General features: G+C 36.0%; 1 protein-coding gene across 6 annotated transcripts; it reads right to left on the bottom strand.

Moving 5' to 3' along the window:
• Window positions 1–29,623: 29,623 nt before the first annotated feature.
• On the bottom strand, window positions 29,624–113,033 carry LOC138075327 (sodium channel protein type 3 subunit alpha). Of its 6 annotated transcripts, none has more exons than XM_068967011.1 (26): window positions 112,770–113,033; window positions 107,355–107,473; window positions 105,782–105,871; window positions 100,918–101,046; window positions 100,334–100,425; window positions 99,075–99,347; window positions 98,812–98,875; window positions 93,311–93,452; window positions 92,045–92,258; window positions 84,178–84,464; window positions 78,871–79,215; window positions 77,710–77,842; window positions 76,144–76,382; window positions 69,427–69,600; window positions 68,050–68,406; window positions 65,731–66,201; window positions 54,414–54,534; window positions 53,129–53,283; window positions 51,993–52,166; window positions 38,757–38,879; window positions 36,203–36,475; window positions 35,301–35,354; window positions 34,141–34,278; window positions 32,839–32,943; window positions 31,340–31,610; window positions 29,624–30,819 (listed from the first exon to the last, which is right to left on the bottom strand). In XM_068967011.1, the coding sequence occupies exons 1-26, from the start codon at window positions 113,031–113,033 to the stop codon at window positions 29,624–29,626; spliced, it is 6,003 nt and encodes a 2,000-aa protein (XP_068823112.1). The 6 variants fall into 6 exon arrangements, with proteins under 6 accessions (XP_068823112.1, XP_068823114.1, XP_068823116.1 ...); XM_068967013.1 differs by having other exon boundaries at window positions 84,178–84,468; window positions 92,052–92,258; XM_068967015.1 differs by having other exon boundaries at window positions 79,015–79,215; window positions 84,178–84,468; window positions 92,052–92,258.
• Between the last annotated feature and the right edge of the window lie 31,146 nt (window positions 113,034–144,179).

The raw sequence follows: 144,179 nt of genomic DNA, 5'->3' as shown, positions 1-144,179 counted from the left end.
AATCCAAGAATGATATTGCTATAAATACTTTCTTGCTTTAGTGATAATAAAACAACAAGAGATAAAACATCTATGTTAACATCTGGTAACAACTCTATGACATAATACTATATGTTTCTGTATATGAATTGTGAAGCCTTTGTGTATAATTAGCATAAAGAGCTTGTCACCCTTAAATAGCATTGTTAAATGCAATAAATAAAAAGTGCTACTACAGATGTGTTTCTAATATGTGACATCAGACCATTTGACATCGACTACACTTCTAATTTCACTTTTGATGCATATGTGGGTGATTTTTGATAGACATGTTCTTATTCTGGCCTACTTCTTCTCTGCCTGAACCATATAATCTCTAACTTCATGATAAATGTATAATCAGATCAATGCTTCTGTGTGTGGTATGTGTAGCAATGTTTTATTTTAGAGGAGTGACTTTCAAAGTTTTGATCTTGGGATTCCCTTAAATGAAAAATTATTGAGGACTCCAATGAGTTTTTGGTTATGTGAGTTATATGTATTACTATTTACCATATTAGAAATTAAAACTAAGCAATTAAAAATATATACTAATTTATTTTAAAATAACAAAATTATTACTGGTAACATAAATAACATATTTGTGTGTGTATGTATGTGAAAAAAACCTCTGTTTTCCAAAGCAAAAGACATTTAGTGAGAAGAGTGACACTGTTTTAAACTCATATAAATCTCTTTAATGCCTGATTTAATAGAAGATAGCTAGATTCTTACACCTGTTTCCATGTTTAATCTATGACAATACATTGTTCTGGATGAAGTGTATGAACATAACGTGGCCTCACCTAGGTATGTAATTGGAAAAGAAAGAAGCATTTTAATAACTTTTCAAATATGCTTGGATATGTTTTTGAAATTGCTCTTTGACAACTACAGTAAAACTTAACAAGTGGGTATTTCTTAAAAATTAGTTGCAATGTGCCATCTAAAATTGAATCAGTAAACATTGGATACTCTGTGACATTTAAAATCTATTACTCTGTCTTGCACATGGAATGGATATTCACTCCTATGTGATTTTTTTTTTAACCATCATAGATTGGTCAGTTGGAAAATAAGGCTTCACTGAGTTATGCTGATCTTCCCACCATTAACACATTTCATTATACAGCACAAAAAAATACATTGGTTAATACCATTACTGAACTCATCAGAAAAGTTTCCAAGTATTGGGATGCTGTCAGGTTTGCCGCAGCAGATACAATTTTTCAAATTTTTATTTTCGCTTGAAAGTTCAGATTTCACCACTGGCAAAATAGTGTCAGTTGTTTTCCTTGAAGTGACAGGATTATTTCGTTCACTTCCCAAAAAGTGCCTGTCAAATACCGAAGTCTGAATAACCATAGCTTGTCTGTCAGTTGCTCTTTCAAGTAAAAGTGCTGTTCCATGAACAATGCAGTTGGTTTATCTCCAAACTCAATCACCTATTTCTTTTCCTCAAAATGGCAGATATAAAGCAGAAGGATTTTTTTTCTGTGTAGTTCCATTTTGTTACACAATACTCAAAATATATGTATACAGTGGTCATGGTTTTATAAAATTAGTATTTTTTTACTGCTTCATCTAGCACATTTTTAAGTAAAATTGGATTTTTTTAATATAATGCCTACTCATACCATTTGGTGTCCCTGCCTTGACTCAGACTAAGACATCTCCAGTCTTATCTACCTGTCTTTGCACCATCAATGCAAATGTCAACATAGGGAAGAAGGCAGATACCATCTTGTATTATGGGTGTCTTGGTATTAGAATGAAAACAGTAGACCCTCGAAGAGGTTTTGTATACTACTGTCTAGACCCTGGCTCTACCACTTAATAACACATTCTCCTTACCTATTGCCAGGCAAGAAACCACCTAAAAAATTATTGGCTTGAAACAACAATTTATTTCCTCTCATAATTCTGTGAATTAGTTAACTTCATAAGGGTGACTTTTACTTAAGGTTTCTAATGCAGTTGAGGTCAATGGCTAGGGCAGAATCATCCAAAGCCTTCCTCCCTGTATTCATCAGGGTTAACCAGAGAAATCATTATAATATGTACAGTTAAATGTAAATATATAAAGGAGAAAATTAGTGGCTGCCATGGTTATGGGGGCTAAAAATTCCCATAATTTATCATTTGCAACCTGGAGAACCAGGAAAATCAGTGTTATAACTCAGTCAAAGTCTGTGAAAATGAGAGGGAAGGGATATGTATGTAGGGTGGTGGGGATGATGGTCTACGTCCCAGTCCTAGCAAAAAGGCTGAGAATTAGAAGCACCAAAGCCTGAGGGCAGGAGAAGATGCTTGTCTGAGCTCAGACAGAGCAAATTCATCTTAACTTCACCTTTGCACCCTATTCAAGCCCTGAATGGATTGGATGATGCCCACCTGAATGGGTGAGGGAATCTTCACCACTAGGTCTACTAATTCCAATGTTATTCTTTTCCAGATACACTCTCACAAATAGATTGAGAAATAACGTTTACCCGCTACTTGGTCATTCCTCAACCCAACCAAGTTGATACATAAAATTAACCATCACACTCCCTCACATGTTTGTTTGTGAAGATAGGGCTGAAATAACTGAGGGATGACTGAGCATCTCACTCTCAATGTGGCCTTTCCACTTGGCCAGCTTGGGCTTCACAGCATTGTGGTCCTGGGGTAGTTGGTTTTCTCACATGCTGGCTGGTTTCTCTCAGAGAGAGTTTTCTAAGAGATAAGAATAAGACAGCCAGTTCAGAAATTGGCATCATGTCATTTCTGCTGAAATCTAGTGGTCAAAGCAGTCACAGAACCCATCCAAATCTAAAGGTGGGGAACATAGACCCACTTCTCTATGGGAAAAATGAAAGGAATTTGTCACTATCTTTTATTTATTTATCTTTTAATTTTTATTTTCACTCTATTTTGCTTTACAATACTGTATTGGTTTTGCCATACATTGACATGAATCAGCCATGGGTGTACATGAGTTCCCAATCCTGAACCCCCCTCCCACCTCCCACCCCATATCATCTCTCTGGATCATCCCCGTGCACCAGCCCCAAGAATCCTGTATCCTGTATCAAACCTAGACTGGTGATTCATTTCTTACCTGATAGTATACATGTTTCAATGCCATTCTCCCAAATCATCCCACCCTCTCCCTCTCCCACAGAGTCCAAAAGTCCGTTCTATACATCTGTGTCTCTTTTGCTGTTTCGCATAGAGGGTTATCATTACCATCTTTCTAAATTCCATATATATGTGTTAGTATGGTGTATTGGTGTTTTTCTTTCTGGCTTACTTCACTCTGTATATTAGGCTCCGCTTTCATCCACCTCATTAGAATGGATTCAAATGTATTCTTTTTAATGGCTGAGTAATACTCCACTGTGTATATGTACCACCGCTTTTTTATCCATTCATCTGCTGATGGACATCTAGGTTGTTTCCATGTCCTGGCTATTATAAACAGTGCTGCGATGAACATTGGGATGCACGTGTCTCTTTCAATTCTGGTTTCCTTGGTGTCACTATCTTTAAAAAAAATTTAATTTATTTATGGCTGTGCTGGGTCTTTGTTTCTGCACAGGCTTTTCTTGAGTTGTGGCGAGCAGAGGCTACTCTCTAGTTGCTGTGCGTGGACTTCTCACTGTGGTGGCTTTTCTTCCCTGGAGCACGTGCTCTAGGGCTTGGGAGCTTCATGTGGCTCCTGAGCTCTAGAGCATAGGCTCAATAGTTGTGGCACTTGGGCTTAGTTGCTCTGCAGCAAGTGGGGTCTTCCTGGATCAGGATCAAACCCACATCTCCTGTATTGACAAGTGGGTTCTTTACCACTGGGCCACCAGGGAAGCCCCTGTCACCATATTTAATCCGCCACAAACAGGGTGATCTTGGAGAAGTCATATTCTTAGACTTCTCCAAATCTCCTTTTTCTTATCTATAAAAAGGAAATCACAATAGAGCCTGTGTTACATCATCTTACATTTGGTTGACCTAATTGTGCAGCCCTTAAAATGGTGCCTCTCAAACAGTAGAGTTCACTATTAGTATACTCATTTTGACTTTTATTTTATACTGTTATTTCATAGTTAGGCAAAAATTAACCAGTATTCCCTATGGTTTCAATTCAGCTGATCCTTTTAGAATTTTACCAGTTTGAACTTCTGGGAAATAACCCTTTTCTTCCTTTGCTTGCTTATCATCAGCATTCTGTAGGAGTTATTCCAGTGAAGACAGAGAGTGCTGCAGTGTCAGAGAACAGGCTTCGCTCCAGGCTGTGCTTCACTGTTGATGAGCTTGTATTAACATTTAATCGCAAGTGGGTCCCCATCCAAAAACTGCTCAGAGTTGGATGTAATGTCCAGGTCAGATCTCAGATCATAAACTCTGTAATATATTGGTAGACTAGGTGGCTGGAGCTTGTAAGTGATGCCTCTTACTCTCCTGGGATAACCCTCCGAAGAATGCTCTTATCATTTCATCCTAAATTTTGCTTTACTCATTAGCATGCCATTTCACCATGTGATGCTAACAAGCCACAAATCAGCAGTCCCTTTCTGCTTTTTAACTTTAACAGAATTCTAAAATCAAATGAGAAGAAAATCTTGTACCACCTGTGAATAAGTCAGATGTGCTAAAATGGATTTCCCAAACTGACAGAACATAAGAAATAACCCATTTACACCTTCTCTGCTAGATAAGTCACTTGTTACTTTACCTGGTAAACTTGAGTACTTCATTTCTAAATATAGTAAGTTTGTAACTTTTCTTTCATTAAGAGACAAAAGAGAGATATAAAGGCTGAAATTTATAAAATCCAATTAAGATTTTATAAATTTACAAAATAACAATTAAGAACATATGTTGAATAAAAGTATATATCCACCTTTAAAAAAATATGCTTCAGTGTATCATCATCAACCTTGGTCTAAATGGTAGAGATGAGTGTGGTTTAGCAAGCATCATCCTCTCTAGGTCTTGTTTAATACTTACTTCTGGTAAGTATTAAATATTTTAATAAGTAAGTACTTTCATACTTACTTCTGAGGCTAAAATTTTAGCTTTTTGCCAACTGGCAAGGAAGTACTCAGCTTCTACTGCAAAATTTTCTTTCCCAGAATAGAATTTTAATGAGAATGTCATTTGTATGTATTAGTATTAATAGTAGTTCTAATTTTTAAATGTGCATCTATTTGAGTAGTGAAAGATAATGGAAATTGTTAAAAAAAAAAAAAAACCCAAACAACACTTCCCATCAGTTAAAGTGCCTTTAAAAAATATTTTTCCCATGGTGGATTCATATTGATGTATGGCAAAACCAATACAATATTGTAAAGTAAAAAAATAAATAAAATAAAATCTAAAAAAAGATTTTTTTTTCCAGACTATATAATCTTAGATTCCTTTTAAAGTCTTACCTTCTCAAGTCTAAGTTATAATACTGTCTTTTACTATTTGAAAAGTAGCTAATAAATCTTTTCCTATTTAGATGCCAACCTTTGACAGTCACAATTAGCCAGAAACCATCTGTAGGCGTGTATCCCATTTCTGTTGCCATCTCACACTCTGGGGCATTTAAGTATTACCAGGAGATCCCTCATACTTGGCAAATTGTTAATTAGGATAATGGGGGTAATGAACTTGAAATGAAAGCATTCTTTTAGAAGATTGGTTCTAGTTCTTAGTAAACTATCTTCTCAACTATCTTCTAAGAATATGGTTTGGTCTCTATTTAATATGTAATAGACCTCAGACGACTTCATATTTCTAAGACTTGGTACTTGAAAACAACCAAGGAAAAAAGTCTTGTTTTGTTGGCATAGTAACCTCATATACATACTAACAGACAGGGCAACTTTGATTGAATCAAGTTGATGTAATCAGAATTTTAGTCTGTTTTAAAATACTAAATTATGTCTTATTTTCCCTTTAAAATCACATATTTAATTAGCATCCGTTTTGCTGTGCAGCACGGCATGTGGGGTCTTAGGTCCCCATCCAAGGATTGAATCTGTGACCCCTGCAGTGGGAGTAACTGCTGGATAACTAGGGAATTCCCTAATTAGCATCATTTTAATGTACATTCATTAAGATGCAGAGGGAAAAGCAGAGGTTATCTTAGAAGGCATAAACTATGTACTTCCAAGCATAGTCTTTTATACTTTATATATGTGAAATAAATTTTATAGCATTGTGGGAAAGTCAAAGATAAAGTTTAGCCTGGTGATTAAAACCATGGCTCAGCACTATGGTGAACAGTGTGGAGATTCCTTAAAAAATTGGAAATAGAGCTGACATACGATCCAGCAGGCCCACTGCTGGCCATACACGCTGAGGAAACCAAAGTGGAAAGACTCATGTACCCCAATGTTCATTGCAGCACTGTTTACAATAGCTAGAACATGGAAGCAACCTAGATGTCCATCGGCAGACGAATGGATAAGGAAGTTGTGGTACATATACACAATGGAATGTTACTCAGCTATAAAAAAAGTATTTGAGTCAGTTCTAATGAGGTGGATGAAATTGGTGCACATTATATAGAGTGAAGTAAGCCAGAAAGAGAAACACTGATACAGTACATTTGCATATATATGGAATTTAGAAAGATGGTAACGATGACCCTATACGAAAGACAGCAGAAGAGACACAGATGCAAAGAATAGACCTTTGGACTATGTGGGAGAAGGCAAGGGTGGGACAATATGAGAGAATAGCATTGAAACATGTATTTTCCCATATGTAAAACAGAAGATCAGCGCAGATTTGATGCATGAAGCAGGGCACCCAAAGCTGGTGCTCTGGGACAACCCATAGGGAAGGGGTGGGGAGGAAGGTGGGAGAGGGGCTCAGGATGGTCACATGTACACCCATGACTGATTCATGTTGATGTATGGCAAAAAACCACCACAATATTGTAAAGTTTTTTTTGCAATATTGTAAAATTAGCCTCCAATTAAAATAAATAAATAAAATTTAAAAAGGAAACAAAAAACCATGGCTCAGGAGTCACCTTGGTTTAAATACCTACCTTCTAGTGGCTGTGTGACCTTGGTTCCATTTCTAAACCTAAGCCTCAGTCTCCGCATCAGGGAACTGGGGCTAAAAATGGTGGCCTCTTTCACAGGGTTGTTGGGAAAATTACCTGACAAGATTCTTTCAAGTACCAAGTATATGAATTTAAGGCCTATAAATGTTATGTATTTATCTTACAAAAATTAGAACACTCAATTATTTTGAAGTTAAAGGTGGAAGACATCCAATTCTATACATTTATAAGGAATGATTTTTTTCTTTCTTGTAAAACAATCAATTACAATAATTATCATGAGAACAAGATACATTTAAATTACTTAACTATAGCCCTAAACTTCAGTGCTCTGAGTATGTTTCTTCCTTAGCAAATTGTGCACAGTGATTTATCAAATTAAGGATGCATATTTGAATATATATTCTGTGTGTGTTTCTTGAGGAGTCTTATTACAGGCATTAAAAAAAATTGGAAACATGAAATAAACATGAATAAGTAAAGAAATAACCTGTTATCCTGTTGGTACTAATATTACCAATCTCTTTTAAATGTCTACCCATAAATAAATTCACATGCTAGTGTGTTCATGCTTATGCATATGTTTGTATAATTCAAAGGCTTAAATTATTTGTGCACTTATTTTCTAGACACTGATCATACATTAATATTATTTTATGCCCTGCCTTTTCTTATTTAACAGTATCTGCAGCCAAGAGTTTACCCTACAGATATCCTGCAAAAGAACATTACATATGCACAAAATTAAATCATTGTGTTACTGTTTGTAATAGGAGAAAAGTAGCTAATTATTTTGAAATTAAAATATCAAAAGTAGAGTTAAAAAATAGTCTTTTTTTTTTATAGCCTCTCCTTATACATTAGCTCTTAACACTGGTTTATCCTTCCTTCCTGGGCTTTCCAGGTGGTGCTACTGGCAAGGAACCTGCCTGCCAGTGCAGGAGACATAAGAGATGTAAGTTCAGTCCCTGGGTGGGAAAAATCCCCTGGAAGAGGGTGTGGCAACCCACTGCAATATTCTTGCCTGGACAGGAGAGCCTGGTAGGCTACAGTCTGTAGCGTTACACAGTGTCAGACACAACTGAAACATCTTAGCATGCATGCATCCTTCCTTCCTTGGTTGAATTCAAGATTATCTTCCTCTTCATTCATTCATTTGGTCAGTTTGGTAAGTCACAAAATGTTTATTGTCTTCTCTTTGTTGGGAATCTGCCAGGCCCAGTGATATCACATAATTTGTTCCTTCAAGTGACATATAGCCTTGCCACTAGCCAGTAGTTTCCCACTGGCTCTGGCTAGGAGGTGGGTGCCAGTAGCTTTGTGACTCTAGAAAACCTCGAATTTCAAAAAATGAAGATCATATCATCTGGTCCCATCATGTCATGGCAAATAGATTGGGGAAACAATGGAAAGTGGCAGACTTTATTTTCTTGGGCTGCAAAATCACTGCAGGTGGTGACTGCAGCCATGAAATTAAAAGATGCTTACTCCTTGGAAGAAAAGCTATGACCAACCTAGATAGCATATTAAAAAGCAGAGACATTACTTTGCCAACAAAGGTCTGTCTAATCAAAGCTATGGATTTTACAGTAGTCACATATGGACGTGAGAATTTGACCATAAAGAAAGCTGAGTGTCGAAGAACTGATGCTTTTGAACTGTGGTGTTGGAGAAGACTCTTGAGAGTCCCTTGGACTGCAAGGAGATCAGACCAGTCCATCCTAAAGGAAATCAGTCCTGAATATTCACCGGAAGGACTGATGCTGAAGATGAAGTTCCAATACTTTGGTCACCTGATGTGAAGAACTGACTCATTTGAAAAGACCTTGATGCTATGAAAGATTGAAGGCAGGAGGAGAAGGGGATGACAGAGGATGAGATGGTTGGATGGCATCGGCTGGCATCACCAACTTGATGGACATGAGTTAGAGCAAGCCCTGGGAGTTTGTGATGGACAGGGAAGCCTGGTGTGCTGCAATTTATGGGGTCATAAGGAGTCGGACACGACTGAGGGACTGAACTGGAACTGAATTGAACTTGGTTAATTCCTTTTCATCCCTCAGATTCATTCATTTCATACAGGAAACTAGTGAAGACTAGTTTAAGTGCCCACATTTCTGTTCCTCTAGCAGCCTGCATATCCTCCTTTTCTTAGCCTTATTGCACAGCATTGCCATTGTTTGTATGCTTCTCTGTGCCCCATACTAGTAGATTAACTTTATGGCAGCTGCTGCTAAGTTGCTCCAGTCGTGGTCGACTCTGTGCGACCCCATAGACGGCAGCCTACCAGGCTCTTCCATCCCTGAGATTCTCCAGGCAAGAACACTGGAATGAGTGGGTTGCCATTTCCTTCTCCAATGCATGAAAGTGAAAAGTGAAAGTGAAGTCACTCAGTTGTGTCTGACTCTTCGCGACCCCCATGGACTGCAGCCTACCAGGCTCCTCCATCCATGGGATTTTCCAGGCAAGAGTACTGGAGTGGGGTGCCGTTGCCTTCTTCATGGAGTAGATTGTATACTCTTAGCTGAGATTGTCTACTCAGCAGTTAGCACAGTGCCAGGGACAGTGGGTTATCAGCAAATATATTAGCTGAATTAATGTTCATTTTGCCTGAATTTTGTTTTGACTTCTCCATTGTCCCTATTTATATGCTTTGTTTCAGTTTTTAGTTCTTGTGTTTAATTATTTCTTCCCTGTGTGTGCGTCAGAGCCGCCTGACCCTAATTGGGTAAGACATTGTCTATTTAATCAATCTTTTTCCATGTCCAGAACAGAACAGTTCATGTGATCAAGGCTTTAGACTCAGAACAACTTGTCCTAAAACTAAATTATTTTAAGCTTAAGGGCAGGAACCAGAGTTTTCTATTTTCTCACACCTTCTGGTTCTGTACATCAAAGAATATTCAATAAATATTAAGTAATGTAAAAGTGATTTCAGAGAAAATACTGACTAAATATTGAAGTAGAATAGCTAACATGTCTGATAGTTTTAAAGAGGCAAATCCTAAATAGGACTTGAATTTGGCAGGTTTGGCACCAGCCAGATCTGGTTTTGAGCATTGGTTCTGCCACTGACTTTACAGTCTTGAGCCTCAGTTTTTCTATTTAAAAAATATTAGTAAAACTTATCTCACTGGAGTCTTATGAAGGATAAATAAATTAAAATTTTTATAAATGCCAGGAAGATAGTACAGTGCTCTATAGAAGTTTTTTCTTTGATCCTTTATAGACTTTATTAATATGAAATAGAAGATTCTTAATATATTATTATATATACATTATAAATATATACATTTATATATTATGTCTGCATTTTTATTGGCTATTTTCCTTTACAAAGAGACCATTTTTATTTATTTATTGCAAATCTATTTATTTATTTATTTATTTTTGGCTGTGCTAGATTTTCATTCGGAGAAGGCACTGGCACCCCACTCCAGTGCTCTCGCCTGGAAAATCCCTGTGGATGGAGGAGCCTGGAAGGCTGCAGTCCATGGGGTCACTGAGGGTCGGACATGACTGAGCGACTTCACTTTCACTTTTCACTTTCATGCATTGGAGAAGGAAATGGCAACCCACTCCAGTGTTTTTGCCTGGAGAATCCCCGGGACGGGGAAGCCTAGTGGGCTGCCATCTATGGGGTCGCACAGAGTTGACACGCCTGAAGCGACTTAGCAGCAGCAGCAGCAGCAGCAGATCTTCATTGCCACCCAGGTTTTTCTCTAGTTGCAGAGAGCAGGGGCTACACTCCAGTTGTGGAGCAAGGACTTCTCATTGCGGTGGCTTCTCTTGTTGCAGAGCACTTGCTCTAGGGCTGGCGGGCTCAGTAGCTGCAGCTCCCAGGTTCTAAAGCGCAATAGTTGTGGTACAGGGGCTTAATTGCTCTGCAGCATGTGGGATCTATTCTGATCAGGGATCAAACCTGTGTCTCCTGCATTGGCAGGCAGATTCTTTACCACTGAGTCACCAGGAAGGCCCCCAAAGACATATATTTAAATGAATGTAAAGCCTTTGCATCTTTATAATTCTGGGTATAAGAGTGCATGCAGTAAACAAATAAATTTTATATTGCCGCTTCCAGAGATGGAGAAATCTGGATACTGCACCAGAGTGTCAAGAGGACACGATTCTGCATATACCGTCCTTTTAATCCGGTGGTCACTAAAAATTTCCAGTTCCAAAATGAGTTGTAGAAAGTACTTATCTAAGTTAAGGAGAGTTGGCCACTTTAAAGTGGAATGCAGGATATATCATTTTTATTTTAAGGTAAATGATTGCTGCTATGATATGATAGTACACTACACTTATCTGCTGGACCATCAAGAAAGCAAGAGAGTTCCAGAAAAACATCTATTTCTGCTTTATTGACTATGCCAAAGCCTTTGACTCTGTGGATCACAATAAACTGTGGAAAATTCTGAAAGAGATGGGAATACCAGACCACCTGACCTGCCCCTGAGAAACCTATATGCAGGTCAGGAAGTAACAGTTAGAACTGGACAGGGAACAACAGACTGGTTCCAAATAGGAAAAGGAGTACCTCAAGGCTGTATATTGTCACCCTGCTTATTAAACTTATATGCAGAGTACATCATGAGAAACGCTGGGCTGGAAGAAGCACAAGCTGGAATCAAGATTGCCGGGAGAAATATCAAGAACCTCAGATATGCAGATGACACCACCCTTATGGCAGAAAGTGAAGTGGAACTAAAAAGCCTTTTGATGAAAGTGAAAGAAGAGAGTGAAAAAGCTGGCTTAAAGGTCAACATTCAGAAAATGAAGATCATGGCATCTGGTCCATCACTTCATGGGAAATAGATGGGGAAACAGTGGAAACAGTGTCAGACTTTATTTTTTGGGGCTCCAAAATCACTGCAGATGGTGACTGCAGCCATGAAATTAAAAAACGCTTACTCCTTGGATGAAAAGTTATGACCAACCTAGACAGCATATTGAAAAGCAGAGACATTACTTTGCCGACTAAGGTCCATCTAGTCAAGACTATGGTTTTTCCAGTGGTCATGTATGGAGGTGAGAGTTGGACTGTGAAGAAGGCTGAGCGCCGAAGAATTGATGCTTTTGAACTGTGGCGTTGGAGTAGACTCTTAAGAGTCCCTTGGACTGCAAGGAGATCCAACCAGTCCATTCTGAAGATCAGTTCTGGGATTTCTTTGGAAGGAATGATGCTAAAGCTGAAACTCCAGTACTTTGGCCACCTCATGCGAAGAGTTGAATCATTGGAAAAGACCCTGATGGTGGGAGGGATTGGGGGCAGGAGGAGAAGGGGCCGACAGAAGATGAGATGGCTGGATGGCATCACTGACTTAATGGATGTGAGTCTGAGTGAACTCCGGGAGTTGGTGATGGACAGGGAGCCCTGGCCTGCTGCGATTCATGGGGTCGCAAAGAGTCGGACACGACTGAGGGACTGAATTGAACCGAACTGAACTGATGATATGATATGCTTTTCCAAGCACAGTATTAAAGTCGAAAAGAAATATTTTAATTATGCATTTTTATTTTTTTAAGCAGTATTGAAGACATCATGTTACTTGGAATACAGACTGGAATTGGGATTGAGTTGTCTTAAAATCTGGTTCTTGAACTCTGTCATTACATCAGTATGCAAATGAGGGAATTATAACTAAAAATAATTTTATACATAGTACATGCAAAAAATGTAGCTTAATTCTAGCATTCAAATTTCTGTGGCATCCCCTGTTTCAGAATTACTTAAAATAATTCTGGGAGAGTTGATTAAGTTCTGCTGTTTTGTCTTCTGCATAACACAAACTGAGAAATCATTATATATTTAAGTTGAGTTAACATCTTGAAATAAAACTTGAAAAGGGAAAATTACACACACAGGGACACACACATATATGTATATATTTAAGATTTGGGGGAGGCCAAATTTATTCTCCTCAATCACAGACACAGCTGCACAATCTGAGGTCTATACTGGAGCAGAGCCAGCCCACAAGGGTTACTGCCACTCAGCAAATCTGAATGTCTCCCTGCAGGCAGGAAGTTCCATAAATAGAGCCCGGAAGGTGGAAGCCAAGTTTTCATGTTCTTTCTACTAAAACCCTTAATAAGAGACTTTACTCCTTCCCTGGGAGGAGTAAGGAGGTGAACAGAGCCTGGAAATATTCTTTTCTCACTTTTCCCTCTGGGAGAATGGGTTGAAGATTTCCCCTATGAAAACATAGGATAATGTGTTTGTGTGTGTATGTATATATGCATATCTGTGTGTGTGTTATATTATACTACTTACACATTTAAAATTTGCTCTTTCTCTATATGTATCTTTAGTGTTTATATAAATATGTATGTATACATAAATACACATACATACTATCTTTATGAGAGAGAGAGTAGGGTCGGGGCAGAGAGGAAAAGGAAAAAATAGAAGGAAATTTTTCAATAGTTTCAAGTTTCAAGGTAAAAAGCCAGATTACTCATAAAAGTCCAGGAACATCAGCTAATTTAAGATAAATTGCCATCATTATTTCTACTTATCTTTGATCTTTTATCATTAACAATTAACATTATTGTCATAATATGTAATATCACCAGAGTCAAGAAGAGCTTAATTATGATCATGACATCATTTTTCAGAATGTAAAACAAGTGTGAGTATTCCCTAATAATTTGCATTTTGCTTTATTATTTAAGATCCATTTTCTTATAACATTTATGGTTTGTTTCCCACAATTTTTTCTGGAAGGATTGTGGTGGCATTATGTTATAAATTCCTATGTTTATATACTTGATTATGCTCTCATAAAGTCTTAACTACATAAATACCTATTTCCTTATTAAAGATCAAAAATTCTACCTATATTATCCACCAACTGAAATTTTTTAAAAATTGGTAACTTTAGTATTATATATTGTTTGTGAATCATATATGACAAAAGAAATCCACAACATTTTTATATAAGGACTTAAAATCCAAGAATATGATTGAGTCAATTTTCTTTTAGAGGTTTTTTCAAGAAAAGTAGCTTGCAGTAATTAAATAGTAAATTGTTTATATGTAAATTTATTGTTCATTTTATTATTTACTTTTTTCATTTACATACTGCTTTTTCAGGTTTGCATTCTCTGCCAAAGGATACAGGATGTCAACATAAATTGAAGATTAGACCATAGATTTTCTAGACAAAGAAGCTGTCTTTTTAAAAGAATTTAATAAGACTACAGAATAAATGAAGAAAGGTTATTTATGTTTGTGCAGACAGCTGAAGTATAAAGAATGCTATTAAATTTCACTTACTCCCATTTTCACTTTTAATTATGTTTTAATTTTAGTTGAATTATTTGTTTTATAGTATAAATAAGATATTTTATAAAATAGCAGAAGTTCTTTATAAGTAGTAAATAGATTTCAAATTCTATTCCTGTTTTAGTCATTTTTAATTTAAAAATATTTATTTGTTCTTATCTTTCTATACACATTGGTGGTATTTAATGAAATATTCCAGTAACTTAGTTGGTTAACTTAACTTTCTTGGAGAAACTGTACACTCTGGTTATAATATTATTTGTTTATGTTTATCAGGGCTTCCCTGTAGCTCAGCTGGTAAAGAATCCGCCTGCAGTGCAGAAGACCCTGGTTGGATTCCTGGGTTGGGAAGATCCTCTGGAGATGGGATAGGCTGCTCACTCCAGTATTCTTGGGCTTCCCTGACGCCTCAGCTGGTAAAGAGTCTGCAATTCAATCCAGGTTCAATCCCTGGATTGGGAAGGTCCCGTGCAGAAGCCAATGAACTTCTTTGTAAGGGCTTCCCTGTTGGCTCAGATGGTAGAGAATAAGCCAACAGTGCTGGAGGCCTGGGTTTGATTCCTGGTCTGGGAAGATGCCCTGGAGGAGGGCAAAGCAACCCATTCCAGTATTCTTGTCTGGAGAATCCCCATGGACAGAGTAGCTGGCAGGCTGTTTGTGACTTAGAAGAAATAAATGGCTTTTCTAAAAATAGCTCTTTGATCTTTTTAAATGTTATTGAAGTAGATAGGTGATCAAAGAGTATTTTTATTGTCCCTAATATCATTGTATTGGTTTCCCCCCCTCCTTCTCTTTCAAAGTACTTGGTCATTGCTTGATGTCCACTGCAAGCAGCAAAAGTGTTCACCACTGTTTTCCCAAGCTTGTACCAACTAGGTCTGCTCTTTCTTCTCAGAGGACAGAGGAAGAGGCCTCTCCTGTCTCCATGACAACCATGTGTCCTTGGGGAAGCTGCTGGTAGTGAAAGACCTTCTGAGAGCTGGGGGGAGGGGTCGTTTCTAACCAAAATCTCACCTCATTTCCCCTCTTTCCAGCGCAATTTTCTAATTGTGTCTTTCTTTTTTTATGTCTCCAAAGCCACACACTCCAAACCTGATTTCATAAACAAAGAGCCATATCACAAGGATCTTTCTGGCACTGGCACATAGTTTCACCTCCTCCTCCCCTGTTTTGCGTTAACTTTAACTTTGTCTCTAGTTCTCCAATTCCCTGAGATGATTTAAGTATTAATGATCATCGGAAAGTCAAACAACTGTCTTAGCCTGGGAATATTGTTGCTATACATTATGAATATTTGAAAGGAAAAAATGTTTCTTTCTTTGCTTTTTGTTTAGATAGACTTACTATATAATTTTAAAATGTCACAGGAAAAAAATCACTTCATGGTTAGACAACAAAGATGTGTGCTATATATTATTCAAACCTAAATTTACCAGATTAATTCATTAGGGGATTTGACTTAATTTGCCACAAATTCTCAGCAATATTTAGCATATATACTTATTCCTTTAAATAAGCTCTGTTCCAAGAAGATAAGTTTAGATTTTTGCTCTGTGGCTCTATCTAGTAATGGTACTGGGCTGCTACAATAACCTCTCACTTTTCTACATTTTCTTTCAAGGCAGTCTCTTCCAGTTTTGCGGCTTAAACCAGATCCTGAATCAGATAAATTATCAATACTCTTGTGTTAAGAGTGTCTTGGGTCCTGCAGACTTAGCCTGGTGTGGAAACTTCAAATGGAACGAATTCAGATAAGGGGAACTACGTTTCCCAGAATTCCCTTTGCGGCCGGCTTCAGCTTAGCGAGGTCCACGCGCAGAACCTGAGCAGCCCACCTTGTTTGCACCGTGAGATGGAGCGTGGCCTCAAGCAATGGACCCAGAATGTGCCTGGGGTTGCTTGCGTTGTAAGCCCTGGATAGCACTTAGACCTGCGACTCCTCTAGCTCCCGCCTGGCCTCCTTCACCTTCTCTGGGTCCTGGACCAGGCTGGTGTTCGCCTTTGCGTGGCAGGAGCCAGCCTCTCTGGCAGGCCACTCATCATTTGGGTGTTCTCTTTTGGCTTCTTTGAATCTTGGACCTGGTGCGTGCACAGTGAAATATGACCAGATTTAAGCGTGACAGATCCACAATTATATGGGCGATCTTAGCCTTCTTTTCTCCGTAACTAATAGAATAAGCAGACAAGAGGTCAATATAGAGATGCGTAAACACTATAAATCTCTGTACCTCACGAGAGGAGAATAGACATTGTTTTCAAAGATGTGTGGAATATTTACTGAAAAAGACTATATGCCATCTCTTAAGTAAATCAGCAAGATTTTATCTTTTAAAATTTTATTTTATTATACACACACTTAAGATCTACCCTCAACACATTTTTTTTAAATTTTTTATTTATTTTTTTATTTTATTTTATTTATTTTTTTAATTTTAAAATCTTTAATTCTTACAAGTGTTCCCAAACATGAACCCCCCTCCCACCTCCCTCCCCATAACATCTCTGTGGGTCATCCCCATGCACCAGCCCCAAGCATGCTGTATCCTGCGTCAGACATAGACTGGCGATTCAATTCTTACATGATAGTATACATGATAGAATGCCATTCTCCCAAATCATCCCACCCTCTCCCTCTCTCTCTGAGTCCAAAAGTCCGTTAAACACAGCTGTGTCTTTTTTCCTGTCTTGCATACAGGGTCGTCATTGCCATCTTTCTAAATTCCATATATATGTGTTAGTATACTGTATTGGTGTTTTTCTTTCTGGCTTACTTCACTCTGTATAATCGGCTCCAGTTTCATCCATCTCATCAGAACTGATTCAAATGAATTCTTTTTAACGGCTGAGTAATACTCCATTGTGTACATGTACCACCGCTTTCTTATCCATTCATTTGCTGATGGACATCTAGGTTGTTTCCATGTCCTGGCTATTATAAACAGTCCTGCCATGAACATTGGGGTACATGTGTCTCTTTCAATTCTGGTTTCCTCGGTGTGTATGCCCAGCAGTGGGATTGCTGGGTCATAAGGTAGTTCTGTTTGCAATTTTTTAAGGAATCTCCACACTGCTCTCCATAGTGGCTGTACTAGTTCGCATTCCCACCAACAGTGTAGGAGGGTTCCCTTTTCTCCACACCCTCTCCAGCATTTATTGCTTGCAGATTTTTGGATCGCAGCCATTCTGACTGGTGTGAAGTGGTACCTCATTGTGGTTTTGATTTGCATTTCTCTGATAATGAGTGATGTTGAGCATCTTTTCATGTGTTTGTTAGCCATCCGTATGTCTTCTTTGGAGAAATGTCTATTTAGTTCTTTGGCCCATTTTTTGACTGGGTCGTTTATTTTTCTGGAATTGAGCTGCATAAGTTGCTTGTATATTTTTGAGATTAGTTGTTTGTCAGTTGCTTCATTTGCTATTATTTTCTCCCATTCAGAAGGCTGTCTTTTCACTTTGCTTATATTTTCCTTTGTTGTGCAGAAGCTTTTAATTTTAATTAGATCCCATTTGTTTATTTTTGCTTTTATTTCCAGAATTCTGGGAGGTGGATCATAGAGGATCCTGCTGTGATTTATGTCTGAGAGTGTTTTGCCTATGTTCTCCTCTAGGAATTTTATAGTTTCTGGTCTTACATTTAGATCTTTAATCCATTTTGAGTTTATTTTTGTGTGTGGTGTTAGAAAGTGATCTAGTTTCATTCTTTTACAAGTGGTTGACCAGTTTTCCCAGCACCACTTGTTAAAGAGATTGTCTTTACTCCATTGTATATTCTTGCTTCCTTTGTCAAAGATAAGGTGTCCATATGTGTGTGGATTTATCAGATCAATGGAACAAAATAGAAAGCTCAACACATTTTTAAAGTGTACAAAACATTATTGTTAACTGTAGCTACTATGTTGTACAGAAGATCTCTAGAGCATATTCATCTTGCTTAATCGAAACTTTATGCCTGTTTTAACTTCTCATTTCCCCCTCCTCCAACCCCTGGCCCAATCACCATTCCAGTCTCTGCATCTATGAATTTGCCTACTTTCGCTACCTCGTATAAGTGGAATTATACAGTGTTTGTTTTTCTGTGAATGTTTTATTTCACTTTCTATCATGTTTTCAGGGTTCATCCATGTTGTCGCATATTGGAGAACTTTCCTAAATACTATTCCATTGTATATGCATACCATACATTCTTTATCCACTCATCTGTCAATGCACATTTATTAATAGATTATTTCCATACCGTGACTACTTTGCATAGAGCTGCAGTGAAAATGGGAGTGTTGATATTTCTTTGAGATTGTGATTTCAATTCTTTTGGACAAATAGAAGTGGAATTGATGGATCGTATGGCAGTTTTATTTTTTCATTTTTTGAGGACTCTTCATTCTGCTTTCCCTTTGTAGCCGCACCATTTTGCATTCCTACCAGCATTGTGAAAGAGTTCCAGATTTTCCAACTGCTTGCCAATGTTTATTATTTTCTTGTGTATATTAATGCTTTCTTTAAGTTTGGAAAGTTTTCAGCCATTATTTCTTCAAATGTTTTCTCTCTTTCTCTCTCCTCTCCTTTCAATATGACCATTGCACATGTGTTGGTGTGCTTAATGGTGTCTCACATTTCTCTGAGGCTGTTTATTTTTCTTCATTTTTTCCTCCCTCTGTTTTTCAAGTGGTGTAATCTCTATCCACCTATCCTGAGGTTTGTTGACTTTTTTATTCTGCCAGATCCAATTCACTGTTGAAACCCTGTAATGAAATTTTCACTGTAGTTATTGTTTTTAATTCTGTAGTTTGCTGTGGTATGATTTGCTTGTTTGTTAGTTTTTTTTAACTTTAAATGTTTATTTGCTTAATGATTTGGCTGACTTAATTTTGTAAAGTCTATTTCCTTAGTGTAGCCTCTAATTTCTCTGCTTAGGTTGTTTTCCCTTATTTTTCTCTCTTAGCCTGGATAACTTGATATTACCCGGGGGTCAGCATCAGCACTAGCTACTTAATTGATCAAAGATTCTGCTTGAGCCTCCTTGGCCAGTTAATTTTTTCTACTTCACCACTGGCTGTGTGTTTGGCTTGGAGGCTTGTTTTCCCAGGCCGGGGACTTTGGCCCCACGTTTCGACAGGATCTAGTAGTTAGGAGTTTTTCTAACTGAATTCTGCTGAGGAAGTACAACCTTGAACATGCACACAGTCTTTCAGACGGCCAGGGATGAGTCTGAGTTTTTTTAATCCTCGCCTCCTAGGAGTCACTTCTGGATGAAAATAAACTTCTAGGAGTTTATTTTTCAGTCAGTATTTGGTTGAAGGTCGCCCTTAAACCCTTCATGCAAGTGAGCCTTCCATCCTGTTTTGATGAGTTTGCCTGCAGTTCAGAGAGTACTTACATGTCTGCCCCATGTCCTGTTCTGATTTCTCCTGACTGGGTAAGGCCTGCTCCTCAGATACAGCCTTCTTGACCCATAGACCTGGCTGTGGTCTCAATAGGGCTCTTTGGCCTTCTCATTACTTGGTTCACTCTATAAAACTAATGGCTTCTCACTGTTCTGCTTGTATCATGGAGGTACTGCTGCTGCTGCTAAGTCGCTTCAGTCATGTCCAACTCTGTGCGACCCTATAGACAGCAGCCCACCAGGCTCCTCTGTCCACGGGATTCTCCAGGCAAGAATACTGGAGTGGGTTGCCATTGCCTTCTCCTTCATGGAGCTACTAGCTTCTTCTTAACTAAATGTTCCCCCTAGATAGCTCTTGTTTTTCCATAACACCCTTAGACATGGAGTTCAGTTCCAAGCAATGTTAATCTTCTCAGAAACTGTAATAGAGCTTTTTCTCCTGTTGGCCTATCTGTCTGGACAGGACCCCCATACCACTGCCACTGAATTGAAGGTTGGGCCCTGCTTCTCTCTAGATGACTTCCTTCTTTAGGAGTGGGCACTCGATGGTGAGTGGTAGCCCCTGGTCCAGACATGCCGCTCCTGGAGTGGAAACTCTGACGTCTGCATGAGCTATAGTGAGTGTAGTTCGGGCCCCAGTTACTAGCGGTAGTCGGTGTAGTTTGGACTCCAGGTATTCGTCAAGTCTCTCATACCTGGGACAGCATTTGTGCAATGCAGATGGGGACTGGGTGAGAGAAGAGACACCTGGTCCTCTCAGGGAAGCCTCTCTGGAATAGAATTCCTGTAGTATTTGGCTGAGGGTAGGGACTGGGTTGAGGATGAGAAATGAAGGCAGCCCGTTTCTCCTGGGACTGAACACTAGGGACAGAGGGAGTCCTGTTTCTTCAAGTGTTCCTGGAACATGGAACTGGGGAGGGGAAGAAGAGTGAGTTGTGGCTCAAATGCCACATCCCCACATATCTCTCTGATATTTAGTAGATTTTCTTGAAGGAATGTTTCTCTATTTCCTGTGTGCTATTAGGACAGTTTCCAGAGACCTTAAACAATTGGTTTGATAATTTTGACCACTTAAATAGTTACTTAGCTGGTGAGTTTCTTACTCACTTATTCTAGAAGATTCACCTATTTTATATATATATATATTTCACTTATGTGAAGAGTAAAATTGGTCAGTAATTTTTCCTTGTGTTACTGTCCTTGTTTCGGTTTGGTATCAAGGTTTAGTTTAGCTTATAGGATGGTTTGGGAATGTTTCTTCTTTTTCTGATCTGTGGAAAAGTTTGTATATGCCTGTCTTTTCCTTGAACTTTGCTTGAAATTTGAAACCAAGTGTGTTTAGTCTCTCTTTGTATGGGGATGTGTAATTTTAACCATTGATTGCATTTCTTTTTTAAAAAGCTACTGATTAAATTTCGTTTTTTATGGAAACAGTGTCAGACTTTATTTTTTTGGGCTCCAAAATCATTGCAGATGGTGATTGCAGCCATGAAATTAAAAGACGCTTACTCCTTGGAAGAAAAGTTATGATCAACCTAGATAGCATATTCAAAAGCAGAGACATTACTTTGCCAACAAAGGTCCATCTAGTCAAGGCTATGGTTTTCCCAGTGGTCATTATGGATGTGAGAGTTGGACTTGTGAAGAAAGCTGAGTGCCGAAGAATTAATGCTTTTGAACTGTGGCGTTGGAGAAGACTCTTGAGAGTCCCTTGAACTGCAAGGTGATCCAGCCAGTCCATTCTGAAGGAGATCAGCCCTGGGATTTCTTTGGAAGGAATGATGCTAAAGCTGAAACTCCAGTATTTTGGCCACCTCATGCGAAGAGTTGACTCATTGGAAAAGACTCTGATGCTGGGAGGGATTGGGGGCAGGTGGACAAGGGGCTGACAGAGGATGAGATGGCTGGATGGCATCACTGACTTGATGGACATGAGTCTGAGTGAACTCCGGGAGTTGGTGATGGGCAGGGAGGCCTGGCGTGCTGCAGTTCATGGGGTCGCAAAGAGTTGGACATGACTGAGCGACTGAACTGAACTGAAATTTCTTAAAGGTTATAATTTTTCAAAAATTTTTATAATTCAAATATTTTAACAATTTGTGAAAATTACTTTATTGTCAGTGTTGGTGTGCTGTTTTTTTCAGAATGCATTCATTCTATTTTTCATAAATTAAAAAAAAAGCAGTTTGTTGTATCCTCTATTATTATTTCAATCTTGGCAGTACCTGTAATTTTTGCTTATATTGTTTACTTTTTTGATCAGTCTTGCAAGAGACATTAAGTTTAAGACACAAATTTGTCTTTCTTTATTCTATCACTTTAAAAATATTTCATTAAGTTTTCTTCTCTATGTTCCTACTATTTACTTGTCTTCTTATTTTTGGCTTCCTTTGAATTATTCTCTTGTTTTTAAATTACTCCTGAACTCACTAAGTTTTAGCCATTTTATTTTCTAGTAAAAAGATTTCTGGCTGTAAATTTAAATTTATCTGCCTTTGACTACTACTTTAGCTTCATCTCACAATTTCTACAGTGTGATATTTTTATATTATCAAGCTATTTATAATTTTTATATTTTTTAATTCTTAAGCTATAAATAAGTATATTTTTAGATTTGATGATTTTTATTGATCTCCAAGGTTCTTGACATTCTCCTCTATAATTTCTAATGTGCTGGATTAGATTTTTATGTTAGATAATTGTATTTTCAATTATCAATTTTCTTTTGGTTCATTTTATTGGTTCTAATTTTCTTTCAATATTTCCTATCTGTCCATTCATTATAAGTGTATATTCTGTTTTTAATCAATTAATTTATTTTAATTGGAGATAAGCATATGTTCTTTTACAGACCCTAATACAACTATATGACTGCTTCAGAATTTTTACCTGTTAAGTCCAACACCTGGGCTTCCATTGTATGCCTTTTATTTTGAGTGTTGTGAAAGATATCTTGCAGATTCTCTGGCTTCTATTCTGTTACTCTGAAGAGTATACGATGAGTTCAACTGCAGACTCTTATCTTCCCTGCAGTGGGCAACAACTGAAAACCCTGGATGTTTAAGACAACATGGCTGCTTTAAGTCTGTCACACATGGGCAAATTTAAGGGATCAGCCAGATTTATACGGTTCTGTCGTTTTCCAGCTGCTCTGGTTGTTTCAAACTCTGTGCTCTCAGCTTTTAAGACTGTAAATTTCTATCTGAAATTCAGCTCCCTCTTTCACTATGTAGCTGTGTTTTCTCATTGTTTTGTTATTTCTCTAATGTGAGTTCATGTTCGTGGGACTTTGTGGGAAATCACTGAGGCCTGACCTGGGGTGTGGCATTTTAGAAAAGATTTCAGTTAGTTTCTACCAGGATCTTGGGACCACCAGCAACTTGTGTCTGCTTTAAATTGAATATTTGCCTTGCCTTTTGTGCCCAGGCACTGGTATTAGTTTGGACCATAAATACAAGTGAATTCTGGGTCTATAACTGTGCATCGTTAGAGAGACTTTTTTCTGTAAACCAGAGTTAAGACCAGACAGAAACATCTCCTGGCTAAGGTTTTCTTTTGATCTGTGTTTGCAAGCTTGATCTTTAAAAATGCTTTCATTAAGTGTGTAACTTTTTGTGGGTCTTGAATTTATTCAGGATCTCTAATCCACATTGGATCTAAATCTTTGTTTTCTGTTCCCTGTACACAGGCAATTAAAACCAAGCTATAGGTCACTGGGATCAATAGAAGCCCACAGAAGAGCCGCTGACTTAAGTGCCAGCTTACCTTTTACTATCACCTGTAAGGAATTTCCCTTGTTTTCTGGTAAAAATTTTATTACCCGTTTCTAGATATTTTGTGACAGAAGGGTTTTAATGTAATTGTCCCATTGTGTGCTGGAAGTATAAGCAAAATCCTAGTTATCAGTGTATTATCAGAGTACTTATGAGTTATGCAGGTGAAGAATATGTACATGATTAAGGTAGTGAAATAAAACCTGACTACAATTTTATTCATGCAACATATTTCTAATTGAGAACCACTAAAGAAATCTATTCTTTCACTGACAGAATTAATGGAAATGAAGATTTTTGTTTGTTTGTTTGTTTCAATAGTTTTTGTTAGGCAATTGGCATTACTTGTAAACTATAGTTAAAAGGTATTTCTGAGACATTTGTATATCTTGTAATTAATTGTGACAGTGGTTTATCTGAATTTAGATGATGATAAATTTGAGAATCATTCTCAATAAGGTTGAAAGAAAATTTACTAGTGTTATTGTTTGGCACTTAAGTTTTTTTTGTATGTTCCTGTAAGAATCAATTCTAGTTTTATATGTGAAAACTGCTAGTCACATAACTTTCAGTTATTGCTGATAAAGGGTAAAAGAGTGAGAAAATTAATGAAATGTGTCCCATACCTTGGATGTACTGCAGTCTATTAGAAAAGATACATGCAAAGGAGGTAATATAGCACAGTATGGTTCATGCCTTCCTAGATGTACTTAAGGAAGTCTGAGGAGAAAGGTTTTAGGGCAGTCTGAGGAAGTTTCATAAAAGATGATGATATTTGAGCCAGTTTTTAGAAGATGCAGATGACACCACCCTTATGGCAGAAAGCAAAGAGGAACTGAAGAGCCTCTTGATGAAAGTGAAAGAGGAGAGTGAAAAAGCTGGCTTAAAACTCAACATTCAAAAAATGATGATCATGGCATCCAGTCCCATCCCTTCATTGCAAATAGATGGGAAAACAATGGAAACAGTGACAGACTTTATTTTCTTGAGCTCCAGAATCACTGCAGATGGTGACAGCAGCTATGAAATTAAAAGACTCTTGCTCCGTGGAAGAAAAGTCATGACCAACCTAGACAGCATATTAAAAAGCAGAGACATTACTGTACAGACGAAGGTCCATCTAGTCAAAGTCATGGTTTTTACAGTATTCATGAATGGATGTGAGAGTTGGACCATAAAGAAAGCTGAGTGTCGAAGAATTGATGCTTTTGAACTGTGGTGTTGGAGAAGACCCTTGAGAGTCCCTTGGACTGCCAGGAGATCCAACCAGTCAATCCTAAAGGAAATCAACCCTGAATATTCACTGGAAGGACTGATGCTGAAGCTGAAGCTCCAATACTTTGACCAATTGACGTGAAGAACTGACCCATAGGAAAAGACCCTGATGCTGGGAAAGATTGAATACAGGAGGAGACGGGACAACAGAGAATGAGATGGTTGGATGGCATCACTGGCTCAATGGACCTGAGTGTGAGCAAGCTCCGAGAGTTGGTGATGGACAAGGAAACCTGGCGTGCTGCAGTCTATGGCATCACAAAGAGTCGGACATGACTGAGTGATTGAACTGAGCTGAACTGAAATAACAACTTTTCAGGGGGAAGAAAGAGAAAGACATTTCAGGCAAAGACTGTAGGATGTGCCAAGACAGGAGAGATATTAAAAAGTTGTGTAATTGGAGATTATAGATTCTGTGGGGAGGAGGCATGGGTTGAGGAGTGTTGGCCAATGATAGATAATAGTATGGGATATGTGAGGGGCACTTTATGCAGAGATTTTTTTTTAACTCTGTAATAAGATATGGAAATGGATTCTCTGACTAATGGGGTGCTGTTAGCTTTAGAAGATTTCAGATATGTATTTCAGTGTGTCAGCTGGCAGAAAGACTGCAGAAAAGCAGAGAGAAGAAATATTGCGAAGGAAAGATGTATGATAAGAGGTCAGTCACAATAAGTTTGGATGCATCAAAACATAAATGGCTTCTCTGTTAAAGAATAAATCATTTTAGTTGTTGTTATAAGAGAATGACGTGCATCTTTTATTCTTTTGCTGTAAAAATTAGTGCTCTAGGGAATATAAGACATAAGCCCAACTTCTTGAAGTTTTGTGGCAAATATTAATGACAAAGAAGTAGTTGTCATTACTTGTAGTTCAAGACAATTTTATGTAGAACTAATGATACCGTTGTTTTAATCTCTTCTGTTATATATCAGATGTTCTCTTTTAGAAATATGTAACACTACAGGAAAGAAATAATAACCATCCTTTCAATTATTTAAAACATTCTTCACCTTTGTCATATAAAATCTTAGAGGCCAAGGAGGCTTCTTCATTAATGGGACTACAGTCAAGGTGAAATGTTGTGTTTTTATTTTAAAAACATTTTTGGCCACACCCCACGACACTGGATCTTGACCAGGGATCACACCCTTGCCTGTGCATTGGAAGATGAAGTCTTAACCACTGGACCACTAGGGAAGTCCCTCGTGTTTCTATTTAAAGTTGTCTGAGTAATCATTTACATGGTGTATTGACAATATGCATTTTCCTTTAAATATTACTCATATAATTACTCATTTTGAGTAGGCAATTTTATTTTGAACATAAAACTGTAGAATTAAAGTATTACTAGAGACAACATCCCTAATCCAGCATCCCCATTGAAATAGAGGAGAAATCGGAGGGGCCAGAATTGATTTTCCTAGATTACACTGCTAGTTTTATATCAGAACTGATATTAAAAGTCAAGTGTCAGAACTTTTGATCCATTTTTTTTGTTTTACATTTTCCATGTCCACAAAAAAAATGGTCAGCAAGGACATTCTTTATGATTACTACTAGTAGTTTGAAATTTACAAGAATGATTTTTGATATTTTATTGTATTCTAGTTATTTGAAAATTAGTAAAATGCATAAGTTTATATAGCCATTATCTTTTAACTACAGTATTTGAAATGCAGAATGCAGAATACTCATTTTTCTCTCCACACAAATGCTTTTCTTTACTAAAGGATTAGCTACTGGTGATTTAGTATCATGTATTTGTGATTTAATATCACTTATTGGTGAATTTAAGTTTCTTTAATTTCTTGGTATTGTTATTTCTGTGTCCAACTTGATTAATTCTATTTTTAACAAAATTATATCATGAGGTTTAATAATAAGAGGATTTTTCTTGTGAAAGTAGTTATTTCAGAAATCTATCAGATTACATTAGCAACACTAAATTCTGAATGTTTTCAGAATATCCTTTAGCTAGGTATATTTTTTAAAATATATATTTTTTACAGCTGAAGATGCTTCTGACCATAAGATCATTTAGATATAATACATATCAATAGATATATTTGGCCAATAATTATATAATGGGTACATAAAAGGGTTAAGGACTTTGCATAGTAATACTTGACTTCTCTGTGGTGTTGGCAAAACCTGAAAATTGGCTTGAACAGAAAGAAGCCAGTGAATTCCAACTAAGTCACCTTATGCCATCTACATTGGTGAAATTGTAAAATACATGTTTAGATCCAACTCATTAAAACTATAAGCATTATAAATGGAGTTTTCCATTGAGAATAAATATTTCATTTTAGCCTGACATAAATCCAAGGGACCCTGGAAAAAAAAAGATTAATATAATTTATCAGTCACTACATCATTAATATTTTATGTATAAATAGAAATTCATAAAATGAATTTAAGTAGCAAACTATGTACTATAACATTTATTTACTACCAAGAAATTTGGACATTATGTAGTGAGGAGTTGAGATTAAAATGTTTACAACCAAGAGAATTAATTGAAATTGATAACAGTTGTAGATGGCTACTATTATTGTTGTTAAACTTGCAAGTTGGAATACTTGGGCTTGATCTTTTGCACACAGAAAAGTTCATAAAAACTGCTTTTAATTGACTTTATAGTATTTCTTGGTAAATCGTGCAGTAGGTTGTTACAAAATTCATGTGAACTTTTATGTATACAAATGTCAGATCAAGTGCAGGTTTCATTAATTATATATATTTTAAACTTCCAACAATAAAAACAGAAGCCAAGAAATTAAATACAATAAAAAATGAAATATTTATTCATTTGGCTCAATAATGACATAGCTCACCATTCTTTTTAATAATAGCAATTCCCTGCATGCAGTTCATCAATACACTACAAGTAAATAGTTGTGTAAAAGAAATTAACATTACTCTTTTGGTTTGTGCAAAAACAAAAATTTATATCATGTTAAGTAATTGCACAACTTTGCCACTATGTTCATGGCTAAAAGGGACAGAGCCCAAGTTATATCTCTGATAGCTCTAGTGCAGCAGGAATTAAAAAAATAAGACTAGTCTGCATAAGCAAATACTACAAAAGTTGAGTTAAAAAAAAACCTTCCATGAATAAAGGGTTATATTGAGGCAACCATAGTTGGTAGAAAATGACCTAGGTTTGAATTTTTGACCAATGTATCCTACTGGAATGATAGAAAAAATATTATAACAAAGAAATCCACAAAACCCTTGTCTAACTTTTATTTTAGGAAATTATCCATTGAAAAGTCTAATGGATTCAAAAGTTTGGAGTTGTGATTAAAAATAAAAAGCAAAAGCATAAAGTAAAATAAATTGCCATGTCATCAACTTGAAAATAATTATCTCATGTATAAAATGCAGCAAATAAAATGATCATATTTTTACATTATTTATATTTAAACAAGTTTTGGACATATTAGCAAAATACGAAGTATATGTTTTGACAGTAGGCAGTATGCAGTGTGTTTCCTCGAATCTAGAGAGACACCATATGACACTCAAATTGAATTAAAAATGGAAAAGGAAAAGTGCTTTTAAATAACTGCAAGCTATTCTGCTTGACATACTAGACATAGAGCAGGTTGAAATCACTGTACTACCACCATGTGACTTCTAACCAAGACTTGTGAAGAATGGATTGTGTAAAATAGAGCAGCATAGGCAATTAACATGCATTAGTGATAGTCTTCAAACTATTTATGTTTAATGAATGGTGCAGGATACATCCCTGTTGGAAGCTTGCAAAAGACACATATACTGTGGTACATATTTGATTTAATAGAAGTTGTTTATCAGGATATATATATATATATATATGTATGTATATATATATATATATATATATATATATGCAAATATGCCCCCACAGGATAAAATAACTATTTACATAACATAGGGTGTGTTTAATTGACATAAAATGTCAGCTTTGCTGAGAGCAGAAGATGGCAAAGCAATACTGCAGCAGAAAGTGGAACAACTATTCTAAAGTGATGCTTTAGATATACTTTTCTAGAACAGATTTATTAGATTACTTTTTTTGGGAAAACATTTAACCAAAATTAAATATAGTGCTCTGGAACTTAGAATAAAATTTGCACTTGCTGAAACAGAATACTTTGCATAAAAATAATCCTTTAAAAATTAGAGGAGACTTTACAGGCACATAACTGTATAGATATAAATAAATGTAGACTAAAACACTTTCAAAATTAAAGCCGGCTAGAAAATGGAAGTACCTGATATTATTGTTAGCATTTTTTTCTGGTTTTGAGCAAGAATTTCATCTCTTGGGCAAAGCTCTTGTCTGATTTTCAAGAAACTTGGGGAGTAGGAACACAGGACTCTTATATTCTTTTTTCTCAACCTAAAGCTCATTTACAAAAATAGTGACGTAGTATTATGAATAAACTATGAATTAGCGACCAGGGAAATCCACTAGAACAAATTTTGTAAAAATATGGCAGATATGGAAGTTAAAAATAGAGTAGATGCAAGTACTGTACTAAAAATGTTTGGTGTGGTTACAATGGATCACTTTGCACAACTATCCCTATGGTCTAGGTAGCCATTGAATTTCTCCTCAGCAGTGTCAGCTGGTAAAGAAAACAGTAACCTCTTGTCAGTGTTGATACCCTGACTCACAGAGTTGTAGTGACAGAGAGGTCACTGTCTTATTATAGGCACTGACCATGAGTATTTGTTAAAACAGTCAGTTTGGCATAGACCTCCTCTGGGAGTTCAGTTGACACATTAAACTTTACCTTCTTAGGCTGTAAACAATTGATCACAAAGATAATTCTTTGTTTCTTTTTTTACTTTTGATTTTCCCTGACCTCTTTCCCTTTGCTTTCTTTTTCTGGTTTGTCCTTCTCAAATTTTTCTTTGTCTGGCTTTGTTACACTATCATAGGAAGGAGGAGAGGTGGTAGAGGAACTTCCATCTGTTTTTTCTGGGGTGGAGTTCCCATTTAATTTGTCAATAATCATGTCATCTTTTATAGGTAAGTCAATCCTCCCTTTGATTGCCTCTTTGTTATACTCATTTACTACCTTCTTTAACCTTTGCTTTAAAAGATAACACCTGAAATTACGCTGAATGATAGCAGCAGACACCTCCTCTTGTTTGCGTTTCAGAGTGGTTGTAATGGGCTCATAGGAGACTTTGGAGGGGTTTGACGCCATGAACCGATCTTCCATCTGAATTCGAAGGGCATCCATCTCTCCACTCTCACCCAAAACACGCTTTGTAAAGGCAAATAAGATGTCAAGGCAGTGGATCCTGTCCCCACTGACCATGGGCAGGTCCATAGCAATGAGCTGGACTTTGTTCGGTTTTGCTATGAGAAGAGGAGGATCCAGGGCAGCTGCAAAATCAGAGAGCTTGGAGAACTCTATGAACTGGGTGGCGTCGGGATCAAACTTCTCCCAAACCTCGTAGAACATCTCAAAGTCGTCCTCACTCAGGGGCTCTGCGCTTTCTTCAGTAGCAACACTGAAGTTCTCCAGGATGACAGCAATGTACATGTTCACCACGACCAGAAATGATATGATGATGTAACTGACGAAAAAGAAAATCCCAACAGATGGGTTTCCACAGTCTCCCTTAACTGAGCTGCCAGGGTGAATTGCGTCAGGGTCACAGTCCGGTGGTGCACTGTTGAGGATAGGTGCTAGCAATCCATCCCAGCCAGCAGAGGTGGTAATCTGGAACAGGCAGATCATGCTGTTGCCAAAGGTCTCAAAGTTGAACATGTCGTCAATTCCAGCTTCCTTTTTAACATAGGCGAAGTTGGACATTCCAAAGATGGCATAGATGAACATGACCAGGAAGAGCAGGAGGCCGATGTTAAACAGCGCAGGAAGGGACATCATCAAAGCAAAGAGCAGCGTGCGGATCCCCTTGGCCCCTTTGATCAGACGCAGGATTCGGCCAATCCTGGCAAGACGGATCACTCGGAACAAGGTAGGGGACACAAAATATTTCTCTATCAGCTCAGCCAGAAACATACCTATGGAAAAATACAGAAAACTGCTAAACAGTGAGTATTTTAGGCTTATATGAATTGAAAACAATAAATTTGTTTATTGAAATAAACAAAACTCATAAATTTGTTAGGAGTATAAATCTTTACTATTTGGATCCACTTCCTAATATTACCAATGAAAGATTATAGAGTTTAATTTGATAATTCTATAATGTCATAAACCAATATGGACTCTTGCAAAATCCTATAAATTAAATAATCTCACATACTCATATGGCATTTTAAGATTACATACTCCCAATTACTATGAATAGTTATATATGAAATGTTTCAACAGCAAACAAAGACTATTTCTGAAATCTTCAAATATATTGCTTTCTTTTTGAATACTGTCATTTTTCAATTAGTGGAGAATGACCAAGAGTGTTGAACTTTAGATCTCTACACATGATGATTCTCAGATCTAATTTCCATGTTACACAGCTGGTAGGCTGTGGGGGATTTTTTCAACAACTATACTTCTCTGTAAATAAACCATTCTTACCTACGATGGAAAGAATCACTACCACAAAATCAAAGATGTTCCAACCTATGGTGAAGTAGTAGTATCTGAGGGAGATCAATTTCAGCACAAATTCTCCAGTGAACAGGATAATGAACACAAGGTTGATTCGGGACAAAACTAGAGTCATATATTTGCTCTGGTCATCAGTTTCTACCATCATAGTGACCATATTGAGACAAATAAGGATCATGATACTGATATCAAAAACTTGTCTGGTGACAAAATCAAAGACCATTCCTTGGAATTTGTTCTACAAAGAGAGAGAAAACGAGAAGGTTAATAAGGCATATTTCATAAATAATGATCCACAAAATTGCAGATGAAGTCCTTCTGTATATGGCCCATGGGATGTGTACCCTTCTCACACTGCCTGAAACAAATCTGTTAAAAAAAAGAGAAGGAAATGAAAAATGTCATATGACAGAAGCAAAGCATAATTGTTTTATTCAGATTCTATTGGAAGACAAAGCTGAATGACATAAATTGGCTGATAATGTGCATGGGCTTTGCTTGATTTTAATAACTGGTAATTTTTACAAAAAATATAACAACAATGAAGATTTACAAAGTAGGTTAATGTAGACAGACTTTTAGATGGATGAATATGCCAGTTGATTTATCAACACTTTAGGAATTTTGAATTTTGTCGTATTTCTGTCTGTCCATGACTCAAAATATCAGTCATTTTTTATTTAATTCTGCTTCTTCTAACAATAATACTTAAGTGGCATTCAGTAAAGTAGGTTTATTTCCTTTTGTGTATGCTGTCCTTCTTTCTCCCTCCCCTCCCTTCCCTCCTGCCCCCGCCCCGCCACCCCGGCCCAGACTGCACCCTCTTAAAAATTATGCAAAGTGAAGTCATTTATAAGATTCATGAGACTTTGTCAAGTCCTAGTTCAGCAATTATAGGCTATGTGACTTTGGGTACAATATATACCTTCCTTGGGTCTTTTTTGTCTTTTCACTATAATGAAGCTCTACAGGGTATGCGTTCTGGATAAATCATGTGTGTGTGTGTGTGTGTGTGTGTGTGTGCTGAAACAAACTATTTTGATGACACACTTTCCTTTCTAAGTAGGTGAAAAACTGTTCTCTGGTACAACAATGGAGAGAACAAATGGCACAGAGGGAGGCCATGGATGTTGAATGGGACAAGAGGGGGGCCATGTAACAGACCAGAGAAGGCGAAACTGGGTGCACTGTTGGCAGCTGGAGCACGAGCTTGCTTTGGGAGCAGTTACCGGGAACTCTGACTTGGAACTTTTCAACTGACAAGTAAAGAACATTGCCTCATTTTTAAGAACTTAGTAATTCTTAGAGTGTAGTAATTGCAACTTGTGTTATACAATATATACTTTACAATTAGATCATAGTATATATATTGGTGATATCACCTAATATGTTCTGAACCAGCACTGCCCAGTTTCATCATATGGAAATAGGGCTTTGGAATGTTCAAGGAGATGAGTAATTCTTACTGCAGGCCGAGGTATGGGTTTCTGAGGTTTCTTAGACCCAAGTTTCTTCATTGCATTGTAGTATTTTTTCTGTTCCTCTGTCATAAAGATGTCTTGACCTCCAAAGTAAAGACATAGTAGGAAACTGGTTACAATCCAGCCTGTTTTACAGCAATACTTTTACAAAAATATTTCTGAGTCTTTCCTTTAATCCTTCTTTTCAATTTTTAAATGGATCTTGCCCTACTTCATATAGATTTATCCTGTGAAATTCTGAGTACCTTAACATTATGTAAAACCCATAATCTCATAAAACTGTGATTAGTACAGGATTCTAATTTGATAATATTACGTTTAGAAGGAGGCTCAGGGGTCTCAAATATATTTTCATTAAAGAAAAAAATCGTAGTCCATTTCAGTGTTGACAGCTTTATTTTTTTATTCAACATTTTTTGAGCACTTGCTGTAAGACAATGTATTCAGTATCAGAATTACGCAGATCTGTATCTATATGCATCTATATGTAAACAAATAAAACAACCCACTGCAGAGATAGCAATAAACTCCAGGATTCAGAAACAGGCTTTATATAGGGGAGCGGTTCAGATGTTAAAGAATCTGCCTGCAATGCAGGAGACCCAGGTTCAATCCCTGGGTTGGGAAGATTCCCCTGGAGAAGAGAATGGCTGCCCACCCCAGCATTCTTGGCTGGGAGATCCCATGGACAGAGGAGCCTGGCGGACTACAGTCCATAGCATTGCAAACAACAGAACACGGCTGAGCGACTAACACCCTTAAGCTAGACCTTAGAGGATGATTAAGGGTTTGCTAGACAAAGCATTTTAGGAGGAAAAAAAAATATCCTGTGTAAAGTGATGGAAAAGAGCATACCTTGTTCAGAAAAGGGCAGAAAATCCATGTAGCTGTGTGTGTAGCAAGTGATGGTGGGTGGGTGGTTACTGAGGAGGAGGGAAGTGAATATAGAAAGTGTGTGGGAGAAGATGAAGCTGGAAGGCTGGGTGGAGAGAATTCCTGAAAGGCTTTGTAAGCAAGGGTAAAGCATACAGGTCTACTGGCTGTTTTGAGGCAATATGGTCATATTTCTAAGTCAGAATGGCACTATAGCAGATCTGCAGAGGATGAACCTGGAGAGGAGCCACCAGTTAGAGGCTGGAATCCTCTGCGGCTGAACTGACCACATAGTGAATGGAAAAGAGTATAAAAATGACCTAAGTCGGTCATGACTATGAGTGTCCTGGTTATTGGGATGTAAAAAAAACGGAATCTCAGAATGGGGAAAGGTGAGAGCTGAGGAATACTTATCTTCTTTTTCTGTTGGTTGAAGTTATCTATGATGACACCAATGAATAGATTCAGAGTGAAGAATGACCCAAAGATGATAAAGATGACAAAGTATAAGTACATATACAGATTTTCTTCATATACAGGCTGAAGTTTAACCTAAATAATATTGAAAATATTAAATAACATTTAAAAACACAATAAGTACTTGGGCTAAATTAAAAATTTGGTGAGTGTTGTTACCTTCTGTAGAGCTATTTTTTGCCTTGACATGAGATATTGTTCTGCAAAAAGCAGTTCTTTTTTTAAATTAGTATGACCTAGTATAATCTGCCTGCAATGCAGGAGACCTGGGTTCCATCTCTGTGTCAGGAAGATTTCCTGGAGAAGGGAATGGCTACCCACTCCATTATTCTTGCCCAGAGAATTCCAAGGAATGAGGAGTCTGGTGGGCTCTAGTCCATGGGGTTGCAAAGAGTCAGACATGACTGAGTGACAAACACTACTAGTATATTGAAAGTTTGTAATTTTTATGATTGTTCTTAAATCTGTTTTCCCATTGGGGCTTACCTGTACATATTCTTTTGAGTAAATAACAGTGGTATAAACAAGGCCAACATTTTGAACCTACTGTTTGTCTTACTATAATTTTTTTTTTTTTGCAGTTTTTTCAACTTGGGTTTGGAGTTGAAACCCAAGATAACGCCTTATCTTGGAGTTAAGGCTTTAATAACAGAATATCGACTTCTAGGAGGAAAATTCAGCATAAACAGATGTGTGCTCAGGAACTATTTTTATTCTTATTTTCTAAATTGAGTTTCCCTGAAACTTGCTTACTTTTATCATGATATTTTTGGAAGCTGCTTCACAGACTCTGATTTATCATACTCTCCAGGGATGGAGGAGACTAGTTCCTTCCTGTCTGAGCAGTTTTCCCAATCTTAAGAGTCTCATTTACTGGACTGACCTGACTGACCTGTTATTAAATGTATAATAGACATATATGAACCAAAGTATCATTTACATGGAAGTGAATTAGCTTAAAAAGAGAATCTCTACATGCAGTTGTCAATGTTCTGATGGCTTCTAATATAATATTCTGGGCCTTTCAGTTAAATTATCACAAATGTTCACTATGGAAAAGTCTAGTAACTATAAATAGTTATTTGAGTGATACTTACATCTCGTGAATCAACAGCTGCATACATAATGTCCATCCAGCCTTTAAATGTGGCCTGTTAAACAACATATATTTGAATTCTGCATAAAAACCTAATCCAACAGTATGCATTTTACCATATGAAAATATGATAGCTATTACAAATAATTTTTGTATAATATTTTGAAATACTCTACAAAGAGGCTTGAATTCTCTACAGTTGAAATTTCAATGAAACTGAAATCGAATAGGATTTTATTTCAAACTGGAACTTGTTTTGTCTTGGAAGGTATTCTGTTTTTTTCTGTGCTAACATTTAACTAGATGAATCTCAGTCTCAAATCACTTTCAGAAGCTAAGCTCTATCATTCAAACCTCTGGTGTGTTTAAGCAATCAACTGTTTTGGTTAATTTCTTGATTAGTTAATATATTGTCAATTATGTCAAAATAATTAAATATTACACATTTTAAAATCCACACCAAAAGATTTGCATTTCCACACCTAATAGCTCTATACCCTGAAGATGTTGATACAATTAATTATCTGGCTAATAGTCTATACATTTAACTAATTACTACTATATATATATTATTATTTTAATACACAAAATTGCTTATTTGGCAATTATTGGTACAGAAAACTAAAAATGGTACTAACGCATTAACAATAATAGAATAAGAAAAAACAGGAAGCAGAAATATAAAATCATATTAAAACATACTAACAACTGAACACTGGGGAAAATACATTAAAATCACTGCAAAATATCTTCTTTACAGTCAAGCCAAGCTAATAGTACAGCTGTTAGAGTACAGCTGTTATCATCAACTACTTTTGTGCTGTCAGATATTAATCACTCAAAGAACATCAGAGAAATGATTTACTTGAAATCTTTTTCAAAACTCATACAGTAGGTACTTACCACTTGAAGCAGTGCAAGATAGCCAGCGCCAACATTATCAAAATTTACTTTCACATTTTTCCACCGAGCTTTCTTGCCAAGAGCCTGACAGTCACTCAAATTGTTAACTTCACTAACATCAAACATGTTACCCGTTGTAGTGTTTACACAGTGGTAGAACTTGCCAGCAAACAAATTCACACCCATAATGCTAAAGATCAGCCAGAAGATGAGACAAACCAACAGCACATTCATGATAGAGGGAATTGCTCCAACAAGAGCATTCACAACGACCTAGAAGAGGAGATAAGGATAAGGCAGCTTACAAATCGTTAAAATGGAAACCATTTCTTCCATTATATAGTTAACATAAAATGGGTGTTTAATGAGTTAAATAAAAATCTGGGTGGACAAGTTGTTTCTTCCAATATTTTCTAGAACATATTCAGTAAGGGAAAACAGACAGTGACACAACTAAAAAGCTAAAGGATTTAAGGAAAGCAAAATATTCCAAAGTATGAAGAGAAATAAACAAAAACCTGATAGAGTAAGATGGAGTCAGAAAATGTTTGTATGCTAGGGAAAAACAGAAAAAAAGGTATTAAATACCAACAGAAAAAGTAGTCATCATTCAGCAATTCATTTTAATTTTCAAAGGTATTAATGAATAATTGGTGGTTTGAAAACATGGTTAAACAAACCCACTACAAAGAAACAAAGTAATGATAATGCCTTAAATCTGTGTCCCCAGATCAAGCTAACTTTTGATGATGATGAAGAATAGTGTTAGGAATTTACAAGGTCATTTTTTCCCCTACTGATAATTCCTAATTTTTTTAAAAGTGAATTAAGATGGGAAATAAGATGGAATTTATCTCTGGACATAAAAGTACTGAACGTATTCCCATTATTATTGTTCCAAATCTCTTAATGGTTTACTTCAGGGCACTCATTACTTTATCAACCCAGGCCAACCTATTTGTTGAAGGAGAAGTTCCATCACCTTTCCTCTAATTGAATTCAGAAGAGATTAATATGTATTTTCAGATCTCTAGCAGTTTGTATGTTTTCTTATCTAATTAATCTGTTTTATCTAGTTAATTAATATTGTGACTATTTTGTTAAGCACTTATAAGTGAAACTATTATTTTTAAATACTGAAACATTATTTTAGAAATCAACACCAAAGAATTTTAAATTAATATCAAAACTTGAAATCCAAAATTGTAAAAACTTCATATACTAGTTGAATCTTATTTCTTATAGAAATTGTCATGTATATTATACCAAAACCAGGTATTTTTTCTCTAAAATTTGTGTAATATGACCTTCCATAAATTTTCTTATCATCAAGTAAGTACAGGATACCTTTTACCATATTTTATAGCTAGAATATTAATTCTATCATATTATGAGAATTAAAAATGTTAATATAGAATAATTTTCAGATTAGAGCAAATCTGGAAATTTTTAATTTTGTTCAGTTGCTGTCTGCCCTCAAAAATGAATTATTGATATGGAACCATGCAATTAGATGAAGGCTTAAATAATGTCAGTAATACTAAAAGATTGGTATGGAAAAAACTTGAAATTACATAATAATTTTTAAAAATTTTATCTTGTGTGTTTATTTATCAAGTAACAATGAAGTAAAATTATAATGTAACACTAAGCATTTCCTTGCTTACAGCTCATCTGGAGAGTGGTTTCATTCTTCCTGGTGAGTGAATCTCAAAGTCAAGGCTGAAATGTTTTTAGGGCTTCAACAAACCACCTCCTAACACAAAAGCCCTATGGCCTAGAAGAAATTCAATATCCACGTGCATTTGCAAGCTGGATTAAACAAAGCTGGCCTTAGTGCTAACTAGTATTTTGAGGGGTGTGGCAAGTAGATGTGAATATTGTGTACTTTATGTTTAGATGCATAAAATGTACACTAAGGAAGAGAGATGGAGGGGCAAATACAAGTGCTAATGGAAAAAGTGAACCTCATTCAGAATGCTCACTTAAAAGGGAGGTCTGTAAAACAAACCCCAGGGGTTGCCTGCAATGCTTAGTTAATTATCCTAACCCCTACTTAGGTTGCTTAGGATATGCAGATTTTGTCAGAGGCTACAATTTAGTGTTGTTTTCCTGCACAACAACTTTTTATTACCAATATTAATGAAAGAAGTAGAGCACACAAAAACTTCATTACTAGTTATTTTTAAGAAATCCAACTACCTATTGAAAGGAAGAATATCTCCTCCTAGGATGAATGTCAGTAGTAAACAGTCATTATAAAATGTATAAGCAGTGAAAAGAAATAAATGGCAACACAGAGTTTGTAGTTGTGTGGAAATGTCCTTGATCTGTTACCAGGAGACCTGGATTCTAGTTTTAGTACTGCCACAAAAAATTTTTTGAGAGTCTGTTTTAATTTCAGGAGAGTAGGCGTAGTGATCTTTAGGATTTCTGCTTTGAAATTGTATAATTCTATGAAATAAGTGTCAGAAGAGTGTGGCACCCCTCTGTATCTAAATCATTACCTACATTTAATTTTAATATGAATCATGAGAGCTTTTATTCTTCTTACCCTCATGCCTTCAAACCGGGATAAAGCTCTCAGTGGTCTTAAAGCTCTTAATGTCCGTAGGGATTTGATGGCACCAAGTTCTGAGTAGCCAAGAGCATTGGCTACCAAGCTAACCAAAGAAACCTGAAGGAAAAACAAATATCAGTCAGTCCACCAGGAAATAAACTATTGACTAGAGGCATGAGATGTAATATCTCTTCTTTAGTGCCAATCATACAAAGCTTTAGACAGCCCTTGGCAGCCTTCATTTTCTACACAGTAGTGTGCTCATTTTACCTTTCCAGTCTCATATTAATTGCTTTTCTTACCAGTGAAACTGGAGTCCTTGCCCATTTATGTAAACATCCATAAGGCCCTCCAGTTAGATCCAATGGAGCCCTTTTCAGGCTGAACATGGACCACTGATGATTCTATATTTAATTCAAAAGTCATATCCTTCATAGATCTGTATTTAACATCATTGATTAATAATCATACTTCATTTCCAAGTTTTGCAGTATCCTGGTTACGTGTATTGCAGGCACTGACCATACTTCCAGGTCACATTAACTTTTTATGGACTGAAATGAAACATTCTTCTTTCAATGTTTCTAATAATACCTGGTTGAATATCTTTAGTCAGTATATGTTGGATAAATAAACAAAGAAGAAAATATTGCTTGCAAAAACATTTTATCAGACCACATAGTTTCATAACAATGAAGTTTTTTTTTAACCTAAACTATTGGATTTATGATTTAGAATGCAATACTTCTCATTCAGAGTGATGATATATCTTTCTGATATTTACATAAATGTTGTTTTACTTAAATATATGAAAGGTTAAAGAAGACATGTCTTTTTTAGGAGGAAGAAGCACTATTTGCTTTGATTTTCTTTTAATAGGCTGGCTTAGTTGCTTAGTCATGTCTGACTCTTTGCAACCCCATGGACTATAGCCTGCCAGACTCCTCTGTCCATGGAGATTCTCCAGGCAAGGATACTAGAGTGGGTTGCCATGCCCTCCTCCAGGGAAGCCAGCATTTATTAAGTGTTGAGCATTTACCATATGCTAGGTTCTGTTCTGATTGTCTTACACCTATAAATCTCAAGAAGTATGTAGTATTACTTTTGCTTTTCACTGATAAAGAAGGTGAGTTTCTCCCACAACTCTCCTCTTTAAAAAAAAAAAAAAGATATACAGGTAGAAAGAGATGAAGTTAGAACCCAAGTGATTGGACTTTAAAACTGTATCTTAACCTTTTCCCTCCATTACCAGAAATTCATTCTTAATCTGAACCACAAAACTCAAGAAATGACTTGAATGATTATCTTCATTTCTTGTAAGGATTTTATATAGCTAGTCCTTTTCTTGATACAGAGGAGAGAGGATAATTTATACATCCACTGAATGGCCTCAGGACCATGGTGTAAAGGTGACGCCAAAACCAGAACTGAGAGTTTAAGGCAGATGGAGCCACTATCCCCTTATTGTTAATATTGAACAGAAAAATAAATGACTTGAATGTTAGACTTGACTAGTGGCAGTATAATTTACTGAGCTATTAATTTCTGTCTAGTGTTCACTGCTATGGAAGACCGGGAAGATCGGGAAGGTTATTATTAGAGAACACACAGGCCTTCTTCATTCTGGACTCATTTGCCTCAGGAAGCATTCACAACTTCTTTGAGTTTCTGCAGCTGCTTCTGAAGACTTATCTTCCCAACCAGGTCCTGAGACCTGGGCATTTAAAGGGAATGTGAAAGTGTTAGTCGCTCAGTCTTGTCTGACTCTTTACGACCCCATGGACTATAGCCTGCTAGGCTCCTCTGTCCATGGAATTCTCCAGGCAAGAATACTACCATTTCCTTCTCTAGGGGATCTTCCTGACCCAGGGATCGAACCCAGGTCTTTTGCATTGGAGGCAGATTCTTTACCATCTTAGCCACCAGGGAGGCCCCATTTAAAGGGAAGTGGCAGGAAATTTCTCATGACTGTGACGTGAGGAAGCTCATGCTTTAAAAGGAAAGGAAAGATAATGGCTAGAACCAGGAGATTCTGGAAGGACAGCAAGTTGTGGCTTCAGAGCTGAGAGGCACTACTTGCATATAACAACCCCATCACACTGGGGTGGCTCTGTGCATTGCTAGAGAAGCTGGACACTAGTGAACCCCCTTTTTTATGCACCTGTCATTTTGTGTAGAATAAAAACTCACTTTATTGCATTAATTATTGTGAAAAACTAAATTGGACATGGCTGAGTGACTTCACTTTCACTTTTCACTTTCATGCACTGGAGAAGGAAATGGCAACCCACTCCAGTGTTCTTGCCTGGAGAATCCCAGGGACGGGGGAGCCTGGTGGGCTGCCGTCTATGGGGTCACACAGAGTCAGACACGACTGAAGTGACTTAGCAGCAACAGCAAATATAGTTTAAACTCAATTTTGAAGTTAATTTTAAAGATTTGAAATAGTCTTAAAATTGGAAGATGATGCCTAATAGTGATGATGCCTAATAGTGATGCCTAATGCACCTAATATTGGTGCACGTGAGCATGCTCAGTCATGTCTGGCTCTCTGTAGCTCCATGGACTGTAGCCCACTGGGCTCCTCAGTTATATTGGTAAGGTGCTGTAAAACTTACAATGATCTTTTCCACTCAGGAGCTGTGTCTCAGAGTAGTCAAATGATTAGTCCAAGAAAAGGTAGCAAGGGGCAAGAACATAACTGGAATTTCTGTTTTCAGGTCCAGTGTGATTCCCACCTCAGCAACTTCATACTCGACCTTTCAATAGTGTTTTAGTCGCTTATGCTCAACACAAAAGACATTCTTACTAAGGTATCCGAAGTGTAACAGAACCTCTTTACCAAAAACTGAATTTTAAACACAAATTTACATGACTCTAGGTACCTTACTATCCACAAAATATATGAAACTGTCTGTGCTAGACGCCTCGGGGGTGGTTTAGCTGTCAGTCACATCTTCCACATTCCAGTGGCAGTTGAGACTGGGAACGAAAGTAATAATACAGGAAGAAGTTGATGGTTCTGAAGAAGACCTTGGAAGTCCTGTGATTGTTTAGTGAACCAAATGATATGACAGTATTTCCCTTAAAAATGGCTAAAGATAATTTTTTAACTTCAGTATAAGCAGTTAAAAGATTAGAACCATAGGATCACCTCCATACATTGAAATGATACATTTCAGTGCAAAAGCTTGCTTGATTTTTAATGGAGAAATTTAGAAGTGTTTCTGTTAAAACCAGAAATGAAAAAAAAATGCTAGCTACTAACATTATTTTTCCCCCAACATTATTAACACTTTCTGTAAAAAGAAATAAGAGCTAAAACAGTTAGAAAAGTAAAAGTCATTATTTACATATTTGTTAATGTTGACCTAAAAAAATCAGAATAAAATGAAAACTACTATAAACAATAATATAATTATTTTAGGTTCTAATATATTTTCCATATTAATTTTTTAAAGTTTATATGTATCTTTTGAAACTGCACAAACCTTAAAATATTATAAAGAAAAAACAGTATAAGTATAATCTAAAATATTATTGTTTTAAGAAGAACAATCAGAAAGGACAAATTCCACCCAATATTAAAGCTAATTATAGGATCTTCAATAATTAAAGCTGTCATATAAATAAACAAAGAAGTAAATGAAACAAATCTAATTTGGACCCAAGGCATACTGGCATATCAAGTTTTAGCATATAGAAAATGGTAGTATTTTAAATGAGAGGTGAAAGAAACAAGGGGGACATTTTAAAATGTTTTAAAATGTCAAAATCACTTTGAGGACAATAGAATTGGAGCCTTACCTCACACCTTACACCAAAATAAGTTCTAGATTGATCAAAAATTAAAACATAAAAATGAATAATGAAACAAGACTCAAAAAATTTTGAGAAAAAAAGCATGAGAAAATGTTTTAATAATCTTAAAGCAAATGGTCTTTATAAGCATAAGAAAAGGCTGATATATTTGATTATTTGACTAAATCGATATGAAAACCTTTTTACATGGCAAAAAAAGCTCAAAAGACAAAAGCCCAAGTCGGCAAATCAGTCATACCACATGTGACAAAATAGTAAACTTCCTTAATGTAAAAAGAAGTCCTACTAATCAGTAACAAAAAGGTCATTAACCATAACATACAAATTCCCTCTAAACTTTCATTTTAATGTATTTGTTTGCACAGCACATTTATTTATACTCCTTATTGAAATTCAAATAGAAGGAAATCTAAAGAATACACAGAGAACGCACAAAGGGACAAGAAGGAAAAAGGTTTTTAAAAATTCTCGAGTTAAAAAAAAAAACAAAGTGCACTGGAATGATCACTTTCTCCACAGAGCAAAAGCAGCAGCAGAAACCCAAGTGCTTGCAGAAGTAAGTCAAATTTTTCTAGTGGGCTCTGAAAAGGTTCTGGACCTGGAGGCACCATGTTCTAAAACAGGGGGTAATGCATGGCACTGAGAACAGAATTGATTCAAAGTCTCTACATAGGGAAGCTGGGCATTCTTGACTGCCTTCATCCACTTCTCCCCAGCTCTGCTAGAGAGCATAGTGGAGTAATACTCCTTCGCGGCTTACAAAGTAAAATCTGTATTTGCTACAGAGGTCAGAACATAGCAGCAATAATCTGCATTGTGGTTGGATTTCCCTGTTAGACCACAAAAGCCTCTTTAATACATCATACAATGGAGGGTTTTCCATTAATACTATCATAGGGTTTAAACAGTCTGTGGTCTAACTGAGTATTTCCGAGAGCAGGCACCTAACGTTTCAGATTCCTGGGTGCATATCTCCTCCCTTTCAGCCCAGAACAGTTCTGTTTATTGTCAGATACACAGCTTCTAAAAAGGGCTCAGTTGGTGGTGAGGGACAGGTACAAAGCATCCATGGAAGTGATGGCAGAGGGCTCTTGGCAAAGATGGGAGACTGGGGACAGTGGAGATGGCAGGATTCTTCAGCTGTGATGGGTAATGTAGGAGTGGAGTGAAGACCAGCCAGTGTCTAACCAATGAAGAGCAGTTCATATGCATCATCAGTCAGGAATGAGAGTCCTTACACTTTTATATAAGGGGTGTTTGTAACTCAAGGCTGCTTTTTACTTTGGACATTTTTCTACTTTTATCATAGGTTTTTGCAGTTTATTTGTCTATAGCTTTTTACATGACTCGGAAATTCAGAGGAGGGCATGGCAACCCACTCCAGTATTCTTGTCTGGAGAATCTCCATGCACAGAGGAGCCTGGTGGGCCACAGTCCATGGGATTGCAAAGAGTCAAACATGACTGAGTGACTAAGCACAGGAAATTCATAGTGCTCACCAGACATGTAAAGGCATCTCAGTAATGATGGTTTTGTTTATGGCAGAGGGAAACTGGAGATAACCTTAGTGCTCATTCCTGGAGAACGGATGAGTAAATTCTGGTGGTACATCACTGAACTGCACTGTGGAATATAGATACTATGGGTTCCATAGGAATTTCATTTAAATATTCCAGACACCATTTATTTTAATAAAATGAGGATTTTGAATCAGGTGATTTCTAAGTTTGCTTTCTTGCCTGGAATTCTATGATTCAGTAATTTCAAGACAATTAAAGCAATATAAAACAATATGTTATTCACGTTGGAAAGATAAATCACGGTAACTTTACTAATGGATATATCGTCTTTAATCAAGTACTCACTCTACTGGGAAAATACGTGAGTGCTGGTCTGATTGATAGCATGATTACTTATGGGGTATGTATTAATAATTGGGAATCTATCCTTAGGTTTAATTATCATTATTTCTAGGAAAATAAGAATTGTTTTTGACATTTAATATAATGAACGTGTTATTGGGTTGGCCAAAAAGTTCATTCGGATTTTTCTATACAGAAAAAGTGAATGAACTTTCTGATTGAACTTTTTGGCCAACCCAATATATAATAAGTTAATAGGTAAGGAATTATTCTGTGTCTAATTTCTTAATTTACAAAATCGAGATCATAACAGTGGATGGCTCAGTGGTGATTATGATGATTAAATGATTTAAGGCAAAGATTAGTCATTATTAATATTATACATGAGAACCGTTATCTGCCTTCACTTTCATGCTCAGAATCTTAGCAGTGGTGAGCTGGTATAATCTCTCACGGGAATGCTTTTAGAAAAAGAAAGAGCCATGTGGATCCTTCTAGGAAGCCATTGCTTGGTCCAGTTAGTCATTGTGGTGTTGGTATGGTGTTGAAGAGAAGGGTTCAGACCTCCAATTCATTTTTCAGTTGGTAATCTGGAGTAGAATTTGCTGATTGACTGTGAGGTGTAAAAGAGAGGGAGAGGCTGAAGATAGGACAGTTAGCTTAGCTTCATAAAAACACTACTACCAGAGTAAACAGGACATTCAGGAAGAAATGCATGATTGTAGGGTAAAAGTAATGATTGTACTCAGTCAGGAGGAGTATCAGGAGGTATTATCTGGGAGGCAATTAGAAATGTGAATGGGGTTTAAGGAAAGACCAGAATTGTGTTAAAACTCATAGTCTTTTAAAACATGGAACACAGAATTTATGCTGTTAATAGGATTATTTCTTTCAACCTAGCCAGCAAAAACTTTCTTATTAATACACTGATAATGGTGAAAGAATTAGATACTCCCCAAAAAGGAGCAAAGTGAGTCATCCTACTAGGAGGCATTTGCAGAAAAAGCCAAAGCACATACTAGACTGTTTACATAGAACCGTGTCTGAGAGACCAGAAATTGATATGAAATGACAGTAATTTATAGCTATCCAGTTCTTTCATCTCGAAGTTCTCTTAATTTAATCAGATCTTTCCACAAGAGCTGCAGGTAAAATTCATGGCGGGTATGTATTGTTAAGACATCTTATTGTTTTCATTCACCATTGCCAAAGCCTGCCATCTTCAGAGTGTAATGTGAGAACTGTTTGACTGGTGTAAACTTTTTGACCTTTAAATTTATCTGGGCTCTGTTGCAAAACACAGAACAAAGGAGTACAGTGCTAGACAGAGGTATCTCTGTTACCTATAGCTGTGTGACATCTCTAAATTTCATTTTATAAACTTCATTTTATTAATAGCAAAGTAGAGGTAATATTAAGAATTACATCACAGGATTGTTGAGGATTAATAATATATTATTAAAAAGAGATACTGACAATGAGATTTGTAATGTAGGGGGTTAGGAAGCAGGGTAATAAGAGCCAGATTCCTTGGTTACAAAACCAGCTTAGCCTCTGTCTTAGTAGCGTTAGTCATTCAGTCGTGTCCAACTCTTGTAGCTGTAGCCACGTGGACGTAGCCCATGGACTGTAGCCCACCAGGCTCTTCTGTCCACTTCAGACAAGAATACTGGAGTGGGCAGCCATTCTCTTCTCCAGGGGATCTTCCTGACCCAGGAATCAAACCTGGGTCTCTTATATCTCAAGCAGATTTTTTACCATCTGAGCCACCAAGCCTGTTTCTTATTTACTGTGTTTACAACAACAACCTTTCTTTGCCTTAGTTTCCTCATCTGCAAAATGAGACTAATTTTCGTTTCTAACTTACAGAGTTTTGAAGAATTAGGTGAATTAACATATATAAAGTGATTTTAGCCACAGTTGTACATTAAATCAGCATTAAATCAGAGTTAACAATTTTCTCTATTATTAGGTAAGGCTCTTAATCAGTGTTATTCTCACAGGAAGAGCCACATTTATTGTGGCTACTAATAGCAATAACAATTCTGGCTTCATTATTGAGGATGCTGATATGTCAAGAATAAATGTTAAGAACTAAGGTGGGGGTTGCCAGATTCTAGATGTTGATAACAATGGAAAATACACATTAGATTCAGAAAATGTCCCTGTTCTGCTTTTGTTCACTTCATCAGAGCAGCTGATGAGGATTCTAAGGAGCACTTGAGCAAGCAGGATGTCTGAGTAGCAGATATCAAGCATCCATTTCAGCCACATCAGCAACCTGTGCTGTCTGTAAAGTGGAAATTACTTATGGGCAATAAATATTTTATGATAGTCAAATCTTTACCTGGAGTGTGTTTTGGACACTTAGCAGCTTAGAATAATTTAGAACCAAATTTGAAGTTGTCAGGATAGATGCCCAGTGTATTTTCTTAGGATGAAATTTATGCAAAAATCTGTAAGGAGTATAAGAAATGTGATTTTTTTCCCCACAAACTATGATCAATTTAATACGTGTTCAGTTCATTCTGTGGATAATAATAGCATCTAAAATATAGCTTGTATAGTTATAATACAGGATAGTTTGGTTTTCATATGAAGATAGTATCTTTTGGTCTTTGGATAGGACAAAAAAGTTATACAGAATCAAAAAAAGTGGTCCATCGAGTATGCCATTCTGTCAAAGAAAGACATGGTTTAAGTTGTCTGACTTGATTCCAACCAGAATTATCATACTTGCTGTCTCTGTCTCCTCGCCTCCATTCTTTCCTCAATTTTCCCAATGTTTCTAGTACTCTGTTCTAGTACTTTCATGAGACAGCTCTTAACCATGACACCAATGATATCCATTTTGCCAAAACTAACGTCATTTCTCAGTACCCATGTCACTTGCCTTCCTTGCAGCCTTTGACTAAATTGATCCTCTGGACTTCTATGATACCATGTATATTCTGTTTTCCTTTTTCTTCTAATTGCTACTTCTCAATCTAGTTTACTGGATTTTTTGTGTTAATTTTTTTTTGGTAAAAACCCTTGTTTTTTGTGTAGCTTCTAAAAGTTGAAGTGTCCCTAGAGTCTGGTCTGGGCTCTTGTGTTTGTCATGTTGCATTCTCTGCCTCCGGTGAGCTAATCCAGTTGATTCATGACTTCAAAAACCATCTATTTCCTGATGACTTCTCAATTCATAATCAGGTGTTAACTTCCCCTCGATCCCAAGACTTGTGTAAACCTCACCGCATACTCTTCAATGTCTAATTGGCATCTCAAACTTAGTACATCCCTCTTCCATCTACCATCTGCTTGTCCTGTCAAGCCTGTTTTCTGATCTTCCTGATTCCAGTTAATGGTTTCATCTTCTACCCATTTGTTAAGATTGAAAAAAATCTTTTTTGAATCTCCTTTTTCTTCATTCTTTATATCCAGTTCACCAGTAAGTCTTAACCACATTAGTCTAAGACATAATCTTCTCTTTCCAAGACCATTAACACAGTTCCCTCATTGGTCTCCCTGGTTTGACGCTTTTGCTGTTCCTTCTCTATAGCCAGATGTGATCATTTAAGAACAGTAGAACAGATCCATGCTCACCACCCCTCCCTTGAGTTTCCCATTGTATCTGTCATCAGTATACATTAAATTACATTCTCGGCTTTTGGGCTATGATGTAGTATTGGAGCTTCATGGGTGGCACAGTGGTAAAGAATCCACCTGCCAGTGCAGGAGACACAAAAGACACAGGTTCAATCCCTGGGTTGGGAAGATCCGCTAGAGCAGGAAAAGGTAACCTGCTCCAGTATTCTTGCCTGAAAAAGTCCATGAACAGAGGAGCCAGGCGGGCTACAATCCATGGGGTTGCAAAGAGTTGGGCACAACTGAGCGACCAAGCACACATTAAATAACAGAAAACATGAACTTCTTACCAAGGCCCTTGGGTGCCTTTCTGAAGTCAGCATCTATTACTATTGCCTGTTTCATCACTCAACAAGCACAACAGTTTTCTTTCCATCTCTTGAGTGTCCTTGGCTCATACTTCAGGATCTTGAGATTGCTTTTTTCTATTCCCTCAGGTATTCAAATAACTGGCCCATTGTTATAGTCAATGTCTATGTGCCCCCCAAATTCATATGTTGAAACCTAGTCCCTAGTGTGAAGGTATTTGAGAGTCTTTGGGGGGATTAGGTCATGAAGGCAGAGCCCTCATGGGTGGGATTAGTGCCTTTACTTATAAAAGACACCCCAGAGAGCTTGTTTGCCCCTTCCTCCATGTGAAGACACGGTGAGAAGACTGCTGCCTATGAATCACAAAGTGGGCTCTCACCAGACACTGAATCTGCTGGTGCTTTTTCCTGGGGCTCTGCAGGCTCCAGAACAGTGAGAAATAATCTGCTGTTTATAAGTCACTACATCGATGATATTCTGTTGAGTGTGTATGTGTGATCAGTCATGTCCAACTCTTATGACCCGATGACCTGTAGCCTGTCAGTGCTTCCATGGAATTTTCCAAGCAAGAATCCTGGAGTGGGTTGCCATTTCCTACTTTAGGGGATCTTCCCAACCCAGGGATCAAAACTATGTCTCCTGGATTGCAGGGAGATTCTTACTACTGCACCACCGGGGAAGCCCTGATACTCTGTTACAGCAGACCAAATGGACTGACACTTTCTTGTTTATCTTCCCCAAAGACACCTTCCATAGACACTCTGGCTAATACTCTCCTCCAGCTCCCATTCTGTAGTCCTTCTCTATCTCATTACCCTGTTTTCTTTCATAGCAGTGATCATCATCTGCTTTTATCTTATTTTTGGATTTGATTTGTTTACATCTTTACTGTCGATTTTATTTTCTCCTAGAGTGTTAAATCCTGTAGATCTAACAGAGCTTGATTTGTCTTATTCATATCTCCTTTATTTAAATTAGCTTGTGGCCCAGTGTTCAGAATTTTTATTAGATAAATGAATGAATGTTAATGGAATGTTAATGAATGCATACTACCTTTACTTGGAGGTAGGGAATTGAAAAGATTACATTTGTACATAGATAAGTTTCTCAAAGTTTAAAAGCCTGTTTCTTCTAGTTTGAATTTCATATATACTTCAGTTTCGGGAGTTTTGCTTTGTTTCCTATTGAGCCTTCTGTGACTCTTTGTTAGAATATTATACCTGATGGACTGTGAAATGTTTTAAGCATGTTTTACTTGTACTTTCAAAAACTATTTTAACTGTACATTTACTTTAGCTTATTGGATCCAGTGGTCTGAGATTAAGTTGTTAGTTAAGGTTACATTAATTCATGCATTTTAGTCCCTTCTTCAGGAAAAAGAAGAAAATAGATTCATTTACTATAATATAACTTGCTCAGAGGTACCCTGTTCCATTCTACTATTAATAATCTAAATGTACTAAAAGGAAAGTAACTTGGAGGGCACCATTCTTTGACATTATTCACTAGATAATTAAGTGTCTATATTAGGTTTCTAAGGATTCAAATATGATACAAGACTTTAATAGATTTCTGCATTATATTTATTCTTTCTATATGAGGAAAATACATGGAAATAAAGTACAGTGTAATGAGTATTTCAGTGAATATAAATTTTTCAGTAAATTAAAATATTTCAGGAAATTTGAGAATTTTCTGGAGAAGTTCTGTCACATTTGTAAGTGATCTTCATACATGACAATTTTTTTTTTTGAACTGGAGAAGATTCTTATATATTTTATGTTCCATCATTTCAGGGAAAAGCTGGAAATTATAAATGCTGAGTTCCAAAGCCAGTATGAAGATATAACTATAACATTTATACCAGTTAGATGAGAAATCTACAGGGCAAAGGAGCACTGAATTGAGAATTAGGAAATTAGGACACTAATCTCAATTGTGTTACTAAGTAGTTGTGCTATTTTAGGAGAATTCTTTAAACTGAGGCTTTAATTTACAATAAACTGTTTAGAGTTGGACTGTGAAGAAGGCTGAGTGCCGAAGAATTGATGCTTTTGAACTGTGGTGTTGGAGAAGACTCTTGAGAGCCCCTTGGACTGCAAGGAGATCCAACCAGTCCATTCTGAAGGAGAACAGCCCTGGGATTTCTTTGGAAGGACTAATGCTAAAGCTGAAACTCCAGTACTTTGGCCACCTCATGCGAAGAGTTGACTCATTGGAAAAGACTCTGATGCTGGGAGGGATTGGGGGCAGGAGGAGAAGGGGACGACAGAGGATGAGATGGCTGGATGGCATCACTGACTCGATGGACGTGAGTCTGAGTGAACTCCGGGAGTTGGTGATGGACAGGGAGGCCTGGCATGCTGCGATTCATGGGGTTGCAAAGAGTTGGACACGACTGAGCGACTGAACTGACTGAACTGAACTGACACTGTTTAGAAGACTGTGTAAATAGAGTCTAGATACTCTTTAAGGTCCATTCCAGCTGCAGAATACAAAAATATTAGACTTCTCTGTTTGGAAAGTTCAGGACAACACTAAGATTTTCTCTGTTTTTCATTAAAGACCAGACATGAAAAATTGGAAGTCATTTCTGATTTATTAATAGTGACTTGACTGCAGATTTCTTCTCAACTCAAAGGGTTGAACATGCATTTTGGTTATAGAACTGTGAGTGTATATGTGGGGAGAAAAGGGAGCATTTTGATAGGCCCAGACTTGTCAAAGATGATAAAAAGAATGAATAAACAGATACAGCAATCATTGATTCACAGTGACAAGTGTTAGAACTAAAAATAAGGTGCTTTATGATCATTGGGAAACAGCTAGAGATAGTGTTTAAAGCACCTTTTGAAGGGTCAGGAGGGGGACTTAGAAGCCTTGTGGAGTGGAATATCACAGACTACAAAAGACCAGCTTACTGTAATTTTGCCCCAATGCCTCTCCGTTGCTACAGTAAAAAAAGTAGGCTGCAAGTCAGACAGGTCTCATTATTGATACATGACTACTCACTTCATGGTAATCCGATTCAGAATAGGACTTCTACACCTAACTCTTTGCCTGGTAAATATCCCATTAGCTACTGGGGTATCTAACTACCCATGTAAGAAGGGAAATACATTTTATTGTCTCTGTGGACTTGTGGCTGAATGAATACAGTAAATAGGTTATTTTAACATTATTCAGCACCATGCATTCTAGTAAGGGATTAAAGTGCAATCCTGACAATTTCCTGGCCCCAAAGCTGTCTTGATTTTACCTCCTAGAGAAACTTTTTTTTTTCGATTGTGCTTTTAATGAGCTACACCTGTCAATTAACAGATTGTTAGATATTCCTTACCTTCAGACCCTTAACTTTCACAAAAAGAAGAAACTCTGTCTGTGTTTTCTCTTACTACTGTCCACATTGTTAGGACCTCTTCTACTGCTTTCCCATGAGATTTTCCTCATTTTTGTGTTTACTGTAGTTTTTAAAAGGTAGTTGCATAATTGTGGCAGAATTAGTGCAACTAGGTTCTAATTAAAGTCAAGGTTTTAATTATAGAAATAAATGAAATATCACACTTGCCTTTTAAAAAATAATTTTATAAAAATCACTTGGGATACTTACATCGACGATCAAGAAATCTAGCCAGCACCAGGCATTAGTGAAATATGTCTGAAATCCATAAGCTACCCATTTGAGAAGCATTTCCAGGATGAATATGTAAGTGAAGACCTTGTCGGCATATTCTAGCATGGTTTTAATAGTCTTTCGCTGTTCAATGTATATGTCTTCAAAAGCCTGTAAATCAAGAATGCTTTTATTTTACTTGAATGGCTTGCCTGCACCAAATATTTGATAAAATTGCAAGTAGTATACCTGGCACAAAGCACTAATTTGAGAAATATTGGCTAGTATTAGATTGACATGGAACCAGACAAAATCTAAAGACTGAAGCTAATGGAAAATATTGGCAAGGAAATGTCAATAGTTTACTGATTTAGTGTATGCTTTCTTCCCTGCCTCTCACCCCATAATCTCTATCTCAATTACTACTACAAAGACATGCTTTTAGAAAAGCAATGTACATGCAGAAAATAACCAGAAGTTCTATTAATGAGGGATAGACTTGGCCTATTCTAACCTTACTTTCATTGATGCTCTGAATAATCTGGCTCATTTTGAAAGAATAAATTAATTAGACATAAAAAAAATCCACCAGCAGTCCATAAATATTACTATGACTGTTAGGGAGAATTGGATGGGATTTGACATAGTAGGTAATGTAGTTACAGAATACCCCTATAAATGGTTATCTCAGTGAGGAAAACATCTATTAGAAAAACACCAGATGAGAAATTCCATCTGGCTGTTCATGGTTCTGATTTATTCCTTACTGAATTTTGTATAGTTAAACCCTGGGTGCCAAGCTCTGCAAGGTGTAGATGTACCTCTTGTTTTGCTCCTTAAACTAAGGGGATGCTTCTGGTATTTTTTGAGTAAAACTATTTCACTGCTGCTGCTGCTGCTGCTGCTAAGTCGCTTCAGTCGTGTCCAACTCTGTGTGACCCCAGAGACGGCAGCCCACCAGGCTCCTCCGTCCCTGGGATTCTCCAGGCAAGAACACTGGAGTGGGTTGCCATTTCCTTCCCCAATGCATGGAAGTGAAAGTGAAGTCGCTCAGTCGTGCCCGACTCCTAGCGACCCCATGGACTGCAGCCCACCACTAGAACCTGATTCTTGCCAATATGTGTCATACTCACCAAAGCACCACTGCTGAGAAGAATCATGAAGACAATGAAAGTCTCAAACCAGTTGTGTTCAACAATGCTGTAGCAGGTTTTCCGAAGATTCCACCAGATTTTTCCTTTGCCTTCTTCTATACTTACTTGACAGAATGGAAATTTTTTAATACATCCTAAAAGACAGCATACATCGTAATAAATTAGAAAAATATATTTCCATCTTATGTAGGAAGAAATTAACTTTGCTTCTCCCTCCCCATCCCAATCTCAGATCATCATTCTATAAAGTAACTGGCTACTTCATTCTGTAGCTATTTTCAGCATCCATCCTGTATAGTGAATCATTCTCAGACTTGCATATCAGCCAGTTGCCTAGAATTCAAGGAATTACTTTACTGAGAGTTACCTGAGTATAAACAGTTCCATTCTTGAACACTGCATAGGATCTCTCTTTGCCTCAAGGCCAATCATAGATAAGGACACCTCTGAGGTTTGGGGAAAAACTACATGTTCAAATTGTTTATTCATTTTTTTGATGTGATCCTGGATTCTTACTCACTTCTTTTCACATGGAAAATCCCTCTGTCTTCCTGGGTATCATCCTCTGTCAGTTTTCCCAAGCTGTTTATTTTCAACCTCAGAGCTTTTCTTAGTCACACCTATGACTCATCTTGTCAGTCAGTATCTCTCTTCCTTTGTCCTCCCCCTCTTCGCTTTCATATTATTTCTAACTTCCATCCACTCTTGGGCTCTCACTGTCTGAGTTACTACTTATGGGATTCAGTCCAATCACGTTGAATCAGCAAATCTTTATTGATTTGTGTGCTGGACACTGTACTGGTGGCTGTGAAAATAACTTGGTCTCCCTGCCAAGGCTCTGCAATGCATCTATATCCCCCAACAGCTCTGGTCACAGCACAAATTAACCACATTTGAAACTGTAAGAGATGGGGTATAGTCATTGCAGCATCTATAAACCAAATCACAACATTGCCAGTGAAGTCTGAAGGGATTGCTTTATCAATAATGAGAAGATGTTCCAGAATACCATTTATCTCCTACAGTTCACTTCTCCACATTCTGGGATGAAAAAAAGGACATGTCAAATTATCTTATTGTCCAGGCACAGAAACTGCTAATATAATCAGGAAATACAGATAAATGAACTTTTTGGAAGAAAAGAGCAAAACAAAGATAAATATACCTTCACTGTTTCTTTGAAATATTTCGTTCAAGTGAGGTATATTTAGTCTCTATAAGGAAAGAAGGGAGTTTGGATTTAACCATATTAGAGCTTGTTTACCTTCAGTAAAACAAGCTTCTGGTTTAAGGTCCTCCTCAGGTTCAATTTCAGCTTGTTCACCTTCTCGAGGTGGAGCAACATCAACTGTACTTCCTTCAGATGAGCTGGTTGCATTTAATTTCTGGAAATAAAACCCCATTGCAAAGATGTGATTTTTCTTCCCTTTTAATCCATCAGTTTGAAAATGCTCAGACATGATGTGAAAAAAAATGGTGGTGGTAGTGATAGTATTGGCTCTCTTAACAGTGCTGATAATTTTGTACTCATAATTTAACATAAAGTCCTATTATTCAAAACAACATAACTACTAACTTGATTCAGACAGAAAATGGTTAGAGAGCATTCAGTGTGGGTGATTTGGAAAGGAGTGATTATACTGATTAACTTCATGATCTCTGTTTGTCTATGGATGCCATGTGAAAATAATTTCATACATTAACACTCAGGACAAATTGAGAATAGTTTGATAAGTTTGGTATACTGACATTCACAACTGATTATATTAATTAAAATGCTTCAAATCAAATTGTTATTTCCACTCTTCCAATGGAAATTTTCAGAGGGCAAAGAACATTACCAGTTGTCTATAACTACAGTTCATGTTTCTGTAATTTTAGAAAGGAAGAGCAGCAGATTAACATTAGTCACAGTCATTATATTTCAACTTTGTGCTATATTTTTCTCTGGCTTACATAATTTTCTTCTTACTTTACAAGCTGAAAAATGATGGATCTCTCTCTCTCTTTTTTTTGAACTGCTTAAATGAATTCAGTACTTGCCAAAGAATTCTAAATGAAATGGAAATTTCTTCATGAATGACACTGTTCAGAATCTATATAGACTTTCACTAGGAGTGTATTCTGAATTCAACATGTGATCAGGCTGTGAATTTTTCCTTTAAATAAATCACTGTGACATGCCACATGGCTAGGAAGAGCCACTTTAGTGTTGCAAGAATAAATATCTTATAAGAACTCTAATACCACTTGGGAAGACAATATGGATGTGGAATTTTTTATGAAAAGTGATGCAAAGATGTCACATATAGCACAACCAGGCAATGTAAAGCTTTTAGAATGAAAGAACATTGACATATTAATGGTTTCAAAGGCCCCATTAACTTTAGTAACTGAGAGGTAGGGTCACTCTGCCCTAGCCCTCTGAAAGAGTTAACATGTTACTGAAAAATACCTGAATGACTACCTAAACATAGGTCATATTGGAAGATATCTGACTCAAAATTTGTAGCTTTTTGAAATCACCATGCAAATGTTAGTTTAGTATTTTATAATGTGAACACTGAAGAGTAATATCCAGGTGATACTTTCGGTGGTATTACTTGGAGAATGAGGTTAACTATGTCCAGTTAAATATATTATGAAAGTTACCCTAAGTCAAGATATAATTCTATAACAAAATATCTCCATGTCCAAAATATGCTAAGGAGAGAATAAGCCATCAATTATGGCTGATGGTTCATAGGATCATTATAGTAAAAAAGTTTCACCATTAAAATCCTCTACTTTTTGTAAAGGTGAAAGTTCAAGACATATTTTCTTCTCTCAAAATTTTTCCACTTCTTATAGCCAGAATGTCTTTACTTTTGTAAGAAAATCCCAGGAAATCTACTGCTGCTGCTGCTGCTGCTAAATCGCTTCAGTCGTGTCCGACTTTGTGCAACCCCATAGACGGCAGCTCACCCGGCTCCACCATCCCTGGGATTCTCCAGGCAAGAACACTAGAGTGGGTTGCCATTTCCTTCTCCAATGCATGAAAGTGAAAAGTGAAAGTGAAGTCGCTCAGTCGTGCCTGACTCTTAGCGACCCCATGGACTGCAGCCCACCAGGCTCCTCCACCCATGGGATTTTTCAGGCAAGAGTACTGGAGTGGGGTGCCATTGCCTTCTCTGAGGAAAGCTACTGCTGAATAGAATTGCAGTAGCTTCTGGTAAATCCAAAAACATACTAAATAACTCTTCCCTTTCAGTTTTACTGGTTTATAGGTTGGACACTATGACATTTCATGAGTGGCAGCAATAATATCCACTGTATAAATAAAACCAATAAGAAACCAAATTATTTTGAGGTTAGTTATAAAAAGCTTAATGTTTCTTCTTCCTCTTGGCCAACCCAAGCTGAAGAATTTATTCTGAGCCCAGTCATGATCCCCTTTTCATGAAGCTTTTCTTTATTATGATTTCTCCATGTTAAATTTTATATAACATTTAGTTGATAATACTTGTTTGCTTTGACCAAATATTCTCAGAAATATATATGTATATTTTATATATATACATAAAATTGTATAATTATGTACATATATACACATATATATTAGAATGTACACACATACACATATTTATACACCAAAAGATCCAAGCATAGAATAGACACTAAATAGGCTGAATTTATGAAAAATGAATAAATGAATGAGTGAATGCATTTTGTTATTACTCTTATAGAGAGAATTATAGTGTTTAGATAATTTGATCTCTTCATTTTGATACACAACTCAGTTGTGGCCTTTACAGAAGGTTTAATTTTATTAGAAAATGCATTTTCTTAATGAATAAAAATTAATTAATGATATTTTAGTGATAAGAGCATGTTTCCAAAATGTTTTTCTAAAATATTGGCAGACATTCAATAAAGAAATCTGAAGGAAGAAAGTAATAAGCATATATGTATATATGCAAAAATATACATATACTTTTCCATTTGAAAACTTTAGAAAATATACTCACCCTTCACTTCTTATTTTACCACTGTTAATACAGTTGTGAAATGTTCAATTTTTTGCATTATAATTCTCTGTCATATGTTATTCAAGAGTCTTATATTTAAATACAAATACTTATTTAAAGCAAATCCTTCACAGCACAAGTAATGGTAGCCATTAATCTGAATGACAGTTCTGCTGTTTACCAAATATTGACCTCTGGCTGTATCTTTGTTGTTGGTATTGTCTTTAGATTGTGAACTTCTGTGAATGTGGTTAATATATGTTTGAATATAAATAATTTCAATTTTCTAAATGTCTATGGAGGTTATGTACATTGTAAAGCAGAGAGGGTCAGTGTGTGAGCTAGTTTACCTCCATCTGCCTGGCATTATGAAGCGTAGCATGTCTTTTGGAAACAGACAAGGACTAAATAATAACAACAAATTCTGTTCTCAAATGAGAAAAACCCATTTTACATGAAGAATTGCTTCACTGTTATCCAGGAGTTGTTCTGAGTATAAGTATAAACTCGTCAATCTTATGCTCTGGAAAACTCCTTAAGGAATGTTCAGAGATTTGATGTACCAAAGCTTAAACAATAGTTGGCAGGCTAGTGTTCTTGTCACTAAAAAGTGCTTTGTGGAAGGCTCCTTTACCTCTGGAAATTGACATAAAGCTAATCTTGATAGTTGGAAAGTCAGTCTTATTCATGGTGTAGTCTCCCTAGGCCCCATTTTTTATCATACGAAAGTACATACACTTTATCCTATGAATTTATAAAAATGCTGTATCAACTATATAAACAATTTAAAGTTGTGAATTTGTCTACATTTATAAATTAAAACTTAGACTGTGTTCTTATTAAGTTGCAGCAACTTACCAATTAAGATATACAGCCTGAGTTTTAGTCACTGGAAACATACAGAATTTTACTCCTGTATTTTTAAATTTTAAAATTTATATCCTAGAAAACTACTTAAGCATTTAAAATTCTGTACATGGATATGATAACTATCTTCACAATCTAAACACTTCTAATTAAATTCATCACTTTGGCATTCATACTCTGATAGAGAGTAATTTGTGATACATTTTATCATAACCATACCAAAATGGCTTCCAAATTTATTTAAAAGCATGTAACTAATTTAAAAGCAGGTGACTAATGATAAATACAAAGTATAACTTACTTTCTTTAAATTGCCATAGCTGTGATACTACAATGATAAAAAACAAAAAACCAAAGAAACCTGAAATGAAGTTTTCCACATTAAGGAACTTGGTGACTATACTAAATAACTGAAATTCATATTTGTTCTAAATTAGTCAGAAAAATGTAACGAGGTATATAGACATAACAGTAGAAAGCTTCCATATAAAGCCACATAGTACAAGCTCATCACTTGTTTCCTTGTACTATTTTCTCCCTACCCGTCCAATATTTTATGACACTTAAGGTAGACTCTTCCATCCCTTGTAGAAACTACCGAGTCTACAGAGGGATGATGGCTTATGCTCTACAAATGCACACTGGAAAGCAGGTTTGAAGATGCAACATTCTCCAGGCCTAATTCAGCCACAGAAAACATGCCTGGCTGTAGCAGAAGCCTGGCGCAATGCTGTGGAAGCTGCACGCTGATCCAAGAACCATGTTGTCAAAGACATGGTACCTGAATGTCGAGTTTTCAGGGTTAGCTGCAAATACAACTCATAAGAAATGACAGAATCAGCCCCCCAAATGACCATTTTCCCTCTGATAATAATATCTTATTTAGAAATTCCCCTTTATGGCAAATATGGCTCTTAATTTTTATCCAATTAAATAGTGAAATTTAACTTTCAGAAATAGAAGAGAATGTTAGCAACTGGCCTACTTCCACCGAAATGCGCTCACATTTCATTTATTTTCAATCAGCTATCAAATGTTTGACTCTCACAAATTGCTGTATGATTCAAAAGGCAAAATTAAAAGATTCAGCCATTACAGATTGCCTTTAAAATCTAGCCATTTCTTTCAAAACTTCTGGGTTTCGTCTTGCAAGTAGAAGCAGACAATCTTTTGGTTATACAATCTCTCAGGGCCTTAGTCTGATCTTTTGGATATGCATATCCATATCTTGACTTGGGATATCTCACTTGAAGAACAGGTAGCCACACAGTGAGGCCATGAGGCTCCTATTCCAAGGCACGAAGAGCATGACTAAAACCAACAACTCTTTTTTCTGGACTGCTCACTGAATGGTGAAAAATATAAACCACCTCTATTTGGTCTGACCTCAGCATATTTTGTGCAACAACCCTGATGCTCCTTTTATTTTGAAAGAGCCTTACTAAGAACACAATATAGGAAATAGAAATTAATTATATGGTGGTTGAAGGGTAAGGCAGAGGGGCATCCAGCAGGCCAAGGAAAAGATGGTTTATCTTAGGAAGATATAAAAAAATTTCTATCTAAACTTGCCCTACTTTTTATTTTAGTAGAAATAAACTGAAGCACCAAAATCGTTCCCTGAAGATCAAGATAAGTTTGAAATGTCTCACATTCAATTTCACAAAGAACATTTGGAAGGCAGTGAGAACCTAATAGAAATGGGAAGCTATTGCTCTCCAGATTCTGAAAACAGAGCACAGGGCCTTTTCCAGAGGGTTACATATGTGCTTGGGACCTTCAGTCAAGCATCATTTTCAAAGTTTCCATAATGGCTTTGAAAAAGAGGGAATCTTTACAAACATTGTGTAAAAGGTAATTTTCCAATACCATTTAATTCTGCCCTGCTTGTGAAGAAAAAATAATCAGATTTTCTTCAATGACTAATAACATATTGTTTTACTCCTAAAACTAAAAAGTCGTTGCTAAGTAAAATTACATAAATCGCCAGGGACCATATTTTTTTCTAGTTTTTATTAATAATTTAATGACTGAATTTGTTGCATTTTGCAATTAATTCTCAGTTATTCCTAAAGAGGAAGAGAGTAGGTATTAATTAAACCTGGAGACAAACCACAAGATCTAGTCAGATTTTTTTTTTTCCCCCACCAAAAGCCTTGAAAACTTTTCATGAACTAATCCTCATGAACTTTTTACTTTTGCTTTTCAATTTTTTTTTTAAGAACACTCACTATGGCTGCTATTCCAGTAACAGGAAAAGTGGAATCAAGAGAAATTACCGAAAGATTTATTTCATCCACAAACCTACATTAATTTTTGGAAATATCCTTTACTCATCATAAAACTATAGTTAATAATTAATAATTAATAATAATCAAAAGTAGTCTCCTTTTTGCCTGCTCAGTTTGGGGTTGAACATATAGGGAGAAATTAATGTAGATCAGGGGAAAAAGACCTAACGGGTACACTCAACCCATTACTTAATGATCACGATGCAGTGAATTTTTCCTAGCTTGTATCATGTTGCTTTTCATCTTTTAATTACTTGATAATGATCGCTTAGAGTTCTGCAGACACATGACTTAAGAACTTTTCCAAACTACATGAAAATCCAAGATATGTGGTGCCCAAATGTATACAGACTATGGCCCTTCATATCCAAACATTCATGATCACCTTCTTCTTTTTTTTTTTTTTAACAGAGGCTTCCCACAAAACATGAAAGCAAACATTTCCATCTGGAGCACACGAATTGGATGGGTTGAAAATTACATTCACAGATCTGAATATAATGATCTGAAAATGGCAATACTATTGAAAAAAAAAAAACAAAACAACCCTGCGAGGCTCATTTTGGTAATACAATTTACTTATAAGGGCTGAATCAACAACAACAAAAAGTTGTGATCTTATTTTAATGAAACAAAAGCAGAAAAAAAGTGCATGCTCTCAAATTGAACTTTAAACATTTCTATCATTTAAAAATAGATATAAATCCTACAGAGCATGCAATTATTGCTTTTAAAAGCCTAAAAAGACTGAACTGGAAAGTCATTAGCAGAATCAAATGTGGTGTTGGGACTGCCCGTCTTGCCTGACCATGCTGTGAGTGTCACACGATTCAGCAGACAGCAGCTGGGCACGTCTAGCACTTCCTTGCCATGGCAGGGGAAGGAACACAGCTGAGTAGCATGCAGGCCAGTCAAAATTTATTTAGAAAGTGATTGTACATGTACAACTTGCTTGGGTAACCTGGGTAAAAGTGGTGACACGAGCCTCTGGCTGGTTTAAAAACACCAGAGTTTCATTCTTGATGGCTCCAGCTCGATTTTACCCCTGTGAGAAGTAAGAATGGTAAGCAGTGAAGGTCACAGGATGATATTCCTAGATTGTGCTATGGAATTCAACTTCAAATATGATTCTTAAGAGCATTTATTCTATATCCTTCACCTAGGAAGACAATGAAACCTTTTAAGAACTAAATTGTAAAAATCCATAGTTACATAAAAATGTCAAGAAATTATGTTTATGTGAACTGTAAAAATATAAAAGCAAAATTCTATATTAAATCTTGTCACAAGACAGGTATAATATCAAGTTTGCAAAAATAAAAAGATCACTATTTTGAAATCCATGACTTCAATTTCCTTAAATTTTTTCATGCAAAGCTTTATGTTTGTTTCTATACCAAGTCTTTTTATGCTAGTGGTCCATAGAAAGATACACATATATAAAATTTATATTACATAATATAATAGCAATTCATATTTTTATTTTTAAAAGTTTCTAGAGATAATTTCTCCTCCACTGTGATATAGCTACATATACTTTATTATAAAAATGAGTGGAAGTAATAGAGTCAAGTTTTTAAGTACTATCTAAATTAATGATTAATTCACTGCCTCTTTTTAAAGCACAAATAATGTTGCAAAATTTTTTTTCTTTTCTTTTTCCTTTCTTTTGAAATATATCATTCTGTTAGGTTTAACTTGTATGATTTTTCACTTTGTCAGCAAAAGATATTTTGTGTCCCACAAAGCCCAGCCCAATGTGCTTCTTCTACTTGTGTTCAAAAAACTAATAAGCATAAACCAAAATGCTATTTTATGGATACATTATTTTTAATTTGCATGTGTATGTATGAATGTGTATGTGCTATAGCTATTAAAAAAGAACAACCCAGCCAACATAAATATAAATCTGACTTGTGACCTGTGTTCAATGATAGCAGTTTTCAGAGATTTCAGATTAAAACTGAAATTTGCTGAAATTTATCTAAATCTGTTCTATAACGCTTATTTTTGCTTTTGTTTTTAAAAACAGTATACAGTTGACCCTGGAACAATACAGATTTGACCTACTCAGGTGTACTTACACACAGATTTTGTTCAGTAGTAACTGCTACAGTACTGTAGGGTCTTCAGTTGGCTGAATTTGCTGATGTGGAACTGCAGTTACAAAACCATGTATATGGAGTTCAAGTCGCTCAGTTGTGTCCTACTCTTTGAGACCCCTACAGCCCATGGAATTGTTCAGGCCAGAGTACTGGAGCAGGTAGCCTTTCCCTTCTCCAGGGAATCTTCCTAACCCAGGGATCAAATCCAGGTCTCCTGTGTTGCAGGCGAATTCGTTACCAGCTGAGCCACAAGGGAAGCCCAAGAATACTGGCGTGGGTAGCCTATCCCTTCTCCAGTGGATCTTCTCAACACAGGAATCAAACCAGGGTCTCCTGCATTGCAGCTGGATTCTTTACCAAGTGAACTATCAGGGAAGCCCTTGTATATGGAGGGTCAACTGTAAATGGTACCGGGATTTTCAACTGGGTGTAGGGTTGACACACCTAACTCTCACGTTGTTCAGTGGTCAACTGTACTTTTAAACTTTGTGTGAGCATACGTGAGAATTGCCCTATTATTTTTAAAGGTTTTTCTGGTACTATTTAAAAATTCAACCACAGAAAACTTATGCTTGAATTTAATTTTACTGTGCAAAATAATTTAAAGTTTTATCCTAACTTTATAGAAGTATTTGATTTTATATTAACTTGCAAGTATTTTCCCTCTATTATATCTGTATATTTTAAACAATTTAATTCAGTAACTGAATTCTATTTACCTAAAACTAGCTAGGAAGAGGACAGATGATTATTTTAAAAATTCACCCAAAAAAGAAATCTTATTCTGATAATAAAATGTTTTCAATGGCTTGAAAATAAAGATATATTTCCTTGTTCCAAATTTATGATGTTTTAGCTATTAAAAAGATAGGCTAATAAGGTAGTAGGATTCTAAAGCAATCATTTGAAATATCTGTGGACATCACAGAGTTTTTGAAGTATTCTGGAAACCAACTTTTTGGTAAAAAGAAATGAACATATATCATTTCCATGAGTGCAGTGAGATGAAACCTATAGTATTAATGTAGCAAAAGTTTCTCAACCTCTTTGGCTTTCCTATCTCTTCTTGACCCCAGGCTAGTCTTGTCCCTAGTCTTCCCTTGTTTTCTCTTTGCAATTACTTCTGTGGTGAACTCCTTTGTTTTTAAGGAATCAGATAATGATGAAATCTGTGTTATCATATCTATTTTTAAACCCTGACTGCTCATCCAGGCTGTGGTTACCATTGTATCCCACTTCTAATTCAGTATATCCCAGTTGAATTCCTTCTTTTCCCATAAACCTGGTAACCTAAAAGATCATTTCAGACAGTTGCATTACCATTTTTCCAACTTCTCAAACTCTTTACTAGGTTTGTCAAAGTGCCTGTTAGTCTCATCTGCCATACTTATTACCATAGCCCATATTTCTATCACCTTGTTATTATCAAATGATTGTTACCTCATTATTCCTCAAGATAACCCTTACTCCTCACTCTAAACTGCTTTACTCATTACTATGGAATAAATTTTCTTAAAACATCACTTTCCTATTGCTTTTCACCTGCTTCAGAACAGATAGCTCCTTATTGATCATATAGCCAATTCCAAACTCTTTGGCTGATTTTCAAGACTGTATTATCTGAAACTACCTTACTCACTCAAACATATTTTTCCACTTTCTCAACCAATACATTATTCATACTGATTATTTCACTGCGGCACCAACTACCAAGCTCACTCTAACTCTGGTTTTTGTTTAGTATTTTCTGCTTTTGGCTTTCTGTTCATGTATTTGATCCACATTTCAAGGCCTACTTCGATTTTATCTCCTCATTTAGCAATTTGCTATGTTCTTGCTGTTCTCGATACCTATAGTCTTTATAAGTCTTATAGTCAGTCCTTTAGGATTAAACTTTTTAATAGGCCTTTAATGATTTTCTGAGTTAGTATTAGCTTCCTTGAAGATTTTGAGAATTCCCTGGAAAGGGTTATATTATGAATCTCTCCTTTATCTCTTCCCTTACCTTTACTGCCCAGCAGAGTGCTGAGTTCACAGAAGTGCTCAATAAATGCTTGTTAACTAATTGATGATTTTCTTAAGTAAGTCTTTGTCAAGTGATGGGAAATAAAATTAGAACTGAATTCTTATCTTACCAGAAAGAGCAACACATAAATTAGAATTGAACTCATTAAGCAGACTTTGAGTGGAATTTCAGAGAAAGGATATTATACCTCATTTTGTATATATTTTTACCTTTTTCAAAATATTTCCAAATGTACTGTTATATCTCAGAAGCTCTGAAATGCCTGAAAAAAAAGGCATGTGAATTGTGACACTGTCAGCTACTTATACAAATTCTGTTGCCACAGAATTCAAGGTTCTGAGCTATGCAAATATGCTCACAGAATCAGACATTATTTGTCTGATTCCTATGGTGTCACTATTTATACTTTTAAGTTAAAACCTGTCTTTATAACTCTGTGTTAGACTTAACTTCCTACTAGCATATAAGAACTCTATAAATAAGAAATAGTAAAAAATTTAATCCTGCTCTCCACAACACAGAATTGGAGAATTAATAGCCTTGAACTACTTTCATAGACTCCCTGTGAATTCTAATCCTGCAAGAAGAACATTGCCTTTCCTTTTTCCTTTTCTTTTAAATAAGTAGTAATATGACAGTAAGAATAGCTTTTCAGTCTACAGGTCAGCTGTAATCCTTAAGTGGAGTTTTTCCAAGTAGTTCTTAGTATTTCCAGGTTAATCTGGAAGACCTTATAAATATGTTCTTCCTTGACTCGGCCAAAATGTAATCATTACTACTCTTATTTCCCTAATATGAATAAAATTTTCATTAATGAATAACACTGTTATCAGTAGTCAATAAAAGGTTCAGAGGTGAGCAAAACTACACAAACATTCACATTAAAATATCATAGCAAAACTTAACATATTATAGAAAGTAAAGATATGATACTTTCACAATGATTGGTAAAATATGGTTTGTTTATTTTTCTAAAAAGCATAATGTAGTGTATAAAAGAATGTGTTAAATAAAATCTCCTTTTTGGAAGGCCTTATTTTTTAATCAGACTTTAAAATATCAAGATGAATAGACTAACTATTCAGAATGATGATGTCCTATGAAAAGTTGGAATTTCAATGGAAGGAACTCCCAAAGAAGAATATCTGATAATTTTCCAATATTACTGTATATATGGCTTTTAATATACTTTTTAATAATGCCTATAAACATAATGAAAATTATAAGTGGCTGTGGTACATGGTTTGTATAGGAAATGCAAGAAAAACTTTAAAATCATTCTTACCTCTTTGCTTTCTTCTAGTTCTGACTCACTGCTGAACTCCTCAGTATTTAAATTTTCAAAGTCAGACTCTCCCACAGCAATTGGCACTGTTACAGTGAGGCTGGGATTGTTTATGAATGACATATAATCATTTTCATCAATTACATATTTTTCAGCACTGCTTCCAGTACCTACACCACTGGTGGTTCCATTCCCATCTTTAAGATAATTAAGCTCTTTGCTTATTTCAATTCCAGTATTATTAGACACACAGCTGTCTATTTTGTTGCCTTCGTGGATTTCTATAACTTTTGGCTTTCTGAAAAAGGTGTTTTGGAAACACTCCCGTATCTTATTTTTCACATAATCAATTCCCTTTTGCATCCTTCCTACTGCAATCTGGAGATTGTTCATTTCATTATCATCATCAGTAGCAGCAAGATTGTCTGAGCTAAATGAACTCAACAATAAGGCCAGAAAGAGGTTCAGAACCTAAAAGAAAACAAGAAAATTTTGCTGTATTACTATTGAAATATGTGTAAACGTAATAGCTTAAACAGAGGACTCACAGCTCTTTGTTAAAATTAATTCAACAAATGCTTCTTGACTGTTTGCTATATTTCAGACACCTTGTCTTAGTCACATGGTATTTAAAGAATCTGGTATCTTCTACCTGCTCTAAGGGAAAAATGGTAAAACAAATGATTTTCCTTTCAAACGGAGGGCAACCCGGAAATTGGAGCTTCTGAGGTTTAAATTGTGTCTACTCAGGGTTGCTAGTGAAAAGACAAAATCCCATTTCTGTGGTTTTGGCCAAAGAGGAAAAATGAACTATTTTCATTTTAGTCATTTTACCAGTTTGTCTAGGGAATGTTTGGCTTTGTTTGTGTAAATAATGAATTTATTTAATAGCCTGATAAATTGTATTAAAACAATATGCTTGAAATGTAAATTCCAATGGCCAAAAACTTTTAGAGCAGCCTGGTGGGCTGCCGTCTACGGGGTCGCACGGAGTTGGACACGACTGAAGCGACTTAGCAGCAGCAGCAGCAAAGGCAGATTACATAAGGTTTAACACATTTCCCATCAATATACTTTGAAGTATATCTGTCCAAATAGTTCAACAGATGGAGAAAAGTCTAAAATTATTCCAGGGTTTCGGCTAGACCCATATAATGTAAATTACTTTTCTTTTTCCTTTTTTTTTTTTTTTGAGAAAATATGGTGAAATCTCAGCATATCATTGGGATACATGAGGGAAAATATTACTCAATTAATTGGCAAAATATGATTAATACAGGAATAGTTCATTATAACTGATGCAAAAGAAAATTTATAGGAATATTTTTAGCTTGAAATGTAGTTATTGAATTTCAAAAAATGTTACATGGTAGGAAGACACACACTTAAGCCAGAACCCCAGTTTATTTCCTTATTTTTGTATCAGATTTGTTCAGAATCTAGAACTTCCTTATTTACAATTCTGAAAAAAGTTGCATGTCCACAGATATCCCACAAACCATTTTTTAAGAAATCTCATTTGATATGTACTTCTCAAAGGAAAGTTTCAGAATGATGAAATAAAGAAATACTCTGACAGTGCATAATTTAAAAATGTAAGCATTAAAACACACAAACATACAAATTGTGGTTCTCTATTAGTGCTTTTAAGTCAGAACGAAAAGTAAACCTTTTAAATCTGGTCAATGTTTATACATGTGTATAACTGAAACTGCAATAATTTATTTTACTTCAATAAAACAAATTCTAGGAAAAATATATTTAGTCTCCTTCCAATTTTTTTGGATAATTACAATACAGAGCTAAGATTTCATTGAAATTTGTCTTTAAAATTTGATGAAATGCAACATATGCCTCTGAGTAAACAATATGAACTATGTATGTGTAAAGAACAATTTCAACACAGAATAGTCTTTTTTTCAGTGTAGAATTACTGGAGATCATTATCTTGTCAAAATAATAATAGACTAAAAAATAATTCAAGCCATAAAAATAAAATTAGGACAAATCAGTTTTGATGCTGAAAACATTTCTTTGAAGAAGGAAAACTCGTATTTTTGTCCCAAGACTTTCACAGATGTATATACCCCATGTAATCCTCACATAAACCACAAGATTTCAGTTTTGTTATTCCAGTTTCATAGTTTGGAATTTGAGCCTGAGGGAAGTTAAGTAACTTGCCCCTGCTCAGAGTCCTAGTACTGGGATTTGAGTCTGTGCTGTTGATGGTAAAACCAGGTATGTCTGTTACATCAGGCTTCCTTCCCACCTACTATCTGATCTTGCCCTTAAGAATGAGTGCTTGTAATACATACGTACCACCAGGTTTCCAATGACCATGACCAGCATGAAGACAATAAGGCACATGGTTTGACCGGCGACCTCCATGCAGTCCCACATGGTCTCTATCCACTCTCCACACAGCACCCGGAACACAATCAGGAAGGAGTGGAAGAAGTCGTTCATGTGCCAGCGAGGGAGTTGACAATCACTAGAAATCTTGCAGACACATTCTTTGTAGCTCTTCCCAAAGAGCTGCATGCCGACCACGGCAAAAATGAAGACGATGATGGCCAATACCAGGGTGAGGTTACCCAGAGCTCCCACTGAATTACCGATGATCTTAATTAGCATATTCAGGGTGGGCCAGGATTTTGCCAACTTGAAAACTCGAAGCTGCAGTCAAGTGAAAATGTACTCTTAGTAGTAATCACAATATAATTTTAAAAGTTAGACATCATTTTATCAGTATGTTTCACTGTAGACCCACCTTTGAGGAATATAAAATTTCAAAGCATACTAATTCAAATTCATAAAAAAGTGTTAATAATACTGGAACTGTAAATCAAAACAATATCATTTAAATGAAAAAATAAGAGAAAATATTTCAAAAATGATAAAACATTTCTGATTTTTCAGCAGATATGTCCATAAAAACAAATTAATATTTTAATTATAGACATTTGTGAATTTAGCAAACTAATGTCACCTCCGACTATACTTTAGAGAATAAAAAGAAGTATTAAGAGTATGAGTTATATATTTTTCATGGACATTTAAAATATAAAAGTAAATGAACTAATTTTGGTAAGCATAAAAAGTTCAGTTCAGTTCAGTTGCTCAGTCATGTCCGACTCTTTGTGACCCCATGGGCTGCAGAACAAGACCCAGTTTCCCCCTCAGTCAGTCTCTCCCATCAGGAAGCTTCCATAAGCCTCTTATCCTTCTCCATCAGAGGGCAGACAGAATGAAAGCCACAATCAGAAAACTAACCAAACATAAAAAAGCTTGTGTCAGTTTTAAAAATACACATTTTACTTAATTTCCTATAAAAGTTTGCATATATTAAATTTTTTTTTTTGCCAAATTCAAAAATTTGTTATACCATTTTCTAAAGTGCTAATGGGAACACATTTTATTCCCTGTTCCTTTACTAATAAAAGTTGATAAAAAAATTAATTGGGTGAAGATTTTTATTTGCATTTCTCTATAGACTTTAAAGCAAAAAATTTTTCATGCATTTAAAACATTATTTTAGAAGCACATGTGTATTTTAAAATGTGTCTTACACAGCTAATAATTATGAAGTGTTTCAAATATTTTCCATCATCCTTGAAAAACAATCACACTGATTCATTTTTTAAATAAATGTTTTGCCAATGAAAGATAGAATATAAGCATAGTCTAAGCAGATACCAGTCTGAATGATCTCAGTACAGACAGTCCCTCCACATTTGCCAGGCCAAGCTCCATCAAACTAAGGCTGACAATAATTCCATCAAAGATATTCCAGCCCTCTTGGAAATAATAATATGGATCCATGGCGATAATCTTGAGGACCATTTCTGCTGTGAAGATCCCAGTGAAGACCTAAAGTAACACAGAGAGCAGTACTTCACAAGCATTGACAAACTTTTAACACTGAGAATTTGTAAATAATATTAAACTGTTATGAGTAAAAATATCTAAAATTTAAAGTGAAAAAGTGTGACAAATGGATATACAAGTTTAGCATTTTTTTCCTGGGGAATATTTTAAACAGGTTTGTGTTATCTAATGAATCTGCTAGATTTCCAAGATGATGCTGAGTTTATAACATTTCATTGTCCCTATTTGAAATTTAGTACAGGTAGTTTATTATTAATAGCTACTTATAGCTATTGTGTACCCTATACTTCTACCATAATCACAACCAATTTTTTAAAAATATGGCATTAAGAACAAATCTATGTATTATTGGAAGTCACTCAAAAATTACTTCAAATGGGGAAAAAACATAGTTTGTTCTTGATTTCTATGTTGTTTTATTCAATGGACACCATTCTTATTTCTATAATTTTATAAACATTCCTGAACTAAGAATGAGTTTTCCACAAATGTTTCTATAATTATTATCACTGGATTCGTGCCTCAGAATTAAGATTAATGGATAAATAGAGCAAGGAACTGCAGATTTAATTGAAAGCAGTAGGAGAACATTCTCAGTATGCATACACCAACAATTAGGACTAATAAATTATTTGAGAGGCTGGATGAATGTCTATTTGAAAATGGTTTTGTTTTTTAACTTAAAACCACAGGCTAAGACACCCAAGGACATGAAGAGCTATGAAATTACTCTTGCAAAAATTCTTTTGAAGCAATTATCTTAATTAACTATAGATAAAAACTGCATATTATGACTACAGCATACCACTTAGCAAGGTAAATCAGCCTTTACCTTGAATGAACTTTATCAAAATAACAGTATCATGATTATTTGGTTTCCTAAAATATTAATTTAAGGAAATCTTGATCCACTCTTAAAAATGTGTAAATGCAGCTAACATCTCACTTCCCCAATCACAGAATAACCTAAGAGAAATACCCATCCCAGAAAAAAATAGCCTAACTTCAGTTAGCATTCATTCATTCTAATAGAAGTAAAACATAATTCAAGTAAGCTTAGTGCATGAAAGTCCAGATATGTGGTATAAAGCACATTAAAAATTGTTTTTTACTTTTATATAAGAACTCACTCTGGAGTACTTTTTCCCTGGTTAATGTAAAATAAGTTCTAAAGTTTTAGGAGCAGCTACTATTTAAATAAACAGCCTAATTATGAAAACATATTAGTTAAATTCAGTTAGAAACAATCCGGGTAAATATCTCTTCCTGTGGAAAATCATACAGGTGAACTTTTTAGTTCTTCTGAAATGACATGAGGATGTTCTGCATTTTAAAACCCCTTAAATTTAAATTCCTTTTACATTTATAAAAGGAATGTCTTAAATTTATATTCCTATAAGTTTATAATCATGAAGTTTATAGCATGAAACTTCTCTTTAAAAACATTTTAATTATAATTTGCAGTTTAATGTCATAGCCTTTTCTCTCTTTAAATGGTTTCAATTTAGGCCCTAAAAATCATTGATAATTGTTTTTGTTACATTTCAATCTAGTTCAGCATTGTCAGCGGTTAAGAGAAGACTAAGACAGTTAGCAAAATCATCAAATGTTTATTGTTTGGACTTAGGCTAATTATATCTTGTCTTCTGTGGAAGCTTTTTGTTTTTCGAAAGTGTGGATTACATGCTTCTGTAGACATTCACTCATTCATAAAAAATTGCTGCTTACTTGCTAGACATTGTTTTAGGCTTTGAAAATAAATACAGTGCTAATTAGGACATACAAGTTGAAATTGCAAACCCAATTCATCTAGGCTGATAAATTTCTTATGGACAATACATTTATAGGCTTCCGAAGCAGGAGATGTTTAGTGAAAAATCTTTAATATTGTACGTGATGACACATGACAATTAGTAAAAGTATAAGCACTAAAGATAGGGATGAGAATCAGCCTGAGAGTCTGGACCAAGAATAAACAAATTGCAAGCATTTTGGGTTGTTTTGAAGGACACGGAGCTTGAATGATCAAATGTTAGGGGTTAAGGTCTCAATTCAGGGATAGCAAAATTTCCTTACTGAGTATTTACTTAGAGAGGAAAGTTCTGTTGATACATACATTAAAATGATAGCAATGTTCATTCTAAAGGCTGAAGTTTGAATATTGGTCAGTTTGCTCCATAGGATCCCTACTTGTCCAGACTAACATTCCATTCTTTTGTAGTGAATTTGACATACCTGTAGCCTCCTTTCATTCCATTACTATTAGCTTCTTGTTTTAATACTTTTAGTTTTATCACACCCAGGCCTTTTGGGTTTGTACCTTTAAATATTTGTTGTTCATTCTTTTTTGGATGATGAAATCAAAACATATTTAAAGAAAAATGATGGGAAATCAGTCAACATTTATGATTTTCTTTTCTCCCATCTGTCAAATGGGGATATTGAGATGATTCATCATGTCTGTGTTTAATATTCTTGGATTTCTATCAGTATTATATTGCTTAGCAAATTTTATTAGAAATTGAGGTGTACCAATAATTATTGTTACATAACAATTTTATTAGTAGTGCTTAGTAAGGGACAATAATCAATTTTCTCTTATACTAGGAAAGGAATTAGGTAGCCAAATAGCACTTCTTCATTGATGCAAGAGGCTTCATAGGTGAGTTCTTGAATTTGGTTTCTAATGATTTTATCTTTCAATAAAAAAAGCCATTTTTTCCCTTCAGTTATGTCCCTTTTCTAAGATTTTGTATTCACATCCTAAACCACACCATTTAATTAAAATAATTTGCTAATCATGTTTCTTTAGGCTTTTATTTGAAAATAGCCTATAAAATCCTTAGAACAGGTATAATTTTCTAAGTTCCCATCTGGGTCTAGCAGAATAGAGGGCTATCCTGAATCTTTAATCTCTAGTTGGGAGAGTTGCAGTAAGAAAAACAAATAGTGTAGGAGCTACAGATCTCTATCGATATTCCCTGAAGAAAAAGCTACAGGTTAGTTGGAAATGTTTATATGATGAAGGGATTATGTAACCTACTATGTCTGATGGAAGATTTTTTGCTTATAGAATCAGTAAAATGAGTGCATGTGTTTAATAGTAGTTGAAAGAAACAAACAAAAAAAAAAACACAAAAACTAAACAGAATCTTAGAGAAACTCAATCAAGATGTGAGGTCTCTTGAAACTTAAGTTTGATTAGTGCAATCAACAGGGAAATGATATAATTTTTATATGTTTCAGCAGAAAGAGGATACAAAAAAGCACATTTATCTAAATAAAGGCTGAAAGTGCCACAACTCTTTTATGGCACAATTCAACCAGAAACTCAATTTCTTTATTTATAAGGCAGTATGGAATCATTTGAATAGTAATAAACTAGTCCAGAGAAAATTTAAATTGATTTTAATAAGAAAACTATAAAGTCTTCACAAAATACACAATGCAACACCCATCTATGGTATATAATGTAGATCCAAAGTCAGCTAAGTACCCATAATAAAAGCAATATTTCTCTCTCACACAGAGAGAAAGAGAGAATATTAATGAGCTTTTAGCCAGTAGTAACAGTCAGTTTACCATTCTTTCTCATGGTTTAAACAGTTTAGCATTTCCTGTCACCTGTGTTCTCTATCTTTGAGTCTTGTTCCCCTAACACTAAACTCAGCTTACCCATGGTTCTGCTACAGTCAACCACTGATGAGTATTTCACCTCACTTCTCTACCTCATTATCTCCACTGATACTCAAAAGTTATAGATTTTAGCATGAGGAGAGACATGATAAATCGTCTAGTCCCAAACCATTGTACTCATGAGAAAACAATATTTCTGACTTTTTCAAGATCAGATTTTTAGCACAGACAACTGGACTTGGACCAGAATTTGGTGTTTTAGTCTGGTTCTGTTCCGTTTGATCATCCTATAATCCAATATCTCTTATCCTGTGCTTCTGTCACACCTTTGCTTCAACATCAAAATTCTTTAAGACCTCAATTTCCTGCGTCACTCTGACAAATTTCCCAAATTGTTCCTAACATTTCAACTTCCCTAACTGTCCTGGGAAAAATACAGAGCTAGACCAGAACTGTTTTCCATCGGTATTTCAAAGAAAGATTAATAGTGTACATAAGAGGAAGGAAGCTGTTTATTGAGCACGTGCTAGACACCAGGCAAAGTGTTGTGTTTTCACATTATCTCATGATACCTTCACAGCAGCTCTGGGAGATGAGTATTATTATATCCGCTTCAATAATAGAAAACAAAGACTCAAAACTTTTTATCATACTTGTCCAGATGCTACATTATTAGTAAGGTCAAACCCAGTTCTACCTGATTCCAAAGCCCATGTTCTTCTATGGGTAGGAAACAAACAGTTGGTTATTTATCAAGCTACAACCATGTAAACACTCTGAGAGATACAGAAGAAAAGTAGGATGTGATCTCTGCCATGGAGTAATATGTAGTGGAATTGAAAAACAAGAATTATGATGCAACAAGAAAATGGTTAATGTTCAACCATGTTTTATTCACAGAAATGCATTAGGAGTTAAGAAAAGTGTGCTCAATATAGACTGAGAGTCATATTAGAGGAGAGATGAAGCTGTGGTTGGACCTTAAAGAATATGAAGAATTGAGATGAAGTGATTTGAGTCAGGACACTTTAAATATGAATATAGAGAACAGTGAACTACTTTCCCATATATAAACATATAAACATTTAGGTTATAGTGTCAAGGCTGTTCTGAGAAGACTGATGATGACTGGTTAGGAAACAATGGAAAATAAGATGGCATACGAAGGATGGGATTAGAGGGGGAGTGTTGAAAACCAGGCAAGATTGTTGAACCACAAATATAGACAATAGATACTTTGGCAAGATTAAAGCAGACTGAGTGTAGAGTACTAGAAATACAATTTTAATGGTAGCTATAGAGGTAAAAAAAATTGATACCTAGAAAAAAGGAAACAATGGGTCTTGATATAAAATTGTATATAAGAAATAAAGGTTTCTATTTTGAAGCTGGCAGCCTCTTTGAAACTGAAAGACTACTACTAGAGGTAATACAAAACTAACTTGAAATTTTTAGGGCTTTCAATAAACTGTGAGAAAGATCATCTTTCAGATGTTTAAAGTTATCCTGGGGCAATAATCTATAACTGCTGGAAATACAGAAATAGAACACAACTTATAAGAGTAGATAATACCTAGAGCTGTTGCATACATACAAATACATAGCCCTAGTAGGCAAAAAAAGAGAAGTCCAGAAAAGGAAGCAGAGATATAGAGTGATTGGAAAGATGAAGGAGCCAATCAGACAAAAAAAAAAATCAATATCTCAGGTGTCAAAGATGAAGAAACTCTCAAGAATCTGGTGGGTGTTATACTGAGTCAAATAATGCAGTGAAGTTGAGGTCACTTATTGAAGTAGACACTTAGACAGTTGTTTGCCCACTGTTCCCTTTCTTCTTTCTGTTGGGAATTAATCCTCCACCTGTGCAATTCCTCAGAACTGCGATTTTCACATGAATCTACCTCCGTCAATGTTGGTTAAACCAGAGATGAGCATCTGATCCAAGCTATGCTAATCAGAGTCCTATCACAAGAGTCTTTAAACTGGAACTGAAAAAGAGATTCAGTGTTTTTCCATTGCAGAGGCTACAAGATTTAGAACCAACAAGGTATGGGTGATCATATTTCCTGACCTACAGACAAAAGATTCAATGAATGGTTGGGCTACATCCAATCCCTTGGTTAAAGCATTTCCTGAAGCCCAGTTGCAAAATTATCCTCATATGGTTTGGTAATTCATCTTTTTCTTTCCAATTCATGAGACAGTCTTTTTATTTTCTTCTTAAGCTATTGAATTCTGTTTCTATCTTGCGCCAAAAAGAAAGGTCTTGATTAATAAACTATGTAAATTCTTTTTTTACTTGTTCATCCATTTCAGTTTCTTCATGTGGAAGGAGGAAATGTATATGTCAGCATACACATATACATATGTCTACCCAAGTAACATGTACCAGAGTGTGGCTAAATTACAAATGCATTTTTATCAACTGTTTCTTCTCTTGTGTGAATTCTACTGAAGCATTTTATTAGGCAGTTCAATTTGAAACAACTATGCCCTCGTTTGCACAGAAATCAGTCTTTATGTATTCCCTTCAAAGAACTATTTCTTCGTAAGCTGTGTGTGTTAAAACTACATGCTTATGGAGCCAGAATTAGACCTCACGATTTCTGCTTTTTTCTCAGCAAGATTGACAGTAAAGATTTTAACAAGTTTACAAAGGGTAAAACACCGTGATCAATCAGCACAGATGTTGGTCTCAACAGTCAATATTCATACCAGTTGAATTCTAGACCTTATCCCTGAGAACTCCTTCAATATTCCTTTAGATATTTCTTCCTATGAGAAAAGAGGGTATAGTTCGGGGGTTCTGCATAACACAAATGGATTTCTTCTATGGTCTATCTGCCCTATTTCTGACAAAGTAAATAAGTAAACTTCATATGAACTCACCAGGTTTCCTACAGTCAACACACTACTGAATTGACCAGTCATGGGGTAGTGCTCCATGGCCATGAAGAGGGTGTTTAGGACAATGCAAATAGTGATGGCAAGATCAACAAATGGATCCATAACAATTAAATTCACAAGATGCTTCACTTTTAACCATGCATCACAGCAGTCCCAGATCAAGAACATATTGGCAAATCTATACCAGCATGGTGGACATTTCTGCCTAGATTCTTCAAGTTCTGGGGGAACAATAAAGAATGAGATAATAAACAACGATATAAACAAATTACTGTTGTTGTAGATTATACATTATTTGATAAAATTGATACTTTTACTTAGGGACGGAAGTTCATTTTAGTTTATTGAGAAGACAATTCCATTAAATTTTTTCACAAAATGTTTATCAAAAATGTCTTTAAGCTGAAAAAATACTTCAAATTTAATATTTTCCCTCAAGTTAAATAACTTAATTACTTATTAATTAGGTAATGGGTTATTAAATTGCTATATTTTCTTTAACAAGACAGAATTGTAAAGTAAGTTTTAGAGAACTATTAAATGTATCAATTACTGTTTCTTTTGAAAGAGCTTTTTCAGAATACTTTCTAAAACTGTGATTCTTATTAATATGTGTGACCCTTTCTTCTCTCTGTCTCCACATTAGCATTGATCTTGTACACATCGAGATATAGTATGTTTTCTTTTTAATACAGATTCAGCCCCAAATCTACTTCTGTTATTCATATTTACTCATTTTTGTTTCGGAATTCTAGCCTATTAAAAAGGTACCAGTAATTTAATGGGTGAAATAGATATGAAATATATGTCCATTTGCATATCCAATATACAAATAGATTAAGATACAAAATATAATTGAAGTTTTCTAAAGAATTTATGTTAGATATGAATTCTGATTGGGATTTATAAAATGACAGTGATGTAATATTCCTCCAAACTTGAAGAAATGGGGACTTATTTAATGAATGAACAAGGAAGTAATAGTTGTTGTCCATTCCTGTGTGTCAAAATCAATAAATATTTGTGTCAGCTCTTCATTAAAGGAATGTAATGGTTTCTGTGTATGTGGAAGACGGAGGAAAGATCTTTTCTTAGGGTTCCTATGGAAATGGAACACAGGTTTTGATTTCTCCAACTCAACCCATATCCCTCCTCAACCCATCACCACTTCTATGCCTGGAGAACAGATTGAAGTTTTAGAGATATTTCTTTGTGCTTCTGCATACCAAAACTTAAAGAGAAGTTTTTTCTCTAATTGCTAAACGATAATATAACATAAGGATAAATCCTTGCTGATGAGCTATCAAGTGGTGAAATAATCACTTGGCAGGTGAGAATCGGAATCAAAAAGAAATACAGGCAATGTGTAATCAATGTAATCAATGTGATAATAGTGTATTCCAAATAATATCTACTTAGGTCTCTTATACAGTTCTGATCTTGGGTAACTGACTTTCATAATTCCATGGGAATAAGTAATAGTTCTCCAATATTAATAGTTCTGTATATAATCATAGAAAGCTGACTATCCCATGGCTGCCTTCTTACCCTCCATCGTGTTAGTCAAGATGCTGGCTATGCTCATGGCTCTTTGCCTTCCGGAGGAATCTTCTAGCATCTCCATTGAAATCTGGTAAGAACTTAGCCTTCTCTTTCTGACTTCCGTTTCAGTGGTGGTACCCTGCAAACCAAATACTGATGGCTCAAACCACCCTTTTCAGTGAGTAATACAACATAACATTAGCATTTCTTTGGAAAGTCATGCTACGTGCAGTTTTCCCAAGTAACAATTTTCAAGTAATAATAAAATACTAATTTATTATTAAGTTATAAATAGTTAAAAAAATCACAGCTGATACCCTATAGGATTAAAACAAGAATTTACCAGTTGGATGCAATTGTATAAGGCAATTATGTTGCAGAGATATTTTAATTTACCTGTTGGAATTTCCAGATAAATTTTTCATAAACCATATATTATTTTGTTTAATTCAAATGAAAAGTATTTTAGCTTTTTCAATAATTGAAAATCAGATTAATCTTCCCCCAAAACAAATAATAGTATTATGTAATATTAATATTATGGCTGAATTATTTTCTTTGAGGCTATATTGAAAATATTGACATATATGGGCTGATTTTTTTCTATGCACAAACACAGGTGTACAATGAAATGTGTGTGCTTTCCTGAGATTTTTAAAATTATTTCCATGTGCCATCCTATAAGAAATCAAAACATTTTAGAGTCATTTAATAGACATCAGAACATTTAGAGTCACTGTAAAATATTGGCAGTTGTACCGAAACTGCCTGTTATCAGTATGTTGGTCATTAAATTATTTAATTTTAAGTATATGAAATTTCCAGAATATGAATAGATTATTATACAATTCTGGGTGAACAGACATCTGTAATAGGTTGTCATAGTGCCCATTATTTTGTGTTGAATTTGCAGATAGGAGTTTTCACCCCAAACTGTAAAAACCAGGCTCTTTTAACCTAAAGCATTTGAAAGTTAATGGTTCCATACACTTCAATCGGTTCTCAAGATTCTATTGTTTTTTTTTTCATTCAGTAAAATCATATGTTATTTTTAAGGACTTTCATTTTGGGGAAGTAGGATAGTATAACAGGCTAAACCGCCCAGGCCTTGATTATTTCAAATTGGTGTATAATGTCAGTAGTAGCTAATTTATTATCTATTATCACCTCTGGCCGATGTCCAGTAGGTGAGGTTAGAGCTGATGGTCCACCCACCAAGGAAACCACACCATTGCAATCCACAGTGCTGTGCATCTTCCCATTGGCTGGAAGCCCTGGCACCATCCTGGATGACATACTGGCCTGACTAACGTTACTGTTGCGTCGCTCTCCGTGTCTGTGCGGCACAAACAGTGAGTCTCTCCTGCTCTCGCTGTCTTCAAATGTACTGTGTTCATCATCAGCAAAGTCATTTTCAGAACCGATATCCTTTGCCCGACCTCTGAAGCTGAAAATACTTGTTTTGCTATTGCGTCGTGGGGAAAACAGGGAACCACGGATACTTAACAGAGACTGAGGAGAGAGCAAGGAAGGAAAGAATGGGGACAGGGGACACAACTATTTAATGAAAGTCTTAATATTGCAGAATCTATTTGCTTTTGGGTAAGAATAGTCTTGCTCTTAAACACGGTTTATCAAATTTATAGAGAACACATATGTTTTGATATTGTTATTAAAGACCACAATACAAATTTAAGTAATTTTTCTGACTAGGAGTTCTAATATGCAGGTTACTAAATGCATGACCACTTCATTTAATCTTCACTGTAGTCTTATGAGGTGGATTTTGTTATCGTAATGTTCTAGGTGGGGAAACTGATGCCGGAGAGGACAAATGATTCTTTTTGATAGGTGGCTTTCACTCCTAAATGCTATAATCTGAAAGGGCACACAGCTTGGAAAATAAGTTACAGTTCAAGTGAGACTGTTGGCTTGAATTTAAAATATTTGGACCAAGTATGTTTCTTCTGGATGATTTAAAAACAAAGGCATTATCTCTCCATTCTCTTTTTTTGAGTTTTAAAAGGAAGTTACTGTTATTTTCTAGACCTTCTTGTATTTTGCACATGGGCATAAAAGCCACAAAACTTATCTATGATGCTGTCTTCTAAATTTGCTAAGTTTTCCAAATGGCTACTAATGATTCACCTTCTTTGAGAGAATATATGCCATAGCAAACACAACAGAGAGAATTCCTAGATTGCTGTATAAATTACTATTCTTGCTTAAAAATTTAACACTAGTTTTAAAAATACTTATACATGTCTTCACCGATAAGGCTGATGTAGAGGACAGCTTATCCTTCTTATATCAATTTAATGTTATTAAAAGGAACTGGATGATTAAAAACTTTAAAACTTACATATATTTAGGAATAAATCAAGTAGACAGTTTCTGATATTAGATAATGAGAATTTAGCATGAAGTCCCTTCTTTCATTTTTTGAATGGCTTTTAAATCAGTAGCACCAAATAATTCTTTGTTTGTTTTAGCCTTGATGATAGTTTTCAAAAACATCTCTAGTCTCCTGCAGAATCTTTGTTTACCCTCTTCCTCATTGACAATGGCATTTCCCATATTCTATCCCCGCCCCTGCCCCAGCGACCTCTCATGATCTGTTCTAAGTCTCTGTATAGCTGAGTAACATATGTAGATACATACACATACATATGCATACATATCCACATGCAGCTGGAAATATACCTAGACCTTTCCTTTCTTCCATGAAGTTTCAATATAAAACCAAAAATAGTAATTTTAGCAGAAAAAACCATAAGGAAGGCAAACTCCCTCAAGTTTAGTTTTGGTCCCTCTGCCTAATTAGGTCATGCTGATTTTATTATGTCCCATTTTTAGCTTTATTTTATGGCTTTTCCCTGACTGCAAAGCACTAGAATAATCTTGTTTTTGCCCTCTGTCTCAGTGATATTCTGGAAAGATACTATTCATTGAGAAATGTGCTCTTCCTTTGGATTTGGTTAGAAATAGTCACGGGAATTAATGACTGCTCAGCTTATCCAGGCTGAGACTGTGTCTACCTGACACTCATTCATGTAGCAGGTTTGTCCACCCAATGTCAGGCAGTAGCTAGACTGATTTTCCAGTCATCAAAGTGATCGAGAAATTAGACATTGTGAAGACATTCATTCAGCCCTCAGTAATAAGGAATGATGATGTTTTTAATCGCCTCATACTCAATTTAAATTATCAGTATAATATTTTTATGTCCACACTCATGTTTTGAAACCTTGGTGTGTATCTTTAGGTCCCAGCTTTTTGGAATTGGGATTCAGTAAGCAGGGGTAGGACACTGTGGTGGTGGTGGTGATGTCGATGTCTGATTCTTGTGATCCCATGGACCGTAGCCTGCCAGGCTCCTCTGTCCATGGGATTCTCCAGGCAAGAATGCTGGAATGGGTTGCCATTTCCTTGTCCAGGGGATCTTCCCAACCCAGAATTCGAACCTGGATCTCTTACATTGCAGACAGATTTCTCTACCAACTGAGCTATGAGGGAAGCCCCAGGACACTGGGATCTGAGAATTCAAACAAACATTCTAGGTGATTCTAGGTGGACCTCACCCTGACTCAGAGGAATGCCAGCTTTGAAAAGAAAGTGAAAGTGCTAGTCACTCAGTTGTTTCCGACTCTTTGTGACCCCGTGGACTGTAGCCCACCAGGCTTCTCTGGCCATGGGATTCTCCAGGCAAGAATACTGGAGTGGGTTGCCATTTCCTTCTCCAGGGGATCTTCCCAGTCCAGGGATTGAACCTGGGTCTTCTGCATTGCAGGCAGATTCTTTACCATTGAGCCCCCATGGAAACCCTAATACCAGCTTTGTCTTATACTAATTCCTAAGATGGTTCAATTTAATCATCTTCATATACCTGTATTAGAATATTGTCTCTGGAAACTTAAAGTCTGTCTACACATACTGGTCGGGAGTGTGTGGTATGTGTGTATATCTAAAATGTATGTGATACAATGCCTTTAATTTGCACATTTTTATGTTGACATGTTTTCAGAGGCGTTTCGAATCCTTGGGTTTATTTGAAATTTCTGTTCACTCTTTGGAAAGTATAATAATGGGTGTGAGCACAACTTTCAAGACAGCAGAGACTGAAAAAAGGAGATAGCAAAAATAGTATTCAGAGAAAATAAGCCAAAAATAACACACTGGAAGATACAGCAGAGTGCAGGGAATACCCACAGCTGTGGCAGCCCTTCTCTAGGGAAAACAAGCTTTCATGCATTAAGGACCAAAAGCCCAACTTGCTTTGCCTCAGGCACGCCAAAATATAAATTCTGGGTATCTTTTTTTGTTTGTTTTGTTCTTAGAAGGTAAATCTGAATTCTTTTTCTTAATTTTCAGTAGCAAAAGGTAAAATTGAAGCATTTAGGTGTAAGGACACAATCTTGCATGCAAGGACTGAACTTGAAGTGAATTGGGAAGTCAGAATGGAAGACACAGAGAATTTGAAGATGTTCTAATAGAAGCATGGCATTTCAAGTTAAATGTGTGTGGCTTATCCATGTTTTCAGTAAGTCAACAACTACACTTGGTTCTAGCTATGAAGCTTCTGTTTTAAAATAAATTGCTTCCCTGTGTTCAGACAACATAGATAAAATCTTGGCGGGAGGATTCACTTTCCATTGTTTACCTTTAAGTACTTTTTCATGTTGTACTATGAACATGTACTCTGTATTTAAGAATAAAATAATATAATAAATGTAAACTAACACCTAAAATTTATGTTAGTAGAGGACAGGGTACTCATAATTTATGGCTAGTTGGCCTTAATGATTTTAAAGATATATTTGTTTTGCACATTATGCCCTGTCCACCTGTTTGTTGGTGTAAACAAACTCTCTTTCCTTTTAGAGAGCTTGTTTACACAACCAGAAACTGTAAAATGCTTCTGGTATATTTTTGTTTGTGATTGCGTTAATGTTTTCTGCATGTTTTTGCTGGGGTATGTAACTATCAATGCTAATAGGCTATTTCTTTTACTTTGCAACATCTGTTGTCTATTTTATCTATTTATCTACCAGTCTACCTGCCTATCATCCTCCCATCTTTCTCTCTTCCCATCTCCCTATCTGTCTCACTATCTCCAAATACGAAATGAACTACATATAACGTATGTATATACCAGTTCTGTTTCTAGTATTTTAACTCTTGCCTTTCAGCTAACTTCCTATCGCTGTTGCTCCTCTTGTTTCACTCAACAGGGGCTTCTCAGCTGCTTCTTGAACATTCTGGGCATATTACCACATCAGGGCCTTCCACTTGCTCTTCAGTGAGCCGAAAATGCACTTCGATAGATAGCCTGTTCTCTTGCCTTCTCAAAATCTTTGCTGCAAGGTCTGCTTTACAGTCAAGGCTTCCCAAACCATCCTATTTAATTTTTTTTAACCACCAGCTAGTGCTCTTAATTTTCTTTTCTTGCCTTTCCCCTCCAATTGTACTTTTCACTTTCTGACATAGTCTATGACTTACTTATCTTGTTTATTGTCTGCCTCCTCCTTCTGTATAAAAATCCATGAAGTCAGTGAATTACACTGTTTTGTTCATTGAGTTAATTTTTTTTCTAGAACTATTTCTTTCCTCTTGTGAACCATAGTAGGTGAGCAATAAATATTTGTTGGTTGGCTGACCCAGGTTAAAATAATTAGAAGAGTTAATAATTCATAGCACATGAAATTCTAATGGAACCAAATAGGCTTCAAAGCCATAACTGTACTTATCACAGATTTCATAACTATTTACCCTTCATTATGCAACTGATAATACTTATAGACAGAGTTGATTCTATTTACCCTATTTGACTTGAAACTATGCTGAAGAATTGGGTACTTGGCATTAAATCAGAGCAAAAATAGACTGTCTTTTATTTAATTCTCTTCGAGAGAATTTGGGTCATAATTTCATCCTAATGTATCATGGAATGACACCATATCAGCATAATAGAAGATCACAACAGTACAGTTCTCACATCAAAAGACAGAAACAAAACCCAGAGACAATTCTTTGCAAAATTCATACATATCTTGCAGTAATGTATCTAATACATTAGATATTAGTAATATCTAATACTCAGATATTTAAGGCAGAAAATCATGTGCAAAAAAGGTCGGTTCATTTGAGGTCTCAAAATGGAAAATGTAGACAAGAGATTACAAAACTGCCTCACTGAAGGAAAAAGTTTGATAGGTAGGTTTCACTCCTCCTACCTCCCAACAAAGCAGATTGAGAAAATGGCCTCAAAATACTATAGTGCTTAAAACTGATTACTGTAAAGTAAAAGTTATTAATGATTTAATAAAAGTCTCTTTTAAAGACAACTTATGATATACATTTAAATAATCATATTAAATGTTAGTTCCCTGTCCCTCATTTACACCAGATACTACAAAAATATACGAAGATACAGAAATGACAAAACAAACTGGAATCCTTAGTAGAAAGCTGTACCTGATGAGGGGAGTAGAATTTCTTGTCGCTAGTTAGTCGATTTCCATCCATGGAGAAAAGGAAACTTCTTCTTTTGACACTGTCCTCAGATTCAGACTTGGGAAACCTGTTTCCCTCTCCTTTGTTGTTTCCTTCAAGATTCTCCCTCTGTCTTCTTTTTTTTCTTCGGTTCCTCCACTCCTTGGCACTTTTGGAGCTTAATTTTGATGCTTCTGACGAACTTTCCAAGAGCTCTCCTAACCCACCTATTCCACTGAAATCTCTTGAAGCAGCTGATGCTGCTGCAACTGCCTGTGTAAATAAAACCAGGCACTATTTAGAACATGCAACTTTGGAAAACAGTTGACTGTGGTACATATGTTGCCATTTAATACAATGAACTATGTTTGAAAATGTATGTTTTTCTGGTCATTTTTATGTTTTACTACAAGAGAGTTTACTTAATAATGATACATTTTTGCATAGTATAAAGTGATATGTTAGCATATGAATTAGAAAAGTCTGGTTTGGCACATCTTCTGAAGTCTTTTTTAAAAAACTGTTGAGATTAGCTTCATTTCAGGGAACAACTGTTCTCTTAAAAATATCTTCTACACTTTAAAAGCAAATGTTCTCTTAGTGGTGGTGTCTGGTCTGATTACTATTCCAATTCCATCCATAGGTTTGTTCCTCCCACTTGTGATTGTGAACAACTGAGTGGTATTTTTTTCTTCTAAATCTAGGACAAAAGACTTTTCTTTTTTGGTGAACTCGAAGCATTTAAAGTATCTACTTTTTACCTCTAGGGGGAAGTAGTAGGAATGTATTGGCTAATTTATCCTCTTCTTTCATTTGAATCACATTCAGTACTAATATTCGCATTTCTGGGTTCCTGCGTACTCATCTGCTCAGTCGTGTCCAGCTCTTTGCGACCCCATGGACTGTAGCCTGCCAGGCTTCTCTGTGCATGGGATTTTTCAGGCAAGAATACTGGAGTGGGTTGCCATTTCCTCCTCCAGGGGATCTTCCTGACCAAAAGGTTGAACCCGCGTCTCCTTCATTGGCAGGCAGATTCTTTTCCACTGAGTTACCTGGCAAGCCCTCCCATTCCTGAGGTCATATTAATCCCAGAGTCTAACACGATTAATTTATTGCATAGCACTTTTAGCTTAAAATTTTAAATGTTTATTTATTATTATTATTACAAATAATAATGAAAGATTAACATATCAGTCAATAAATATCTGTAATAATCATTCAAAGGATTATGACTACTTCAAATATTTTCTTTCCGTATTTCAACATTGAGTATACTTAAGCATTTTAGTATATGTACTGCTGAAGCAAGCACTTCTTAAGCATTTTAAATTTCTGTACCTACTAAAGAAACACAGCAGCTTTGAGGTGAAACATGGCATGCCAAATCTTTTGTATTTTTATTTACATGAATGGTATTTTTGAATGGGAAATGATCGAAACATTAACTGGAGAGGATATGAAATTCAAAGCTGAGTTCTCATTAAGTATGTTCCTGTTTATAAACATAATCATCAAAATGGAAATAATTAAAATATTAGATTACTGGTTCAACTCTTTACATATGTCATTACTGAATACAAACAACTCTAATACAGCTGCTCTTTGTTCTATCTTCTCCTCTTCGCCACTAGACATATTCTTGTCTATTCCTATAGATAGGAATTCTGTCATTTGTGTATGTGTGTATGTGTGTTTATGTCTGTCTGTCTGTGTGCACACTGCATATTATGTCACTTGACATAAAAAAGATTCAGTAAATGTGTGGTGAATAAGGGTAAAAAACAGGCATTATACTGTCAGTTGTCTCAGATACTGAATGGGGATATGGGAAGAATAAGACAGACTTGACTTTTCAAGATCTCATAAAAGCTAGGTTTTAGAATAGTCTGCATAACAGAAATATATTTTAGAAAAGAACATAAAACTCATATTGAATGCTTTGACAACATTTTTCCTTTGTTTTCTCCTTCTGGAGAAGCACACCCTTCTAAGGAGTTCTATTTCTGAACCTTATCTCAACTAAAAATTTTTAAAAGATATAAAACTAAAGGTACTATGATACACATTCCATGGGATTAACATGACCCCACAGATGGGAATCATAGTACTAAATATATGTGTTGGGCCAAGAAACATGTACAATGTTTATATTGATTGCTACACTCATTATAGAAACCCAGATCTAAAACTTGATAAAAGACAATCCTAACATTTAAATGAAACATTAATTCAGAATTTATATATTTATAAAATGCATATAATCAGATATCCAGATTTTTTTTAATTGAATTTTTCTCTTTTTATTGGCTGAGCCATGTGGTATGCAGCATCTTAGTTTTTAGTTCCCTGACCAGGGATCAGTCAAACTCGTGCCCTCTGCAGTGGAATCTTTGCGTCTTAAATATTCAACCACCATGGAAGTCCCAATTAAATTCTTGATCATGGATATCACTTTTAATGTCAGTAATGAAAGATGATAAATATTAAGGGCACTTTATAAATATGAATAAATTTAATATAAAAGTATAAAATAAAGTGGATAAATGAAGGACTAATTTGAGCAAGTTAAATATAGTTGCATAGTGCATGATACATAGGAGATACATAATTTACAGCACTCCTTGAGAGAATGAAAGTATACATATTTCTTTTTATCCAAATAAAGTCCTTAATTTTCCTTTTCACTTTGTATAGAGAAAAGCATACAATGCATAGTGCCAAATCATTTATTCACTTGTTTGTTGTCAGGAAAAAAGGAAGTGGAAGTGGTGGTAATAGTCTCTTGACATAATTCTGAAACTCAGGTCCATTTAAATCACTTCCAGAATTTGTTTTACATAAGACATGGTTTCCCTTCCTAGACTGGGTAAACAGTTGAAATAACTCAAAACCAAAACAGATTTTTTGTAAGGCAACAACGGTAACCTCCCGACACAACACATTTTCTGTGTCACTCGTCAACTCGAATCTGTCACTTATTCCACTTCCAGGGATTTGCCAATTCCCTCAGAGGCAGATGTTTCCTGTCACCTCCCATGTCTGTGTACCTGTTTATACGCAGCTCTGTGACATGGCCAGCGTCCTGCTTACTTAGGCTAATAGTGTTACTTTCACAGTGGGTTTGCTGAATTCTTATTGTAACAGATAACAAATATGTGCTTAATATTTCCACAGGGAATAACAATTTTGTTTTTCTTATCTCTGTGTGAAACAAAAGAGGCTCTATAACTTACTGTATCTGTGTGTGTTTAAAAAATAAAATAAAAATATATCTATGACTACACTTCAGTGTAAACATAAGATCCAGTTTTGAAGTCTCATTTTAAAACCTCAACACATTAACTATACTTATTATAATTCTACCCAAATTATATTGGGCCTCTTAAATGTCACTATTTCTAATTTTGTCCCAAAGTTTACTGCTAAATTTTTCCTATCATACCAGTATATACTGCTGTGGAATACACTACGCTGAGCACTTAGACATTTAAAGATCACAAATTAAATGCCAAACACAATTATGATGACATAGGACAAAACATTTCTTTATCAGTTTGTCTTTGTCTTTTAAAGTTGTACTTGGTTTGTGAGCTGAATATGACTTTTTTTTTCATGTCTAAACAGTGACTAGCACTTAGAGGTCTTTGAATATATATTATATAAAAATGGAAATGATGCTAGACTTCATGAAGTCATTAGCTAGATAGCAGCTTTTGAAGAGTCACAGGTGATTAACCAGACTCACATTACACTGCAGCCCCAGTGATCTCACGGGTGTACCAAGTCTCCCTCTCTTTCTGTCCCCACCTCCCACCTCTCCATCAGCATGGGCTGTTTACTGGTCACTGTTACCTGCACTGTCAAGAAGGAAGTAAAATTAGCTTAGCATCCGTGTCATCCCCATCAAAATTAAAACACTGGGATAAGTTACCCTGAAATCAGTTTAAACTTTTGTGTATATGAACTTAAAGCTGAATCAAATCATGATTTGATCTCTGGACTCCAATAACTAACTTTCAGGTGAAAAGAACTGACATTTTGGCTGACCTAATTAGGATATAGATAATTAGATTCTTTAAACTTCTACTAGACATAGTGTATTTATTGCTAAATTTTAAAGATTATACTCTTTTAACTGATGTAATATTTTACCCTAAAATGACTGCATTTCAGAATACATTCTTACTCCTGTCCTGTAGGTCGGTTTAGTATTGTCATGCACATTGCTTTGTCTGTTTTTGTAAATGATGATAGAATAACCCAATGCTTTAAAATACAACTAGTATGCACTATCTGTGTATATGTGTATACACATATATATTATTTCCTATAACTTTTATTTTTAGCTTTGAAATGAAAAAATTCTTTGCCCTGTAAATAGCTACCATTTCATCATCTTACAAATGTGTTTTATTTGTAACAATCTGGAATAAACTCTTGAATACTTGAAATATAGGAGAAATTCCTGGCAAGCATGAGGTATACTTTACAAGTTACACTCAAATTATCACCAAATTAGTTTATGACTTTTTTTATAGATCAATAAACTGTAACGATGATACTACTCTGTACCCAGTGTTAACAGGAAAATAGAGTCATCATGTTCAGCAACTATTAAGTATATGGTTGGTCTGAGTAACCAGATAAGCAATTCATTGTCAAATCTTTCTCACCAAAAAAAAAAAAAAAAAGCCTCAGTAAAAAATACCTATTGCTGTATGTTGTGCATCTTCAGAGTAACTCAGAATTATTAAAAATTTAAATTTTCAACACATAATTCCAAGGATATACTGACATTCAAATAAGGCCTCTAATGTTTGGGAACATCCATTTAAAAAAATCACTATGCACAAAAATTATTTGGATTTCTGCTCCTGGTTGAGATATAGTAACAGATCTGATTCACTCTTCCTCCTAAAACAACCGCTGAGCAGCCTAGATACATGTAACAGTGGTTTTGAAGAAATTATGAATGGGGGCATTGAGTTGAGTTTTCAGAAGGGTTTTCACGTAGCAGTAGGGAATAATTAACCTTAGACTAAGTTCTAAGTTATATCTAACAAATCTTCAAAGATTTGAAGATGGAAAAGGATCAAACTGTTTACAAGTAATTTAACTATGTTCTCAAACTAAGATCAAGAATTTTTATAGGAATACAAAAATATCCAGCACCCCAAAAGATCAAGTTTCAAAGGTCCGGAATTTAATCAAAGTTTGCCATAAATGTAAAAAAAATCAGGAATATATAATCAATAATGAATAGAAATGATTAAAATGGATCAAGATCTGACACAGATGTTAGAATTAGCAGAAAAGGACTTCAGGACTCATAAACATTTATTATAACTGTATTGTGTATGTTCAGTATGTTACCTATGTGGAAGAAGTAAAAGAAATTCCAGTCAAGCTTTTCAAGATGAAAGCTATAATGTTTGAAATGAAAATGCCCTGGGTGGGACAAAGACAAATCTGATGATGCAAAAGAAAAGATGATAAACTTGAAGATGTAACGGTAGAAGCTATGTGAACTGAAATTAACAAGCTAATTCTAAAACTCATATGCAGCTACACATTTTAAAATATATTTGACCAAGAATAGTCAATACAGTCTTGAGAGAGAAAAATAAAGTTGGGGAGTTAGCACTATCTGATTTCAAAACTCACTCAATAGCTACAGTGATTAAGAGAGTGTGGATTTGGTGTAAAGAGAAATAAATCAATTGAATAAGATAGAATCCAGAAATAGACTTACTCACATATGGACAATTGATTTTGACAAAGTTTCAAAGGCTGTTTAGCGGGGAAAAAATATTTTGTTCAGCGAATGATGCTGGAATAGTGGGTATCCATATGCAAAAAAAAAAAAAAAAAAGGGCTTCCCTGGTGGCTCAAGTGGTAAAGAATCTGCCTGCAATGCAGGAGACCTGGGTTCAATCCCTGGCTTGGGAAGAACCCCTGGAGTTTGGACTCACTACCCACTCCAATACTGTTGCCTGAAGAATTACATTGACAGAGGAGCACGGTGGGCTACAGTTCATGGGGTCACAAAGAGTCGGATATGAGTAAGCGAATAACACAATCAATTTTTAAAAAGGCTCAACTCTTAAATCACACCACCTTACAGAAAAATTAGCTTAAAATGGGGTCTTTGACCTAAATATAAAACATAAAACTTGCAGAAGAAAAATTAGGTGAAAATATTTGTGATGGAGACTTGACAAAAATATCTTAGATGTGACACCAAAAGCAAGATCAAAGAAACAGGAAAAAATCTTCATAAACTGTACTTCATCAAAATGTAAAACTTTTGCCTAAAATTGTACAGTTAAGAGGATGAAAGACAAATTACAGATTGACAGAAAATATATGCAAGGAATAGTTATCATGAAGGGCTTATTTTTTTAATACATAAAAATTACTCAGTCTCAATAATAAGAAAACCTAGCTAAAAATATGGGGAAGATAGTTGAACATCCACTTTACAATAGAATCCATACAGATAGAAAATAAGAACAAGAAAAGATGCTCAGCTTCACTAATTGTTAAGAAAATGCAAAATGAGACAGAAATGAAATACTGCTTAGTAGATTGGTCAACAGGCTTCCCAAGTAGCTCAGATAGTAAAGAATCTGCCTGCAGTGCGGGAGACCTGATTTGATCCCTGGGTCAGAAAGATCCCTTGAAGAAGGGAATGGCAGCCCCCTCCAGTATTCTTGTCTGGAGAATTCCATGGACAGAGGGGCCTAGCAGTCTGTGGGCCGCAAAGAGTCTGACATGACTGAGCAACTAACACACACAGAGAATGGTCAATAAGACTGACCATACCAAAGTTGGTGAAGATGTAAAGGGTATAATTCTCACTAACATGAATTGGATTTTGATTTGTCTTTCCATGACTTTCATCTTTCAATTTATGTTTTTTCTTGTAATCAAATATTGTTCTTCTCTCTTTTTTCCTCAAGACATGAATGCCCCATTCTCTATGCCCCTAGCCCAAACAGCCTTTAATACTAATGAAAATTTAAAGTTGGCTCTAATAGCAGATGCCTTCCAAATATCCTGATACCCTATTGTGCTATAGAAATCCTGAAGAATGATTAAGCGTAGGTAGGCATGAAGTTTTGAGTTCAAAATTTGAGATCACATTTGAGATCAGTCAATACAGAATAAAACTTCAAGTGTAATTAGGGGTGAAATAGGAATATTTGGAAATACCAGTTATGTATCTTTTTTTGTATTAAACTGAAAATAAAGTTCTTCCCTGAGATTTCATAAGATAATTGCATAGTTAACCTCATCCTGAATATGTTTTCTACCCTGAGCTAATTTCCTCATGAAAGTGAAAGTCTCAGTCCTGACCAACACGTTGCGACCTCATCTACAGTCCATGGAATTCTCCAGGCCAGAATACTGGAGTGAGTAGCCTTTCCCTTCTTCAAGGGATCTTCCTGACACAGGAATCAAACCCAGGTCTCCCACATTGCAGGTGGATTCTTTACCAGCTGAACACAAGGGAAGCCCAAGAATACGGAGTGGTTATCTATCCCTTCTCTAGCAGATCTTCCCAATCCAGCGATAGAACTTGGGTCTCCTGCATTGCAGGCAGATTCTTTACCAACTGAGCTATAAGGGAAGCCCTCAGTTCCCTCATATATAATATCTAAAAAGTTACTTTGACTCTAGCTTAGGAAACAATTTCAAGTTTCAATAGCTTTCTCTTTTCTAATGACAATGCCAGTGTGCCATATGAAAAGCCAGTACCAAATTTAACTCTGTGGTACAATATGCCTACTTTAAATAACAATAACAATGATGATGATAATAATAAAGCAGTTTTGCTTATTGTCACTTAGTACCTGAGCTTCTTCCTGTTGCTTTTTAATCTGTTCAAGCATCTGCTGAAATTCAGCCTCTTTCTGCTCCGCCTCTTCCAGCGTTGCCTGATTCTGTTCCTCATAGGCCATGGCCACCACAGCCAGGATCAAATTCACCAGATAAAACGAGCCCAAGAAAATCACCAGCACAAAAAATATCATGTATGTTTTCCCAGCAGCACGTAATGTCTAGAGGGAAGAAAAAGATCAATCTCAACAGTATTTTATAAAATGTCCCCAAAGAAAGATCTGCTTACTAACATTAAATAGTTGGAAGACGAATGCTTATTAGCATACAATGCATTTGACCAAGATTATTTATTTTAAAATGCACACACACACAAGTAAAATTATTTGAGACATGATTGTAGTGTCATTCGATGTAAGCATACACATTTTAAATTTGTACATATTGCATATACACTTGAGGACTACTAAAATGCTTTTTCTTAGAGTCTATAATGCAGGGAAATATTACAAGTAAGAACACTATTTTAATTCCTTTCAGTGGAGTTACTACTCAGTCCACACTGTCTTTCCGCATCATCTAGAGATAACATCTTTCTTCCCTCCTAGTGCTGATTAATCTTAAGTTGAATTTGAAAATTTTATATAATTGAATTTTAAAATATTTTCACATGTTCTTGTTACATCCACAACTATATTATAAGCTCAAGTCATGAACATTCTCTGCATCCTCCATAGCCCCTAGCAGAATGATTCTCAACAAAGAATGTCAAAATACGTGTACTGACTGAATGAACAGTTGGGATCCTAGGCACGCTCGCTTTATGATGGACCCTTCTCAGTATTTTAGAGTATTATAGACAAATGCCTATACTTGTGATTTCATATATGCTCATAAATTTAAATTCTATGCATGTTATTTTGAACCTTACTGCTGTGCTCTGAATGCGAGTGTCCTACCAAATCATGTGTTAAAATCCTAATGCACAATGTGATGGTATTAGGAGGTATGGCCTCTGAGAGGTGCTTAGGTCATGAGAATGGGACCCTTATGAATGGGATTAGTGCCTAAGAGAAACAGCCTCCAGAGAGATCCCTAGACTCTTCCTCCAGGTGATGACACAGCAAAAAGGTATCAGCTTATGAGCCAGGAAGAAGGCTCTTGCCAGAATGCTGGTGTATTGATCTTGGACTCCCCAGTCTCTATAACTGTGAGAAATGTATTTCCGTTATGGCATTTTGTTATTGCAACCCAAAGGGACAAACACATTTACCAGCTGATAAAGGTTCTCCCAGTAGTCTTGAGTCATGAGCCGAAATAGAGACAAGAAAGCCCAGCTAAAAGTGTCGAAGCTTGTGTAGCCATAGTTGGGGTTTCGACCAGCCTTCACACAAATGTATCCTTCTGGACATTGGCTGCAAGAGAGAGGAATGGAGCTGGGCTCAGCAGAGCAGTTATAGCTATTTGAATCCATATTGATTTATAGGAATTGTTAAAACCCAGAGTTGCTGTCTGTGATGAATTTTCTTGCTTTCATATCCGGAACACTTTAGGTAACTGCTCAACAGTGAAACTGTTATCAGATGAAATTTATCAGGAAAACCAATAGAAAACTTAGGTGCACAGGAGTCCTATTTATAGACGTTTAGCATGGCAGAGTGGCAGAAATCACACATTTTTGCACGGACACCTCTCTTTTCAAAGTGGCAGCAATCAGTGATTAAAAATGAAAACCCAGAAAACAGCCAAAAGGTAGGGAACTGCTTAATGAGTTACTTAGTTAGCCACTTCTGTAAAAATTTCTAAAATAAAATTTTTATTATAGAATAATTTTAGGTGTGCAGAAAAACTACAGAGTACAGAAACTTCCCATATGTCCTATGCCTGGTTTCTTGTATTACTAACATCTTACGTTGGTATGTTTTAATCAATATTGATACATTTTATTAACCAAAGTCCATCATTCATTCTTATTTTCTCAGTTTTTCCTTAATATCCTTTTTACATTCCAAGATCCCACCCAGGAGGCCACATTACGTTTAGTCAGCGTGTCTCTCTAAGGCTCCTCTTTGCTGTGACAGCTTATCAGATTTGCCCTTGTTTTTGATTAGCTTGACATTTTTGAGGAATACTGGTTAAGTATTTTGAAGAATTTCCTTCAATTGGGATTTGTCTGATGTTTTTCTCATGATTAGATATTGAGGTTATGGATTTTTTGGGAGGAAGACCACAGATGTAAAGTATCATTATCTTACATCATATCAAGGGTACATGCTATCAATATGACTTATCACTGTTGATAGTAACTTTCATCACCTGACTTGAGATAGTGTTTGTCTGGTTTCTCCACTGTAAATTTACTCTTTTTTTCCCTTGTTTTTCCATCCTGCTGTCTTTAGAATAGTCATTATGTGTCGCCTACACACAAGGAGCAGAGAATTATGATCTACCTTCTTAACAGTCGAGTATGTGCAGAAATTTATTTGGAATTTTACATGAGATTTATCTATTATCTTATTTATTTATCTATTATTCAATCTGTTTTATGAGTATATACTCATGGATATTCATCTTACACTTTGAATTATAATGCAATTATATGTATAATATCATTGTATAGTTTTGCTTATGTTGTTCCACTTTTGGCCATTGGGAGATTTTCAGGTGACTCCTATATCTCTTTGCCATAATCCATGGTGGTATGTATTTTGTTTTTGTTTGTTTTTCCACACTTTCTTAGATTCTGGCACTACGATATGGTCCAGGCTCATCTTTCATATTTCCTGCCCCAGTCCTAGAATCAACCATTTCTCCAAGGAGCCTTTGCTCTTTTACTGAACAGTGGCATTAGAAATCATGATAAATGTGTGTCTGTGTTTGTGTAGACACATTTGTCTCCTCGTCCTGCCAACTGAGGGCCCAGAAGCAATGACACTGCCTTGACGATAAACATGGCACCCAGATCTTGGTTTCTAATACTATAACCTGTGCCTAGGTTAAACTAAACACGAGGTCATAGTCATTTCTCCAACTTTATTTCATTATTGCTGGATCATTCCAGACTCCTCCCTTTTCTTATCTGTAACCCCTCACTCCAAAAGTGAGGAACCTGAGTTCTGTCATCTACTATCTATATACTTAATTTTTCAGTGCCAGTGTACATGCATAATTGTTTCTGGATTGTTAATCCATACTGTGATGGGAAACAACTTTATCAAGAAGAGTATAGTTCCTTTTGCCTTTAGTCTTATAGGCTCCATTCATTTCCAAAGTTACTTAGATTATTACCTATTCCCTTCCTTCGGTTTATTATTTAAATGTATTTAGATACTTGTCACATTCTGTGTTTCAACCTGAGCTCTCTCGTCCTCACACGATTAGAAAAAATTTGCATATAGTATTAAGTCTTTGTGCTGTAAAGTTTTGTAAATTTGACAAATAATATTTACCATTTTGGAGTCATACAGAATAATTTCTCCGCCCTAAAAAATCCCCTATACATCACCCAGTCAAGCCCCTACCCTGAACCCCTGGAAAACATTGATCTTTTTATCATCTCTATTATGTATCTTTTCCAGAATATCACGCAATTGGAATTATATAGAATATAGCTTTTTCAGATTGCCTTTTTTTTTAAACTTATTAAGATGCATTTAAGGTTCATCAATATTTTTATGGCTTGATAGCCTATTTATTTTTATTACTCAATAATATTTCATTGTATGAATATACCATGGTTTATTTATCTTTTCAGCTCTTTAGGGACAACTTGATTGCTTCTGGTTTCTTGTGATTGTGAATATAGATGGTATAAATAGATATTTACATCAGGCTTCTGTGTGGATATAAATTTTCAAATTAGTTAGCTAAATAGTTAGTGGAGTAATTACTGAGTTATATGGTAAGACTGTGTTTATTTTGTAAAAAACTGCCAACTTGTCTTTTACGTGACTGTACTATTTTGCATTCTGGCCCGCAGTGAATGCATAAGAATTTCTGTTTTGCATCTTTACCAGCAGTTGGTATTGTCAGGTTTTTTTTGTTGTTGTTAATTTTAGTCATTCTAATAGATATATAATAGTAACTCATTATTGTTTTACCGTTCAACACCCTAATGACAAATGATGTTGAGCATCTTTATATATCCATATTAGTCATCTGTGTATATTCTTTTGTAGGTATCTGTTCAGTTTGCCCATTTTAAAATTGGGTTATTTTATTTTTTTGATTTTAAGGGTGCTTTGTGTATTGGGGGTACAAATCATTTATCAGATATGTATTTTGCAAATATTTTTCCCACTCCGTGGCTTGTCTTTTCACTCCCTTTACAGTGTCTTTGCAGAGCAGAAGCTTTTAAATCCAACTTATGAATTATTTCTTTATGCTATGGGGGTTATACTTTAAAGCTCATCAAAAAATCTGAAGTCATATAGCTTTTATTCTGTTTTCTTAAAGAATATTTATAGTTTTGTGTGTCTTGCATTTAGGTTTATGATTGGTTTTAAGTTACTTTCTGTGTATAGTATAAAGCTGTATCTAAGTTCATTTCATTGCACATGAATCTCTAATTCTTTTAGCATTCTTTCTTGAAAGCACTTTCCTGTCTCTATTGAATTGAATTTGCTTGGTCAAAAATTAGTTGACTACGTTTTTGTAGTCTGTTTTTTTTGAATCTCTGTTCCCTTGCATTGATCTATATCTAGTATTTCCCAATACCATATTGTCTTGATTACTATAGCCTTATAGGGAGTCTTAAAATGGAGTAGATTTCTTTAGAATTTTATTTGATGTTTAACAATAGAGTGACTACCAATTTTACTGTGTAAATTACCTGACCCATAACAGATACTCAATAAAGGGAAGTGATTACTGTGGTTTAATAGAGATAAAGTATACATTAACCAACCCTTTCCAAAATTTTATCTAGGCTTTTACATTAACTGTAATAATAAAAACAATAGCCAACGTGCAATAAATGTCTATGACAGACCAGGTGCCAGTCCAAGTGCTTGAGTAACTGATCACCATAACAGCCTGAAGGGAGATATGATACTACTCTTCAGTTTAGAAACAAATAGACTTAAATACAGAGAGCTTCACTCTTCTCCAAGGTCAAGAGTTTGTAAATGGTGGAGTTGGTATTTTAACCCAGGTATATATGAACAGTTGGAGCAGGGAATGCCTACCCGCTCCAGTATTCTTGCCTGGAAAATCCCATGAACAGAGGAGCCTGGCAAGTTACAGTCCATTGGTCACAAAGAGTTGGACACGACTGAAGTGACTTAGCACACACGTATATGAACTGTAGAACTTATGCTCCCGTTTTCCACCCTCTCCTATCAAAGTTTGGGAAAACTATCAGGAAAAAAAAAATTCCCCAAAATTCTATCTCTGTTACTGGTATATGGTTTTAATAATCATCTTGGATCTTTATGACCACACCAGTTTCCCATCTTCTGCTGCTGCTACTGCTAAGTCACTTCAGTTGTGTCCGACTCTGTGCGGCCCCATAGACAGCAGCCCACCAGGCTGTTCCGTCCCTGGGATTCTCCAGGCAAGAACACTGGAGTGGGTTGCCAGTTCCTTCTCCAATCTTCTGGGATGAGTCAAAATATGTTCTCTGTAAGTTCTGCTATCTAAGAGTTACTATTGCTATCCCTTGGCTTTAAAAAATTTCACTCTTGATCCTGAGTTATGGGCTTCAGTAAAGAATCCACCTGCAATGCAGGAAACCCCGGTTTGATCCTTGGATTGGGAAGATCCCCTGGAGGAGGGCATGGCCACTCACTGAAGTATTTGTGCCTGGAGAATTCCCCATGGACAGAGGAGCCTGGTGGGCTAGAGTCCATGGGGTCACAAAGAGTCGGACCCAACCAAGCGACTAAGCACAGCACAGCACCCTGACTTGTAATTAATTTGCAGTACTTTTGGCAAAATATGTTAAGTATGGGAGACTAGCAGGATGACTAAGACATTACAGCATCTCTTGTGTAATGTGACAGAAAAGAACTGTAAAATATGCACATGCAGACCAGAACATGCCTTTGACATACATCTGCCACTTGGATTCCTTATATACAGGGTTTCATCCAATTTCAAGAGTATCTGAGTTTCTCAAAGCAGTTTTCCAACTGGGTTTGCACCCTGATGACCATGTTACAGCCTGGATCTTTTCCAATCAGGGCAAAACTTGTCCCATCAACACATCCTGGTGGTGGTTTATGGTTTAATCGTTAAGTCATGTCCGACTCTTTGTGACCCCATGGACTATAGCCTGCCAGGCTCCTCTGTCCATGGGATTCTCCAGGCAAGAATACTGAGTGGGTTGCCATTTCCTTCTCCAGGGGATCTTCCCAACCCAGGAATTGAACCCAGGTCTCCTACATTGCAGGCAGATTCTTTACCAACTGAGCTATGAGGGAACACATCCTAACATCAGTCAAAATGTGCCCATCTTGTTTTTCCTTCCCTGTAGTTCTTAAATGACTCTGATGGATTTTCAGATAAGACAGACACTGGACCTTCATTCTTGAAAAAAAAATTCATGTACATCTTATCTGTGAAATTCTGGATAAAAGGTCTTCACACAAAGGGATGATTTTAATCACTATGAGGTTAGAATAAATACCAATCCCAAAAGATGGAGAAAGTACTTCCAAGGTAGGTAGCACCACTCTTTATTAAACACATGCAAGACTACCCTTGTATATTTTCTTCCTATTTACTTTTGCTTTTTCCCAAAGTATTCTATATCTTAAAAAAAATTTTCCTTACCCTGCATCTGATCCATTTCCACATAGTAAAGGGTCATTTTGTCCATCCAGAACATAAAAGTGACCTGTTAATATAAAGAATAAACTATTTCATATCTACCCTGTTGACATTAGGGATAAGTAAAATTTGTTAATCTCAGTCATTTCCAAAGTGGACACCAAAAAAGTAATTTACAAAGATGGCTTCAAGCCCACAGCCTCAACTATTTATAGTTGAAAACTATTCAGCAACACTAAGATTAACAATGGAGCAATATTTCTTACTGTCATCTTCAATGTAATCCTTCCAGTTAAATGTGCTCATTGTTACATTAACAAATGTCCCATTTGAATTCATTGTGCCATTAAAGAAAGAGGTGGTGTTGGTTTCAAAAGCAGAATCGCTTGGGGGCCATTGTAAGCATTTATTCCGCAGGTTGCCCATGAACAGCTGCAGACCAATTAGAGCAAACACGCTCAGACAGAACACAGTCAAGATCATGACGTCAGAAAGCTTCTTCACAGACTGGATCAGGGCCCCCACGATGGTCTTTAAACCTGTGGAGAGAGAATGAGGTCAGCTGAGGAAGAATGTCACAAGCCACCGAGTCTTCTTAATAGTCATATATATTCTCTCTCCCCACAAACAGTTGCCTGTCTGTTTAGACCCCAAAGCTTTATGGACAGCCAGATGGTTTGGGAAATGGATGAAGAGCAGATTTTATTTATGAGCAGTGTGCTTTTGGGAGGTTTAAAATGAAAGGGTAAATATCTAGGCAGGAAGTTTTTTTTTTTTAATGTGTAGTTTTATGTGCTGCCGTGACCATGTAAAGAAGAACTTGCAGTTATTTTTCACTTCACATTTTGTGTTTCAGGAGGCTGTTTCTCTCCAACCATTTTTTTAATACTAGCTTTCCAAGTTGCAGTGGTTTAGAGGAGAAAAGAATTTTAAGATAATAAAAATCCCATGCCATGTATTACATGCCACTCAGTAATAATCTTTTCTCCTTTATAAGAGGAGATCCACTTTCAAAATATATCTGCAGTAAATGATAAAATCTAAATCAGTTAGTAAAGCCATGATAGCAAAGCTTTTACAGGATGTAAAAAAGAAAACATTACATCATAAATGCACAAAAAAGTGGGTGAGAAAGAGAGCAAAACTAGTATTTTGTATAGACGCCTCATGCAATTCTCTGTTAAACTCAAAGGCTGACTTTATAAATAAACATTTAATTTCATTTGGCATTCTTGAAGATAAAAAAACAAACATAATAAGCAACAAGGCTAATATCACGTGTAATTTCAACCTCAGTATTATTACGGTGTATTTAAAGTCAGTCTCGGTGTTTAACCTAGCTCTCACCTGGAATGACTGAAATTGTTTTCAATGCTCGGAGAACTCTGAAGGTTCTCAACGCTGAGACATTGCCCAGGTCCACAAACTCTGTCACATATCTGTAATAGGGAGTTCACACACAAACACAATAACAGAAAAGTTGGAGACATAAGGGGTCTACCATCTTACACCAGTTTCTTCTTACCTGGAATTACAGAAATAGTTTTCAGAGCTCTCAAGACTCTGAAAGTTCGAAGAGCTGAAACATTGCCTAGGTTTACAAATTCTGTTACATACCTGTAGAATTAAATCAGAGTTACTGATAGTTTTGGCAAAGCTTATACTAAATACAGAATGAAAAGTGGGTTGGTTTGGCCTATAGAGCCCCTTGAATTTTATGGAAATGCTAGACTTCAGGGTGCCATGTGCTAAAAGCTGCCTTTAAGGAATAAAATTTTGTTGCTTTATTTCAATACAGTTTTCACTAATATGAACGTTTGTTTGCAAAACTAATTAAAGTACAGTTGGTGGTATTAAATTTATAGTCAATGAATAACTTCATTTTGATGAAGTAGAAGACTATGACATGAAAGTAATTCCATTTATTGCTCATTTATCAGATACATTTACCTTGCAATATATATTCTAATATGTATTCTCAAAATATATGAGGCATATAGTTAATTTGGCTAACAAGCAAACTCTACATTTAAAATATGTCGCAACAACCTGTTTCATGCTACAACTGTTTCATGCCATTGAGCTTAACATGTTTTTAAAAATACCCACGCCATGACTATGACACTGAAATCCAGCCAGTTCCATGGGTCACGAAGGAATGTAAAATCTTCTAAGCAAAATCCTCTTGCCAAGATTTTTATAAGTGACTCAAAGGTATAGATTCCAGTGAATGTGTATCTAGGAAAAGCATCCAAACAAAAATTAGCAATTACATTTGAACTGTTAAAATATAGCAAATCTGATTCTTTTGTGGTTTTTCAGTTCACTAAGATGGAATTCTTTATTCCCACCTCCAAAAAATCTACTAGTTTAGTCTTATGAGTAAAGGGTTAAACTGAAGAGAGAATACCTTCTACTAAGAATTTGATCTTGTTTAAATATTTAGGTTTGATAGTAATAGTTTTGTGTTTTATGGATAATCATCAGGCTTGATCCTCTAGAGTAACACTGTCCAACTGAAATGTAATACAAACTACGTATCTAGTTTTCAAATTTCTAGTAATCAAATAAAAAGAAGAAATGAGTAAACTTAATTTGCGTGTTATTATTTTATTTAAACCAATGTGTCTAAAATGTTATCTCTTCAACAATTAAAAGTAGCCACATTTCAAGTTTCAAATTTCAAGCTGCATGTGTCTCCCTTCTCCCTCACTAGACAGCATAGCTCTAGAGATAACATTTCTTGGATTTGTTTATTATAATAAAACATTTCATTCAGACTTCTTAATGATTAGGATAATTTAGGAGATATTTTATGTATCTAATATCAAAAATGAACTTCCCCTTTATATCCTTAAGATTCAGGCATAACGCTGTAAATCTGCTTCTCTCATATGCTCACCAAAAATTTTCAGTTCATTAGTGTTCTATGTGTATGTGTCTACACAATTACCAAAATCCAAGGATAACAAAATTCCTGAATTTAACCTCACATCAGTTACTATATCTATGCACTTGGCTAAATCATTTCAGTTCAGTTCAGTTGCTCAGTCATGTCTAACTCTTTGCGACCCCACAGACTGCAGCACGCCAGGCCTCCCTGTCCATCACCAACTCCCAGAGTTTACTCAAATTCATGTCCATTGAGTCGGTGATGCCATCCAGTCATCTCATCCTCTGTCAGCCCCTTCTCCTCCTGCTTTCAATCTTTGCCAACACCAAGGTCTTTTCCAATGAGTCAGTTCTTCGCATCAAGTGGCCAAAGTATTGGAGCTTCAGCTTCAGCATCAGTCCTTCCATTGAATATTCAGAACTGATTTCCTTTAGGATGGACTGGTTGGATCTCCTTGCAGTCCAAGGAACTCTCATTTAAACATGCTCAAATTCAAATTTCAGTCCCTCAACTAGTGAAATACTTTTCTATTTGCTGTTTGGTAGAGCATTACCAGCCCTCTCCTTTGAATGTTGACAATATAAGTTATTTCTGTTTCTTCCAAAAATAGTTGGGAGACAGTATTTGTTTTTCAACATTGTATTCTTTTTAAAAAGCATGATCTAAGTTTGTTCTTCAGATCACTTCACTCAATCCACGAAGACTGAATTTACTTTTATTAAAATTCACTATATTTTCCAGTCTACTAGTATTTCATACATGAAAAAAAAGGGAAATTATTTTTTGCAGTTTTTTTTCTGTAGAAATTTCTCTCTTATGAGGGAGCAAAGAAATCACAGGAAAATGTATGTCAGAATTTTTATGTCTAGTTTTCCTAGGAATGTTCTTTCTCCTTTTTAAACAATGCAATTGATTTCATGAAGAGTAAGAATAATTGCTCTCTTTACTTATTATGAAGTAGCTGATTTTATTAGGAAGAGAGATAATTTCCAATGCCAAGCTTATGGTTACTTGTGTTTTGGTTTGAATCTTTGTATATTTACATATAATCGCCATGATATTTCTGTTTGAGAGATTCCAAGCATAACAGAAGACCATAAGAGACAGCTCCCATGTATGTTCTGTTTATCATATTGGTAGATAGTGCCCCGTGGTTTATGCTTTGGCAATGCTAAGTTATTTACAGAGTTGTTAGGAGCAAGATTCAAGTCCCTACTCCTATTTCTGTTTTTGGGAAAGGAAGAAAATTTGGGGAAGGAATACATGGTGAGTGTTGATAGCTATCCAAGGAAGAGGGTCTTAGAGCTTAACATTAAGACAGCTTTGCACAGGACAGGTGTTCAGATATACCTGTTAGAAAGCTAGATTGACTGGGTCAGTGAGAATCAAGGGGGACCTTGATTTTTCCTGGCTCTGACCCCACTAGGTTCTTAATCATGTTGTTGATTCTGTCCATGTTACAAGGTGTTTTCCCCCTGTAATTTTGATATCTATAGAAATGATTTGCCTTACATAATATGACTCTCACTATATAATATGGTCCTTGGTATGCCAGCTCTCTGTATAGGGAAGATTTCTGCTATGAGTGACTTGTATTTTCCTGTCAAAACTGACTTCTCTTTTCACTGGACTCTGTTTTTTTAAGTTTTTTGTTGTTTGTTTCTTTTACTGGAATCACATTTTGCTTGTTTTCCTGCTGCCTTGCTGTCAGGTGACTGGAGATAATTGATTAGGAAACCTGTGCAAAGTTTTCCAACAGTGTAAAGTCAAAAGCTTTTGTAAAGCTGACTTCATAATGGATATAGGCATCTCTAAAAATAACTTAAAAGAAAACTGCATAATCAAAAAATGATATTTGTGTCCCCTTTACTGCCTTTTAATAACATTATATAAATAAATTCATACATGTTTAAGTATGTCAATAATTTCAGCAGGGAAAAATACATACAGAATAGTTTTATACAGGTATATCCACTTGTTAAGCCCCAAATTGTAAATGTTAACTGAGAATTCTGTTACATGGCTTGCCTCAACATAAGAACTGGATTCTCTACTAAAATAATTTCTAGGGAGCTTTTTCAATCTACTGTCAAAAAAGTCTTTAAGTTGTTAAATCACTGATGAATGATGGCTTAGAATGATTCTGTAAATTCTCATAGAAATCTATAAAAAACAGCAATGAAATTGTCAGTATTTGTTATAATAGCTTATCTCCTATTGGACATTACCTTAAAAATATAATGGTAAAAACATACAATTTCTTTTTCACTAAAACAAATACCTGATCATTGTATTAGCCCATTACATAAATAGACTGTCTAAGCTAAACACCTTCTGTTTCACTAAAAAAAAAGCATGTTTCTTTCATGAATAATCTTATATGTGATTGACAAATTGGGGAATAATGCTGTTATAATGCAAAGATTTTTAGTTAAAGCACAGTTTTCCTCAGTGCATTAATGTTTTGAAATAATCAGGGGTACCTTTTCCTTCACACTTATATACAATATCCTAAGCAATAAAAGACCTTAATACTACTGCAGAAAAATCAACAGACGTTCCTTCTTTAGTGCAAGCAGGGTGTAGTTTAATATGCCCAAAATACTGTGCTTAGACCTTTCCCTCTGTATTAAAATATTGAATCAAATGTTTTACTTTGATGATATCATTGGCAGGGTCTCCATTTCAAGGGAGGAAGGATAAGGCCCAGGTTTAAGACTGCAGAGAGGTTGCTGGCTAAGACTTTAGGTACAAATGTCCACAGAGATTTAACTGGGTCAGTGTCTTTTTATTGGGATTGTTATTTTTTTATTAGTATTCGAATTACAAAGTTTTAAAAGTTTTGAGAGATCTGTCCATAATCACATTTTCCCCTTAAGCCTTGTTATTATTTGAATATGGTTTTGCAAAGACATTTTGCTTCCTTTACAGATTTGTGATGTTTCTAGCACACATGTGTGTCTAAATAATCTATGTATCTAAATATAACTAAACATCAAAATAACTTAAACACTTAAGTGTGTTTTTTTTAAATGTACCTAATCACTGCAGATGGTGATTGCAGCCATGAAATTAAAAGACGCTTATTCCTTGGAAGGAAAGTTTTGACCAACCTAGATAGCATATTCAAAAGCATATTCAAAGTTGACATTACTTTGCCAACAAAGGTCCGTCTAGTCAAGGCTATGGTTTTTCCAGTGATCATGTATGGATGTGAGAGTTGAACTGTGAAGAAAGCTGAGTGCCAAAGAATTGATGCTTTTGAACTGTGGTGTTGGAAAAGACTCTTGAGAGCCCCTTGGACTGCAAGGAGATCCAGGCAGTCCATTCTAAAGGAGATTGGTCCTGGGTGTTCATTGGAAGGAATGATGCTAAAGCTGAAACTCCAGTACTTTGGCCACCTCATGTGAAGAACTGACTCATTGGAAAAGATTCTGATGCTGGGAGGGATTGTGGGCAGGAGGAGAAGGGGACAACAGAGGATAGGATGGCTGGATTGCATCACCGACTCGATGGACGTGGGTTTGAGTGAACTCCGGGAGTTGGTGATGGACAGGGACACCTGGTGTGCTGCAATCCATGCGGTCACAAAAAGTCGGACATGACTGAGTGACTGAACTGAACTGAACTGATATAGTGTATAACTGAATTGCCTAGTGATATAGAGCTAAATACCTAAATCAGTTTTATCAGAATATAAGAATAGTAGTAACATACTGGAATAAAATAATTTTATTTATGCTTAAATGGTCATTGTATTTTATCTAAAATGCATAATTGTGATTCAATCTTAACTTTTATGATAAATGATTATTTAGCTTACCAGCTAGTATATATAATTAATAACCTTTCTTAATCAAATGCTATCATTTGTTGGAAGAAATATCTATCTCATAGGAGAAATATGTCCCCTTCCAAAAAAAATTCCCTTGTTTTTTCCATATTAGGCAAATAATAGTTTCTTAGAAGTGTTTAGTTTGACTTCAAAAAGTGGAAACCATAAGTCAGACCATAATTAAAAGGAGATTGCTAGAGAATTTGAGTGTGCATTTCTCATTCCAAGAAATCATTTTTACTTACTCTACATTCTTTGTCCAGTCTGGAGGATTACTCAAGGTCATAAATACACAGTTGGTCAAGATAGTGCACATGATAAGCATGCTGAATAAAGTAGATTATAGTTAAGGAATAAATGCTAGTACAATATTGTGGCCATTTACAAATAATCCAATACAAAAAAACCAAGTTACCTGTAAAATTAATTTTACTTATTTGTTTTAAAACAATGACAAAGAAAACAATGAAACTCTGAGGTCTGTCATATATTCTTTGTATTCTTGGTTCGTTGTTTTTTTTTATTTTGCATCATTCCCTCACAAAACTGAATTCAATAGAAAGAGATCTCTGTTTGAAGCAAATGGGAATTTTCTAGTTTAAGTCTAAAAGTTATACTTCAGATACCCTTTAAAATTTCCACTGATGGACAAAAGGTTAATGAATGGAATATAATAAGCCTGAGAATGTATAGCTCTGTGTATTCAAGGATCACATTGATTGATTCTACTGCAATTCGGAACTCTAGTAGCCTGACAGTGATGGAACTTGTTCCTTTAGCATTTACCACATAGGAATAAGGGGAGAGACAAATTTTGCTAATGAGCTAGTTTTATTTTCTAACTTTTTATTTTCAATTGCGAGTACAGGACCTTATCAGGATATTTAATTATCTTTCTGTATCTTGTCCATACCATACCTAAACACACACTGTTTTTAAACCTTTCTAAGAATTAGCTGTAATGATTTCTCTTAGAATTTCAACCCAGCCTTCACTCTAAGAAAACTTATGATTACATTTTTTGAAGTAAATCTTTATGTTTTAAAATGTAAATACTTTCCAATATCAAACCATAGACTGGGAGAATTCAAACGCACTTCAAAAGACTATCAGTCCTCTTTCCCTGTCTCTAGGTTAACCCTGTCCCTTTGGTCTCTCTTTTAGTTTGTATATTAACTTGTTTTGAATCTGTTTGTATAAGATGCTTATTTTGGATCACTGCCTCTGAAGATCACCTTGCTAGTTTATTATCACTTCTTGAGAGTTTTCTTGAAATCCATACCTATTATGTCATTTTACATATAGTTTTTGACTCTCATTGTAAGTAGTTTTAAGTTCAATGATTTTTAAATAGATATTATCATTCAGATGCATAGTAGTTTAATATTTACTGAAGGAAGAAAACAAGGAAGGAAGGAAGGAAAGTCCAGGTGATGAAGATACAGAACCAATTAAGGCACAAAAATTTGAACATTTGGAATATAGATAATAATACTAAGCACAGTAGGCTATGCTTCTTTAATGGTGGTTATATATGGTCTAACTGAGGTTAATAAAAGTTTGAAGGAGATTTGCTGTTGTTCCGGCTACATGGTGTGTTTCATTTACTATCATAGTTTTCTTTTTACTACTAGAATCATAATTGTCATTCTACAACAATCTTGTTATAAAGAGCAGAAAATCAGTGAGTACAATAGATTAAATAACAAGGTTACCAATTAGTCTGAAAGAATTATATATATATTATAAAAAGAATGACATTCTTTATAAAATCAGCTACTAGAAACAACATTTAGACAATTCACATAAAAAGGATATGAATGTACCAAAATCTTAATAGCAATTTTCCTAATAGGGTTTAGTGGAGTTAAAATATACAAGGCAGAGGTGGCACTGAATCGGAAAATTGCCTTCCCTTTATTCAATACTATAAAAGTCTGAAAAAGAACACATGAGAAAAAATTACTAGATTAGACATGTGGCTTACATGAAGAGCTTACACACATAAAAACTTTTTACCTGATTTGTTTGAACTTGTTTAAGCCAGTTTGTGTAAGTATAAACATATTAGATATCACTTTTTCTTCCCTAAATTAACATATAACTACAAATAAAGGTACCATGTACTATTATCTAATCTGTCTCTCAGGTATCAACTTCCCAATACAAACTGATGATCCTACACAAAATTTGTATCAAGTTGTAAATTAACTTCGTGGACTCTAATTCTATTTAAGGCTTACCATCTGTCTCCAGTTTTGGTAAATTTTCAGATTATTCTGTACATACTGGTATTAAAATAATCTTTTATAAATATTTTAATTATATAAAATCTTTTAACTCCAAATGAAGCTATTTTCCCTGTGGTAGTTGTCCTACTTTAAAATGTTCAAACAGGTTGAATAAACTGGTTTTGCTGGTTCTACGGATCTGCTGTAATACTGAGAAGGACCAGCCGCATTAAGAATAAGGCTGAAATGCATCATCTCAAAGGGCATTCTGTCACTAAATTCCTATGACCTGAAACCTATAATCATCAATTTAGCATTTAAGCGGGGCTTTCCTGGTGGCTCAGATGGTAAAGAATCTGCCTGTAACGCAGGTCCAATCCCTGGATTGGGAGGACCCCTGGAGAAGGGAATGGCTACCCACTTCAGTATTCTTGGGACTTCCCTGGTGGCTCAGATGGTGATTACCTACTAGGTCTCTCTGGAATCATCTTTTATTTCTTTTCCCACCGAAGCACCTTTGTTCCAGCCAATTCAGTTCACTTGTCAATCCCACTTACTATCAACTTCTCACTCTGATTCTCAAGATGAGTGTCATAGAATCCTAGAGGAAGGAGGCACCTGAGAGGTCATGTAATGCAAGGTTCCATCTACAGTGACCCACTCTTATATCAAATGTTCTTAGTTTTGTCCACATGTTAGAATCTCCTGGGGTGATCTTAAAATTGCTGTTATACGGGATCCACCCGAGAACAACAGAATTAATTTCTGGAGGATGGGCATAGACAATGGTATGTTAAACATTTTCCCCTAGTGATTCTATATGCAGCCACGGGTTGAAAATCCCTACTCTCCAGGAATGTCCTCAGCTGTCAAAATCATCTCCACCATTATGTCTTTCCAGATAAATCACACTGCCTTTTGATCACTCCCCAATTGTTTCCCTTTTCCAGTAAGTCTTAGTATATTAATATACACGCATTGGCATGCTGCTTGTAATTGTAGTCAAGCAGCAATTATTTGTACAGTTCATTCCACTGAGGACTAGCTTAGAAGTTGTTATAAATCATTGAGCATAAAGTACCAGTTAGCTACTTTTTTTTTCATTTTGTTTTTACACAGCATTTAATAGCCTGGATTGCAAATAAACTCTTGTTTCAATTAACTGTGAGTTTACCTTTAAGATGCTATTTACTTTAAAGATATCTATTCTATATAACCATTTAGTTATGAATATGTTTTCACTATTCTCAAGTTTTACACGATCAATTTGAATGCCATTAAAATGCATTGTGATGTTGCTTATATGATTAACTAAGGGCTGTATCCTAGACATTCATTTTCACTGACAACATGCTCTGTTTGAATAGAATATTGTGAGTATAATATTTACATTTAATGAATAGAAAATATTTATATATAAGTGTAAAGCGCAGAGAAAGCAACTTCTCTGCACATTGCCTTTTTGTATTCAAGACCATAGACCTAACCAACTATTTTCTATGAACTGTAATCTATAGATTTGAAAAATGCTTTGATTAGGGAAAATAAGCTATTCTTTACTAGCACTGAGATTATTCACAAGGGAGAGTGGGCACTGGGTTGCCTGCTCTTCAAACACAGATGCATTAAAATATTTTTTGAATTCATAGGATTAAATCATTTCATATTATATTCAAGCAATCTGGGTCTGTTTAGACATTCAATGACAGCAATAACATGTAAAGTTTACCACAGTTTAAGGTGCATTTACTCATTTTTTTTAAACAATATTCCTGAAAAAGCCAACTGTAACATTGAGAGGATTTTATTTTGAAAAATCTCCAAGGTCAGAGTGAACAGAAATGAACTGTTTCTTTAAACATGGAAGCCTCACCTCTTCCCATAAGATTAGCTTTTGCAGTACTAAGGGGATTAAAAATGACATGCCAAGGGCATCTTCAGTGAATTTACTGACTCTGGAATAAAGCAGACCTTAAGAACACAATCCCAGTTCATTTCTAGAGAACAACCCCTCACAGAAAGAAAACCTTGAGGTCTGAGAAGTCCTGTATGGTGAACAAATGACAAGAAAGGCATTTGAAATTTAGGGCTCTTTTGTTGAGAGATACATTGAAGCTGAAAATTATTTGAGACAGTGACTGATAAATAGAGGAGAGATCAATAGTGTCAATTCCAAAATCTGTTCTCCAAGAAGTGATAAGTAATGATGTGACTTAAGAAAATAGTACTATATATTGCTACTAAGATGATGAATCTTATATCTGGAAGTATGTTAAACTGGTTATTATCTACTATGGAATGGTGCTTGCTTCTTTTTTCCAGGTAAATGCACATTTTACAGGTTCACTAAAGTTTTTACTACTTAACGCAAGAATACATTCTCTGAGTAGAACCATATCCATCAGAGAATTGAAAATTATATAATTTTTAAAAACATTTTCTTTCATTATATGATAAACATAGTATATAGTTTTGCTTCGTGATTAAGAGCTCTGGAGCCTGACTGCCTAGGTTCACATCCTAATTCATCACTTAAGGAGTGTAACTTTGGACAGGCTACATAGCCTCTCTGTGCTTCACTTTCCCATCTATACAATGAGGTAAATATAGTACATGCCTTGTTTTTCATTGAATATGACATAAGTTATACGAGTTAGAGCACTCAAACAATACCTGACAAAGTATGAGCATAGCAAATTTTCGCTATTACTATAATCACTGTCACTAGTCTCAAGCTTCATCTGATCAATTGGAATGCCACTAAAATGCATTGTGATTTTGCTTATATGATTCAATTAGGTATGTAAAATTGTAACATTAATTGATGGAATCAAAGTTTCATAATGCTTTATAATATTAAAACGCCTTTCACCTGTAATTATTCCATATAATTAACAAGCTCTATACCATATTTTAAATTCCAGAACTTCTCCATTAGCTTCCTACATAGCTCCTTCTGTCCCAAGAGCTATTTTCTTCAACAGCCCCTCAGTCTTCATCCTTATAGACTTATCATAAAGGAAAGCAGGGCAAACAACAGAATACACTCTAGATGTCTCTTAAGATGATACATGGCCTATTATGAATAAATATGGGTTCTACTCTTGTTATGAGACAGGGAGGCAATAAAAACTGACTTTGTTAGCACATAGAGAGCAATTCTGTTTCCTAGCGGCAGACTCACATTAACCAAGCTTGAAAGCCTGATATAAAATTAAAATGTCAATCTATTTATATACAACCAGATAGATCACTGTCACACGGGCTGGAATAATTGTTGTAGCATAGCCAGCACATTCTTTCCTTTAAGCAGATCTATGGGAAGACGAATTATAAGATAATCTTTGTTGAGCGTGGAGTCCAAATAAGCTGACTTAATTAATTAATATGGGTGTTTGATGACGTCTCGATTAGGTGGCACAGTGTAGGCTTTCCCCAGTGAAACGACTTTCTGAGAGGAAAGTACTTTCAGGACTACTACTAACTGAAAATCTGTCTCCCTGAGAAAATGTTAATATTTTTCTTCATTATTATCTTTTGCTCCTCCTTAATTTTACCAATTCCCTATCTTAAGGACTCTTCCTTTCTTTAAGTAGCAAATACTTTTAATCATGTCAAAGTATAAGTCATACTGCCATCTCTTGAAGGTATCTTTGCAAATATATAGTTTGAATCAATTATTTCCAGAGGAGAATTTTCTTCTAGTTTCTTGGGGAATATCTCACTTTCATCAACATGTGTAATAATATAGTAACTAAATTTCAAAATTTTCTTTACCAATTCTATAGTAAAGTACTGGAATAAATTACTTTTAGAACTGTATGAATATATATTATATGCCACCTTTCATGCAGCTAGTTTAAAAGGAAACAGAAAGAATCTGTATTTTAACATTATCCTCTGTATGTACATAGTTTCAGAAGCACTCCTTCAGAGCAATAGGGCTAGTTCCAGGTCTGAATGTTTGTCAGTTTCTTTAGCTATCATTGATCTTATACGTTGTATGCTGCTTAAAGAATACAGTTTCTTTAGCCATTCCTTTTAAAAGGGCTGGCTTTGACTAATAAAAGTGCTCAATTTTTCCTTTAATCTGTAAGCCAATAACTCTTGGCGATATTAATGTTTCTTTAGTTTCTACATGGGCCAGTTTTTATGTCTGTGAATGTGAAATATAAATCATGGTTGTAAGCTGCCAAAATACCTAATTAGAGAGCACACAATCTATCATGAATTTTTTGCACTTCCTATAAAATACTGTACAGTTGGTTTAACATCAAAAACTAGCTAATTCTGACAGAATTATGTGGTTATTATAGTATTAGAAAGACACAGTCATAATTGTTGATTTAAATCATATATAGATGGGAAAACTTGAGTTTCTGTTTCTGTTTTTTGTCTTCTGTTTCGACGTTGTTTTTTTCTCAGAGTGAAAAAAACTCTGGAATGTAGGTGTTCTGGAATCTAGCCTGTCACAGATTACGTTTAAGAGAAACTCCCAATCAGGTTATTGGACCCCAAAAAATGTATCTTTGGGTGAACATTTTTTTCTATCTTCCTATAGGAGGATGCTAAATAAAAGATTATTTATTACCCTCTAGAATACAAATCTATTGTGAAGAAACCTCAGGCCAAACAACTAAAAAATAAGGACATGTACCCTGTGACTCTTCTTTCATATAGCTATTATTCTGTTTTTTACTATGTGTTTAAATATGTCACCAATAACAGATGTTTTGTTTTGTTGGTGTCAATTTTAATTTTTTCAATATCAGTGACTGTGAAACTGTAGAAATGGTTCATCTCTGTATCACTTCACTTGGCCAGATCTTGACTTCCTTTCTTATGTTTCTGCTGATTATATTGTACTTAAAAATAAGTGAAAATAAGTATTATAAAATCTTAAACAATAGAAAACTTATGGTGTAGTGTATCCATGAGCCCCAGAAAAGTATATTAAAGTTCCAAGTTAAAGACTTATGGGAAGGATAAAATCAACACTCACTTTCTTATTGATATAGTAGGGGTCCAAGTCCTCCAGCGGCTCTGACACCATCCCTGGAGGGATGTCTCCGTAAATGAATGGAAGATTCTTTCCAGCCTCCAAGTCACTGTTTGGCTTTGGTTCGTTCTCATCATCATTGTCTTGTTCTCTCTTGGGTTTCTTGGCTTTCTCTTCTGCAGCACGTTTTTCGATAGCAGCAAGAGATTCTCTAGTAAAAAGGCGGAAGCTTTCAGGTCCTGGGGGTACCAACAGTGCCTGTGCCATCTTTTCATCCTGCACATTTAATTACGTTTAGCTTCTTGCATAAGAATAGCCTGCAATTAAAAAAAAATACATGAGGGTTAGGAAAGCAAGAGAATGAGAGAGATTAAGAAAATCAACCAAGATATTATTTAATATTTCTTATATTAATTATTTTAATATAAAGTCTAAGTAGTGCTTTTCATGCTGCACTACAAATTTTAACTTAGAAATATCCAATCTAATTTTCAATAAGACAACTTTATATGTCTATCAAATGTCTGTTCTGATACCTTTACCCCAAAGCATAGTAAACATTTGGTAAAGATTAGTGCCAAGAATGCTTGTCGATAAAATTACTTCAGTTCAGTTCAGTCACTCAGTCATGTCCGACTCTTTGTGACCCCATGACTCGCAGCACGCCAGGCCTCCCTGTCCACCACCATCTCCCGGAGTTCACTCAGACTCACGTCCATCGAGTCAGTGATGCCATCCAGCCATCTCATCCTCAGTCATCCCCTTCTCCTCCTGCCCCCAATCCCTCCCAGCATCAGAGTCTTTTCCAATGAGTCAACTCTTCTCATGAAGTGGCCAAAGTACTGGAGTTTCAGCTTTAGCATCATTCCTTCCCAAGAAATCCCAGGGCTGATCTCCTTCAGAATGGGCTGGTTGGATCTCCTTGCAGGGACCCATTATTTCTCTCCCTCCTCCTTTTATCATATCTTACTAACACTCCAAAGAAAAATATCCTGGGGACAATACAGTGGTATACCGCCGACTCATAAAATCTCAGGGTAGGAAAAGAATTTTGTGTAACCCAACCACTGTTCTAATTACCAGCGTCATTGAACACTGGTTCTAAGGCAAGGCCTGACTGTCAGCATCGACAGAGAAGTCAGAGCTGTTTCCTTTTAGCTTTTCACTTAGGTTCTTCCTGAGGTATCTTCTGAAGCAATGCAGAATGTATTTCCTTTCCTGTCTGCTGCTCTTTAAGTGTTCCATGACAGTGTTCATCTTCCTGAATCTTTCATTAGGTGTAGGGTAGTAAAGGAATGGACTATGGAGCCAAATTCCTTCTGTTCTAAACCCTGGCTGCCACTGTTGAGCGGCATGACTTTAAAAATGTAACCCCTCAGGGCTTCAGTCTTCATTTATAAAATGGGGATAATATGAGAACTGAACCCCCCCAGGTTAGTAAGGAATTAATAAATTTATTTGCATTAAATATTTAGACTAGTTTCCAGAATAGGAAGCACTGTGTTAGTGTCAGTGATTGTAATCTAATTATCTTTTTTCCTTCCTTCAACCATTTCCTCTGTTGTGGTTTCAAGCATCTTTGCAATTCAAGCCACTGTTCCTTCAATAAGGTCCTAACTTGCTGGAACTACAGCTGACTGTGGAGCTTCAGGAATGGACTGGGGAGTGCAGAGGACAGGGGCACGTTCACACACGCCTACCCCATGGCTGGAAGAGGAAGGCAGGAGACAAGGCAGACATGTGGGGTGGACCTGCTCAATTTCCCAGGGGAGGGAAGAAATTCTATCTGCTGGAAATGTGACAGAACTGTCAGAAATACAGGAAATCAGCTACATAAATTTTGAAACATGAGTTAGCAGTTATTTTATTTTGCATTGTGCCAAGAATCTCATTTTTTAAATCCATATAGAAAATAGAAACAATAACAATGAAAGGCAATGAGTACATCAGTCATCTTGTACAATGATCTACAACCATGGCATCAAAATAATCATGGAAGTCATCTGTGACATTTCTCTGTCCCCAGACACCTACCGTCCTCTGCCCCCACACTTACTCTAGTCACCATAGTAGTTTATCCCTAAATGGCATTCTAATTCTTGGCAGTTCATTGCATGGAGATAGTGAGTTTCCAGAGAAGGAGAAATTCTACATCTTATAGTGACACAAGAAAAATGATACAGCATACTGTATGTTTTTTGAGTGTATATCTGAATTACTGGTTCCCAGGTCTGTCCCAGTGACAAAAAATATTTTAATACCTATGTCTTTCCATTGAATTCATATTCATAATGATACCATCATTATATTTCCTGCTATTATGAAGGTATATTCCAGATAAGTTATAAATTACCAGACTTGTCAAAAAATTGTGCCATATCCCCTACTAGTTCTGAAAAAAGAACTTCTGATTTGTGATGGGACAAGGCTCTTTCTTATGCTCCATCAAGTGGTATATGGATCAGAAGGTTTGGAACAGTTATTCTGTTTTACTTAAAAATCAATCAGCTCTCTATTTTGTGCCTTCTAAATTCATGGTAGATGCACAAAGTAGAATTAATGGTTTCAGCCATTTTATGTTAAATTCAATGGCGACAGTCATTTCAACTCTAGGCAGCTGTGGAATAATCACAGCGTTGGTACTTTTCAGTGGGGAAGGAGTTTGCCTTTAACTGAAAGCCTTCAATAACCAGGGATGTGTAATCCACCTGTCTCTTATCACCTGTCATGAATTGAATGGATAAGGGTTCTTCCCAAGTGCTAAATGAAAATGACAAAGCATGAGAAAAATATCTTTAAAATTTTCTGTGGAACTTGGCTGCTCTCTTAAGGGACAAGAAAGGTTGCTTTTGTAGTTAAGCATTTACTTGAACTGATTTTGGTTTCTTTATTGACAGTGGAATGAAAACTTGCAGCAGTTGGTTTCAAAGTCTGTGAGTACTGAGTTTGTGGCATTGAGTTTGTCACTTAATCTTCCTCAACCTCTTTAAAGCACCTGCCTGCCAATGCAGGAGACATAAGGGACGTGGGTTTGATCCCTGTGTCAGGAAGATCCCCTGGAGTAGGAAAATGGTAACCCACTCCAGTATTCTTGCCTGGAGAATTTCATGGACAGAGGAGCCTGGTGGGGCCCCCAGTCCATGGGGTTGTAAAGAGCTGGTCACAACTGAGCACACACAAGCAAGCAACCTCATTGACATAGAAATAGCTTATCATATATGTGGCAACACTTTTCCATAAAGAAATAACTGCTTTTACTCATTTAATTAGAGTCTCCTGGCTCCTAAGTTTTAAAATGAAATTATTTTAAACTTATCTAATGTAGAAAATCTTCCAGTAATCTTTATAAATGACTTTGATTTCTCTGAGATGACACAAAATCATGAACATTGATTTTAAAATAAATAATTCTTTAGCTTTGTTCACTTATCAGGGGCCAGAATAAAGATCTCGAGTCTTGATCAAAAGGAAGTAAAGATGTCTCTTTGAAATTACCATGCTGGTGTCTCTAAATCCTGAGAAGACAGTCCAGTTCTAGACTCAGCTTTTTGTCTTCAAGGAGACCTAGGGTTTGCTCAGTATTTGGGTAGGCTGAGACATTAAAGATTATAGTGAACAGAGTTTCTTGGGGCTTCATCTATAGTGTTGCTGTTAAGAAACCTCTCATAGTTCTTTAGTAGTTCTATTTTAATTTTTTTCTATTCTTTCTTGTTCTTTGTGAGCTTATTATACTGAGCTCTTACATAATTTTATATTCCTGTTAGGACAGACTTTAAAAAATTAATTCCTGCTGATGCCTTGGTGTAGAATATCTATTATTAATGAATATATGTGCATTATAATTTATTAAAACACATCAAATTTAACATACCAAATTTTCTCCAGAACTGTCCTTGCAAGGACAAAAAAAGGAGAAAAGATCTGAGGAGATGATCTCTTTGATTAAAAATTCAAGTGTCTATGTTTGTTAATGTGTATCAATAAAACAAATGCATCCTTCTGTTAATCAAGAAAGACTGTGATTCAAAATATTTATTACAGGGATGGGTGACAGAATTTTAAACCTGGAAGGAAACTTAGGGTCATTTATTAAGGAAATATTTATTGAGGAACCACTCTGTATCAACACTGTGCTTGAACTAGGTACCCATAGTCTCTGCCCTTAGGGAACTGACTATCTATTAGGAGAGACAGATTTTTATACTAATAGTTATAATATAATCTTATATAACTGGTTATTGTCTGAGCTGCATTAAAGGGAGGAATTTATTCTACCCAGGGAAGGGCATGGTTAAGATAAGATTTCCTAAGGAAGTGATATTAGGGTAAGTTTTGTAGACTGGTTGGAATTTGACCAATTAGTTGTAGTGGTGCTGGTAGATGGGGAAAGGTTGGGAAGAAGCCATATCAGTAGACACATATTAGGTAGGCAGGGGGAAAGCATGTATATGGACCCAGAAATAACAGAGCATGGATTGTTTGGGAAGAACTATAAGAAGTTCATTATGGGTGGAAGTCAACCTGCCTAAAAGGGAGTGGAAAAATGAAGGAATGGAATTTAGGCAGCATATAGATCACCAAAGGCCTCAGTCAGCATGCTAAGAAAAGCTGTAGGTGGGATATGCATGATCACTTTAAGATTGGAAACATGGTGGCAGTATGAAGGATGGACAGATAGGGCGATTCTAGAGCCATGGTTTTTAAACATTTTGGTTTCAGGATCCCTTAATGCTCTTAAAATTATAGATGACTTCAAAGAGCTTTTGTTTAAGAGGAGACTTATCTATCCATATTCACTAAAAATTAGAATAGAAAATTTAAAAACATGTCTTGATTAACTTAATATGTTTACATATAAAACAGATTTTTAATGAAAACAACTTAATATACCAATCATGTTTCAAAATGAAAAGAATTAAGTGAGAAGGATGAACTTGTTTTACATTTGGGCAAATATCTTTACTGTCTGACTTAATGAAATATAGCTAGATTCTCATATCTGCTTAAGAATTCAATCTGTTGAGATATGTTGTTTTGATTAAAGTAACAGAAGAAAATCCCCTCACAAATATGTAGTTGGAAAATAGGAAGTATTTACATTTCTTTATGAAGCAATTGTGAATATTTTTCTTTGATAAACATTAAAACTCTACAAATGGTAGTTTCTTAAATTAGTTTCAGTGTGGAATCTGAAACTATCAGTGAACTTTTGATTGATCTTGCCCTTTGGATGGATTTTGTACCATCATGCATAGATCATTTGGAAAATATCAGCACATTGCTAGGCAGATTTTCCAAATTTTGATGAATTTTATTATGTAACATTCAAAAATAGCATTTGTTAATATCACCATTGATCTCTAGAGAAGATCATAATGTATTGGGAGACTGTCAAGCTCCCAGTTCAGTTCAGTTCAGTCTCTCAGTCATGTTTGACTCTTTGTAACCCCATGAACTGCAGCACGCCAGGCCTCCCTGTCCATCACCAACTCCCAGAGTTTACTCAAACTCATGTCCATTGAGTCGGTGATGCCATCCACCCATCTCATCCTCTGTCATCCCCTTCTCATTCCCAGCATCAGGTCTTTTCAAATAAGTCAGTTCTCCCAGCTTCAGGTAAAAGTTTTCCAGAATTCCAATTTCTCCTTGAAAGCTCCAATTTTAACATCGACAACAAATGCTATCATTTGCTTTCCCTGAAACGACAGGTTTTTCCTTTATTCATTTTTGAGAATATATCTGCCAAATACCCAAGTCTGAATAACCACAGTTTGTCAGTTCTTTTTTTCAAGTGGAAATGGTGTTCCATGAAAAAGTAATGCGCATTTGGCTCCTGACTGACACAGTCACACAGCTCTTTTCCTTGAGACAGCTGTAGTGCTTAGCCCACAGCAGAAATGTTTTCTGTATTCTTTCCCTATCATCATACAGAATATTAAAAATATGTGTTCCTTAGGGTCAAGATTTAATAAAACTAATAATTTTTACTGCCTCATCAAAGATGTTCTTATGTGAACTGGCATTTTTTTTTTTTCTTACCAAAAATGGTGGTGAAGAAAACAAGGACTCCTCCTACAGTTTGGTGCCACTGCCTTGATTCCTGCTCAAGCGTTAGCAGTTCTACTTCCACAACTCTAGCACCATAGATGCAAATGTCAGAGCAGTGAAAAAAGGCAAATGACAATTTGGTATTTTTTAAGAAAATAGTTTAGACCTCACAGACACTCTGAAGCAGACTCAGGAACACCCATGTGACTGAAAACCACCCTTTGAGAACAGCCTCCCTAAAAGGAAGCAGATGGACACCAGTGGTTTAAAGCAAAGGGCAAGAGAATTTTATTGTCACTTTACTACTACTGAAAGAGATGGGAATACCAGAGCACCTGACCTGCCTCTTGAGAAACCTGTATGCAGGTCAGGAAGCAACAGTTAGAACTGGACACGGAACAACAGACTGGTTCCAAATAGGAAAAAGAGTATGTCAAGGCTGTATATTGTCACCTGCTTATTTAACTTCTATGCAGAGTACATCATGAGAAACGCTGGCCTAGAAGAAGCACAAGCTGGAATCAAGATTGCCGGGAGAAATATCAATAACCTCAGATATGTAGATGACACCACCCTTATGGCAGAAAGTGAAGAAGAACTAAAAAGCCTCTTGATGAAAGTGAAAATGGAGAGTGAAAAAGTTGGCTTAAAGCTCAACATTCAGAAAACAAAGATCATGGCATCTGGTCCCATCACTTCATGGGAAATAGATGGGGAAACAGTGGAAACAATGTCAGACTTTATTTTTGGGGGGCTCCAAAATCACTGCAGATGGTGATTGCAGCCATGAAATTAAAAGACACTTACTCCTTGGAAGGAAAGTTATGACCAACCTAGACAGCATATTCAAAAGCAGAGACATTACTTTGCCAACAAAGGTCTGTCTAATCAAGGCTATGGTTTTTCCTGTGGTCATGTATGGATGTGAGAGTTGGACTGTGAAGAAAGCTGAGCACCCAAGAATTGATGCTTTTGAACTGTGGTGTTGGAGAAGACTCTTGAGAGTCCCTTGGGCTGCAAGGAGATCCAACCAGTCTATCCTAAAGGAGACCAGTCCTGGGTGTTCATGGGAAGGACTGATGCTGAGGCTGAAACTCCAATACTTTGGCCACCTCATGCAAAGAGTTGACTCACTGGAAAAGACCCTGATGCTGGGAGGGTTTGGAAGCAGGAGGAGAAGGGGATGACAGAGGATGGATGGCTGGATGGCATCACCGACTTGATGCACATGAGTTTGGCTGAACTCCGGGAGTTGGTGATGGACAGGGAGGCCTGGTGTACTTCGATTCATGGGGTCGCAAAGAGTCGGACACGGCTGAGCTACTGAACTGAACTTACTACTTAAGGGTGTGGACTTGGCGGTCAGGACTGCATTCAAGCCCTGGCTCCACTATGTTCTAGCAATGTGATAAAAATTTTTTTTATTCTTCATACTCTCCAGGTTCCCTATGAAGATAATGATAGCAATGACAGCACATAGTTCATAGAGTTAATGTTAACCTTTAAATGAGAAAATGCACTGAAAGCTGAAAAGGTGCCTGGAAAATACAAGGTCTTCAATAAGTTAGAGAGAAAACAAACCATGGCTGGAGGTTTGTACTGAAGGCACAATTAGAAAGATAAAACCAATGAGATTTTGTGATGATTTAATATGAAGGGTGAAGAAGAGTTACGAGGTTAAGTTCATCTCCAGATTTCTGGTTTAAGCCTCAAGTTTAACCCAACCAAGAAGTAGAGGTTTGTAGAAATAAATTCTGCTTGAGTTTTATTTAGTTTGAGATGCCTGTGAGACAACTGGGTGTATATGTATCTGAGACTCAAGAAAGCTGCCTGGGCTGGGTAAATGTTGATTAAGGAGTAACCAGTTAAAGCTGAAGAATACACAGTACATTATTTAGGAAAAAATTGGAAATATGAAGAGGCAGGACTCTTGTGATTACCATTTTTTAAGGAGAGAGAACACAGAGGATATTAGACAGTGAAATTAGAACAGTTATACAGATGCCCAAAGAGGAATTTCTAAGAAGCTAATTAAAAGGCGTGCAGTGGATTTGACAAAAAGTCCAGCTCCCTGACTTTAAAATAAATGAGGAACAGGCACAGAGAAGTAAAGTAATCTTCATTGAAGTGTCTGTCTATTGACAAAAACAGACTGTTGCCCTAAGGCGACACATTTTCCGTACATTCTGTTCTTGACTGATTTTTCCTATTATTGTTGACATTTTTTATCCTGAATCTTACTATTGTGCGGTTTGATATTAAAGATCTAAGCTGTGTATACGTACAGAAAAATAGATTGGTGTAACCCAGTTCAGTTTTCCAGGTTCACATATCTGTGTGCTGTGATACTAACATAAGCTGCTGAAAACATGTAAAACCAACAAATACAATGAATACAAAATTAATAACTGTTAATGAATCAGAATCATGATTCTGATTAATGAATGAGAAAAATGGCACAGTAAATATTTGGGATATACCGTAGCACTACCGCAGCAGAAACAGAAGTATTTTTTCCATTAGTCATTGAGCCCGTGAAGTCTCATCTTGCCTAATTTTCCAGAACAGAAGACAGTTTGGTGAACTGTATTGGTCTATAGCCTGTTAGTATCAATAGTCTCTCTCTGTCTCTCTCTGTAGGGATTTTTATAATTACGTTACAGACAAAATCAATTAGTTCTGGTCTATTCCCATGGAAACTGAATTATGTCAGAGGCTATAAATTTGCCATCTTCAAGGAAGGAGAGTTGCTTTGTGTCATACAACTTGAGAGATCAGGGAAGGAGAAAACAACATCCGAATATATTTTCATGTACTTGAAGACAAGAGAGAGAGTTGTCAGGGAAAGACTGGTTTCATTACTGAGAATAGGATGCTGTCTGTGTTTTCTTGGTATTAACAAAAGAAATAAGAAGGGTATAATTTGAAAGATAGAATGGACCAATTAACTATTTTCCTACTAAAGAAAGTTATTATTTTTTCCAAAGGAATTTTCATTTAGGGCTTATAAGTGGCATGTGTGACCAAAAGCATATTTTATCAAAGGCATACACATAGCATTCAACACATTATAATAACAACCACTGGCCACTCGCCAAGGCTGAATAAAATATTATTGTCTGTGTTTTTAAAGTTTTGAAATTATTGCTTTTTTGGTGTGCCTACCTAACCAAGTGACTGAGGATTAAATAATAATAATAGATAAACCTCAACTGAATGATCACTATGTCTCAGATACTCTGTCATGTAATTTATGTATACTAACTTATTTAATTATCGTTTTAACCCTATGAGGGTATTACCGTTTTCCCCATCTTACAGATTGGAAAACCTAGGTATAGGTAGGTTGGATAATTTGTCCAAGTTACAAAGGTAATAAGGAGTCAGGATTTGAATACAGATAGTTTAGGATAAAGCCTGGGTCCCTGCAAAATGAGAAGAATTTTAGTTACTGTCTTCAGAAATGGAATTACGATGAGTCAGCTACCTTATTAGGAGGTTATTACGTATAGAGTTTGTTATGTACGTATTATGTTAGGAATGGGGTGGTACCATCTAAGAAGTACAGCAATAGAGTCCTCACCTTTGCCTTAAAATACAAAACAAACAGGAATGAATGAATAAACATAAAACGCACATCTAATAGATACCTGTTCACATGTATGTTAAACATTTTGAATCTATTTAAAGGTAAATTAAAAGTCTGAGCTTGCTACTTCATCTGTGTAACATATGTCTTTTTCTTAGGGTAATGTCAAGCAATTCATTATTGATTAACGGTCTGGAAAAAACTATTGAGAAAGTGACTCTGTAGTGTGGCTATCACCATACTATGGCCAAATGCAAATTAAATCTAGAGTTTCTCTACTATTGTTCCTTTCCTGTCAGATAAACACATGATTGTCCATACATAAATATTATTATTGATTTACTAACTGTTTAATAAAAGAACTATTTTGGACTTTTTCTACCTGGACTTAATGTCAGGCATCTGAAAAAAATAGCTGAATGTGAAAGCAGAAGTTCATCTCTGGCTTCAGAACAATTTTTGTCTTGGAAATAATTATTATCTTTTAGGAGATGATGTGGCCTGTGACTTTATCATTATCAGATAGATATACACTCAGAGAGACAACTGCTAACTAATAATGACAATTAAGCCAATACTATAATAAACAAATCAGCATCCTTGGTTTTATCAGCTCCTCAGTTTGTCTACTGTGTGTCTTCCCAACAGCCATTCCACTTCAATACCTCTTTCAAACCCCTTGCCTATCATTGGTTAAGGATTAGGCATTTGGTCCAGTTCTGGCCAATACAAGGTGAGGGCAAGTCTGCCAACTTGGTGTCTGTAAAAGATTACTTCACTCAAAAAAGACTGAGGGGGGGACAGAATTCTCTGTCCCGTGGACATTGTTGCATCAGGGTATGATGGTCCTATTGCCATCACTTGAAACCAGAAGGCATGCCATTGTGTGGGCAAAGCTGACATGCTGAGGGTGGCAGGTCACAGAGACAGATCTACCCTTGGGCTCTGGATGGATCACTCACCTCCTGGACCCAAACAGCCTCTGCACTGCTTGTTAGTTCAATAAACATCCTTTTTGACTTAGATAATTTTAGACAGATTTTTTCATTAGTTGCAGCTGATACACCAAACAAATAAACACTCCTTGGTAGGTTCAGAAACATGGCCAGTCCAGGAGCCAGCTTACAGTCCAATTCTGACTATATATTTGGATGTCCTTTATCCTATACACATAGATGACCTACAGAACCAATTACCAAATACAGTTCAACTAAATACAATCCTGGGTAATTTGCTGAATACACAAGATGAATGTGTCTCTTGAGAGAAGAAGAAATAAAACACTGGTTTAGTTTCTCTTTACTTACATCAATAGCCTTTGTCATCTGTCCACTCCCTGAGGTCATCACTGCCATGTCGCTTGAGTGTTTTTCTCTGTGGGAGGAACAAACTAGCAAGGAGGCAGGAAATCCCTCTTCTGCCTCCTTTTTGTCCTGAAACTGTTGCCATTGTCAGTTTACTAGATTTTAGTTTACTTTGCACAAACACTATTTAGACCCACTAGAAGTTTAGGTACCTTAGATAGTCACAGCACCTTTTTGCAGAAAAACTCCAGGCCAATTCTGGGAATTATCTCATTCGTTCTTATATGACCCTTATAAGAGATTCTGTGTTTTCATTCCAGTATGCCACTCTGCCACAAATCCTTGACAGGTATCTCATCCCTGATGAACTCTGATGTGGCTTGACATTACCTTCCTTGCTCCATGATCTGTGAAGAAAGAGAACACAGGTGGAGTGAATCCAGCACCTTCGGCATTTGGATTGACATGGGTACTCTGTTTCTGGATCTGGATTTTATATGCACTTTGTTTACTTATAGTCCTAGATCAGGAAGTCAGGATTGACAAAGAACATGTTGTTTGAGCCTTATGAGCAGCGTACCCTTGTGTGCTCAAGGAATGAGGGGACCGGGAACCATTGTCAGGATCCTGCAGTGGGCATGGGACTCACCTCCTTCAGTGGCAACCTTGATTCCAGTCCTTCTGAGGACAGACTGAAGCTCCAGGGCATCTGCCTGTTCACCTCCTACTTCTTTCCCTCCTCTCCTCTCTTTACTGCTCCTTTGCTTCTTTTCTTCAAATACCAGAAAGATCAAAGAGATAGACCCTTGGAGTGTATGGTACACATGGAGGTTATGGGTTATTATCCTAGTTCCTTTTCCTTTCCACCTAAAATCCCATTTTATTTGCTAAGATAAGACCAATAAACTTTATTCAATGGCTTCTAAGAATAAATTTTAGATAAGCAGAGGTGAAAAAATCAGCATGTTAAACCAAGGTGTAATGACATCAATCTGATGTCATAGTTCTTCTGGCTATAACCATTAGCAATGGCTAAGCCTAGTTAAACCAATGATTATTTAAAAGGATGATATATGAAAGTGAAAGTGTTAGTTGTGTCCGACTCTTTGTGACCCCATGGACTGTAGCCAACCAGGCTCTTCTGTCCATGGGATTTTCCAGGCAAGAATACTGGAGTGGGTTGCCATTTCCTCCTCCAAGGGATCCTCCCAACACTGGGATCGAACCCAGGTCTCCCACATTGCAAGCAGATTATTTACCATCTGAGCCACCAGGGATACCCAATCAGTATTGCTGATTTAAATCAGCAATTAGTATTTTTTAAAATATTTCATTTCACATATGCAAATTTTACATGGCAAACCAGTCTGGATCCTCATGAATGAATCTCTTTTTACAATTTACTGTGAAAAAAAAAGTCCCATTAAATGTCACCTTTTTATTTATTACATAGTTTTTTTTTTTTAAATCTTCATCTCCAGAGAACTCACTCCTAAGCAACCAATCTCTTCTTTAATCTTTCATCAGAGTGATCTTTTAAAAATATGTATCTTATCCTTATTAAACTTTGTCAGTGCTTCTCAGTGAGTTATAGTCACTTAGGAAAGTATACCGGTGCCTTTATGATCTGGCCTTTGTCTCTGCTCTCTTTCACTTGGTAGCAACACAGACCTGGCTCTGCCATTTGTTAGCTGTTTAACATTGAACATGTTACCTGACCAGTCCAATTTTTAGTTTCCTCTCTGTTAATGGAAACTATAAAACCCATGGAGAGAGGGTTGTTGTTAGAATTAAATGATCTTCACACACAAACACATGCATGTAGAGTCACTTGTACAATAGCTGGTATAAAGTAGGTTTTCCATAAAAGCTGGAGGTTTTAGTAGTAATAGAAGTAGCAATAATAGGAATAACAGTATTATAGTTATTATTACTTTAATAATACCCATCATCAGATCTTGAAGCATTAAATTGCATTCAAGCATTAAATTGTTAAATTTATAGTCTTCAAATAAATGTTAGTTGCTTCTACTTTATAGTCACAGGCTAATAAACACTACTTCTTCACAGCACAGCACAGTACCTTGATCTCCATCCTGACTTATAATGAGCATGGTATTAAATAACTAAAATATCAAATTTAGATATTCTAAATTATTTGCAGTCTTTTCTCTGGGGACATTTTCAGCCTTTTCTCTGGTGCAGGGGTGAAGTTAGGAGGACTAAGTATCAAAGAGGAACTAAGAACGTAAGGAGGAACAGAAGAGTAAGGCCTGAAAAGCATGCCAGAGAGTCCTGATCTGCTTGAGTTCTTCTTCACCCTCCCTTGTGAAAATCACTGATTCACAGATCAGACAAAATATATCTCATGGCCTGGGCTCCAAATGGGGGAGATTTTTTTCAGTCTCGAGTACACATGGGAAATAGTGATTCCTGCATGTGGTTTCATACTCCAATTTAGGTCCAATACTTTGAGTTGTATTATGTTTTAATAAGATCTCTATCTCACTCATCATTCGAAGTAGACCATGGTTTATAGATTAATTGTAAGATAAAATAGGACTACTTGAGTTAAGAAGAGAATGAGGATTCTTTAAATCAGTTCTGAACTTCAGTGAGCATAAGAATCACTTGGACTACTTATTAAATCTGTAGACTTCTGGGTTTAGTCTCTGGAGATTCTGAAAAAGTTGGTCTTGGGCAAGACCCAGGGATCTGCATTTTAAACCAGTTCTTTAGATTAATTTGATGGAAATGGTTATCCTTTAAGAAGGATAACCTTTAATGGATAACCTTTAAGAAGGTTATCTTGAAAGAAAAGAGTAGATTATTGTGAATATGAGATGGTCACTTTATACAATCAAGGCTGGAATTTAGCTCTAATGTTCCCAATAGGTAAGAAAAAGTGGAAGTACACAGAATCATATGTATCTGATTTTATTTTAGGAAACAAAACCAAAAAAGATTCTTAAACACTATGTATAAAAAAATAATCTTTCTCCAAGAACCAAACTGAGGGAAGAAGCTTTGCTATCAAGGGACACTACATAACATGCTTAGCAGATATCTTAAATTTAATTTCACAGAAGACCCATACAAGGTTTAATCTAATAAGACTTATACTAATGGTTAAAGTAGTTGAACTCAGTGAATTCCATTAAGATGGTGATGAGATAAGATGATTTAGAAGCTATACTTTCCGATTATTTAATAGAATTATTGGACTTACAGATTCCCCCCAAAATGGATAGCCTGCCTTTGAAATTATCTTGAAAGAATTTTAGCAGTTCGGAAATTAAGGGGAATTCTTTATACCATGAATGAGGAAGTTGTTTTTCAAAGAGTATGACAGAAACTTTACTCTAAAGGGTAGGTGTCACCAGCTGAGGAACTTTGGACAAATTTGCTTTAATTTTATTTTTCTTAGCTCATTTTTATTTTTACTGTTAATATTATTAATTGTAAATTAATACCAACAGTTGAATTTTCTAGAGATGAGTTTTATATTTCCTTTTGTGTTAGTTTATCCTAACAATCGATCTATCCTTTAATTTCTTCTAGTCCAGTGTTTAATTTTTGTCTTATTCCAGCTCCATTGTTTTTAACCTTTATTTTGCCTCTTTAGTTTATCCTTTAACTGTTTTGGCGGCTTCCCTGCTGACTCACGCAACAGTAAAGAATCTGCCTGGCAAGCAGGAGACCTGAGTTCAATCCCTCACTCAAGAAGATCCCCTGGAGAAGGAAATATCAACCACTCCAGTATTCTTGCCTGGAGAATTCCTTGGACAGAGGAGCCTGGTGGCTACAGTCCATGGGGTGGCAAAGAGTCAGACATGACTGACTTTCACTTTCACTTCACTTAGCTATTTTTAGCCATTTATCCAGCTTCCTTTCCTTTCAATCCATTTTATCCTCCTTTATGTTGACATAATGTACCTGCTTCAGAATTTTCCAGATCAAATCCATTTCTGGCAGGCATTCAACTGTAAAACTCTGGGGACTCAGTTAGCTCTTTGCACAGGGGCTGAAGTAAATCCAAAGCCGCTCACTTCGGAGTTCACAGCTATTGTCATCAGGTCCCTGGGAGCGTTTCCCCATGGGGAGGGGACCTCCTTCCATCTGGATGGGATTGCTGGTTGGCTTTCAGCATCTGTAATAGCCCTATCCTACCAGCTGTTCCTTTGGTTTTAGGACTTGAAACTGTTATCAGGTAGATAACTTCAAATGGTCAAATCACCAAGATATTATGAAGTAATATACTGGGAATTTTGTCTAGGAAGGATAACTACACATCTACTTCTCCGGGTACGTCAGATTCTCCTGGAGCAAATTTGACCATTAGAAGACTAAATAAAGGTCTCAGTTAATTTAAAATCTGGGATTTCCTTTCTTTGAGTTGTATTAAATTCATTTCTGCCTTACTTTAAAAATGTTGAGGCTGAGACTCAGGAGCTAAGCATACATTCTAAAACAGTGACTTCATTAACGCGCAATCTTGAACAGGTTTAATCATCTAAATTTTCTCCATTTTCATCATCTTCAACTGCCTGTTGCTCATGGATTTTGAAAAAATAATGTACCATTTTACTTTATTTTTTTATAAAGATAAAATACAATAAAAACAAAAAGTTGTTGTTATTCAGTTGCCAAGTTGTGTCTGACTCTTTTGTGACCATATGGACTGTAGCCCACCAGGCTCCTCTGTCCATGGGATTCCCAGGCAAGAATACTGGAATGGGTTGCCGTTTCCTTCTCCATAAATAAAAGTTAAATTTCTCTAAATACATCATTTAAAAGAAGTATTGGAACTCAGAAGCCCAGTATTCTAAAATTGAAAAGGCTCCTTCTGCCGTCTAGTTTCACCATTAGTTTTTGTCAGTGGTCCTCAAAATTTAGCATCAGAATCACCTGCAGGACTTTTAGTAAAACACAGCTTGCCAGGTTCCACCCTAGAGTTGCTTGTAGATACAGGTGAAGCCCCAAATTTTGTTTCTAATAAGCACACAGAGGATGCTGATGATGTTAGCCCAGGAATCACATTTTGACAATGACTGGCTTATAGGATCCAGAATTTTTTTTGTTTTTTTTTGGTTTGTTTGTTCTGCTTTTTGTTGTTGTTGAACTTAGAAGCATATGTGCCAGTCAAACTGCTCTCATTTTTATGATTTCTCAAAGATAATAGTCATAGCTTCTTCAGTCTCATTGTTTATTTGTTTAATGTCCTGTGGTGTAATTCTTCTGAATCTGGAAGCTTAAAATGATTTATGGCAGTATTACACAGAAGCCTGCAATAGCTTTGTAAGCATCTCCCTGATTCCGGCCTGACTCCCATGGAGCCTATTTTCACCCAGCAGTCAGAGTGATTTGGGGAAAAGAGAAAACAAATCGTGTTATTTCTCTGTGCAGGAGCTTACAGGAGCTACCCAGAGAAAAGGCCAAACTCTTTATAATTGCCTCTAAGACCTTATGAATGGCTTTCCAGTTACCTTGCTGAACTCATCCTGAACTCATTGCTCTCCTTTTCTCTCACTCCTCTCTAGTCACACTGGCTACTGGCTGTCCTCTGCACCTGCCAAACGCAGATATACTGCTCACTCTCCTAGGAGTGTTCTTTCCTCTAGATAACCTAACTTTCTCATCTGCAAGTCTTGGTCAAAACTTTACCTTTTCAAAGAGCCCTTCTGTGCTTCCCCTCCATCTCTTCACCCCACTTTATTGTTTCCAAAGCACTTATCACCTTATCATGTACTATATAATTAACTGATTTATAATGTCTATTATTCACTTTCTATTTTTCCTGGGTAGAACATAAGACTTATAGGGGCTGGAATATTCCTTTCTTGGTCCCTTTTGTTCACCAGTGACTCCCAAGTGCTTAGAGCAGTGCATGACACACAGTGGGTGCTCAACAGACATTTTGTGAATAAATGAATTATTTAATGTTAGTTTCTTATAAGGATTTAAACTTTTTACTTAGATTTGCTATTTCAAATTCAGCCTACAACTACTCTTTAGAAAGTCTTGTATTCTATTTAATGCAGCATATTTTATAATAGCAAAGTCTAGAAAAAAACTGAAATATCCACTCATATGGGATTGGTTAGGTAAATAAAATAACTTAGTTTTGTGTCATATAGCCGTGAAGATGGTAAAACATAGGAAAGCAACAAAAGCCAAATTCTCTATAGGCACAATCTTTGCTAATAATGTAGCTGTATTTCTTATAGATCACATACATATGTTCAAAACCTGTTTACCTCAAAGATTATTGACTAAGTATGCTGAGTTTGGGCTTCTCTGGTGGCTCAGGGGTAAAGAATCTGCTGTCAATGCAGGGACCTGGGTTCAATCCATCCCTGGGTCAGGAAGATTCCCTGGAGAAGGAAATGGCAACACTCCAGTATTCTTGCCTGGGAAATCCCATGGACAGAGAAGCCTGGGCTACAGTCTATGGGGTCTCAAAGAGTCGGACACAACTCAGCGACTAAACAACAACATGCTGAGTTTATCAGACCCTCTTTAATACAAAGCAAAGTGAGGAATGAATATTTTACTCAAAGAATTCCACACTTCACAATTTCTTAGAGAAGGAATAGTAATGAATAGAGGAAACTGACTTGCTCTCTCCCAGGCACTGATTAGCTCATCTGTTATCTTGACAGTAACTCTATGAGATAAATGTGATTATTGTCATCATTTTGCAGATAAGGAAACAATAGGATTCAGAGAGGATAAGTAATTAGGATAAGAAACACTTCAAAAGTCACATGGCTAGTAATCATGCCACCAAATCCAGTGTCTTTTTTTTTCTTAGAAAAAGTAAAAATCAGAGGCTCTCCCTAAAAAATAATTTACTGATTTGTTTCTCCAGCTTCATCTTACATGCTCTCCTACATGCGTGCTCCTCCCTAGTAAAATGTATCTGTCTGCCATTCCCCAAAAGTCCCTTCTCTGGCCTCTGACTTTCAGAAACCTTCCCTCTGCCTGAACTCTCACTCACAACCAATTGCTGCCTGTTAAAATCCTACCTATACTCCAAGGCTCATCATACCTAAATTCTGAGTCAGAAGTTGTTTTGCCTTCCTCTGAACTCCAAAAGCTTGCACAGATTGTCTTTAAAATATAATAATTATTATAATATAATAAAATATAATAATTATAATACTCTGGCTTCTGCTTTTATTAAGGATGTGCCTTATTGCTTCTACATTTTAAATTTCTTGAAGATAAAGATTTTACTGCTTATCTGCCACAGTCAGCAGGATATTATTAGATATCTTCTAAATAAAAGTACCTAAAACAAATTCTGCCAATGCCCTATCCAGTGTGTTAGCTCTGGTCACATGTAGGAATTGAATACTTAAATTATAGCTAGTGTCAAATCTGAAATGATAATATTTTGGGATATTGGCTTAAATTACAGAAAAAAAATCAGCATTAGTAACATTAATTTCACTTGTTTCTTCTGTCTTTTTTTAATGTTAGCATCTAGAAATTTTCAAAGTACATATGTTCATCGCATATCTGTAGTGGTGAGTGCTGGTTCAGTATATACCTTTCCCCTATTCCTTTTCCATCCACCAAGTGATCAAACCTACTAACAAATGAATTAAGAAAGCAGGCAATCCCCTGTTCTGAGATGCTCTAAAAGGGAGAGGCACACTCTCTCTGTATCACTTTTCTATTTCAATTGGTTAGATTGCTGTTTTTGTCTGTAATTCCTAGGATTTTGGACCAAGAAACAAAAGTGAACATTGTGTGTTTGTGCATGTGCGTGTGCGTGTGTAAGAGAGAGAGAAACATGAAAGGTAACATTTAAACACATTTAAACATCTAAATCAGAATATAACCAGAATTATAGACAGCTTTCCATTTTGAAGTAAATTGACATCAAGGAAAAGAGAAAGCAAACAAAGTGCTCAGCCCAGTAAACGGCCCTTGGTCCAGTCCTATCGTGATGTCAGTTTTGCTTCAGCCATAGTAGACAGCCCTACAAGCTGCCCCCAGCCACGTCTCTCCTACTGCTTGCTGGTGCCTTGTGCTTTAGGCAGTTTCTTTCCAGGCAACCACAGACTGTTTACTGACTGTAATCAAAATGACAGCACGCTGTTTTCACAACCCAGCGTTAAGAGTCGATTGCCTTTTTCACTTGGCAACCTAAGGGAGCTTGAGGTACAACTTGCATCACTTCAAGATGGTGGTGCTTACTTCATATGTAACCTGCATCCTTTGAGGCTTAAACTACGGAGGAATTGAGAGTTATCTAGCTCGCAGCAGGGAGGCTGTAAAATCTGCCTTCAGATTAGTGCTAGTGGTAAACTCCACCGGAGCACACTTATTTAGGTGTGGCTGCAGTTCTGCTGTGGTTCTTCGCCAGCCAGAACCCAGCCACCTGAGCAGCTTCTCTTTTAAGCATCCTCACCCCAACCCCACCCCATCCCAGCTAGATGATTATAATGTTGTGGAGTCTGGTCACCTTGAAGATGGAGAGGAGATGCAGAGGAGAGTGTAATACAATAGAAAACATGCCCTACCCCTAAGAGAGTCAGAAGAAAACAGAATGAGGGGAATGTAACCTGTGATTCAAGTAATCTGTAAGTTCTAGGCTTGTCCTTGACGTCACTTGCTGTGACATGCTGAATGCTCAGTGTTTTTGGTATTGAGTGTCCACATCTGTTATGGAGAAGGAAGCAGGGAAGTGACCAGTTGATATGTAACGCCTCTTTTATCTCTAAAGCACTGGAACTCTGTGCTTGGTGTATTCCAACATTCATCCCTTCTGAAAGACAGTGATCTGAGGGTGCAGTAGTTACCTTATACTCTAAACTCAAAGGGTCATTGAATATTGGACTAATGATGTAACTGGGGTTGGCTGTGTTATACCTTTTAGAGTCTGTCTTCATATTCAGAATATTTTATGGGCTATGCGCTTGTTCAAATTTGAGCTATGTTTTTTTTTTTTTTTTAATGAATCAATATGATGAATACCTTGAGAAGAGTATAGCTGGAGGGTTGTTTGCTGAAGAGAATTGTCCCTCACATCCTTTCTATTTAGATACTCAATTCTGTACACATAATTTCTTCCTAAATTGGTGATATCAAAAATCTTCTATACAAATAACAATTAAAAAAAAAAACTAACAAAACTTCGAGTCTAGGTTTCAGTGAAATAAGATCAGTCATGGAAGAAAATGTGAAAACACAGAGTCTCTATGTTTTTCCTTCAGCCACTTAGCACATCATTGGTATCAAAGTAGAGCAAAGACCTCTGTGCGCTGCCTGAGTTAGGTGTAGATGTTACCACTTATTTGGGTTTCCCTGTTGGTCAGCAGTAAAGAATCCCCCTGTAAAGCAGGAGACATTCAATACCTGCATTGGAAAGATCCCCTGGAGGAGGGCATGGCAACCTACTCCAGTACTCTTGCCTGGAGAATCCCAGGGACTGAGGAGCCTGGCAGGCTTCAGTCCGTAGAGTTGCAAAGAGTCGGACATGACTGAAGTGACTGAACATGCACCCACATTACCACTTAATTGCAGCAGGATCACACAGTGGAGGGTCTCTGCATGTAAACACAGGAGGAATACTGTTCAGAGCTCAACTCTTTGGGGGCTAAAGGAAGCCAGAATGCCACAGGCAAGAGAAAATTACATTTGACGCAAAATTTTCTTTAGAGATTGCAACAACCAATATGCTAATTAGAGTCAAGACAGGCATAGCCTGCCTGGCCCTTCCCAGGATGCAGGATCTAGCAAGACTGGCTAGTGAGGGCAGCAATCATAAGGAGAAACAAAAGCATTGAACAGAGGAGATGCTAGGAAGGACAGAGCTGGAATTTGTGGCGTTTCTACAGTGTTCCATGTATGGAACTTGAACTAACTACTCAAGGACATGGATAATTTAGGATTCTGATAAAATTGCCTGTGCAAAGTTGGTCATTGAATTCATTTATTCTTCAAATGTCTTTCTCCTTTTAAAAAAATATTAAGACTTTACTTTTTTAGGGCAGTTATAGGTTACCAAGAACTTGAATAGAAAGTTCACAGACACAGAAAACACACTTATGTTTACCAAAAGGGAAACGGGAGGGGAGGGATAAATTTAGGAGTTTGCAGATACAAACTACTATATATAAAATAAACAACAAAGGTCTACTGTATAGCATAGGGAACTATATTCAGTATCTTATAATAATCTACAATGAAAAAGAAAAAATGCATATACATATATATGAATTACTTTACACCAGAAACTAACACAACATTGTATGTCAACTACACTTTAATTTTTAAAAAATCCAATAAAACATAAAATATCTATCAAATGTTGAAAAAAGAAGTTCAAAGAGTTTCCAAATCAAGTGTGCCTTTTTTATGTCTTAAATATTCAGTTTTCAAATTTTTTATTCAGGAAGAAATTGAGAATAAATAGAAAGTATTTTGTTATGCATAAAATTTCCCAAATTTAGCTTTCCAGAGGGATCTGGATTATTGGAGAAAGTGAGTATTGTTTTATGGTTACATCTGTCTCACAGAATGTTGTTTGAAGCGTAATACAGTTATACAGTACATTTAATGGTTATTTAAAAGAAATGTGTCTTAACGATGACTCAGGATAATTTTGAGACACAGAGTAAACAACAAGTTTAACACATGTATGAGAGAGCTTACTACTGCAGTTTCCAGGGTGTATTTTAACTCGTGCTAATTTGCATAGAGATCTGCATCAGGATTTGGATGTGCCCTGCCACTTTTCATTTACTCCTAAGCATTACCCTTCCCCTTTTCAAAACATACTTAATGCTTTTGAATAACAAATTGGAATTCTTTTCCCCAAAGAATCAAGTTATTTCTCACAGTTGTCACTGTGTTGGTGGAGGAAATGGTCATATCAACTGTAAATATTTTGCTCTCTACACTGACTAAGGTGTCCTTACCTTTCATTAAAAAAAACATTTCTTTTTGGTTCAGGCTTTCATTCTTATTAATATTTTACTGGTTTGTTATTTATATTTTTATTGTAGACTGCCTAAGTACTTTGAATATAAAGGTAGGATGTCATTTTTTTTTTTAAATCACTGATCTAATCCCAGTTTGAGAACCCAAGCACCATTTCATCGACGTCTACCATAAACTGAGCCCAGATATAATATAGTGTTGCTTCTGTTCACCATGCAACCACTAGCCTCCTGTTTCAAAACACACGTATTCTCATCCTGAGATTTAACAGATCTTTCCTATAGGATGATAATTTTCGTGACTTGGTTGAAAAAATGGTAGAAGTCATGAAGAAAGCATAGTTAAGTAGAAATAGTAAAGGATGTTTCTCCAGAGGAATGACTTTAGGATATAATCTGCTCTGAAGGATGGAGAGGATTGCTTTTATAGAGGCTGCCACAGACTCTCCCTAGTTGTGGAAAGAATTGTGGAAAATCAACATGGAAAAGCAACTGTGATGTTAACCCAGAAAATGTTGAAAAGGCTGACTTACCTTCATAATGGAATTCGTTTTAGGAAAATCAATTCATTATTAATTCCACTTAACTTTTTTTAGGTTAATTCACTTCTTCCTCAGAAATGCCACTTTCTGACAATACATTTTTAAGTGACTTTTGGCTTTAAATAATTTGTTGGTTTATGGATCTGCTTTATCTCTAAATCTGCCACAATTGAAGTTTCAATAATTCGAAATCAATGTTTTGTTTCCAACGGAATGAACTGGCTATTCGAAGAATTATCTTTCAATGACCACTCTTATTTGATTTTAAGACTTAATTTTCAAAGGAACAATTTACAAGGTACAGAATAAAAAGAGGGCAAATCTCTGGTTGTACAAACTGAACTTCATGGATGCTTATGTCTAAGAGTGCACAACTGTTTGTATTGTTAGTTTGAAAAATATATCACAACCAGCAGCTGGGTCAACTTTCTAATAGAGGTAAGGGTAGGAAATTACCAGTTTGAAATATAAAACTGCTTAAACATATAGAATAAATACCAGCCTTTTCAACTGAAGGGGAAATGGACAGAAATATACTTTTTGTTACTTTAAGTATTTGCATAGTCTTTTTACTTAACACGTGCCCACTTGTTAGAATTTTGAAATTATTCTAAAAGCCATTTCTCAGTTGTCTTTCGCTTCTCTAGCCAAACTTTCATTAGCTTTTCTTGTTTTTCTCCATCTTCCTTTAGCCAATTGCTTTTCAAACCTGACTGCATATTTGAACTATGCTTGCAGAGCTTTTAAACACTGATGCCCAGGCTCAGCCAGCGCATTTAATTGAATTGGCCTCAGGTGGAGCAAGCTTTACTGTTTTTCTTTTTTTTTTTTTAAGCTTTGCTCTTTTTGAAGCTTCCCAGATGATTTCAGGGTGTAGCCAGAGCTGTGCCCCACTCTTTCTGAATAAGCTCATCATGTTTTATCTATTTCCATTTTCTCTGAGATGTTTTCATATCTATTTCCTTTAAACTGTTCTTTTCCCTCCTTTTATTATTATTAGTGAGGTTTAAAAATCTGACTTTTTTTTTTGCAGTTTTCATTTTGCTTTTTCTTTCTAATTTTCCATGTACTGGTGAAGAAGTTCTCATTCCAGACATATATATTTGATTTTTATTCTTATCTAATACCACCAAGTTTTACATCAATGAAAAAGAATATATTTCATTATATATGCAGTATATTTGTGTATTATATACTTTTGTCTGTTCTTTCAATGTTAATATAATAATATACTTTAATTTTTGGAATTGATATATTGATTGATAGTAGAACCCCATAAAATTGTTGAAAACTAATAAGAAGAAAGGATTTACTTGAGTTGTAATCATTAATGGCTATGATTAAAGATACTTTAATAAGATATTTTAGAACTTTGAGACCATGTTAACTCAATGACATGTAAATATTCTATTAATGATATCTTTTATCTTTTCTCAGCTAAAGGACATGTTTTTCCTACAAATTTCAATAATTTCAGAACAGTGTAGAAGTGAGAATATTACATACTTCATCAACTAGCATAGCTGTAACAAGATATCCATAGCAAAAGAAGTATTAATAGCAACAAAAAAAGGGGAGTAAAAAGATCTAAGTAGATAAAATTCAGTGATGTAATTAGCAGCAGTAAAAATAGAATTATGGGAGGGAATATGTAGAAGATACAAGGATTTGAAATGAAAGAGAAAAATGATGGGCAGTTAGTTAAGCCTGGAGGAGCAGATAGGAAATATGAGTGCCTGTGTGGCACTTCCTCCAAATACAGTCAAGCCATTTCTTCTCCATGAAGTTTATTTACCATTATTGGTAAAAATACTGGTTGGATTGGCAAAAGGGAAAAATACCTGGCCAAAGAAAACATCTATTTCTGCTTTATTGACTATGCCAAAGCCTTTGACTGTGTGGATCACAATAAACTGTGGAAAATTCTTCAAGAGATGGGAATACCAGACCACCTAACCTGCCTCTTGAGAAATCTGTATGCAGGTCAAGAAGCAACAGTTAGAACTGGACATGGAACAACACACTGATTCCAAATAGGAAAAGGAGTACGACAAGGCTGTATACTGTCACCCTGCTTATTTAACTTATATGCAGAGTACATCATGAGAAACGCTGGGCCGGAAGAAGCACAAGCTGCACAAGCTAGAATCAAGATTGCCGGAAGAAAAATCAATAATCTCAGACATGCAGATGACACCACCATTATGGCAGAAAGTGAAGAGGAACTAAAAAGCCTCTTGATGAAAGTGAAAGCAGAGAGTGAAAAAGTTGGCTTAAAGCTCAACATTCAGAAAACGAAGATCATGGCATCTGGTCCCATCACTTCATGGGAAATAGATGGAGAAACAGTGGAAACAGTGTCAGACTTTATTTTGGGGGGCTCCAAAATCACTGTAGATGGTGACTGCAGCCATGAAATTCAAAGACACTTACTCCTTGGAAGGAAAGTTTTGACCAACCTAGATAGCATATTCAAAAGCAGAGACATTACTTTGCCAACAAAGGTCCGTCTAGTCAAGGCTATGGTTTTTCTTGTGGTCATGTATGGATGCGAGAGTTGGACTGTGAAGAAAGCTGAGCACCCAAGAATTGATACTTTTGAACTGTGTTGTTGGAGAAGACTCTTGAGAGTCCCTTGGACTGCAAGGAGATCCAACCAGTCCATTCTAAAGGAGTTCGGCCCTGGGTGTTCATTGGAAGGACTGATGCTAAAGCTGAAACTCCAATACTTTGGCCACCTCATGTGAAGAGTTGACTCATTGGAAAAGACTCTGATGCTGGGAGGGATTGGGGGCAGGAGGAAAAGGGGATGACAGAGGATGAGACAGCCCATCACTGACTCGATGGACATGAGTTTGAGTAAACTCCGGGAGTTGGTGATGGACAAGGAGGCCCGGCGTGCTGCAATTCATGGGGTTGCAAAGAGTCAGACATGACTGAGCAACTGAACTGAACTGAACTGAAAAGTCCCTTGGCCATATCCTGCCTGTAGGTATGCTTTGTGGAATCCATCCAATATTGTAAATAATTTGAAATAGATGACAACATTTAACAAGAGGGAAGTTTCTCAAAAAAGAAATCTAGATTTTAAGCTTCTTTGGAAAAACCATTAGATTCAATAGTCTCCTGGCCCTTAGGAGCATCCTCTCTTTAGAAAGCACATGTGCTGTGGAGTTTTTTAGTCCCAACCTGACTTGCTTTACTCATTTTCTCTCACCTGCATCATGCATGTAGGAATTTGGGCTTATTTCTTGGAGAATTCATTCTTAAGTGTATGTCCATCCATGGTGTAAGTGCCATGAAAAGAAATTGCTCGGAATACTTTGTCTATGGCCCTACCATGCTGAATGTACTCAATCTCATCATAATACTCTGCAAAAGCAATTTACATAAAGAAAAATAAATGTTACAAGACAGCAAGGACACAGAGAAGCTAACAAACAGGTGATTGGTTCTCAAATAGAAGCTTGAGCCCATAAAATGTGTCCTATTAATAAGCTCTGCATGAATTTTTGGGGTTTGGTTCAGAAGTGCAATGTCACTTAATAACAGGAGCTGGGATTTAGTGAATCATTCCAGTTCAAGCTCTTGGAAAAAGAAAAGGACAAAATGTTCTGTACGACCGAAGTAAGAATAGAGTATCTTCTGAATATTAGGAGATTAAAATTCCCAAAAGTGAGCTTCTTGGCAGAAAATGGCCAAGGTTATTTAAGGAGTGACTTCCCATCTTTGAAATCACCCATTGAATAAAAAAATATTAAACTACTGTTTAAAAATTTAAAGACCATCATTTCTTTCTCTTTCCTCCAGCTCAGAACTTAATCACATGCAGGGCTCCCTATATGCAGTCTAGAAAAGCATGAAAAGCTAATTCAACTATTACAGAAATAACTCCAAACTTTTAAAAGTTTTCTCTGAACTAAAACAACCCCCGAGAATTCCCTAATACAGCTACCACCTAGCATATGCTTATATGCACTGTATTTGTGTTTAACAGGTAAATTTAATTTGTAAGCATGCTTATAAGTTACTTTGCAGTTACTCTCTCTTCATTTATCTTGAGCAGAAATTTCTTTAAAGTTCTCTCTATAAAGTCCTTTTTTACTTCAAAACCTGGAAAAATGAGGTAGAGTATTATAAGAATCACTCAATAAATAGGAGGAATATTAAAACTTCTGTTATGCAGTTGAGTGGGTATTCATATAAAATTTAAAGAATTCTATTGTGGCTGATTAGATGTCTGAACATAGATTCAGATTTCAGATATCTATAGAGATGGTGTCCATCAGACAGGTCAGCAAGCACATCTTTGCTTAGCAAGAGAGCAAGATTTTCTTTATTAACTTAGTTTCAGGTAAAATTAACAGAAAATTAACACTATTCTGCTCTTAACTCTATACAAAAACCCATTAAAATGTATGCAAAGAATGTGTTAACTTCACCCCAGTGTGAAAAATATTATCAGGTAAAGCTGAACTAAAGTGGTAGCTTTCTAATCAAAGATAAATATATGAACTTGCAACCCAAGAGGCAATACAATTGGCTTTTATCCGTCCCAGATTTCATAACTACCTCAAAGAACAACCTACCTCAAGAACTTGTAGTTTGGTACCAGGTTCTACATTGGATTGCCATTAAAGGTGTTTATGGTGTAAAATTCAAGTGGAAGTAAAGATAATTTAAGATTAAAGTTAATAAAAATTTAAAATAGATCCCTAGTACAGAAGTGTACTGTTAATATCTTAAATTATATTTCAGGAGTTATGTGTGTGTGTTAGTCACTCAGTCATGTCTGACTCTGTGACCCTGCGGATTGTAACTCACCAGGCTTCTCTGTCCATGGGATTCTCCAGGCAAGAATACTGGAGTGTATTGCCATTCCCTTCTCCAGAGGATCTTCCCCACCCGGGGATTGAACCCTGGTCTCCTGCATTGCAGGCAGATTCTTTACCTTTTGAACTATAGGGAAGTCCTTATTGCAGGAGTAGGTGGATAAATCAATCCTAAAGTTTTAGAGAACTGCTAAAACAATCATCAATATTAAGGTAGAATGAATAATATATTTTAGATGACAAGGTAAACATTATTGCCAACCTTCAGTGAGTTCACAGTGTTCCTATACATGAATGATAATGAGAAAGAAAGCAATCTGCACAGCCACTCAGGCAAGAACATTTCACCATCTAGTCACATTTCACTCCTCAGTGAAAAAAAAGTGTAAGTTTTTGTATGCTTACACTTATGGGTGCTTTCATTTAACCCCTAAAAATAAGGAATCAGAAGAGCTGGGAATGAGCTGGAGTCAGGAAGATGGACTAAAGCAGGGCACTGTCTAACTGAGAAATTTTCCCCTCGTGTCTTGAAGACTCTCAAACTCAAGGCCATTTCAGATCTGTCTAATCATGAGCCCATTAAGGCGTCTTGGCTGCCACGAAGATGAAACTGACATCGCAGTTATTTGAGTCACTTTAAAGAGGCCTAGGGTGGTTGAAGGGAAGGATTGGGAGGCCTGGGGTGCTGAAAAGACCTCCCAGCTCTAGCTCCCTAAGATCCCAGTAGCACACAGCTGTCAAGAGCATGAAGCTGTTTGTAGAAAAAAATCCTTTGTAGGGAAGCAGAGATTTTGCTGTATTTCAACAGTTTCATCCGGCACAGTTTGACTTTCCACCTTTTATTGCACCATCAATTCTATTTAAGCAGTAGACAGTTTGAGTTGATCACATAGCCCACACATACAGTCATTTCTGAGGTTTAGGTTCTTTAACTTGACGGTCATAGTGGAAATTAATTCTTGGGGAAACCTAGGGGTTTTTTTTTGTGACTCTTCACAGAGGCCTGCTGTCTAATAGTTGTATTGATTAAAGCACAATCGAAATAAAGCCTTTTGCCCCTATTTTGTTAAAAAGAAAAAAGCCTTAGAAGTGGAGTCCATGATAATGTATCATTGGCAAAAGAGTGGTCTTCTAGAAGGTATGAGAGTTCTATGAGCAATTCAGGAAATGGCCAGGATGTTAACACTGATTGATATTATTATAGAGAACACATTTTGTTGTTGTTTCAGCAAGGGCATGCTTCCAGGATAAGAACTATTCCCTTTTCAACTACGGAATCTCTTGGTAGTTTCACTGTGTTCTTCCTGTTGTGGTAGAAGATGCACTACCATCACCAGCATTAAAAAATAATACCTGTTCCTTTTGGAAGCGTTGGTGAACAGGGGAGGAGGGATGGGTTGGCACTTAATTGTGCCCCAGGATATGTAATAAACACTGGACAGTCAGTATTTATTTACACAATCCTGCAATGTTGGCATCATCATTCCTGTTTATACAGGTGATATAATAGAGGCTCAGAAGGTTTAAATCTTCGTTAGTTAATAGTGGACCTAGGATTCATTTGGGAATTCCCAGGTGGCTCAGTGGTAGAGAATCCACCTGCCAATACAAGAGACACAAATTCGATCCCTGGGTCAGGAAGTTCCCTGAAGTAGGAAATGGCAACCCATTTCAGTATTCTTGCCTGAAAAATTCCATGGACAGAGGAGCCTGGTGGGCTGCAGTCCATGGGATTGCAGAGAGTTGGACACAACTGAAGCAACTAAGCACACACAATCACGTATATGAATCAAGCACGTACACACACACATATAAGATTCATCCCACTCGCCATCGCTCTTAACCGCTTCTTCATGTTGCTTTCTGGTTGTTCCCACACAGAAGGAACTGGCTAAGGACCTTTAAACATCTCTCTTTCTCTATCCTCATGTTTAGCACAAGATTAATGGTAATATAAAACTCAGTGAAAATCAGAGATATATCAGATTACAATCAAGCTGAGAAATCAATTGGTGAAAATCCAGATAAATTAGGAACAATGAGTGAAAAGTGTCCTTATATATCCTTGATTCCCATTTCCATCTTTTACAAGTGTCCCTTCTGAGGCAACAAAACTCATTAGTAGCAGAATTTGAATCAGAAATCAAGACTTCCAGCTCAGTGCCCAACCTATTTTTCTCTACCACACCAGTACATTACAGTATTATTTTTGACCCACAAATGAAGTCACTACTAGTTCTTTTTAAGAATAAGATACCAAATGTATTTGATATATCATTTAATTGAAACATGTTTGATTTCTAACAATTTTCAAAGAGCACACTTGGTGAGTAACTCTGTATGCATTTGCTCTTCACATGGTTACTACATATATAGAAAGAATTAAGAGATTCTTGCAACTATACTGATAAAAATCTTACTAACAGGAACAAAATATAAGCATCCATTCATAAATGTAAAACAGTTCAGAAAGACCAGCTCTGGTGTTTACACAGAACAAAGTTACATTCAGTCACCTGTAGTGAAGCTTGGAGTGTACAATATGCTCAAGCCAATTAGCATCCTTTTCTGGGAACCCTTTTCAAAGAAACAGTTTTCTTTATAGCCAATGGTAGGAGCTCAAAAATATACAAGACCCAGGAATTTTCTCTGAGGCAACCACTATTTTGTAATTTTTTAGAGGAAGTATTATTGCTAGCCAAAGTAAAATCTTGGATGAGAAATCAGTATTTTTCCATATCATTAGAGATTATAGTTGTTTTTAAAGCAGAGGCCACAAGTTCTATTTTTAGGCTGGTTTGACCAGTACTGACTAGAAACCCATGTTGAAATCAGAGGTCTTTATTCCACACAGGGCACTCACTGCTTGGACTGATTGTGATGAAATGTTTTCATGAATAATCTTCTAAGCATATACACTTTTATTCGTCTCCCTATGGTACATTACACCACCTGTTGTATTTTTTAAAAACCTCTATGATTTTTAAAACTCTTCATTAAATTAATACTTATAGATTTTCTGCCAATAATTTTCTGTTCTATGTGATTGGTAATTGAATGCAATCTTTATGATTATTCTATAAAATATTTTAAAGAAACTGCAGAAAATATATATTATAAAATAAATAATTGCTTTTTGTCCAAGTAGCCCTCCTTGATAATTAGTAGTAATAATGATGATAATAATAACCAGTCATTAAAATATACACAGAAAAAAATACAGAAATATATGAAGCTTATAACTCATCAAGAGGGTACAATACCCTTTTAAATCAATAAATAAAGTGGTAAATAATGTAAAATGAATATGTTAAAATAAAGAAATAACACATAATGGAGTATTTAGGGATAGTTTTATTACTAGAAGGTTAAATCTCATTTTAATGGGTTAGTATTGGTGAGAATAGATTATTTTACAGACAAATGATAATGTTTTTCAGACAGCTATACACCTCTATATTGTTATCATTCCCTATACGCATGGCCTCCCAAAGCTGTTACAAAAAGACTAAAGCACGAGAATGACAGTCCCAATGTCACTATACATTTATGTTCAAAAAATACTAGGCACACTGGAAATTTAAATAGAGAAAGTATAGCCACTAAATCAACTAGGTTAGCTTTGTGTAATAAAAAATATTTTCTCTTGACTACAGTGAATCATAAGCATCTACATGTTTCAAAAATACAATTTCAGTAATGCCTAGTCTGTACCATAAGTCACCATTTCTAGACAGAGGCTCTTCCTTTGAGATAAAGGAATAGTAAGCAGTTTACACATCAAAGGATGCCTTTGGTCCTTGTAATTGACATTAAAACAACATTAGGTTAAAAATAGCAGCATGAAGATGATTTAAAATAAGAGAAATGATCTGGTTGTTATATTCTATGTTTCAGATAATTGAATGTTTTGCCAGCTTACCTGATGAAACAGAGCCTTATGGATCACAGCATAACAAAGCCCGCATCCAAGATGGTTAGAGTATAAAGAGCCTTCCCCTGCAGTTGTTCAGATTTTTGGCCACAGAGGTTTACATATTAACTACAATGTTTTCCTCCCCACCCCCCTTTGCTTTCTCTCTGAACAAGAAAACAAAGAAACCTTTCCAGAATCCTCTCTGCTTATGCCTCCGCTTCCTGTTC

This window comes from Capricornis sumatraensis, chromosome 3, assembly GCF_032405125.1.
Source record: "Capricornis sumatraensis isolate serow.1 chromosome 3, serow.2, whole genome shotgun sequence".
In the NCBI taxonomy this organism is placed as follows: domain Eukaryota; kingdom Metazoa; phylum Chordata; class Mammalia; order Artiodactyla; family Bovidae; genus Capricornis; species Capricornis sumatraensis.
This window is presented reverse-complemented; position numbering and strand designations above follow the sequence as displayed.

What these genes read in the sequence shown, in the direction of transcription:
- LOC138075327 (XM_068967011.1), bottom strand. Translation starts at nt 113,033, where the DNA reads ATGGCACAGGCACTGTTGGTACCCCCAGGACCTGAAAGCTTCCGCCTT. An exon ending in TTCAGTGTCATAGTCATGGC is followed by an intron (nt 100,426 to 100,917) that starts GTGGGTATTTTT and finishes TTAATTCTACAG; the next exon opens with GTATGTAACAGAATTTGTAA. An exon ending in GGAAGAAGCTCAGGTACTAA is followed by an intron (nt 84,465 to 92,044) that starts GTGACAATAAGC and finishes TTACACAGGCAG; the next exon opens with TTGCAGCAGCATCAGCTGCT.